Source organism: Sarcophilus harrisii, chromosome 2, assembly GCF_902635505.1.
Source record: "Sarcophilus harrisii chromosome 2, mSarHar1.11, whole genome shotgun sequence".
In the NCBI taxonomy this organism is placed as follows: domain Eukaryota; kingdom Metazoa; phylum Chordata; class Mammalia; order Dasyuromorphia; family Dasyuridae; genus Sarcophilus; species Sarcophilus harrisii.
The window spans coordinates 632690130-632833721 of record NC_045427.1 but is presented as its reverse complement, the minus strand read 5'-3'; the positions used below and the strand labels follow the sequence as shown (position 1 = coordinate 632833721).

At 44.1% G+C, this 143592-nt stretch overlaps 4 protein-coding genes across 5 annotated transcripts; 1 reads left to right on the top strand and 3 right to left on the bottom strand.

The window, feature by feature from the left end:
- Positions 1-27856: 27856 nt before the first annotated feature.
- LOC100917453 (core histone macro-H2A.2) lies at positions 27857-83977 on the top strand. 2 transcript variants are annotated; one of them, XM_031956833.1, is made up of 9 exons: positions 27857-28025; positions 52141-52374; positions 66641-66747; positions 71338-71535; positions 73215-73325; positions 75564-75663; positions 78073-78162; positions 80881-81055; positions 83408-83977. In XM_031956833.1, exons 2-9 carry the CDS (start codon positions 52203-52205, stop codon positions 83571-83573), a joined length of 1119 nt encoding a protein of 372 aa, XP_031812693.1. In that variant the 5' UTR covers positions 27857-28025; positions 52141-52202; the 3' UTR covers positions 83574-83977. The 2 variants fall into 2 exon arrangements, with proteins under 2 accessions (XP_031812693.1, XP_031812692.1); XM_031956832.1 differs by having other exon boundaries at positions 27857-28281.
- A 271-nt stretch (positions 83978-84248) lies between these two features.
- Positions 84249-96229, bottom strand: AIFM2 (apoptosis inducing factor mitochondria associated 2). The gene is made up of 9 exons (XM_031956834.1): positions 96059-96229; positions 95637-95752; positions 94943-95062; positions 94074-94166; positions 91982-92090; positions 91098-91250; positions 87227-87427; positions 86790-86967; positions 84249-84743 (listed from the first exon to the last, which is right to left on the bottom strand). Exons 1-8 carry the CDS (start codon positions 96111-96113, stop codon positions 86813-86815), a joined length of 1002 nt encoding a protein of 333 aa, XP_031812694.1. The 5' UTR covers positions 96114-96229; the 3' UTR covers positions 84249-84743; positions 86790-86812.
- Positions 96230-111140: 14911 nt separating this feature from the next.
- Positions 111141-117471, bottom strand: TYSND1 (trypsin domain containing 1). The gene is made up of 4 exons (XM_031956830.1): positions 115588-117471; positions 113470-113600; positions 112240-112422; positions 111141-111894 (listed from the first exon to the last, which is right to left on the bottom strand). Exons 1-4 carry the CDS (start codon positions 116748-116750, stop codon positions 111677-111679), a joined length of 1695 nt encoding a protein of 564 aa, XP_031812690.1. The 5' UTR covers positions 116751-117471; the 3' UTR covers positions 111141-111676.
- Positions 117472-119351: 1880 nt separating this feature from the next.
- On the bottom strand, positions 119352-143060 carry SAR1A (secretion associated Ras related GTPase 1A). Its single transcript, XM_031956831.1, has 7 exons — positions 142919-143060; positions 129769-129839; positions 129532-129651; positions 129060-129125; positions 127403-127506; positions 124293-124424; positions 119352-122921 (listed from the first exon to the last, which is right to left on the bottom strand). The coding sequence occupies exons 2-7, from the start codon at positions 129824-129826 to the stop codon at positions 122805-122807; spliced, it is 597 nt and encodes a 198-aa protein (XP_031812691.1). The 5' UTR covers positions 129827-129839; positions 142919-143060; the 3' UTR covers positions 119352-122804.
- Positions 143061-143592: the final 532 nt, after the last annotated feature.

The following is a 143592-nucleotide window of genomic DNA, read 5'->3' as shown; positions in this document are numbered from 1 at the left end:
GAAAGAAAGAAAGAAAGAAAAGAAAGAAGAAAGAAAGAAAGAAAGAAAAGAAAAGAAAGAAAGAGGAAAGAAAGAAAGAAAGAAAGAAAGAAAGAAAGAAAGAAAGAAAGAAAGAAAGAAAGAAAGAAAGAAAGAAAGAAAGAAAGAAAGGAAAGAGGAAAGAAAGAGAGAAAAGAAAGAAAGAAAGAGAAATAGAGAGAAAGAGAAGGAAGGAAAGAAAAGAAAAGAAAAAGGACATATATGAACAAAAATATTTATGGCAGCTCTTTGTGATGGTAAAGAATTGGAAACTGAGTAGATGCCCATCAATTGGGGAAAGGCTGAACAAGTTATGACACATGAGTGTGGTGGAATACTATTGTGTTATAAGAAATGACAAGCCGAATGTTTTCAGAAAGCCCTGGAAAGACTTACATAACCTCACACAAAGTGAAATGAACAGAATCAGACGAACAGTGTACACAGTAACAGCAATATTTTATGATGATCAACTGTAAATAACAGCTATTTTCGGCAAAACAATGATCCAAAACAATTCTAAAGGGCTTATGATAAAAAATGCTATCCACCTCCAGAGAAAGAACTGGAGTCTAAATGCAGATTGAAACATACTTATCTTGCTTTATTTTTCTTGGGGATTTTTCGAGGAGTTTGTGTTTTCTTTCACAACATGATTTTTATGGAAATACATTTTGCATAACTGCATGTGTATAACCTATATCAAATTGCTTGTCTTCTCAATGAGAGAGAAGGGCAGGAGGGACAGAATTTGAAACTCACATTTTTTAAAGAAGAATGTTAAGAATTGTTTTAACGTGATTAGAAACAAATAAAACATTTAAAAATGTTTTTTTTTTTAAAGCCAGCAAATGGACAAACAGCACTCCACAACAAAATGGCCCCATGGTTTCTGGACAGTCAGTTTTTATACCTCAAACCAGGTACCTGAAAATTGTGACCCTGGGCAAGTCTGGCTCAGTCTCCTCATCTATAAAATGAGCAAGAGAAGGGAATGGCAAACCACTTCCATATTTTTGCCAAAAAAACCCTAATTGAAGTCATGAAGAGTCGGATATGACTAAACAATAAATCTGGCACAATGGGGAGGATTCTGGTCTTTGTTTAGAATACCTGGGTGGCAGTTTCCAGCTCAGTCTCTAGGCGAATCTCTAGACATGGCAAATAATTTTATTGTTCTCAGCCTCAATCTCTTTATATGTAAAACAGGTTTAAGTTTCAGTATTTTATAAACCTTAAAATGAATGAGTTAACCAATGTATGAATGGATAAGTGAATGAATGTGTAAGAATGAGATAATTTATTGATTATCCCCTCCCACTTGAAAGCAATTACTATATTAAGTAAAAACATTTCTTCATCAAATCAATTGATCAGAGCTGGATTTGAGAATGACCTACATATCAAATTGAATTAATTAAATCTGTTGCCTTAAAGACTTCATCATGCCCTGAGAAATCAGTATAAAAAAGGAAGCACTATCTCAGAATTAATAACAAATTTCAGAGAGGTAGCTGGATGAAGTATTGGAGAGAGTGCTGGATCTGGATTCAGACAGATGAGTTCAAATGCAACCTCAGATATTTACTATCCCTGTAATCCTGGACAAGTCACTTAAGTACTTTCTACTTCAGTTTTCTCATCTAAAAAGATAATAGCACCTACCTCCTAAGACTGTTTGAAGAATCAAATTTGTAAGTGTTTTATAAATCTTAGAAAACCACAAAAATATTAACTATTATTTCCGAGAGCCTGGAAGCAATCTGTCAGAAATCAATTATTAAGTACTTCCAGTTTGCCAGGAATCGTTCTAACTACTTGAAATATAAATAAGAAAAATCCTTGCCCTCAAGAAACTTATGTTTCAGTGGGAGTAGGCAACATGCAAAAGGAAGTAAAGAAAATTTTGAGAGATGAGGGAAAGTGGTCAATGAGGGGGAACATGGTAGAATCTAATTCTCTTTCCATGAAGTCTTTGGGAGGAATTCGTTACTCTGTCATTCAGCCCTCCAATCAGTGAAACTTGAAGGTATTGATAAGGTGTGAATATCAAAGCTGATATAGTCTTGTAGAATAATAATATTCCTGGGGATTAGGTTTCCTGGGGATATGATCGTGGTGAAGTCCAATCTGAATATTCCTAGTGCTTAGTAAAATATCTGGCATATAGTAGGTGTCTAATCATAAGGTTTATTGCTTCCATACTCAAACATTTCAGGTAATAGAGATTACCTAGAGAAAGGTAAAAATATAAATTTAGACAGGGAGCCAAACCTCTATCTAAATGGCAGAAATTTTCCTAATTGGGGCTCAGAGTAATTGTAATTAAACATAATTTTTACTTACATGAACTTATACTGAGTGAAGTGAGCAGAACCAAAAGAACATTGTACACAGTAAGAAGATTGTGTCAATAAATACTGTGTATGTTGTACACAGTAAGAAGATAATCATCTTTAATGGATTTGGCTCTTTTCAGCAATGAGGTGATTCAAGGCAATTCCAATAGACTTCTGATGGAGAGAGTCATCCACATCCAGAGAGAGAACTATGGAAACTGAACATGGATCAAAGCACAGGATTTTCATCTTTTTGTTATTGTTGTTGTTTGTTTGCTTTTTTTTTCCTTTCTCATGTTTTTTTCCCTTTTAATCTGATTTTTCTTGCACAGCATGATGAATATGGAAATATGTTTAAAAGAATTGCATATGTTCAGTTTATATTGGATTGCTTGCTGTCCTGGGGAGCAAAAAAGGAAAGAAAGAGGGAGAAAATTTTGGAACACAGGATTTTGCAAAGGTGAAAATACTATTAAAATAAAAATTCTATTAAAAATTTTTAAATAAATTTAAACTTAAATGCCTAAAACCATCAAAAGGGGGATGGCATGGATCCTAAGGGCTATTATATTGCCCCTGACTTTCAAATGATCTATTAGACCGGATTGGGGCTACAAAATAAAAGTGAAACATTCTATGCCTTCAGAGAATTTATATTCTAATTGGGGGGATATAACATATCTAGAGAAATGAGGGACAAAGAAAGCTTTAGTTCGAGGGACTTCAAGTGGAGCCAGCGCATCCTCCAGGAATATTGTCACAATTGTTTTGATTGCTCTTCCTAAAGTGCTTATTGACCAATCATGGTATCTAACCCCCAAATTAGAGTGCCAACACTTAGAGAATTGTACAGGTTTACAGAAATGTGAGTGTGTTACTATTAACAATATTGTGATGGATGTGGGATATTATAAATGGGAGTATTCCCTCCATTGTTATAGATAATAAATCCATCCTTACCTTACTAGTAGTAGAAGTATCAAGTAAAAGTCACTATAATTAGCAAATAATTTTGAAGAACTGGTATTGCTCATAATACTACTAGTAATGAATGTGCAAGGAGTTCAAGATAATGATGAAATGTCAGCTAAAATCTCCTTTTCAAAAAGTCTTTTCCAATCCTCTTTAGTCTTTCCCTCTGAGACTATCCTCAATTTAATAGTATAAATGTGTGTGTGTATGTGTGTACTTGTACATGGTTGATCTTGCTTGTACATGGTTATTTGGATGTTGCTTCCACCATTAGACTATAAACACCTTGAGAACAGAGATTTGTTTTTCTCTTTCAGGACTTAACATCATGTTTGGCACATAATACGTTCTTAATATATGCTTCTTAACTAGATGATATAAGCCACATCCACAGAATATTAAATAAAAAAATTTATAAATGAGTAAAAAAAAGCATATGCCAAATATTGTACTAAATGTCGGGGAATTTTTTCTCAATGAGATAATCCCTGCTCTCTGGGAGCTTACATTCTAAAGAAGAAAAGTTAACACATTTTTGTAGTAATGTGCAATCATCAAATGCCAGATACAATTCCATGATGAGATCTAACTGGGGGGAGAGGGAGAAAAGACATAAATTCAAATAATTCATAAATTATAATAGTGGTAACCAGAAAAGAAAGATTTTTTTTCTGGGGAGCTCAAAAGGGCAGAAAGAATACTTTCCACATGACGGCATACAGATGGGGGATAGACATGACCCTCCAAAAGATATTAAGGGCCAAGTAGAATATTTTGAGCACTGACCTTCTGACACTTACTCACATTTCTAACAAGGCTTAGAGTTTTACAAAGTACTGTGCACATAACAAACACACATGGCAGAAAGTATCAAGATACCCATTTCACAAATGAAGAAAATGAGGGTCAGAGAGATAACCAATGAGTTGACCAATGACTATATCTCATTGGCAATTTTTTTTTTGTTTTCCCTTAAAATTAATAGTTGATTTTTAAAAGTCTCAATATAGATTCTTTGAAGAATGCTATTATCATATGACCAAGCTCACATTGTTAGTAAGTATCAGAACCAGAAGTCCATCTCGGGTGTTCTGGTTTAGACCTCTCCCTACTATATTATGTGACATAATTTTCATTTCAAATAAATTCATTTGATTATTAAAAAGAGCAAATCCTTCAAGCCACAGCTTTTGCATGAGAATCAGGGGATTACATTCATTTCCTAGATACAGAGGACTATGGCAATAACTCGGAATATCCCAGAATCCCAAATGTCAGGTAGAAAGCAGAATTCCTAGAGCTTGCAAGTGACAGGCAGCATGGAGGGATACAGATGCATTACTGAACAGGCACTGGGTCTGGGCTAATGACTTCCCATCTGGCTGAGCAGCAGCTGGCGCAGCTCTGGTGACATGTCCTTTGGTCTTAAAGGTCTTCATTGTGACATTACCCTCTAACTCTCTCTGTTGCTGAACTTTGGGAATGCTGAATTTTGTCATCTCTAAAATAGCAGGAATTGAACAAAGGCTGATTTAATAAACTGAACAGAAGTCAAACTGTAAATATACTTTCTGGGGTGGTGGAAAGAGATCTCTAAAAAAAAAAAAAAAAAACACAGGAGACCTGGGGTAAAAGACTTCAGTTTTAAGGTTGAAAGGGACCCTAGAGATTCTCTAGTCTAACCACCTTGTTTTACAGAGGAATAAACTGAGATTTTGAAAAGGTAACTGTGGTATAGATAGTAAGGATGAGAGAGGAGATTCAATTCTAGGACCTCTAATTCTAAACTTAAGAGTTTTCCACCATCCCTCAAGTTCCTATAAATCTCTCTGTCCTGTTTCACTCACCCAAAAAAACTATTATTTATCATAACTTTGGGAAAATCTCCTCTCAGCCTCATTTGTCCCATTTGTGAAATAGGAATAAAAATAATAATTGCCTGAAGACATCAGCCTGAACCAGATCTTGTAAGGATGCTTTTAGCTCCTAAGATCTATGATTATATTGATTTTTTTTTTGTTTTCCCTTAAAATTAAGTTGATTTTTAAAAGTCCCAATACAGATCTTTGAAGAATGCTATTATCATATGAAAAGCATATCTAATCAATTTTTGCTTTTTCTTCATGAAGGCAAATAGCAAGGTTTTTTGCCAACCAGAGAATATACCACTAAAGACCAGGGTTGTATTGCTGGCAAATATACACAATAAAAGTAGAGGTATGGTTCAGAAGGAGAGGGACTTTTGTTCATTTTTGCTTTTTTCCTGTTCAACTTCATTTCCTGAGATCTAGGAGTAAAGTGAGCTATGCAGTCTCAACATCCAACAGTTCCTTTGGGATTTGGGGGAGCAATCCTTAAATTTGCCTATCAGGGACACAGTATTGAAAGGCTAAACAATGAATTTCTGACCGTAAAACAAAAATGTGCCTGAGTCTATAGTTTTTGAATAAGTAATAGACCCAAACAATCAAAGAAATGCCTATGATGTGTGCTAAACATTTTGAATAAAATATGATTTAATTTGAAATATGAAATTTAATTTAATTTAATACATATTCCCTTTGTTTCCTAAGGGTGGACCCTTCATATATAGTACCTGTTTGCGTATGTTTTCTATCTGGTTTCTATCAGGATATTTTATTATTTTCTTGGCTACACTATTTCATCAAACGTCCTTTGTTTTTAAATAGTGTGTCCTCTGGACTGGCTATTAAACTGGATGGGAGATTAGATTAAATGATCTCTGACCTCCTTCAAACTTTTAGGATTCTGTAAGTCTAAGGTGGAGGAGGCAGGTTATAAAAAGCTTCAGAAACCAAACAGAGGATTTGATATTTAATCCTGTAGATAAGAGGGAGCCAGTGAATTTTGGGGAATTTGAAATGGAACTGAATAAGTAAATTAATTTAGACATAATTATCATCTTTTATTATGTTGGCTCTACTGATCCCTGGGTAATTAATATTTCACTATGAATTAAGGCCTTCCTTTATTTCCATGGAATGTTTTATAGCTAGATTCATGTAGTCCTTGGAGAGTCATTCATTTTAATGTTAGATTTTTATAACGACTTTTAAAGAAATAAATTCTAGGGTACGATTTAGTAGCTTTGTTTTAATTCCCTTAATGTCTAATAATCATTGGTTTAGATAATGAAGGGATTTTAGATACTGTGTAGTCCAACCTCCTCTTTTTCCATAGAACAGAACCAGAGGCTCAAGGAAGATAAGACTCAAAGTCACTCGGGTGATATGTAAGAAAAATGGAATTTAAACACAGATTCTCTGGCTCTCAACTCAGTGACTTTTCTACTATATAGTGACTTCCTAAAGTTAATAAGTATCTGAGGTAAGATTTGAACTCAGGAAATGGGATTTTGTGAGATAATTGATTTAAGATCTAAAGTTAAAAGGGAACGGGGAAATTCTCTGGTCCAACACCCTCATTTTACAGATAAGGAAACAGACTAAGAGATGTTTAATAACTTGATCAAGGTGACACGGGGAGTGTCAGAGGCAGAATTTGAGCTTGGGTTCTCTGACATCAAAATCAGTGTTTTTTCTACTTTATGACTCTTTCTTCCTAAAATGAATGAGTTACTAAACTCAAGTCTTCTGTTTCCAAAGCCAACATAAAGCAAAAACCTTCCTTGAATGTTTTCACACGGTGGGTACTTAATTATATGAGTTTTCAGATTTACAGATGAATGAATGAATGAATGGAGGTGTAGCTTTGATTCTAGTTTGCCTAAAGGAAAACAAACAAAACCTCTCTAGCTCTCTTCCTTGAACCACTAATGACTTTGCCTTCCCTTTTAAAAGTCTTCATTTATTTTCAACCTCCTATTTCTTTAGATCCTTACTCCTCTTCTATGCATACCAAAAGAGAATGAATATTTTTTCAAATTACATCTGCTGCTTAGGAAAAAAAAGCCTCCTATTTTTCTCTCATAGCTTCTTTTTTAAATTCAAGCAGGATTTTTCCAATTTGATCTTCACTTTTCATCAAATATTAAAATTACTTATCTATAACTAAGACTCACCATTAATAACAATTATTTTTAACTATAATTTTATTTCCATATTGTGAGAGATCTCTGATTTCATTAGGGAAGGCACCTGCTCCAGGGCTGCACATTATAACATCTCTATCCCTTAGAAGGTCATTTTGATGAGTTATAGTAAAAAAAAAAAAATTTAAATCCTCAGCTGGCAACAGCCTTTGGCTTCCAGTCTCCACATTTCCCTAGGATGGGGGAGTCAGGAGACATTTTTACAGACTATTCTCAAATCCACACGCCAGATCATCTACTGGGATGGTGTTCACGAAGGGACAGTTCCAAGTCACTCTGAAGTAACCGCCATGGGACTTTAAAATGGAGAAATAATTTAATTTTTTTTTACATGTTGCAAATAAAAATACAATAGTCCTGAGCACAGTAGCTAGCATAGATTTATAGGCTATAAATATTATAGGCATGTATGTGTTATATAGCAACTTAATAAATTCTAATTGACTGACATTGACATAGTGATTTCCAATTTACAAAGCAGTTTCACACAGTTGCAAGTAATAGAATCCTGCTTTAAAATTAGGTCCTCTACTAAGCCGGTAACTAATTAAATGACTAATAAGCCCGTGTGATTGGATCCTAGACTTTGCCAGGGGAGTTGTATGAAATAAAGCTGGAAAGGTAGGTGGGAGCCAGAAGGCAGAGGCCTTTAAATGTCAGGCGAAGGGAGCTGTCTCATGCACAAGGATGGGGAACACCTACAGGCTTCTAAGCAAAGCAGAAGGGGGGCCTTGGGAGGGTTATTTCAGCAACTATGTGAAGGTTCAATGGAAAGGGGAAAGAAAGAAGGAAGGAACAAAGAGCCTACTGTGCGCCAAGTGATGTACCCTTTACACATATTATTTCATGTGATCTTTACAACAACCCTGAGAGGTATCCCATTTTGCAATTGAGGAAATTAAGGCAGACAGAGGTTAATTTATTTGCGCAGGGTCTCACAGCTTGTAAGTACCTTAAGCTAAATTTAAATTCAGGTTTTTCTAACTCCAGGCTGGACAGGCTACATTTAGGAACCCAGTTTTTTGGTTGAGTAAGAGGAAAAAGGGGAACAGTATCACAGAAGAGTCAAAACCTAACTAATGATTGGATATAGGGAAATGAAAAAAAAAAAAAAGAAATGAAAAGAAAGAAAAAAATCAAGAGGAACTCTCCTTTTATGGTTTTAAGACATAGGGAGAACAGTGATGCCCTGATTAAAAACAGGAAGTTTGGAGGAGGATCCTCCTTTGAACATGTTAAATTAACACTGCCTATGATATATCCAGAAAGAGATACACAATAAGCATTAGGAAATGAAGGAATAGGGTGCCAGAGGGAGAATACGTGGGTATATACAGACACATACGCGTACATATATATGATATGTGTGTGTTTCAGAGTCAGCTACACAAAGGTGATAATTAAGCCCATAGGAACTGATGGTATCTCCAAGAGGGAAAGTGTTGGGAGAAGAGAGAAGGTTCAAGGGAGAGCTTTGGGGAATAACCGCTGTAAGGGGGATGGAGATGGATGCTTAGCTAGCAGAGGAGCCTAAGAAGGAACAATCAGACAGGTAGAAGGAGAACCAGGATGATAGGATGTAGCAGAGGCTAAGGGAGGAAAGAATGTCCAGGAGGAGGGAGTGGTCAATAACATCAAAACCTGCCAAGAGTCAGGGATGATGAAGACTGGAAAAAATGTATTGGGGTGAGATTTGTAACCTTGGAGAGAACATTTTCAGCAAGATATTGTATTAAATCACAAATGGGTGATCAAAGGGTAATGATACTCCTTTGATCCAACATTTCTATTGTTGGGAATATGGCTCTCCCCAACCAAAAAAATGCATTTAAAAAAAAAAATCTATTGACTCAAAGATGATTATAATAGCAAAATTGCAAAAAAAAAAAATCAGAAAATTGAAAGTAACCTAAGTGTTCAACAAATAAAGGAATGGTTAATTAAATTATGACATATTCATGCAATAATGATATTGTCGGGAGTGTAAGAACTATGTAAAGGCCTTTATGAAATAACACAAAGAAATAATCAAAACTGAGTTAACAGAGTATACACTAGAGTCATTTAAGAAGAAAAATGAATAAAAATGAACCAAGAATCCCATACCACTGCTTCACCTGGGCTCCCATTTAATGAATGGACTGTTTCTACATTATCGTGTCCTTTGCCTCCCCAAATTGTATTCGTGCAAGAATCGGATCTGGCTGAGAGAGTGGGGCAGAAGTGATAATGGAAACCGCTGAAGATAAAAGATAAAGAAGGGCAGGTCAGGATAAAGGGAGATGATAGTTCAGTGTCTTACCAGCTTTAAAGCACTATATAAGTGCCACCTATTATCATGTCTTCCAGTGAAGCAGAATCATCCTTTGTTTTAGCATCAGAGCTGAGATCTGCTTCCCCACCTACCCCCCCCCCCTCCAAATGCCAAAGGGAATCCAACAGATTCCAGATCATCTGGACCAGCCATGATCTTTTCTCCCCAGAGCAGCCAAAGAAACAAGTTCATAACCGAGATCTGGCCTTTGGCGCTTTTATTTGGATTCCCCCCATCATCCCCACCCTTTGAAAATATGCTGCTATTGTAGTAAGCTCAGAAAAAGAATCCTGGCTTTAATCCTCGACTTTGTGGTTATGAAAAATTAATTATTATACTTCAGAAGTAATAGTCTCTATTCACAGCCCTCGCCCACTGTAACTAGAGCATAAATAGGCCTGATTACTCCCGGGGCTTGAGAATTGGCCAGTCAATAGTCCATAAATCCCTTTTTCAACACACATGCTATTTCTTGGGAGTATGAAACAGATTTGTTTTAGATCAGGAAGTCAACTGACAGATGGCTTTTGTCAAAAACACTACAGTCGGGTTAATAAATGACACTGTTCCTGGGGTAGTCTCCATGTGTGGATTTGGGGGAATGAATGCCACCTTTCTCCGCTGAATGGGCCCAAATGGCAAGATGCAATTTTTGTTTGGGTGCGAGGCCGGCAGCTAAAGGCCTTGGCCAGGCTCACGCAGCTGCTGGAACACGGATTCTCCGGATGCCTGCTGACACATCCCATTACTGCTGCTGCCGCCCGAGGAGATGCTGGATGGCTGTCTAGGGATTCCCATCACCAAATAAAGCCGAACCAAGGGCCGCCTGGCTGGCCTTTCCAGAGCTCCATGCTCCAGTTCCCTCAGAACTCAATGACGGGGCGGGATGAGTCCCCCCATCACCGTGGTGCAGAATTTGATTTGATAATGTGTTTCTCTGAAAACAAAAATCCCTAAATATTATAATACAGAAGATTTAGAATAGTTTTACTGCAAGGGTATATGTGTGTGTAGACCGAGAGATAATTTATGTACATTCATGTATATGCATCAGCTATAATTGACAGCGGTAAGGTTTTTTTAATAAAAAAAAACCCTCAATTTTTAGTAGTTAGCTAGATCACAAGCAATTTATATTTGTATTCTGAAAATTATATATGTACATATATAACATTCAATTAATCTCTATGTCATATATATGTATATATTATATATAGTATGATTTGTTGTATATCTCACATGTTATACATATCTAAATTGACACTGATATCAATGAAATATCTAATTAATTAAAATTATTTATTACTTAATCATTATAAAAATTAATTAAATTAATAATGTGAGAATCTAGAACTCTATATGATAAAATTATATCACATATATAAGCATTCTATATGTGTGTATACAAATGTACATTGCATTATATTACACATGCTTTGTTACTTAATGTATATGTGTGTATATATGTATATACATCAGCTAATATATAATGTAAAATTATAGTTATGCTCTGAAAATAATTTTGAATATGTATGAGTACAGACACACACACACAGTCTAACTCTTTATCCCAGATCCATTGGAATAGCCCTTTTCACCTGAAAGGGAAGAGAACAAGTATTTTTTTTTTAATTAAATAACTTTTTATTGACAGAACCCATGCCAGGGTAATTTTTTACAACATTATCCCTTGCACTCACTTCTGGAGAACAAGTATTTATTAAGTGTCTGCTATTTGCCAGGCACTGTGCCGTGTGCCTTACAAATATCGCCTCATTTGATCCTCACAGCCACCCAGCGAGGTGGATGCTATTATTATGCTCCTTGTACACTTGAGAAAATTGAAGAAGATGTAAGTGCACGAGTCAGTCTCTGAATCCACATCTGAACTCAGATCTCCAGACTCACTCAGACCTCTAGCTGCCTAAAGAAAAAAAAAAAACTTTTATTTTTCAATACTGAGTAGTGAATATGCTTTCAGAAAGAGTTAGAATGTCTGCATCAAGATCCTTGAGTCATCTTGGGCAAGTCACCTTCCTTCTCTCCTCCTCAGGATCTCATCCAGGTTGGAATATGTCCAGCTATTGATTGATGGTTGCATAAATTATAGAATGGCAATGTAATTGCATATCATTAAGCCATAAAAAATGACACATGAAAAATGGAAAGATTGGGGAATACACTTGTGGAGTGTGAATTATGGAGTGGTAAAAGGTCAAGAAGGCAGAATCCAAATGATAAGCCCAGGAACTAGAACTCTGTGAACAGGAATAATAGTAAAAAGATCCTCCTCCTCTCACCCCTCCAAAAGAGAAGTCAGAATAAGACAAAAAGACATTTCTACTCTTTCTTGTCGAGGTTAATTTTTTAACCAAAAGGCTATCAAACTGTACATATTCTTTTATCTGACAATGTCTCTACTGGGCCTGTATCCCAAAGAGATCATAAAAGAGGGAAAAGGACCCACGTGTGCAGAAATGTTTGTGGCAGGTCTCTTTGTAGTGGTAAGAAACTGGAAAGTGAGTGGATGCCCATCGGCTGGAGAATATGTTATGGTATATGAAGGTTATGGAATATTATTGTTCTGTAAGAAACGACCAGCAGGATGATTTCAGAGAGGTCTGGAGGGACTTACAGGAACTGATGCTGAGTGAAATAAATAGAACCAGGAGATCATTGTACATGGAAACAAGAAGATTATGTGATGATCAGCTGTGATGGATGTGGCTCTCCTGAACAATGAGATGATTCAGGCCAATTCCAATAGGCTTGTGATGGAGAGAGCCTTCTGCATCCAGAGAAAGAGAACTATGGAAACTGAATGTGGATAAAAGCACATAATATTGTCATCTTGTTGTTGTTATTGTTTGTTTGCTTGATTTTCTTCCTTTCTCGTGTTTTTTCCCTTTTGACTGGATTTTTTCCCACAGCATGACAAATGTGGAAATACATTTAGAAGAATTGTACATGTTTAACCTATATCAGATTACTTGCTATCTGGGGGAGGGAAGGAGAAACATCTGGAACACGATGTTTTGCAAGGGTAAATATTGAAAAATATGTTTGCATTTATTTTGAAAAATGAAAAGCTATTAATATAAAAAAAACACAACCCACTCAGAGTTTATGGTTTTCTATAGGATAATTTTTGATTATTTGAATGTTTTATGGAAAATTACTTTGGAAACCCTTAAAATCCCTCCTCCAAAATTTATTACCAGTGTGGCCTTTGGCAAGTAATTTAGCCTCTCTCAGACTCAGTTTCCTCATCTGAAAATGGAGACCATTAAAGCATCTCCTCCTATGGTCATTGTAAGGATCAAATGAAAAAGCATAGGTATTTGCCCAACAAGCCTTAAATCATCATGATGCTATTATAACTAGTTATCATAGAACAAACTATTTGTCCAGCAAATAAGGAGATGCAGTCAAAGGATTGTTAAGACCTCTTCATTATGTGATCTTATTATTCCTTTATCCTATTGCAGATATCAATTATAATCAAGGAAACTAAGTATTTATTAAGGTTTTCCAACATGCCCCAAACTATGTTCAGCTCTGGGGATAAATAAAGCATCTTTGTTGAACACCAACGCCTCAAGAGTTTGGAAGATTGTTATTATAGGCAATGGATTCCAACCAGGGTTAGTCATTTCCCCTTTTCACAAATGATTCAAGTCCTAAGTTAGTAATTTTGATTTAAAAAAAAACAAAAGTTTGAGAGATAATATGGCATAGTAGGTAGAGAATGTGGCTTAGAATCAGGCAGATCTGAGTTAGAGATCTGCTGCTGATAAATGCAGGCTGAGCAAACCTGGGAAATTTACTTTACCTCTCAGAGGCAATTCTCTAAGACTGTTTAAATGAAAAATCTTGGGAGTTTGTTCCCTATCCCGATAAAATCACAGTCTAGTCCAATGAATAAATGAAAATTTATATTTTCCAGGTTCTAAAATAGATAATATATTGAATATATTAATATTTAATAATAATATTAAATATAGAATTAATACATATTAATTATATATACTTACATATAATTAATATGTTTAATACTAACATTAAATATATTAAAATTAAATTTAAAAACTGAAAATTTTTCAATACAGAAGTTATTATACTGACTCCTCCTCTTGATGAGCACTCTGCCATGCAAAACTATCCCCATTCTTGAAACCAGTGGGATACAGTTTCATATAATGTGTGTGCTAGATCAATAAATGCATGTCACTGAGGTATTATTTAATGTAATACCACTTAGTAAAATCAGAGATTGAAAGTGAAAGGCCCTCAGAGGCCAGGTATCCCACCCCTTTCATTCTGATTTCCTGATAGAGCTCATAGAGCTTCAAAAAGTGACTACATAATAACAAGAAATAACTTGAGTCAGTGATTCCCAGCTCAGAATGACAGCGCTGGAAGATGGACAGCTGTCCATCTGCTTACCTGGGGCCTGCACAGAAATCACTTCAACACTATCTCCAGTAAGTGACCATTCAGTCTTCTCATAAAGACTTCCACTGGCCCATCCATTCCCAAGGTCACCCATTCCACATCCGAACAGCTTTAATCATTAACAATTTTCTCTTTGATCATTGTACACGGCCACAAGAAGATTATACGATGATCAATTCTGGTAGACGTGGCTCTCTTCAACAATGAAATGATTGAGGTCAGTTCCAATGGTCTTGTGATAAAGAGAGCCATCTACACCCAGAGAGAGGACTGTGGGAACTGAGTGTGGACCACAACACAGCATTCTCACTCTTTTTGTGGTCGTTCTCTTGCATTTTGTTTTCTTTCTCATTTTTTTTTCATTTTTGATCTGATTTTTCTTGTGCAGCAAGATAATTGTACAAATATGTATGTGTGTATTGGATTTAACATATTTTAACATATTGCACATATATTAGATTACTTGCCACCTTGGGGGGAAGAGAGAGAAAATTTGGAACACAAGATTTTGCAAGGGCCAGTGTTGGAAAATCATCCATGCGTATGTTTTGAAAATAAAAAGCTTTAATAAAAAATTAATTATTTAAATTTTAAAAAATAATAAGTTTCTCCTTCAAATGAGCAGGACTCTACCTTGCTGTAGTTCTATTCACTGTTATTCAGTCTGTCCTCTGGGTCACAGCAGGTGGACATAATCCCTTTTGCACATGACAGTCCTCCGAACACTGACATCCCCCCTAAAGTTTCTTGGGATCAGGCTATGTATTCCTTCTTCCTTCTTTTGATAGTTAAATGGCTGCATCTCGACTTCTTTCACAATGTTTCTGGCCCTCTCTTGGATTCTTTCCAGTCTACCCATATCTTTCTTAAATCTGGATATCAGTATTAAACAAAATAGACCAGATGTAGTTGACTGGAGCAAATGACAGAAGAATCATCATTTTCCTCATTTTTAGACACTATGCCTCTCTTGTTGCAACCTAAAATTGCATTAACATTTTCATTGGCCATATCACACCACTGACTCATTAAGCTTGCAAAAAAAAAAAAGAACCATTAGTGAATGACAATAGGTTTAATAGCTTAAGATAAATCACAGGGAATCACAACCTTTTATTGTCCCCACTGGCATGAATTGGGTTTAACCAAAAGACAAAAGGCTTGGCTAATAAAACTTAGGATTTTTTTTAGATAGAATGATTTTGATGGCGAAACATTAGGAAACCCTGAATATTGGTCTAAGCATCAGGAGCCTGAGTTGGTTATGGCCGTGGGTCCATAACTAATGAGTTCCTCTTTCAGTCTGGACCTGTTTCCCCATCTGTAAAATCAGTGACTTGGACAAGACAACCTACTTCTAAGGCACTTTCCACAACTTATACTTTATGTTAAGTTATAGATTTTGTTCTAACATAGATTTTTTGGCCCTTATTTTCTCATTTAAATCAGATTAGAGGGGAAAAAAAGAATTCAATGGTAGGAATAGCTCTGGGCTAGGAGTCAGGAGGCCTGGGTTCTAATCCTGGCGCTATCATTTACTATAATCCTTCTGAACCTTAATTTCTTCATGTTTAAAATGGGAATAACAAGCATAGGGTAGTTGCAAAAAATCAAATGAGATCGTTAGAAAAGTGCCATAGAAATGCAAGGTAGAAAGATTTGTGCTTTTTTCAGCATGCGTTCTCCCTGCACTGATACTGATTGCAACTCTAATGATCCTTAGTAGGTCTCTTTTAGGTGACTGATGTCTCCAAATTCATCAACCCAGGGTCAATGTGAATGAATAAATGAATGAATGCATGAATGACAAAGTATTTTATTAAGTGCTTACTCTGTTCCAAGCACTGGGATAAGTCCTAGGGATGCAACTACAAAAGTAAAGAAACCCACTGCCCTCAAGGAAATTATATCCTAATGGGGGAGATAGCACACTTAGGGGAATGGGGGTGGGGGGGGGGAGCACTTTGGTCTAAAAGTTAGAGGGAATGGTGAACGATATCCTGGAGGAAAAGATCAATATGCCCCTTCCAGAAGACTTGTTGGGATTGATTTGGTCTTTGGTCAAAAGGACAATTAGTCAGTTAGTCAGAAGATGGCAGAAAATAAAAGGAAAGACGGCCGGATCCTCCCTAAAATGGTGGATGACGTAGGGCAGGAGGAAGGAGGTGAGGGAGCCAAAGTATAGTGCTGGAGGTAAAGGGATAAAACTCCAAGGCAAAGTCTTGGCCATGTTTCCAAACTTACCTGGTTGAGCCCCTGGGTGACAGCTTTTCCAGCTCCTGACCCTCCTGACATAGCCTTCGAGAAACCAGGGTCACTGGTCGCCACTTTCTTCAAAAGCTGGAGTCAGCTCCTATGTAGAAGGAAGTCACCAAACCCCTCACAGGACAAGCAAACCGGCCCCAACCTGAGGGGCTGCTAGACCACCACCACCTCGGCCCTCCTCTCCCCTCAGACCCTGATAGAGACCGACCGGACCCTTGATCCCAACAGTCTTGGAGGCTTCCAGTCTCAAGTCAAAATTCTGGGAAGCAGCTCCAAGAAGATGCAGCTCCTTCTGTCTTCCCATCCAAGTCCTTAGCCCTGTCCAGTGGCTTAAGCTCAGAAACAGAAACGAGTTTGTGAGTGGAAAGGACATCAAGAGGCATTCCCACGTGCTTTGCTGCTGAACCCCAAGGATCCCAGGACCTTCCAGCCGACTCAGACCTGAGACCTTCCCTCGGTGTCCCATTGGAACGTGAGCTCCTTGATGGCTGGGACTGCTCAGCTTCCTATTTGGCTCCCTAGAGCAAGCACTTAAGAAATGCTTTATTCATCCATTTACTCAAATGGTCAGTGTCACCATCGTCCAAATTAAAGGGGACAGACTTCCTTCCCATCAGCACCCGGCTAATTCTCTCTCAGGGAAGTTACTCTGTAAGGGGGTTTGTTTAGGTATTTGTGGGGAAGAATCTACTGTGTCAAAATAAAATGTGGAAACAATTTTCTTTCAAAGACAGGTGACAGACTCAAGATGCATAATGAGACACGTTTCCAAACACACCATATGTGGGAGGTTTTTTCTTCGTGATTATACGGGTTTTTTTTTACACTGGCTATGTTTTTTGTTTCTTCTTCCCCTGAAGTAAGGATAGAATGGGGGGGGGGGGTGAATAAGGCAAAAAAAAAGGGAGGGAAGAAAAGAGGGTTATTGAAACATCTTTTTTCTTACTGCAGAATAAAGAGCAGAAGAAAGGAGTTTTTCCATAAATAACATTACCAAATATGTATTTCCCTCCATTCTATTTTTCCCCTATGTGTCCTACTCTCTCTTTTAACCTTGGCCATTCTCAAAAATGTTTTGATCTGTCTTTGCTTCCATTAATTCTCTCCCTCTTCTTTTATTCCCTTTCCTTCCTAACTTCCTATATGGTAAAATAGATTTCTACACCTAATTGAATGTGTATACTATTGCCTTTTTGTCCCAGTTCCAAAGTTCATGTGCTCTCCTTCCTGCTTTTTCCATTTCCTTTTCCACTGTAATAATCTTAAGAATTTTTTATGTAATACAATTTATCCCATTCCCTCATGCATCTCATCCCTTAACTTTATTTTTGATAATCATATCATCGTATTTAAATCACATCTCCATTTTATTGTCTATGTATACTCTTTCTAACTGCTCTAATAATTAGAAAAATTTTAGAAGTTATAAACAACATCTTCCGACATAGAAGTATAAACAGTTTTAACTATTGAATCCCTTATGAGTTCTCTTTCCTGTTTACCTTTTTATACTTCTTTTTCATCTTGTGGTCTTTTCATCAGGAATTCTTGGAAGTCCTTTATTTCACTGAATTTTCCTTTTCCCCCCAAAAATTACACTGTTTTGCTGGGAAGGTGATTCTTGGTTGTAATCCTTGCTCTTTTGCCCTCTGAAATATCATATTCCAAATCCTCAGATCCTTTAATGTAGAAGCTGCAAATCTTGTGTTATCCTGACCACGGCTCCATAATACTTGAATTGTTTCTTTTTAGCTGCTTGCAATATTTTCTCCTTAATCTGAAAGCTCTGGAATTTGGCTGCTATTCCTGGGGGGTTTTATTTGAGGATCCCCTTCAGGAGGTGGTCAGTGGATTCTTTCCATTTCTATTTTACCTTCTGCTTCTAGAATATCAGGGCAGTTTTTCTTGATGATTTCTTGAATAAATTATGTCTATACTCTTTTTTTATCATGACTTTTAGGTAGACCAATAATTCTTAAATTATTCCTCCTGGATCTGTTTTCCAGGTCACTTGTTTCTCCTATGAGATATTCCAATATTTTCTCTTTTTAAACTTTTTTGGTTTTGTTTGACTGTTTCTTCATGTTTCATAAAATCATAACCTTCCACTTACCCAAATTTAATTTTTAAGAAATTACTTTCTTCAGTGAGTTTTTGTACCTTCTTTTCCATTTGGCCAATTCTACTTTTTAAGGCGTTTTCTTCAGTGAATTTTTGTACATCTTTTTCTATTTGACCATTTTTGCTTCTCAAAACTCTTCTCTTCGTTGGATTTTTGTGTCCTTTTACCATCTTGCCTATTCTATTTTTTAAGATGTTATTTTCTTCAGCATTTTTGGTGCCTCCTTTACCAAGCTATTGACAATCTTTTTTCATGATATTCTTGCATCATTCTCATTTCTTTTCTCAATTTTTCCCACATCTCTCTCAGTTAATTTTTTTAAATCCTTTTTTAAGCACTTTCATGGCCGGAGACCATCTCTGAGACTTTGGATACAGGGATTTTGACTTTGTTGTCTTCTTCTGAGTGTGTTTTGCTCTTCCTTGTCACCATAGTAACATTTTTATGGTCAGAATTTGTCATTTCCCGCCTATTTATTGACTTTTAACTCTATGCAAAAATGGGACTCTGCCTCCCAAATGGAGGAGCCGCTGTCCCAAGTGTCCGGGTTTTGTGCAGCTGTTTTCAAGGCAATCTCAGGGATCTGTAAGTTTTGGGTTCTTTCAAAGGTTGTGTGATCCAGAGAGAGACATGTTTACTGCTCTCTTATACCACGCACTGGTTTGTGAGAGACCACAAGAATTATTTTCAATCCTGGAACTGTGGCAAGAGTCCTTGCTCCCCTGCAGCCACAAGCTCGACCCCCCACTTCAACCCGAGTCCAAATACAGGCAGTGCTACAGAGTCCAGCAAAGGGACCTCTGTAAATCTCCTTCTGACCCGTTGTCTGCTCCCCTTACAATCTGTGGGCTGAGGGGTCTAGACGAAAACCACCATTGCTGCCACTGGTTCAGGGGCTCCCAAGGCCTAGTTCTGGTTTTATTAGGCCAGGTCTGTGCTGGAGTGACCTGCACTGGACTGTGTCCCTCTCTCACCCTGGTCAACAGACTTTCCTGCTGACCTTGGGCTAGAAATTTCTTTTCCTTCCATCTTTTTGTGATTTCTACTCTTTAGAGTCATTATTTTAAAGGTGTTTGGGAAAGAGCTCTGTTAAATCTAACCCTGCCTTTATTCTGCCATAATGGCTCCACCTCCTCTACAGTGGACTTTTTATAACATAGTAAATAACGACTACACGATTAGGTTATTCTAAATTATATATTCTGTATTCCAAAGTTGTTGCAGTTAGATAGCCTAGCAATATAAAATGTTGAGTTGTCCTTGAGCGTGCTTGGGATGGGCTCCTCCAAGCCCTGTTACTAAATAAGAAAATTCTTCCTGGCTTTTCTCTCCAAAAATTTTGAAAGGTTGTTTTACTGTGTCAGGGCATGGAGCTAGTTACTGATGTGAAATGAACCGCTTCCCATTATAGAATTATTTCTTTCTATGAGACTTGGCTTAGCTGCAAATAAAAAGAAACTCAGGGACCAAAGGTCACAGATGATCCGCTTTTTTTTGTTTTTTGGCTAGAACGTTGTTGAGAAATTATGCTTGAACCTCTTTTTGTTGAGTGACATTTTTATGTAGTAAGAAATATCTATAGGCAAGTATGTAGACTAGAAATATGGAGGATTCATAGCTGAGTTCTGGTTCTGCCAATAATTCTGAGTTCTGAGTTCTGGGTTCTGTGACCCCAGAAAAATCATTCAAAATCTCTGAGCCTTCATTTGCTTATTTGTAAAATGGAATAAAGTGGCAGTCAGGGAGTGTTTCATTAGATCAGCTGTTCCCATGTTAATTTTCCTTCTTTTGTATTTACCAAATACATAAATGTTGTCCAGAGTGAGAGAGATTTGGGGAGAGGGAGATGGAAAAAAATCTCAGATAAAAGGCGTGAAGAGGACCCATAGATATTTTGGAACAAAACAGAGGGAATTGAGCCTATTTTATATTATCTATGTATGTATACAATTTCACATTTAGTACTTTAAAGGAGTAACTTCCACAGCCTCTCAGAAGCAAAGAACAAATATTAATAGATCCTGACCTACCAAAATTCTGAAAAGGCCTGAACTATAGGGGTATACCACTGTGGTGTCAAACTCAAATCGAAAGAGAAGACATTAAATTATATTTAAGGAAATCTGTGGAAGCATACAAACTTAGAAAAACCCATATTAACATCATCTATTTTGCACTGTATTTTTATTTATTTTGTTAAATATTTCCTAAGGATATTTTATTCGATATTTTATTGATATACTATATGTCATCATCCCAAGAACCAGCCTAGTTAATTCAGAGGAGTTCACCACAAGCTTGGCCATTATCGATCAATCTTTACTAAGCACCTACTATGCGCCAATCACTGTGCTAAGCCTTAGGGATACAAAAAGAGTCAAAAGATGGTCCCCATTCTCAAGAGGCTCATTCATAGTCAAAAGGAGGAAAAAAGCAAACAACTATGTACAAGCATGCTTTCCACGGGATAAATGGAAAATAATTTTAAAGGGAAGGGATTAGAATCAGGAGGGATTGGGAAAGGAAAGGTATTTGTTGAGATATGAGGTAGCCGGCAAAGTCAGAATATCAGTCTGCACCAGCAAGGCAAGTGCCAAGGGAATGAAATGATCACATCTTTAAATATTAAAATTAATATCCATATAATACACATTTTCTTACAAAACTTGCTGTTTGCGTGGAACTTGGCTTCGGAAACATTAAATGATTTCTAAGGGCTTTTCCAACTTAAATCCTGCCATTTAGGATTACTACTTGTGTGGCCTTGGACCAGATGACCTCCAAGGTTTCTTTCAGCTCTTATTTTATAAGCTTACAATTGACTGTGATGGAGAGAGCCATCTACACCCAGAGAGACTGTGGGGACTGAGTGTGAATCACCACATAGTGCTTTCACTTCTGTTGTTTTTTCTCATTTTTTTTCCTTTTTGATTTGATTTTTCTCGTACAGCATGGTAATTGTGAAAATACATATAGAACAATTGCACACGTTTAATATAAACTGGATTACTTATCACCTAGGGGAGGGGAGGAAGGAGGAAGAAAAAATTTGGAATACCATGTATTGCAAGGGTGAATTTGAAAACTATCTATATAGAAAATAAAAAGCTTTTAAAAATGTAATTGGGAAATATTTAACAAAATACAATAAATTTTTTTAAAATTATGAGGCTATGATCCCAGGAACTTTCACATAAGTCTATACACTCAAGTCTATAAACCAATCTCATTTGCATGATTAAGCAGAACAACCAATTTGACAAGGGAGAGATTTAATTAAAAGCTTTCTGAGACTGTCTCACTCTGGTTATTAAAAGACAGTATTAAAAAATAGTGTAAAAAGAAAAGACATAGTAGGTATCAAAATATTATCACATAATTAGTGATATCAAGCCTTCCCTAACTCCTTTAAATTCTAGCTGCTTCCTTCTGTTGATCCATTCCCTTTTGTCCTATATATCCTACATATGTCCTATATATAGCTTTACACATGTTATCTGTTCATAAACTCCTTAGAGGGCAGAGGCTGTCATTTGCTCCTCTTTATATCCCCAGCACTTAGCACAGTGCCTGTAAAAATAGTCGATATTTAATAAGTCTTTATTGATTAATTGAGGCTGAATTCAAAATGAAAACTTATGTAAATTTTCAGAAATTGTTTAAAAATGTCCATTTATTTTACATCGACTATTACAGTGACTTCTTCGTTTAGTTGCTTAAGTCAGTGAGTTAGGATACGACTTCCCCTTCCTCCCCTGCCCCACCCAGAGGCCTATTAGAAGCCCCTAACCAGACTTACCCTAAGGGTTAGTAGAGACGTTCTAAGGGACACCGAAGGGGAGCCTTGAATCTACATAACAAAGGGAGGTGATTCCAAAAGCCATTAGGAGAGATGGGAGTTGGGGGGAGGGACTGAGAGCTGTTCTATGAAGATCCTGCTTGGGAAAGGATTTCAACCTGCTTGGATTTCAGCGTGGAAGACAAATCTTCCCAGACAAGGGGAGGGAATTATCTGGAGGGAGAAGAGATAAACAACTGATCCATCTCTGCCTGCTGAGGTCCCCATGAGCCAGACCCATCAGGTGCCTAAGAACATCAAAATGCAGATGAAATGTTTAAATACCCCCATCCTGAGGAAATCAAAGGCCTGGCCCAGCGAGACGAATGAAACACACAAAATTAAAATAACTGTATCATACCCAACGTTATCACTTTTTTCCTCATAAGAGTAGTATCCACACTGAGGACTCACCCTGCCGTGCTGCCTTGCCACCTCAAGGGCCAGAAGAAAACCCCACCAATGAGCCCTGCTTCTGACAAGTATTGCTTACGTGATCATAGGCCAGACAAGCAATCTGTGTGGGTGGGAGCGGCGACTTGGGACAAAATTCAGTTTGTTTATCCTAAAATGTATTTGTCGATTTTCCACCCGGATTGTTCGACCTCCCTTCTTGCCTCGGGTACAACATTGGCCACTTCAGAGTTCGCCATGGACGGTGATGTTGCTGCCCCTCGTTGTTGACAAAGGCAATGGAGTGGGCAAAGCTGTTTTTCAGATGACCGTGTTCTATTGTGGAGAGCCCCTGGGAGGGTGTGAGGGGGGCGTTCTCCTCTGTGGAGGAGGAGGCCCAGAACGAGAGAGGTACCCCACTAAAAAAGGCATTTTCACCAAAACGGACAACAAGGAGGTTTAGCATCCCATGCTCTATAATGAGCTCCCTGTGAGTCCTGAGAGCACCCTCTGTGCTCCCTTGAATTCCAAAGCAAGTGGAGAAAAGAATACTCGTCGTGTCCTGGGCTTTCAGGACCCCAGGCACGTACGGTATCATCTGGATCTGAAACCTTTTCTCCTTATGACCCTTTTCACCCAAGAAATCTTTATACAATCCCAATAAAATAAATATAAAAATCAAACATTTACTGGTACTAAGTCATAATTTTATGATCGCCATATTCAGTTAGGTGACTCCGTGTGGGGGTCACAACCCACAGTTTAAGAAGCTTTGATCTAAACTTTGGATGCCTCCGATGGACTCTAGGGATGATGTGAACGACACTGTGCCCATCCATAAAGGTCATGGCTCTTCCTGTCATCCTTTTTCATCTGGATCTAGCTGTTAACGACCTGATAGAGGCCAGACTCTGAAAATGAAGATGGAGAGAGATACCCCTTCACTCTCCAAGCTGAGATAGAGAGTGTGTGGGACACCAAATAAACGCTATTTAACTCACACTGATTCTGACCTTGAAATGGAAACTGCAGCATCTGGCTCTTCTCTGGAAAAGTTCTACCTACTTCTTGATGCTCACATTTTCTGGATTTCTTTTCCAATTATGAGATTCTATGGTGTCCATGAAACCCCTTTCTAGTCAATCTTAAAGTGTGATTTGCTGATATCTGTAAGGATCTGTACGCTAGTCGTGATTTGTCTGGTGATAACATATGCCAAGATTCCAGAGTGCAGGAGATTACAGCCCTGGCACAAAGTCAAGCTCATTGATTGATATATAATAATCACTTATTGTATAATGCCGTTTATTGTGTGTTTGTGTAATTGCACTTTTAGTCACTTATTGTATATATAATAGTCACTTATTGTATAATGCTATTTCGTGTGTGTTTGTGCAATTGCATATAAAGTGTATATATATATATATATATGTCATTTATTGTATAATGCCATTTATTCTGTGTGTTTGTGTAATTGCATTATATAGTGTACATATATGTCATTTATTGTATAATGCCATTAATTGTGTGTGTTTGTGCGATTGCATATCGAGTGTATATATAAGTCATTTATTGTATAATGCCATTTATTGTATGTTTGTGTAATTGCATATATAGTATATATATATGAGTCATTTATTGTATAATGCCATTTCATCTGTGTGTTTGTGTAATTGTATATATAGTGTTCATATAGAATAGTCATTTATTGTATGTAGATACATATATAATTGTATTTTGTGGTGTGGCTGTGTGTATAACAGTCACTGACTATATAATGCATTGGAACTTCAATGAAGTCTGCTCTAGAAAAGGAAGGGAGGTAGTAAGACTGCTCACATATAAATTTCATAATTCTTTAAAAAACCAAAAACATTTCATATCTTCCACTTTAAATTATTTTTCTCCTAAAAAAGCTGTCAGAATCATAATGGCCTCCTCCTTTCTTTCTGTGCCCCCCAACATACATGTGAATGGAGGCTTTTTATAGCCTCAGCAGGAGTTCAATGAAACTGGCGCCAGAACATGAGGGACGGAAGGAACTTTACCTGTCTACTGACTTGGGACCAGCTCAAATAAAAGTGCAGATGTTATAGGGGGAAAATGCATCTGCTTATTATAGTTCAAGGTGATAAACTATAAAACAGCCCACTTAAAATTAGCATTATTGTTTTACATGTACACACTTACATAGGTGCAATATGTATTTATGTGCACACTGTGTGTATATAAATACACATGTATTTGTATGTATTTTATTTTTACACAGTAAAAGTGTTGGTGTCAGAACCAGGAAGATCTGAATTCAAATTTCACCTCTAACACATGATGGTCATGTAATCCCTGGAAAAATTATAACCTCTTAGCATCTCTCTTAACATTTTAAGTTACAGAAAAAATCCCAGTGTGTGTGGGTAGAGGGAATTTTCCTCAATGAAATGTTAGTCTCTAACACATATGTCAGTATATGTAGTGATTTACATGTTTATATATGCAGAGTATATGTATTTATATCAGCTATTCCCAAAATATTACATTATCTGACTTTAAAAATTGAAGCTGGATTACAATAATCCGGGAAGGATTCGAGTGGATACACCTCAATTCTTTTGACTTTGGTTTTCCCTTGCTAGGATTATGCAAAAACTGAATATCCATATCCAGACGCAATTCTATGAAGCATCATCACATTCCAAGGATCATTTCTACTTGGTGCTTCTTAAAGATTTTCCTGGGAATTGTAGGATAAAAGTCAACCCAGCTTTTTTCATTAAATAAAGGTTAGGGAGTTGGGCTAAAGGTCCTTTTTAATCTGAATGGGCCTATGACAGAAGGATCTATCAAAGATTAAAGGTTAGTTTGTGACCTATGACTCAATCCTGCTTAATTTATTAAGGATGCTTAATCCTTAATTTTCTGCTTAGTAAGTACACATATTCATCCCTAAATCTTGGGAATGTCCAGCAATTCTGTCTTTAAAATGAGAAATTAACCGAGATACAAATATAAATGGATAGATTGATAAGATATACATACAAACATACATACAGATACATATCTGTGTGTATATATACGTATACATTATCTCCCCAGATAATTGTCACCTTGATGACAGGAACTTTCATTTTTGTCACTGCATTCCTAGAATGTAGCATAATCCGGGTACAGAGTAGTTGCCTATGCCTGTCACATTAGGCATTTAATTTGTTAATTATACTTTGCTCACCATGTGACAAGCCCTATGTTAAGTCTGAGGATACAAAACAAAACAAAAACAGTCTGCCTTCAAAATTTGTACCCTCTAAAGGGAGACACAACTTGTCAATAATCACTGGGTGCAAACAAGATATATCCAGAATTGATAGAAGCCAATTCGGGGAAGAAAGGCATCAGCAGATGCAGCAACTGAGAAAGGCCTCCTGCAGAAAATGAGGTTTGAGCTGCATCTAGGAGGAAGCGTGGGGGGCCAAAAAGGTGAAGGGAAGGAGGCAGAACATCTCTAGTGTGGGGGACAGAGATGGAGGATCACGTGGAGGAACGCCAAGTCCAGTGTTGCTGGATCAGAAAGAGCATGCAGGGGAGTAATCTTAGATCTTAAGAGGACTGGAAAAGTAAAAAAGGGGCTAGGCTCTGAAGAGCTTTAAAGGCTAAAGAAAGGATTTCCTCTTTTATCCTGGAGGCACTAGAGAACCCCTGAAGTGGGGGACAGGGCAGGACACTGGGACAAAGCTAGGGTTTAGAAAGAACCTCGGTAACTGAGTACAGAATGGATTAGAAAAGGGCAAGACAGGAGGATGAAACTGAGGTTATGAACCTGAGTGAGGGTTACCCTTGTCAGTAATAGGGAAGTTTAGAGAAAGAGAAAGTTTGGAGATGAAAGACACTAAGTTGTGTTTTGGATATGTTGACTCTGAGACACCTATGGAACGCCAGTTCCCAATGTCCAAAAGGAGTGTATGTAATTGTAGATCAGGAGAAAGTCTAGGGCTGGATATATGGATCCAGAGATTGTCCTCATAGAGATGGTTGTTGCAACCATGTGAAGTGGCGAGATCACCAAGAGAGGAAAAAGAGAGAGCCGCGGGCAGCACTTGTGGTGAGTAGGTGTGATATGAAAGGAAAAGAGACTGAGAACTTTGGAAAGGGAGGAGAGCAAGCAGGACACAAAACTCAGGAAAACCTAGAGAGCAGAGACTATTTAGGAAGGGAAGTGACTAACGGTGTCAGATGCTGCAGAGAAGTCGAAGAGCCCAGGGACTGAGAAGCAACCCATAGGGGTGGAATGACAAGGACATCGGGGATGTTCCGTGCACATGTCGTCTCCATATTTAGAATGTGATCTCCGTGAAGGCAGGGACTGTTCGGATTTGTCTTTGTATCTCCAGTGTCTAAAACGTTTCTGGGATGAGGTAGAATCTAGGAAATGTTTGATTGATACACAGAGATCGATCTTAGAGAAATGAAAGGGCAGACAGACAGGTAGGAGAGACAGAGAGACAGAAAGAGACAGAGACAGAGAGAGAGACAGAGACAGAGACAGAGACAGACACAGAGAGACAGAGAGAGAGACAGAGAGATAGAGACAGAGAGACAGAGAGACAGAGACACAGAGAGACAGAGACAGAGAGACAGAGACAGAGAGAGACAGAGACAGACACAGAGACAGAAAGAGAGACAGAGAGAGAGACAGAGACACAGAGACACAGAGAGACAAAGAGAGACAGAGACAGAGACAGAGAGAGACAGAGACAGAGAGAGAGAGAGAGACAGAGAGAAACAGAGACAGAGACAGAGAGAGACAGAGAAGTAAATAAAAGGGCGCAGGTTGATCACCCGAGGACCGCGACGGGGACAGACAGACGGCGGACAAGAAGAGGCACAGACAGAAGGACTGACGGCGAGGCGGGGAGGTGACGACGACGGAGACAGAAAGCAGCCGCTCGCGGACACCGCGGAGCCGACGGCGGCCGCCCCGGGAGCGCCGCGGCCCCGCCCAGCAGGTGAGGGGCAGCGAGCGCGCCCCTGCCGGCGGCCCCGCGGGACAATGGCCCCCCTCCCCGGGCGGGGGCCGCGCGGCGGCGGCGGTGCGGCTGCTCGGCTGCGGGGGTGACGGAGCTGCAGCGACTCCTCCTAGGGGTGGTCGGGAGGAGGCGGCCCAGGAGCGGGCGCCGGCGCCGGAGCGAGCGGGCTTCTCCGCCCCCGCCTCCCCGCCCCCCGTCAGCGAGGATCCCGGCCTGGTGAGCAGAGCCGCCGCCGCGCCCGCCATTGGCACACACGCGCGCCCTCACACGCACACACACACTCACACGCGCGCCCTCACACGCAGACGCGCGCATCCCTCGCCAGCAAGAAAGAAAGGAGCGGAGCGAGGAGCGCGGGACCGGGCGCAGCACGGCGCTGGCCTTGGCCGCTGGCCCGCAGCCGGACGCGCGGGCTGACTGGGAGGCGCTGCGGGGCCCGGCCGCCGAGGCCGGGGCCGGGGCCGGGGCGCAGGTGAGAGCCTCCCCGGGGCGCTGCACGGGCCGGGGTCCCCCGGGGCAGCTCCCGCCCCCGCCTCCTACCTGTGGCCAGGGCCGGGGGAGGGGTGTGAGAGGGGGCGGGGGGGAGGAGTGGGGGCGGCTGGCGCGAGAACGAGGCTGCTGCCCCCGGGGGGGGGGCGTTGGGCTGTCAGGGTGCTAGGATGGAGACGCCCGGGGTGGGGGAGGGGAGAGAGCGAGGGCGGGGGGAATGGGCGCCCCCAGCCCGCCTGGGCCCGCAGGGGCGAGAGCTGGACGCTGGGGGCCAGGCTCTCCGGCCCCCAGGTGAATGGGCCAGGGGAGGAGGGGAGGCACGGCCGCTCGGGTGACAGCCCTGGATGGACGCCGGAGGCGGGAGCCCGTGCTTGCAGCCCGCGGGGCCAGGCCGGAGACGGGGGGCGCCTGGGCCCCGAGGCTGACAATGGGGGCGCCGGCGATGATGGATGCGCCGAGCTGGGCTGCGCGGAGGCAGGCCCGGGCCGGGCCCCGAGGCCGGGGGGAGGCGGGGGGGGCGCGCTGGGGGGGGGCCGACACCGGCTGCGGGGGAGGGGCTGGATCTCCCCCTCAGGTTCCCTTTCCGGGGCGGCTCGGGTTCCCGAGGCTTGGAAATGGCGGGCCCTGCCGGGGGGCTAAGGCGGCCTTTTGCGCGGGAAAAGGAGCCCGGCGCGGGGGAAAGCGGGGGGAACACAGGAAAGGGGGAGGCGCTCGGCAAGCGAGAACCCCCCTGAGCCCCCGCCGAGACCGCGAACGTCTGGGGGAGGCGCCTGGCAAGCGCGCGGACGGACCCCAGCGTTCTGTGCTCGCGCCCCCCCCCGGCCGCCCGCTGGGATCCGGGCGGAGGGGGCGTCCAGCCGGCGCGCGAACCCCGGCTTTGCCTCAGCCCTCCCCCTCCCCGACGCGGCCGCCCGCTGAGCCGCGGAGTGCCGGGGGCGGGGCGGGGGAAGGGCGGCATCTGGCAAGCGCGCCCCTTCCCCGGGCCGGCCCCCGCGGGAGCTGGAGTTGGGAGAAGGCGGAGAAAGGCGCCCCGCGGGTCCGCCCGGCCCAGCCCCGCGGAGGGGGCGCGCTGCCCTCAGACCCCGCGGCCGCGGCCGCCACCCCATCGCGCTTAAGTTTCCTAAATCCGTGAAACGGCCGATGGACTAGAACCCGCCCCCCGCCCTTCCCGGAGACAGCCCTCGGGCCGCACGTCGTGCCCACCCTGGCCCAGGCGCGGGGGCTGCGGGGGCTGAGGGGGCCCGGGCCCGGCCCGACCCCCCCCGGGGGCGCCTCTCGCCCTTCTCGCCTTGAGCGCTTCCCTTCCCTTCCCTTGGGGATCATAGATAGCCCCGAGAATCCCCGGGACTGCGGGAGGACTTTCAGGTCGGACGGCCCCGGCCCTCATCGCTCCAGAAAGGCCCCGGAGATCGCCGAGAAGTTCGGGCAAGAGCTCGGGGGCCGCCGGGGATCCCGGCTCCCTCCCCGCGTGACCTTGGCTGGGGACCGGCCCCGCACAGCCCTGCCCCGTCCCAACCCCGCTTCCTTGCAAGGGGCACCGCGGCCCAAGGTCACACGGGGATCCGCAGCCGCTCCCCGGCATCGGGCGCCCCGACCCCGCGTTCTTCGCCCCCCGGAGGAAGACCCGGGGTCAGAGCCGGCCTTGGTCAAGGCTCCCAGGGAGAAGCTTGGCACGGCAAGAGCCGCGATCTGGAGCCCGTCACGCCCTCCCAGAGCCTCAGTTTCCTCCCTTTAAAAGGAGGGAGCTTAAAATCCGGGGGCTGGCCGAGCTTTCTTCCCGCCCCGAGACCCCAGGAGCCTCGGGTCGCTCCTGGCGAGGTTCCTCGGGCGTGTGGAGGGGCCCCTTCCAAGGGCATCTCGCGAACCATCCGGCCGAAGTGCGTGAGGCAGGCTGGGAGTGAAGTCTAGAAAGCTGCAGAATTGTGGAGTGGGCAGAAATTGGACCGGGACCAAATCAGAAAGATCCAAAACAGGCTTCTAGTTCTGGGGTCCAGATGACTTTTTGGCGATATTCTTCATTAAACTTAAGCCAATCATTTCATTGAGCACCTCGGCCTTCCTTCCTCAACAATAAGATGGAAGCCTAGGGCACCGTTAGCCACCTGCCAGGGTCCTGCGAGGGGAGAGCTTTGTGAATCCTCAGGAGTTTCGGAAACACGTTATTGTGTCTTCAAGGGCGCTTGCTTGCCTCTCAGATTGTCAGAAACAGAGAGACAAACGGCGGGGGGGGTTAAGCTGCATCCCGGCATATTATCGCTGGCAAAGAGACCACTTTTAAAAATGAGGTACAAATAGCCACCCTATGCGATTCTCATTATGTGATTTTTGCTGAGGTTGGCTCATGCTTCTTGTGTATTGCAAGCTGAGTTTTCTGATTTTTTTTAGATTTCCAAACAATTGAAGAATACTACTGGAGCATAAGATTAGATCGCAAATGAAGAATCTGTTTAGACTGAAGCGAGTACCTTTGAAGTTTATTTTAAATCAGGCCCCTAACCACTTGAGAGCATCCCTTTCACTATCCAGATTTTTTCTTTCTGCACCTAATACAGCCTTCTGTACTCCCCCCTCTTCTATTTCACCTGAAATCACTGAAGCCATAATATAGCTATTGTTAGTGGTCTTATGCCTACTTATTTCAGAAACTCCTTGATTTCATTATGATCTAAGAAACATGATCTGAGCATTCAGCAATCCAATCCAATTTCTCAGATTTATGAGGGTTTTTATTTATTTATTTAGCTTTTCACAGTGGGCAGGAGGCCCTTTCATTTTCTCCAACAACTATGTCTGTTTTCACTGTCTCCTGCTAGCAAAGGATGTGAGTTAGTCCGATCTTAAGGAATTTTTAAACAAATGAAACATGACACGATTCACGCAGAGAATAGAGCCGTTAAAACTGCAGCGACCCCGCCAGCATTTTTCCCCTTGTGTCCCAAGGATGTTTGAAATTCTCCACCTTTTTACTGGAGTAGAATCTTGAACAAAGTGTTGGACCATTCCTGAGTAGGTTCAGTGATTTGTTCTAGACCAATAAGAAGCCAACTTTTGGCCACAAGATCAAGTTCAACCAATCTCTGGTGCTTCTCTGCAAAGACTGAAGAAAAACAATTGGCTGTGTATGCTTGTCCACCATGATAAATCTTAGCTTCAGGTCACCCTTTGTGCTATTCAAGAGGACACTTCAGAAGAATGCTTGAAAAAACGTTGTTTTAAAGAATGCTTTTGGGACTAAGAAAGATTCGATTTCAATAAGTGCCCTGGAAAATTGGATATTATCAATAGAGGTTGGGAATGAGGGAAATCCCCAGATAGACATGCAGGGGAGCAAAAACTCAGGGGTTTCTCTTCCACACTGGGGAGACAGACAGACAGAGACGGAGAGAGGGAGGGCGCACTGGACCTACATTCAGGAAGAACTGAGTTAAAACCCAATCTCAGACGCGTAATAGCTGTGTGACCCTGAGTGAGACTCAACCTCTGTCTCAGTTTCCTCATGTAAAAGGGGGAAAGGGCACTTATGTCACAGGGTGGATGTGAGAATTAAAAAAGGTAACATTTGTAAAGCGCTGTGCAAATAAGCTCTACATAAATGCTAGATTTTATTTATTTTTAGGAGGAATTCCTCTTTGGATCTCACCATTGTTTAGTTAATAGGATATACGATGGTTAACCAGGAATTCTTCCCTGTGTGACTATGAATGTCTAGTTAAATTGGAGGGAAAGTGGGCAGATATACAAGATAAGTTAGGAGAGAGTTGGAAGGATGTTAATGAAGCAAGGGGCTTAAGGAAAATTGGACCTAGGAGAGAAAACGCTGCCTTCTAGCAACGGGGGAGAAGAATCAGGGTCTTTATTTTTTCTGCAAGGTACAGACAGGCACAATTAAGAACTGAATGAATGCTACCCTAGCTGTGAACCGGTAGTGAGGAGTAAAAGAGCTTGAAGGAGGCTTTCTAAGACTTGAAAGGAAAAAGAAATGATCCTGAAGCCAAATACCTTTTGACCAGGACTAAAAGTTGCATTGATTTCACTCATTTGTACATCCAAAAAATATTTATCATATACCTCCTAGTACACAGAAAGTCTCATTCAAGCTAGGAAGAAAACAACAATGGATATTGTTTGGAATTGGATATGGATCTCAAATTAAAATAACTTTGTCCTAGCCAATGGAGGCTTATACAAGGTTAAACTCACACAGAAGTGTGCTGAAGCCAATTCCTAATGAGATCTGATTGTTTCACTTTCAATGTGAGTATTTACACCTTGGAAATCTGCAAAGGCTACAAATCAATGCTTGATTGATTGTTTTGTTGATTGCCTAGACTTAAGAAAGTGATAGAGACAATGTGAATAATGGAGATTCAACTAAAAGTGTGTGTATAAATTCCTTCCCCTCTTCATCCAGTTGCTAAACATTTATCAATAGGCCCCTGGCCTTGGATATGTCTTCTTTCATGCTGGGCAATTTGCAATTATGTGCAGTCTAAAACAAAAATTCTTTCCTTAGAGTCAATATAAGTGGATTTTCAGAGGGTCCATGGATCTAGATGGGGGGGGGGGAGGGAGAGAAAAAAAATTTTTCCCAATATAATAGATTTCCTTTGTAATTCTGTATAATTTTTACAAATTTAAAAACATGATTCTGAGAAAGGTTTCATAGGCTTCTTCCAATTGCCAGAAGGTCCACCATACCAAAAATATTAATAACATTGGCTCTAAGGTTCCTGGTAGGTTTCTACTTCTCCAGGCTCACCGGTAGAATTGATGACAAGTATAAAGAAAGAGTTGACCTAGTGTTTGGTCTTAAATTATTTTATGATTATAAACAGTATTAAGGCAGAAACAAAACTTCACTCTACGCTACTTTAAAGTTGTTAAGTTGTTCTGCAAAAAATACAGGTGAAATGGTGTTAAGGAAGACTATGTCATAGGAACAGTGTTATAAACAGACAGATAAATAGAATAAACATAGGCTTTCATAAATGTCTATTTAGGCTTGGTTATAACATAATTTTTATTTTTAATCTTATTTTTATTGATACATTTTCTTATAACACCTTCATTTTTAAATATATCCCTTATCCTTCCCTTTCCTTACCCAGTAAGACATCCCTTAGAATGAAAATTAGAAGAAAAAAAGAGAAAAATAATTTTTTAAAACCAATTTTTATATTTGCAGTGTTCTGTATTTATACTCTCCCAATTCCACAAAGAATTGGGAAAGCTATATTTTTGAAATTATTCACAAGAGCCCTGATTAGTGATTAGAATGATAGGACTCAGTTTCATTTTATTGTTGTTGTTTCCATTTACATTGTAATCACATATCTCATTTTTCTGGTTTTGTTTACTACATTCATCATCAGTTCATGTAAGTCTTTCTAGGTTCCTCTCAATTCTTCAGATTTGTTCCTATGATAATTTATTGCATTTATGTGCTATAATTTTTCAATCCCAAGAGTTCTGGAATAATTTTTTTCTGCCATGAACTCTGGAAGCCTGACCAAGCCTATGGATCCATTCTCAGAGTAGTGTTTTTTTTTAAATGCATACAATAAAACACATAGGAGTACAAAGAAAACCAATATTATAATATTAACAAAATATTTTTACAAGTTCATAGGCCATAAATTAAGAATCCTTGGTTTAGCAATTCCCCAATCTATGGGCATTTTCTTTGTTTCTCAATTTTTGCTATTGCAGGAGAAAAAAATGCTGCTATGAATATTTTGCTATGGATGGGATTCTTTCCTTCTATCTAACCTTGGATGTATTCCTCGATGGCAACACAGAATCAAGGGATATCAATATTTTAGTCCCTTTTTAAAATAGCAGTTCCAAATTGTTTTCCAGAATGGTTAGAATAATTTATAGCTCCAACAATCGATACAGGATTAATTTTTATTAATTTACTTGTCTTCCCTTTATGTCACTCCAACATTGACTGTTGCCAGCTTTGCCCATTTCCTGTGTAAGAAGAAACTTGAGTTTTCATTTGTGTCCTTCTGCTATCTGTGATTTGGTACCATCTCTCACATAGTTTGTAGTTTTCAACTCTTTTTAAGAAACGTGTGAGAGAGTATGTGTATGTGTGTGTGTGAGAGAGAGATTGTGTGTGTGTGTGTGTGTGTGTGTGTGTGTGTGTGTGTGTGTGTGTGACCAAAGGACTTAAGGGACTTAAGGGCATATCTATGTGTTGCCTGGGTAGCTTTGGATAGTAGGTCCTTGTTAGAAAGGCTGATGCAAAGATTTTCCCAGTCAGCTTTTTCTCCTTGCCCAGCTCGTTGATTTTGCTCCCACCAAAGCTTTTCGAGTCCATGTGCTAACCAGGGTCAGATTTCTCTTTGCCATGACTACAGAAGGAGCTGGATCGTGTCCTCTCCTGCCTTTTTTAAGGGTTTGACATGTCACATTCAGGTTGTGCGTCCATTTGGGGCTCACTGTGCATTACAAGGTGCCGTGCCCAAGCTAGTTCCCCCAGCCATCTTTCCGTTTTCCCAGCAGTTCTTCCCCTGGTGCCCTGTATCCGATAAGCCTCCCTATCTTCTGCCACAGTCTCTCCCCATCCATCATCTTCTCCCTTACAGAGCCACCAGCAGAGTTCAGGCCTGGTCACCTGTCATCTGGCCCTGTGTGATGGTCTCAGCTCACTCCCCTCCTCCTTCATCCCCTGCCTAAACCCATTGCGCTCTTACTCAACACTCTTACGCAATAAACTCCAAAGTCTCACTTTTGCCTCAAGGATAAAGTAGAAACTCTACTCACAACTTGGCCCCAACCTGTATTCCAAACCTAGTAACGCATTCGTTCCCTGCCTGTTGATTTTGATCCGATTGGACTTTTCTTTGTTCCTCATATGCAGGAGTCCCTCTTTTCACTCTGCCTTTGCTTGACCATATCATGTCTGGGGAATCCCTACTGAAGGTCAGACACCTCAAAGACAGGCTGCATGTGACCCACGAGACTCCGGGGTGCAGCCTGAACTAGATTAAAATGTACTGAGGAAATATTTAACAAAATAAATTAAAATACAACAAATCATAGATCACATTAATGTGTCATTTTCTAAGTTAATATGTGACCCACAGGAATCCTTCTATTTATGTTAGTGGTCTCATTTCTATTTGAATTTGCCAACATTGTGTTAAAAGATTAATATCTTTCTTCATATTCCCAAAGCTAGTATCTCCAATTCCCTAATTACCTTGGTGAGTTTTTTATAAACAATTGTCTTTATATTATATTTGTTCTGAGTTTATATGCATGTATGTATTGTGTATATGTGTAGATACATATACACATAAATAGGAATTTGCATTTACATGTTTCCTCCTCCTATAAAATAAGGGCTTCTTGAGAACAGAGACCATTCATATTTTTGTCTCCATGATGCAGCAACCAGGACAGCACCAACACAGACAATGCTCCACAAATGCTAATTAATTGATTGGCTGGTTGATTCAAGTAATTCATGTTCTCAGGTTTATTGAATACTCGGTAATTGAATTTGATTATTTCTGATTATTCTTTGGCTATCTTTTCTACTGATCTATTTCTATATGGATCTACTATCTATTTCTCTACGGTACCATCAGTGGTTTTGATGATCACTACTTTAAGACAGAATATAAGATCTGAAAGATCTTCTCTTATTCCTCCTCTTTTTTGCTCTGTTTCACTTAAAACTCAAAACCTTTTGTTCCTCAAAACCATGAGATCCTAGACAATTTTTGTTATGAGTTGGTTTAAGTCTCTGAAGTACTCCATAGCCCTAAACCTATAAATTAATTTACATGGTATGGTCATTTTTATTATACTGTTGCAGCCTAACCATGAATAATTAATATCTCTTCAATTATTGAAATGATTATTTCTTTAGAGAGCATTTTGTAATATTTATAAGTCTTGGATGTATTTTGGTAGATAGATTCACAAATACCCGGTGCATTTTGTAATAATTTTAATGGGATTTTCCTCTCTATTATTTCCTCTTTGGTTTGGGTAGACTAAAAAAAAATCTATTGAATTAGAGGCGGGGGGAGAGGTGGGTAATCTTTGCATCAAATATCTCTGATAAGGTCTGCTAGTACAACTTCCCAGAGTGTACTAGTCTGTACTTACTTATACATTGTCTCCTCTAATAGAGGGTCAGCTCCTTAAAGGCAGACATTTCCACTTTGTCTGTAAGCACTTCATTAATGTCTAATAAAGAAAGGCAGCTGAGTGGCTCTGTGGACAGTGTTAGACTTAGAGGTAGGAAACCCCAAATTTGAGTCCTTCCTTGCTTTCCTCATCTCTAAAATGGGGATAAGAATATTACCCCCCTGGGCCAACTCGATAGCACAGTGGGTACAGCACTGGCCCTGGAGTCAGGAGGACCTGAGTTCAAATGTGACCTGATACTTAAAGCTGACTAGCTGTGTGACCTTGGGCAAGTCATTTAACCCCACTTGCACACACACAGAGAGAGAGAGAGACAGAGAGAGAGACAGAGAGAGAGACAGAGAGAGAATGCCTACCTCTCTAGGTCGTGCAGATAAAATAAGTTAACCTATGTAAGGTGTTTTGCAAACCCTGCATAAATCCAAATCATAGATGTAGCAACACAAATGATATTCACTGATAGTTGAAATATATAGTGAACTAATACAAATAAATAAATAATCAAAAAATAAGAATCAGCAATTCTCAAAAGAAGAAATTAGAGTTATTAGCAACTATATGAAAGACTTCTTTGAAATCACCAATAACAAAAAAAAAAAAAAATCACATAAAAATCATGCTGAGGTTCCAACTCATTTTCAGGAAATAGAAAAAGATGACAAAAAAGACACTGCAGGAAAGTAGCTAGAATAATATTCTGTTAGCATAGATGGGAAATTGGCCAGCCATCTTGAAAAGCTATTTGGAAGTATCCTTTTTTGAAGTGATTAAAATGCCCATATCTTTTGACCCCAAAGTTCTCTTGCTAGGCAGATGCCCCCAAAGAAGTCAAATGGAAGAAAAAAATGCCAGTATGCATCAAATTACTCATAGGAACACTTTTCATGGTAGAAAAGAGTTGGCAATGTGGTAGATGCCCATCAGTTGAGAAATAAGCTAAGCAAATGGTGGTGCATGCATTTAAACAGAATATTGGTTGCATCATGAGAAATGGTGACTATAAAGAATTCAGAGAAGTGTGGGAAAACTTACTTGAACAGACTCAGAGGACACTAAACAGAAAAAAAATGATGCAAAATGAAAAGGGAAAGAACAAACAAATGAAACAGAACACTGTAGTTGTAATGTAAAGCTTATCCCTAGAGAAGAGAGAAGAGTATTCACAGCCCTAACTTCTCTGCAGAAGTGGAGGACTGTGCAAATGGAAAATTCTGTTCCATAGACTCTGAAACTCAATCGATGTGTTGGTGGTTTGACTGACATGCTTTTTTCTCTGTTTCTTTATGTTCTCTGTTATAAGGAATGACATGCTTTTTGAGGGGGAGTTTGAGGGAGAAAAATATAGTCAGAGAGGAAGGTGATATAAAAACAAAATATTGGAAAATAATTTTTTAGAGAAATGATAATAATTTTGTGAATTTGTTTTGTATATTTCTCTTTATGGAAGTGACTATCTTAATTTATTTCTTGATTTTCTGAGTTTCCTAAAAAACCCACCATATTGTCAGCAAATAGGAATAATTTTACCTCTTCTTTTCTAAGGCTGTGTATGCCTTTCTCTTATCTTCTCGCTATTGCTACCATTTTTAGCACTGCCATAACCATAAAGGGAGAAACATCTTTGCTTTAAGCCTCCATTTTGGGGAAAACTTCTAGTGTTTCTCCATTGCAAATAATGCTAGCAATGGTTTTTATTATATTAAAAAATCATCTTTCTAAGAAAAGAAAGAACACCATAAAAGACTTTCCCATGAGAGAGATGTGTGTCTGCAGTAAGAAATAAAGGTTTCATTGGGGGAAATTTGCACACTAGGACATTACCCTCTCTAAGAAAGAGTTGTAGCTCTTAAATGCAGCTCTCCCCCAGGAGACTGGATGAATGATTTCCTAGACAGCTAGTACCTAGCATAGTATGGAAAGTAGAAAGGAAAAGGGATAGAGAACCTGCGATAAGATAACGTGACCTTGGAAATGCAGAATGATCATGGGAAATTCAAGGGGTGGTATCAAGGGCCTTGTGATTTTTCACACAGACTGATTCAACATACAACGCTGGCATTGCTTCCCTTATGAAATGATATTTCTGACATTTATTGAGTAGAACGATAGACTTAATTTAGTAGAAAGGAGAGATCCTCTATCTATACAATGAGTAGTATATAGGCAAGAAAATCTTAACCTGGGGACCACACAGATAGATTTCAGGGATTTCATGAACTTGGATAGGAAAAAAAATGATATCCTTATTCTAATATAATTGATTTCCTTTGCAAGGCTGTGCTTTTTCTTTTATACAATTTTTAAAAATTGTTCTGAGAATAAGTTCATTAGCTTCACCAGACTGTCAAGGGGGGGGGGTCTATAACATAAAAAGTTAAGACTCCCCTGATATAAGCCATTTTTTTTTTGTATTTAGTTGAACTATATGACAGAATGGTGAGCAGATACTGGCCATATTTCTGCACACAGTGATGTTTATACATCACCATTCTGATGTGCTTCTCTATTCTATTCCATTCAGAATTAAATAAATAAAGCAGTAGGATTAATAAACATAAATAAACACTAAGGACTACATACCCACAGTCACTGCCTTTAACTTAATTCTTAGTGAGAAATTAAGTTAATAGCCATTACATTGACTAATTCAATACCTTTTTTGCCAAATAAGTTTATATTATGTACTATAGAAAAGCTTTAATTTAAATGGGATATTGAATGAAAATTTGCAAATAGAAATATATACACACTATTATGAATACATTTGGTGCTCAATAATGTGAAAAAATACAAAATAGTAGCCAAAATTAGATCCACTTGAGCAAACTTACATAGAATTAGATACTGACTTTTAGATTAGACTTGGTGATTCACCAAGTTCCCTACTCCAACACACTCGATTCTAAATTAATGAGCCCTTTAGAATTTTAATGAAGTGATAAGTTAATTTTAACCCTTTCTACAAGACTCATTTTCTCATTATTAGATTTTCTGTAATTACTTGCATAAACTGTCATGCGGGGCTACTAAGCTGACCAGTCACTTGCCTGATATTATTTCATAATAACATAATGATAACTCACCCGTGTAGCACAGCCCACTGGGTAATTCCTGGAGATGCAAATTTCACATCTTTCAGACATTAGTGGTTTACAAAAGGTAGCTTATCTAGGAAGCCGTAGTACCCAGACCAATCAAAAAATGGCTTGTGGGTTGGCTTAGGGCTTCTCCCCTTAATCACAAAGGCTGCGCATGGGCCTTGTGTTCTACCTTCACTCAGCGCAGCCTGCATCCAGATGGCCCAAGGACCAGTTCACTTGCCTGCGGGCTGCGGCAAACTGACGACTAAGGCATGAGGTAGGAAGCTGTAGAACAGAAGCTGTGGGGCCTGGCCCTCTTACCAACCCTGTAGACACAAAAGGCACGTGTGGCCCACGGCTTCTCACCTCCCTTTTCCTGGCAGCCAATCATCTGAGAACCCCCTGGTCCCTGGATTGGGAAAAGAGGCAAATTGTGAGGAAGAAAGAAGAGTTAGTGTCAGCATCACCAATGGCACTTTAAGTCACTTTACAGATACTACCACATATCCCCATACCAACTCCGAGTGCTGTCATTTTCCCCATTTTACAATTGAGGGAACTGAATTAGACAGAGATTAACTTGCAAAGGTTGGGGCAGCTAGCCCCAGAATGGATAGCACTGGCCATAAAGTCAGAAAGGGTTTAAATATGTCCTCAGATAGTTAACATTTCCTAGCTGGGTGACCCTGAATAAATCATTTAATCCCAGCTGCCTCCACAAACAAACAAAAACACTTGTGAGGGTCTCAGAGAAAGTATCTGAGGCTGGATTTAACTCAGGTCTTTTTTGAATGGGATTTGAACTCCACATCTTATGCTCTATCCACTGTACCACCTAATTGCCTCTAAGTTATAAAGATTATATAGACTTATTTTGCTTTAAAGACCTCATTTAAGATTTTTCATTCTAAATTTTGGTCACTTAAGATTATCTCTCACATTTATAATTTAGTTCTAGGTAATGTTTAAAATAAGGAGTAACACTCCTGACCTCAGAAATAACAAAAGCAAAAATAGAGTTAATTAAAAGATAAGGAAGGAAACTACATCCTGCTAAGGGTATCATAGATAATGAAGTAGTATCAATACTAAACATATGCATCAAGTGGTATAGCATCCAAGTTCCTAGAGACAAAGTTAAGACAGCAAAACTATGCTAGTGGGTGATCTCAACCTATGTAATAATGTTTTACCTAATATCTTAGAATCATGGGGTATGGATTTGGAAGGAAATGAAAAGAACATCTAGGAGGGAGATTCTTCATTGCTTAGCGTATAGTAGGTGTTTAATAAATGCTTGTTGACTGTTTTGTGTTGTGAAGCCCTTCTCAGAATTGTGTTTTTAAATAAATAAATAAATAAATGTGTAGGATTACAAAAGAAACCAATAACAATGAAATACAGTTATCAGAATTTTTAAAATTCAAGTTCATGGTTAAAATCTTATGAATCTATAGTGGAAGAAATTGAGACCCAGAGAAGTCACATAGGCAGTAAGCCACAGAGCCAGGGGTCACATTGATACCTGAGAGTCCAAATTCTGTATTCCTGCTGCTTCCAAGAGCTCTTGTCTTCTTGGAACAAAGTGGCAAGATGAGGTGGAGGTCTCCTTCTTTTAAAATGGAGGAGAGGCTCTCCATTCAGAGAACACATAAGGCAAGTAGAACTTTTTAAAATGGAAATTACAAGCTGGAATTATACCCAAAAAGCTATGCAGTCATGCTCACCATTTGACACAGTGATTCCACTAGGTCTAGACCACAGAGAGAACAAGGAAAAGGATGCATATGTGCAAAAATATTTATTGCAGCTTTTTTATGGTGGCAAAGAATGGGAAATTGAAGGAAAACTCATCAGTTGGGGAATGGTTGAGCAAGTTAAATGAATGTGATAGAATGCCACTGTCTTGTAAGAGATGATAGGGGAGGTGTTTTTAGAAAACCTTGGGAAGACTTATAAACTTGATGCAGTAAAATGAACAGAACCAAAATCCTTCATACAGTAACATCAGCATTGTAAAGATGATCTAGCTTCAAATAAGCTAGAAAATCTGATTAAGTAACTAATCATAGTTCCAAAGAATTCTTGATGAAACATGATGCCCACTTCCAGATAGAGAGCAAATGAACTCAGGGTGCAGATTAAAGCATATTTTCTTTTTCTTTAATATTTTTTCTTTCCTTTTTGGATTCTGGCTAATGCAGAAATTTGTTTTACATGATATATTTACAGTAGATTTTCTTTTTCTTGCCTTCTCAATGAGTGGAGAAGGGGGAAGAAGAGGAAAGAATTTAAAACTGAAATTAAAATAAAATTGAATTAAAAAAATAAACCACAGGCTGTTTTGATTTGCCTAAAGCTTGTAGTTGATAACATTTAATGATTCTTAGGGAAGAATCTCATCACTTAATGTGGCTCCTCCCTCCCTTTGTTCAGTTTCTGTGACTACTTGGAGGGACTATGGTATCACAAAAGCAGTACTTTATGGCTAGCTATATACTTATTTACTTATATACTCTTTATGCTTGTTAGGTCTATTTCCAAAACAGTTTTGCAGCTTCTATAATTTACATGATTATTAATGTCACAGGAAAGAAAAAGCAGACAGAAGGATGGACAAGGATGGACATTGTGAAAATTTGTTTTCTGCAATAATAATAGCTCAAACATCTAAGTAGCACTTGGAGACTTATAAATAGCAGTGTGCTGGTGATATTTCAAATCAGCTTTTCTCCCCGCCCCACAAAAGAAAAAGAAAAAGAAAAAAGCATGACACTTGTAAATTTAATCTGAGTGTTAACATTTTCTCCATAATTTTCTTAATTCTAAACAATCAAAGCAATTAATTAAACCCTGATTTGTAACTTTTGACAATTTTAGAGGTGTAACTGCTTCTGAAAATTGAACAATCTGACTCAAGGATATCTCTGCTTTTGGCTCACTTTTCTTTTAATAATCCTGTGAAGTAAGTTTCACAGGAATTATTTCCATTTTAGAGAGGAAGAGACAGATGTGTAAGTATTCGAGACAGGATTTGAATGCAGCTTCCTTGCCCCAACACCAGTGTTTTTGCCACTGTATTCCATTAAAGCATGTATTTTAAAACTTCTTTTGACTTGACTCTCTTCTTAGGTTCATAACATAACTCTGTTATGAACAAAATTAGTGTTCAGGACCAGCCCAAGTAATAATCCATACACACTGGGAAATGGAAATAATTAATTTTCTCTATTGGTTCGGTTCAGCTTAAACAGACACTTTGAAGTCTCATCATCAAACTTATTTTATGGAGTAGAAGCAGAAGGCTTAGATTTCTTACATTGACTTCCCAGCCTTCTAACCATCCCAGCAGGGATGATTGACTGAACAGATTCCAGTTCCCAGTTTCCTTCTCTGAAAATTAAAGGGATGGGTTTAAATGATCGATCACCAAGGTTCCTTTGAACCTGTGCTTATTAACCCACTGTCACTTAGACAGCATGAGGTAGTTTTTTTGTCTTGTCAAAATTATTTGAAATGATTTTTAAAGGAATAATTTGTTACCGAAACACTGTAATTTAAATAAATCAGGTAAAGTATTTGTTTCTAATGCCCTCTTGCTAATTTAATCTGAATGTAATTTTTATAAAATCACATGTCACATGGATCTGCTTACATTGTTAATATACTTTGGCATAAAGACTATAAAATTATTGACTCTTCTCATTCGCTTAAAAGGTGGCCTTAGAAAGTGATTTGGGAAGTATTACTTGTCCAATAACGATTTGCCTTTAGGGGTTCATAAATAGAAGTATAACAGACAAAATGATTCTACTGTTAGCATCGAGTCTAGTTTTTACAGCTACCAAACAATGCTAGCCCAGTCATATTGTTTGAATAGTTGTAGTGGCAAAGTAATAAGAATTCTGTAAGGTAGAAAATGATTTAAGAGGAGTTTATGACCTTAAAAAAAAAGATTATATTTGGTGGATTGTTTAAACCTCACTCCTGGCTCTTCACGGCTTTTATTTAGTCCAGTTTCTTCCCTGTAGGATGGAATATTGAACTCGCAGGGCACAGATGCTTCATGGTAAATTGTGTTTTATTTTTCATCGTTATTTTTAAATTCTTCTAAAGTGCAACAGAGATTTAGCACATAATGCAGAACTAATGTTAAGTAAGTATTACAACCCTACACTGTCTGTTGGATGGCCACTTGTCAGGGCTGTTGTAGAAGTCAGCTGGCCCCTGAGGTCCCTTCAACTCAGCAGGCCTGTGAAATTAATTATATCTCAGAAGCTTTAAGAGTCCTATCTCAATCTATTAAATGATAATAGCCAGGGATCTAGAAATCATGGTGGAATAGAGAGAACGTTGACCTTGGAGGCAGAAGAATCAAGATTTAAGTCCTGATTCAGTCACTTACTTAGTGATGAGACCTTGGCTGGACAGTCCCTAAAGTCTTCTTTCTTCATCTTTCAACTAGGTGATACATTACTTGAACAGCTGTGAGAATCCAATGATAATAATTTATCAAAAGTGCCTCCTCAATCTTGTAGAGCTTTATAAATGTGAGGTATTATACTATTTAAGTGGGTTTATATAGCCCCAAAATCAGTATTTACTTTATCAACAGCTGTAAAAATAAGGATATGTTATTACTAGTTTTTGAAGAGCATGTGTGTATAATCTTTTCAGTTAGGGTTTTTTTGTCTTTTCTGAGGCTTGCCCAGGGTCACCCAGCTAGGAAGTGTTAAGTGTCTGAGGTCAGATTTGAACTCAGGTCCTCCTGACTTCAGGACTGATGCTCCATCCACTGTGCCACCTAGCTGCTTCTCCCTTTTTTAATCACAAATGTTTCCATGCTTTATTTTATTAATTAGCACAAATTAAAATTGTTAGCAACAGATTAAATATGAGACATGAACATTAAAATTTAAAACCCACACAGCTCCCTTCTGTACAGAAATCATAATAAGGGCAGTATTGAGCAGATTTATTCTTTAAAATTTAAATTTTAAAAAGTTAGCATAATTTTTAAACGAATTCACAAAAAAAGGCTTTCAAGGAATTGTCCTTTGCCATTCTCAGTTGCATTTCTTTGTCATTCTGGGTCTTAAAGACATAATATTCATTGATCATTTGATAAACAAGCATTGATAAGCAAGTATTTATTAAGCCAACTTACAATGAATCAGGATCTAAAGATATAAACTCAAAGAATGAAACAAGTCCTACTCTCAAGGAACTTATATGCCAGTACTTTAAGTGGCTGCCACTTAGTAGGTATTTTATAAATGTTTATTAACTGATTGACTAACACGCATGCATTTATAAATGGTTATAAATATGTACATGAACCTATATATGTACTATCCCTGAATATATAATATATGTGGATATGTGTGTGTTTATCCAGAATAAATATAAAAAAAATAAACAAAAGTAGTTCAATCCAAGGTAGTTTGAGTAAGAGAGCACTGGCAGTTGGGGAATCAGGAAGGGCTTCATAAGATTATTGCCATTTTCTTAAAAGAAAAATTAGTATTTTAGCATTCAGTTATGTATCCACTTTTCATATTTCATAGATCAAAAATAAATTGATCTGTTTACATTAAAAAGAAAATTAGTGTGCAAACAGCCAGATATCTTGCTATCCTTAAAAGCAATATATCTGTCTCTCAAATATAAGCACAGTTATTCAAAATCTTCACTTTATGCCATTTTCCCTGTCTCTTTGCCTATCAAAGAGACCGATTTAATTAATTTATTCTTTCAGAGTCATACTAGCTATGCAAATGCCAATGTGGATCTCTGTTATCCTCATAAATCTTGCTAAGAAAATTTACTTTTGTTCTGAATTGTTCATCTTCGTTATTAAGAACTGCATTGATTTGTGTCATTACTACCACCACTATCCCCCAAGTGGCACAGATGGCATTGCCTGAACGCTGTGACCCAATATTGCCCATTTGGGATTGTCTGAATGGTTCTTATCGATTCTCCTATCAGCTATGGCCAGTCCTTGGTTAAGCCATCAATTTACATAAAATTGTACTTGCTAAAATGTAAAATAAAAATTTTTCTCTGACTAGATTTTTCTACTATGACATAGGAAGACTGAAATATTATATGTTTCTGTTGTTGGTAAGTCCAAACATCTCATACACTCACAGATTTGGAGAGTTCAGAGGAACTTAAGAGCTCATTGAAGTCCAACCTCCTCATTTGTGGATCAGAAAAAGGAGCTTGGGGAAGCGATTGACTAATTGATTGGCTGATTTAAATAAATACAAATTTTCATATACATTTAAATAAATTAAACCAAGACACAAACCCAGAGCTTCTGCCTTCATGTCCAAAGTTTACTTCATCCTACCCCTGTGTCTAATAACTTTTTGTGCTCTTTATCAAAAACTCCTTGAACCCAAGACTTTGTCTCAAACTTGTTTAATAGATTCAGCAGCAATTATGATGATCTCCTGCCCACAGGTTCTCCATAAGTGTTGGTTGATTAGATAAAAGTTACTTGCCCAGGGTCTCACAGCCCATATACCTCAGAGGCAGGTCTTGAATCCAGGTCTTTCTGACTAATGGCTTCTCTGTTACCTCTCACAATATTTATACAGAGATCTGATTTTATTACATTGAACATCTCTGTAGAGTGAAAATGTTTCCAACCCAGCTGATGACCAGTTTTTCACAAATTATGCATCACTCAATATAATAAAGCTTTGTTACAGCATAGGATGCTGTCAGATATCCCTTAAAAGGGCATGGTTTGGATTTCTGGTTGCACATATCTAGATTTCTTTGCATTTGTTTTATTCTATAATTTTTTGATTACCCTGTTCTTTACAATGACTTTGTGATTTCATGCTTTAACATTTGCGATCACAGTATAGACCCGCCATGTAAGTGTCTTCTGAGACTTTGGAAAAGTGGCCTGGGGTCCTGTGGTGCCTGAATACAGTTGCAGGGACTGATGGATTAATAAGATTTTTCAAATGTGCATAACTGAATCAGAATATTCATTATATGCTAAATTCCACTATGCCTTTTCTATAAAAATGTAAATGTTAAAATAGCACAATAAGCATAATCATTAATCATTAACCTTTGTATGAATGTTTAAAGAAGGGTTTAATTTAAAACAAGATTTAAACAAGCATTTATATGCTAGATATAAATGATTTGCTAGTCCTTATACTCGTCAGCTGTTATTCATTACTGTTCAATTTCAGTTAAGTCTGACTTTTCTTGATTCCATTTGGGGTTTTCTTGGCAAAGATACTGGAGTGGTTTGCAATTTCCTTCTCCCATTCATTTTACAGGAGAGGAAACTGAGGCAAACAGAGTTAAGTAACTTGCCCAGGATTATACAGTTAATAAGTATCTGAGGCTGGATTTGAACTCAAGAAGATGAGTCTTCCTGACTGCAGACTTGGCACTCTATCCAATGCAGCACCACCTGGTTGCCCCAGTCCTTATGTCACTTTAAGATAAATCTTGACTCTCTTTTTCACTTAGAATGCTTTAAAGTATCAGATTCACCCAGGTCCAAGTAAGATGAAAATACAGGGCTTATGACTTTGGTCTTAACTGAACTAGCAAAGAATCTCTACTAGCCCAAGGAATCTCAAAGCTTGGCTTTATCCCTTACTCCTGTCACTATGTACTGTTGATTATTCTCTTTGCATGAAAGAGAATCATTTTGTGTTCCGTGAAGCTTTCTTTCAGATGGAAGGGCCATTGGGATCATTATGTATGTGCTTTATGTCGTACATGAACATCCCCATTGGTTTTTCACCAACCAAGGAACGATTTCCTCAGCAACCTTCCTTTCTCATTGTAACTCCCTCTTCCAACTAGTAACAAAAATTAGGATATTTCATTCACTATTGATAACGTGATCCATATCCAGAACTTTAGAAACTGGTTTCTTTTAAAAGAGGGTAAGCCTTCTACCATCTTGCATTTAAATAAATTCCAAGGAATCATAGTATTTTAAAGCTGGAAGGGGATTAGAGATCCTCTAGACTTAGAAACTGAGGCACAGAAAATTTAACTAGCCCAGGTTTACATAGTTGATGGTAGAGCCAATGCTAAGTCTCAGATCTCGTCTTCCCGTTGGCTGCCATCTCCATTGTAAACACATCTCCGTTGGGAAGAGAGCAGAACGCTTCTCATCACTACGTGGTGGTTTTCTCGTATTTCCATGGATGTATTAGATCCTTAAACACAAGGTTTTGGGTCTTATATCTGTGTGTGTATATGTATTATGTCTATGTACTATTCTGCACAGTAAGTGCTTTCTATATTTTACATGATGTGTTTCCTCAACAAAGCTTATTCTTTGCTAATTCATGATGAAGTTAGTTACAGAAAGTTGGCAGCAGAAAAAGGTCTTGCATATAAATAGGTTTAAATTGTATCAACCTTTATAATAATTTCTTTCATATTTAATTCAGTTTAATTTTATGTGTGTTAAATAATGGACAGTATTGCAGTTTCCTTGAAAGAAACATAATAAATATCCAAAGGTCTAACCTACCTAATACTTCACAAATAATTGATATTAAATAAATATTTGATGATCAGTTTTTACACATAGTATATTTCTCCATTCTATAAAGTTAGCATAACAAAAAATGAGACTCACAGAACAAAAATTAAACTAATATGTATTTATTAGACACCAACAATGCCAAACATTTTGCAAAATATTAGAAATACAAAGAAAGGGGGGAAATAACCTTTGACCTCATGGAGCTCACAATCTAATGGGCAAAGACAACATGCAAACAAGATACATATAGGATAAATTACAGAAGGAATGGACCAGAATTAAGGGAGATAGAAAAATTTCTTATAGAACTCTCTCTCTGACTTTTAGCTTCCTTCAAGTTTCAGCTCCAAGTCAGAGATGTGAAGGGAGAGAAGAGAACACACTGTAAATTAAGAGTTTCTAAGGTAGTAGCATTCTGTTTTCTTACCTTGTCTTGACTTATTGCCAAATAAGGTTTATGGGATCTTTCTTTCTTTCCCTGACTTTGACAAATATTGGGGATGGCCCTTTAGAGCTGCTGTCTGAAGCAGACACAGTCTTTTCCAGAGCCTGGACTCAAAGCTTTCCAACAGAATAGCACTTGCCTGGGCTTTCTGAGAAGTCAGAATCCCTCTGATGAAGCATCAGATTGGACTCTGTTTGCTGACCTTTGTTTATTGGATACAGCATAAAACAGCGATATATATTTGCCTATGTTGTTTGCCACTGTTGTGGAGGATGTACACTATTGAATTCAGATGAAAAAAGGATTGCCTAAAGATGGAGAAATCCTCCAAATCCTCATGTTTGTGGATGATGTTATGCCGATTTCATCAAGACCTGCAAGATTGGGACTTCTTCAATGAGGTCCTGTCTTTAGGTTTTGTCCTAATAGTCCACAAGGGAAAACCAAGTGGATGAAGAATGCCCACTGTCCAGACTAATCTATAGTAGAATGGACAGCCCACTGAATTAATCCATCAATGCATATATCTTGAATTGATTAATCATTGAGTTAACCCATAACTGCATATATATTGGAAAGAGAGTGTAGGCAGACAATGAACTGGATGCAGAATTGAATTAGAAGAGAAAAGTGGGCCGCATTGTATTTGGGTTGTCATGCAGCATTTAAAAATCCCTTGCTACTACAACCCTGAAACAAAAATCACCTTTTTAAACACCATTATTGTTTCACTAATACTGAAAGACTATGAGTCAGAGAATACCGTCATTATCATCAAAGAATCAAAATTATGAGTGGCCCAGTAGGCAATAGAAAGACGGTCTGCCTATAAGTATGTTACCTAATGAAAATCAGCTGTGTAAGGTGGAAGAAGGAACACTGCCAGGCCCTCCCCATCTTTTTGAAACTAGAGATGGTATATGCTACTTGCCACACAAAAGAACACAGATCCACAGCTTTGGATAGCGAAATGCCATATAGAATAAGAAAGTAGTGAAGAGTCATTCTGATGCTTCAAGCTATCATGTTTTAACAATGCAGGCAAAATCATAATAGCTCATGTCACCATGCTCTTTTAAAGTTTTAAATGGTTGGAAAGCCTCATTACCCACCAATACGTCATCATCATATAAAGGTGAACCTAGGTTTCCTTTTTTTAAAAAAAGGCATTTTATTTTTAAAACATACACAGAGATAATTTTCAGCATTCACCCTTGCAAAAGTTTGTGTTCCAAATTTTTTTCTCCATCTCCCTTACTCCCTCTTCTAGACAGCAAATAATCTAACATATGTTAAACATGTACAGTTCTTCTATACATATTTCCACAATTATCATGCTAAACAAGAAAAATCAGACCAAAAAGAAAAAAAATGAGAAAAAACAAAAAGCAAGCAAAAAACAGCAAAAAAGGTGAAAATACTATGCTGTAATCCATATTCAGTCCCCAGACTCTTCTTTCTGGATGCAGATGGCTCTCTCCATCACAAGTCCATTGGACTGGCCCAAATCACCTCATTGTTGAAAAGAGTCAAGTCCATCAGAACTGATTATTGTATAATTTTGTTATTGTGTACAATGATCTCCTGCTTATTTCTGCTTATTTCACTCAGCATCAACTGGTGTAAGTCTCTCCAGACCTTTCTGAAATCATCCTGCTGATGGCTTCTTATAATCAATAATATTCCATAACATTCATATACTATAACTTATTCAGCCATTCTCTAACTGATGGGCATCCACCCAGTTTCTAGTCCTTTGCCACCACAAACAGGGCTGCCACAAACATTTTTGCACATGTGGGCCCTTTTCCCTTTTTTAGGATCTCTTTGGGATATAGGCCCAGGAGAGACACTGCTGAATTAAAGGGCATGCACAGTTTGATAGCCCTTTGGGCGTATGAATCTAGATTTTCAAGGATTATTCTCCATCTGTTAGGGATGAAGAAATTAGGATACAGAGAGGCTGAGTGAGTTGCCTGAGGGCACAAAGATAACAAGTACTGAGGTTAGGATTTTAACTGGGCATCTGGTTCCAGATCCAGCGCCCTTTCTGTACCATGCTACATTCTCCTAAAATGCTTTACTTCTTGGGCTTGTTGGGAAGCTCAGATGAGATGATGCAAAGTGCTTTGCAAACCTGAAGTGTTTCATCAGTATCAGCTTTACTGTTATTTCATCAATATCTATCATTGTTTGTGAGCGGTTGTTTGAAATGCTCCCTCCCCAAAAGCAATTATCTTTGAGGCATTAACATGTTTCTAAAGAAAATGTCAGTTCTTTTTTCACACTCCTGCTGGAATATACTTAATACTTGGATTTATGAGTCCTAAGCAAGGTTCCATTCCTCATCCCGGTACCGAATCTAACGTGTTCGAAGCCTATCCAGGAGGTTAAATTCAGTGTGCACACTTCAGTTCCCGCTAAGACTTTGCCCATGAGCAGATGATTTGTTTTTCTTTTAAAGACGCTTGACTTCCATAAATAACAGTGTTTACATACTTGACTTTTGCAGCATTGTGCTGGAAATCTCTCGGCAGCAATGAAATGGCGATGTTTCCTCCCAGGTCATCTTTCCTTTGCGAGCACGTTGGCAGCTCCAGGTGCTCAGGCGCAGATGCTTGCAGGTTGTTAAATGATGCCAGTTGCTGCCTTTACCCCGTAATGTTTGGTTAAGATGCATTAAGGTATACGGTGAAACTGCTCCCCTCCGATCGCGGCTCTCTTAGTAAGTAATATTCCAATAGAGGCTGGGGAGTGCTTTTCATCCAAGAAACGTGTATGAGCTCCAAGAGCCATGTTTCTCCGATCCGGTCATTTAAAAAGTCACGGGCACGTGAACTACGTGTTATTTGTTTTAAAAGCCAAAAGCGTCTAACAGAAAAGAGCAGAAACGATTGTGGAGAAGCCGCTCTTGTCATTCCACGCTTCTCTTTCTTTCCGCCATTGATTGAGCCCGTGTGGATGCTGGGCTAGGGCAGCAGGCCGTGAGCTAAAGCTCTCTCTCATCAGGCTGGGCCTCCTGGCTGGCCTGTTCCTCCATGCCCTGCTCCCGCAGCTGCAGACTCCATTTTGTTGTCAAGTCCGCTGTTCGGCTACCTTGGAATTGGGTCAGGTTTTATACAGAAGCCACAGAATTGCCTTGGACCCGTGGCATCCAATTTAATTAGAATCAGGATAGACATATGGGCTGCCCTGTGGGCTGCATGTTGCCTTACAAAGCCACACATTTATCGCTTTTATTTTTCTTGTTAAATATTCCCGGTTTCATTTTAATCTGCTTCGGCTGTGTTCTGGAGGATGCACGTGAAGAGACACCTCTGCTTTGGACTACAAGGTTCTTAATCTGAGGTCCCTAAACTTGTGGGCTTTTAAAAATATTTTTTGACAACTGAATTTTAATATAATTAGTTTCCTTTGTGATATTCTTTAATTTTATTTATTTTATGCATTTATATGAATCATTCCTAGAAGAGGAGGCTTTATCAGCCTGCTAAAGGGGTCTGTGATCTTCCCCCCCAAAAAAGGTTAACAACCCCTGCTTTTGAAAACTATTTTGTTCCCTGAACGTGTCCTCAATCCCATTTTTCTTTTCCTCTACAGTGTTGTGGTCAGTGCGACCGAGGATTCTCAAGTAAGCAAAGTGAGAGGAAAACGGCAGCAAGATGTCAGGCAGAAGTGGGAAGAAGAAAATGTCCAAACTGTCTCGCTCAGCCAGGGCAGGTGTCATTTTCCCAGTGGGGAGAATGATGAGATACCTAAAGAAAGGAACATTCAAATACCGAATAAGTGTGGGCGCTCCCGTCTACATGGCAGCTGTCATAGAATATCTTGCAGGTAAAATTTTTAAATGTCAAGAAATGAAAATATGCTTCCTGGACTGAATTTAGAAGTCTTCTCTCACTCTTTTATCTGACACGATTTATGGAGGGATCGTTTAAATTATCTTTTGATTATTTTAAATCTCCTGTTAATGGATTAGAGAATTTGAGCTTGTCTTTTAGCCAAAGGAAGTACCCTATAATGAAATGACAGGGCTTAAGGGGGAATAAAAAGGCAGAGGAATCACAGAATTAAAATAGAGGGCACGAGATCTACAAAAATATCTAGACTGTTACAGGTGTGTTACCCTCTCCCACCCGACAAATAACCCACAAGCGTGCCCTGCATATTACCCTAATTTTAACAGCGGGACAAATACATTATCAACAAACCCAACTATTGTAAAACTAAACAAACAAGAACCTGTTACATTATGACATTAATTATCTGACACACTAGATTTCGAACATGGGGCTTTTCAAACTAAAATTGTACATTAAAGACAAATTTACATTGAAGTAATATTGTTTCCCCAGTCATAGTAGATGGAGTTGTGTATAGCTAAAAATGTGATCTTGCACAAAATAGAAACTGAGGCTATATTAGTCACTTTATAAAAGTCTTTACAACTGGATTCCTTTAAACAGCAAGCTTCCACAGTACACTTCTACTGAAAGCCAATTTATAAAAATTAAGTTTGTGCTCAATAAAATATGAATCTTATAAAGGAAAGGACAGTGTCCATTTTTAAATCCCCCAGAGCTGATATGTTCATTTTAGTCATAAATGTACTTTATTTCATCTAGTTTATATTAGTCTGTGTCAGAATAAGTAAATAGATGGTCGGTTTTCTCTTTCTCCTTTAGAAAAATATTTTCCAACAAAACTGAAAGATCTTGCCATGAATATAATTTTTATATTTGAGAGATATCCTTGTTGATTTTTGATTACTTTCCTTTTTGTTATCCAAGCAAGGAAACCAACTGCCTTCTTTCCCCAAAATTATTTGTATTTGGAGACAGCTACTCAATTCAAAAAAAAAAGAAAATGTGCCATAATCTAGACATTTCTTTGGTTTGTTTCTTCTACTCTGTTTTTCTTCCGAGGATCGACAGTTGATCTCTTTTCTGGGATTGGAATAATCATTATGATGATGTGAATTAAGATTAATGATAAATGGCCTTAGCAAATTGACGAAGGTTATTTCTTATCCCGGGCTCTTTGAAGGGTCTTAGTAGCCGCGGACTTTGAGTCTCTTTGGCATTTTGAACTGCAAGAACAATTATGCTTCAGTAAACTGAGCTCACAGCTCCTTTATGCTGAAACCTATTTTAAAAAGCAAATTTCTGCATTATAATCACAGAAAGCACTGAAATCCTGTGTCGAATGGAAATATGATCTTGTTGGTACAGCTATCACCCCAAGGACAAATGGACTTTTACTGGCACACTTTTCTATGCTGGCTGATTCTTCTCCATTATCTTTCTATAATTCCCTAAATCACAGAATCTCTGATTTGGGGGGCCATTCAACCTAACCCCATCCCCAGACGAGACCTCAGCTATATAACAGACCTAGCTTCATCTTTGCTTGAAGACCTCTGATGACAGGGGCCTGAGAGCTGCCAGGATGACCTAATTCCAGTTGAGAACTAGTCTCATTATTAAGAAATTTTTCCTTACATCATACCTAAATGTACTTCTTTGAAACTTCCTCCATACAGTATCTTCCCTGTGTTCTGGAGACCTTCCTCTGGTTCTTTATAGCACTTGAATTTTCCTGTTACCTTTCATTCTTAAACCCTAGTGGGCCAACCTCCTCTGTTGCTCATACATAGATCCTTTTTTGTTTTTGTTTTCTTTTGTTTTCCAGTTAAGTTTACTTTTTAATAATAATTATAATTTTTATTTTTCAAAATACATGCAAAAATAGTTTCATATTCACCCCTGCAAAACTTCTTGCTCCAAATTTTTCTCCTTCCCTCCCCTAGAGAGCAAGCAATCCAATATAGTTTAAACATGTGCAGTTCCTCTAAGACTATTTCCACATTTCTCATGCTGGATGAAAAAAAAATCAGATCAAAAGGGGAAAAAAAACATGAGAAAGGAAAAAAAACAAGCAAACAATAACAACAACCAAAAAAGTGAAAATATTACGCTTTTATCATATTCAGTCTCCATAGTTCTCTCTTTGGATGCAGATGGCTCTCTCCATCACAAGTCTGTTGGAATTGCCTTGAATCACCTCATCGGTGAAAAGAGCCACATCCCTCACAGATGATCAACACATGATTTTGCTGTTACTATGCACAATGATCTCCTGGTTCTACTCACTTCACTCAATCAGTTGATGCAAGTTTTTCCACTTTTCTGAAATCATCCTGCTGATAGTTTCTTATACTACATTATATTCCATTCCATCCATATACCACAACTTATCAGCCATTCTCCAACTGATGGGATCCACTCAGTTTCTGGTCACTACAAAAAGGGCTGCCACAGACATTTTTTGTACATGTGGGTTCTTTCCCCTCTTTTATGATCTCTTTGAGATCAGGCCCAGTAGAGACACTGCTGGCTCAAATGCTGTACACAACTTTACAGCCCTTTGGACATAGTTCCAAATTGCTTTCCAGAATGGTTGGATCAGTTCACAACTTCACCAACAACAGATCCTTGATGAGAGTTTTTACACCTCTTTTTGTGTATGTCATTATTGGCAACATGTTACAACCAGCCCTTCCATTGTCTTTTGGGTCAACTGAAATTTTAATGGCAGAATTCTTTTCTGGGAAAAGATGGATGATAAAGAGATGGACTTTTACCCCAGCAGGTAACCCATTGAAAGGCCTGTGGCATTTCCCTAATATCCAGATTGATCTCTTCCTCTCTTTTTAATTCTTAGTCAAGTTCACTATCCTTCTACCACATCTATTCAAGATAGAGATGGATTAAAAAAAAAAAACTTTAGATATGAATGAACTCAGTGGACTGCCTGTCTAGTTATATCGCATAATCTGGGCAATATATTTTTTCATCTGTTAAATTTTTTAAATGTGGATATGGGGACCAAACTCCTTTACTGGGCTAGACGCTGTTTAATAATGAATATGACCTAGGGTTCTATTAGGTTGATGATGATGACAACGTACCTACTGTTGCTGCTGCTATTATAGTAGTGCTGTAGGAGTAATAGAAGCAGAAGCAGCAGTGGAGAGGAGGAGGAGGAGAAGAAGGAAGAGGAAGAGGAGGAAAAACAATCCTAGAAAACTTTTGAAGCCTAAGGGTTGTTATTTATTTCCATTCTCTTCTTTAGAAACCCTTTTTCCAGTTCAGGCAATCTCTCTCCTTATTTCTGGAATGCCCTCCTGCTTTCCTCATTTCTTTTCTCTTGTCAAAATAGGGAAAGGTGCAATGACTAACTGGTCATTTACACTCACTGATTAACTGATTATGCTTCATTTACAATAATGGGCACCTTCAGCCATGCATTTATGTTGAGCTTAGTTATGGACTGCAGGCTTTTTTCTTTTATAAAAGGAGATTGGATTAGCAAATAGCTAAGAAAATGGGGGTAGGATGATAAGTATACTCCAGAACACTGCTGGGGTTGTCCTTGAAGACAATTTGACTTAGTCTTGGGATCACAGGATATAGAATAGGGCTTGGCACACTTTTTTGCTGAGGCAATTGGGGTTAAGTGACTTACCCAGGGTCACACAGCCAGGAAGTGTACAGTGTCTGAGGTCAGATTTGAAGTCGGGTCCTCCCGACTTCAGGGCTGCGCCACTGCACTACCTAGCTGCCCCTTCGGCAAACTCTTTAAATTTCTTGTGATGACAAGGCAAGTCCGGGGTCTACCCAGCATCTCTCTGAAAATATTCTAAGCTATTAGATGTCTTTTTCCTGCCCTCCCTGGTGAGAAGGGAGGAGGATGGAGTCAGGGCTGATTTCTAATGCAAATTATAAGTAATTCATCAGTAAAGGCAAGGAGGGACACACCGAGGGAAAAGACGAGAGAGACAAGAAGTGGCAAGTTCAAAATGAAAGGAATTCACCGAGGCAACCAGAAGCCACAGAGCCAGAGAGCAGGGCTGAGGGCCCAGGGAGGCGAGGGCTCAGTGAAATCCGAGAAAGGCAGAAAGTGTCCGTAAAGGATGGCAGACAAAGGAGCTTTGCCCTTTTATGGCGTTCAAGATGAGCCCTCTCCCTCTCGCCCAGCTGTGTCCACACTCCTGTGAGCCAGACAGCAACCTCCCCCTCAGATGCCTCAGCCCAGCCTCTCCAACGGCCCCTCGCCCCGGAGAAAGCCGGGACCGTGGCATCGTTATTAGATTTTTATTCTATGACATATCACCTAGCACCAGGTCCATCCTTGAGGGCTTTCCAGATTTTTGGACCTGCCCAAACTCTTACACTGGATCTCATAACATTTAAGAGAGAGACAGAGACAGAGACAGAGACAGAGACAGAGAGACACAGACCTAATTGTTATGAGCGGTCCCTGCCCAGGTCTCCAAAGAAGTTGTACATCCATAACAACTGCTTCATCTGTGTGTATTGATTTGAAACAAACTGAATAGTACATAAGGGAAAAGATTCATGGAAAATGGGAGCGTTATTTTCTTTTGAACTCCAAAGTACACACATCTTTTCAACTTTTCCTTGACTAGACTTAGTCCCCCGTGGAGCTTCCTGGAAATGAGTCAAGAAGTTTTCAGTAGATTTCCACTGGTTTTTACCTTTCAAATTTATGCTTTTATAAGCGCTCCAGTTTCCCTGCCCCTCGCCTCTGCCTTCTGGGGAGCCCGGCACCAGAAGAATTATAGAGTCTGTTTTCCCAAACAGAAATTGGACAATGCAGGGGGTGTGTGGCCTGGTCAACTGTATGATCTCCCTGAGGGGGGAAGATGGCACTACCCAAGCATGTGGAGAGGCTGTCTGCGACAGGAATTCATGGGAAGAAGAGTATATTGGGTGTGAGAAGGCCCGAGTCCAGAGGGAACAAATTGTTCCACTTCTTGGGACTTTGGCCACCTCATCTCTGAAACGAAAAGGTCGGAGTTCTTGTGTAAGTACAGGTGGGACCAGCAGGCTTCCGTCTCTGCTGCCTCCGAGAGCCTTTGATTCCAGCACTCTGATCTCGGAGGCACCTTCCAGCTCCCAGGTTCTTGGGTTATTCTTGTGTCTTTGCTTTGGCTCCAGAAAACGAGAAGCTTTATTTCTGGCTTCCTGCTTTCTCAGCTATTAAATCACTATCATGATCACTTTATGCTTCAAACCAGTGAGAGAGAGAATTGTGTCAAAATGGAACTAAAAGTATCGTGAGGGCTCATTTCATTAAGCAGTAATAGAAAGAATATTGTAACCGATATGGCATCTTAGGACTATTTCCAATAATGAGAAACTGCAATGTAGTAATGTTATCCATATGGTAGGGAAAAGGTTGCTCTTTTTTAAAAGATATTTAATGTTAATGGAAGGGAAAAGGTTGCTTTTTTTAAAAAGATATTTAATGTTAATGGAAGGGAAAAGGTTGCTCTTTTTAAAAGATATTTAATGTTAGACTCCATAAATATTAGTGATATATGTAGATATATATGCACATACACTCATATAAAGTGTATATACATATATATGTCTATATCTATATATTTTTTTTGTCTATTTTTTTGATGTCCCATCATTTTTTCAGTCATGTCCAGCTCTTTGTGACCCCATCTGGGGTTTTCTTGGCAGAGACACTGGAGTGTTTTGCCATTTCTTTCTTCAGTTCATTTTACAGATGAGGAAACTGAGGCAGGCAGCGTCAAGTGACTTGCCCCGGGTCACATATAACCAAGTGTCTGAAGTCAGGTTTGAACTCAGGTCTTCCTAAGCTGTCTCCGGAGAACACATGACCAGGAACATAAGTATCTAGGGGGAACATACATGAGGGTATATTACCATGGATCTCCACGATAAGGGCCACATCTCGGGGGAGCTGAAAATTGTTCCCCCCTGACCGGGGCTCCCTTGTGGTGACGTCACCCCACTGGGTGCCCCCTCTTTGCTGGGGCTTTTTGCTCTGCTGAGCAGTTCTGCCGGTTTCCAGCTCGCTGGACTGCTCGCTGCTGCCCTCCCCTGGGCCGCCTGCTGCTTGCTTCCATCCCCTTCCATCCCCTGGGGCTTGGACCGGAGGTCTGGAATCCCAGACTTACTTGACTTGAGGTTAGAAAATTGTTCTTCACTTATGTTAAACGAGAGGCAGTGAGAGCCAGCCTTGACCTCCTTGCATGTGGCAGCAGCTGGCTGGTTCAACCTCAAATAGACATTTGCAGATCTGTTAAAGAACCAATCAATGTTTGCTGTGCAAAATCAAAGTAAACTTTTCGCCTAACTTGATAAATTGGTCCTATTGGGATGACATTATTTTTGAGCCTTTTTAAAAGTAAATTTAAGCTAGATCTAGTCATGTTGAGCAAATCCCAGGTCTCTCGGCTGGAAGGCACCTCCAGCCCAACTGCTCCCTCTAACACTTCCAACCAAAATCATCTCACTCTCTGACAGGCCTCCAGTCAATGACCGGAGTCCATTTGACCTGACAGCTCTTCCACCTCTAGAGAGTTCTCACCTTTAGGAAAATTTTCCTTCTGTTAATTCCCATGCCTTGCTTCCTAAGTCTAACTCCCAGGACCAAGAGAAACAAATCAAACCTCTTCCATATGAGATAGCTCTTCGGATCCCTCTGTAACACTCCCACCCAAAGCATCTCACCTCTCTGAAAGACCTCCAGGGAATGACCAGAGTCCACTTGACCCTGGGCCTTGACCCCAGGCAACCCTTCCACCTCTATAGAGTTTTCATCTTTAGGAAAATTTTCCTTGCATCAAGCCTAAATTTCCTTCTGTAACTTCCATGTTTTGCAGACTAATTCTAATTTCCAGGTCCCCAAAAAACCCCAAATCTAAAACCTCTTCCACATGTAATAGCTCTTCGGATCCAGAAGACAGCAATAGAATTCTTCTTCTCTGACCCAATGTTCCTTTCAGTGTCTTTCAACCAATCCTTATGCAGAACATGAATGTGACTTAATTCTATCAGTCCTTATATAACATGAGCTCTGAGGTCACAGGATCTTGTTCATTTGAGCAAAAGGGACAAGAGTGCGAAACAGCAACTAGAGAATCCACAGGGCAAAAGTAGAAATTTGGGTAAAAGTAAGTGTTGGAACTGAAAGAGAGACAGAATGAGAAATGGCATTTGGAAACTGACTTCTAACTTCTCTTCTTCTAACTCTTCTAATTCTTCTTCTAACTTCTCTTATTTCTCTTACTAGTTATATGATCTGAGGAAAACCTTGTAAACTTTCAAACCTTCAGTCTCTCTATCATTACTTAACTACAAGGAGATACCGTTGCCTTAGTACTTAACCCTGTACTGTTTATCTCATGGGGAAGGTGCTCCACCCAACAGGAGAAGCATCCGAGAAGCTGGCAAGCTCTAGCCGGTTCTCAGAAAGCAGGCTGCCCTAGCCCTGTAGGTATCAGCGATTGTGTTATTAGTCTAAGGTGTTGAGGGGGCTACATCCCCTTCGATTCTTGTATCTTTTCTATATTCCTTCTAGATTAGCCCCTTCCTACAGTTTTCCTTAGTCTGTTCATCTTGTCTTATTTTGCTCTTATAGATTCTCCTGTCACCAGTATTTATGACCCCTGACATCTGTCTACCCAACTATCTTGTGAAAATTACTTGAATGAAATCAAGATTGTTACCCTTGAGCCTTTCCAGTCCCGTGTGAATAGATGCATCTTAGCCGAAGGGCACTAAAGCTGTCCCCAGCTGACATGAGAATTGATGAATTCAACTCTCCACCAGAACAAAAACTAACTTAACTTATCCCCTTCTCTTTCTCTCCTTTTATTGTGACAAGCTTGAAACCAACACACCAATCTCCTCAAGACAAACCCAGAGCACTTCATTAAGCTCATGCTCTTCTCCTCCTCAGGCAGTTTAAACTCTAACTGTAAACCCACCATCTGGGTGGGATCCGGGCCAGGACTTCCCGAAGCATCCCAGGCGGCAGGCTGGCAACCAATAACTCCACCCCCAGGGATTTGGGGACATGGAGCTCTCATGAATTGTGCCACCCCAACTTGAACTGAGTTTTACCAAACCAATTTATTTGTAAAATAATTCCTTTATTATCTTTATTTTTTTTGGTAGTCATTTTAGGAGGATCATGGATTAGACAAATGATTAAAGAACCAATTAGTTTTTTATTTTAATCATTAAAGCCCAAACCAATAACTTGGTCTCCCAAAGCGCTTTTTTCACATAATGATCATGAAAAAGATATTAAGATTAAAATATTAGTTTGTTGATGGTATAATGAATTTCTTCTTTGAAGTACCATATAGACATACTCTTTTTTTCCCCACATTCTTTTAATAATTATTTATTTATTGAATATTTTCCCCAGTTACATTCAAAACAATTTTGTTTACATTTGTTTTTAAGAAACATGGGAAATTATGCAAAACATTTCCATAAAAGTCAAGTTTAGACATAGTGAGTTTTTTGTTAATACTTCTAGACTGACACACTCAGATCACTTATCAGCGGAGTGTGAACTTTTGTGGATATCATTTTCAAACAAAATCCATATGTGGAAGTATCAATTTTCTTTCAGGACACAATTATTTACAGAGAAAATGTTGATCTGAGTTTGAGAAGGAAATTGCTCACTAAGGAGCTCCCTACAAACAATGAAATGGCTATCCCAATTTAAAAAACAAACCCAAACTTACTTTAGTATTTGTGAGACCATTCCTTTTTATTTCTTTCACAATATTAAAGGGAGCAAGGACACTTTTGGCTAAATATATACAGCTTGGCTATTTCTTCTGGTTCCTGAGACCCAAGGATTTTTTCAGGTTCTGAGGTGGGATAGTTTGGGATCAAAACAAAATTCCTTTTAAAATTGAGTAGGAGGAAATAATGAGAGGAAAAATAGGAGATGAAAAAGAGAAAGAAAAAAAGAAGAAAGGATGATTAGATCTGTCTGTCGTGATACGGGAGCCACCTACCATTGGCTGCTGGAGGTCTAACTCAGACCTGTAGAATGGATCTCTTCATGTGAGCGGATGATGTTGCCACGAGAAGACTGAAAGGCAGTTGCGTTGTCTGATCTCTCTCCTCTTCCCTCTTTCCTCCAATTTATTTCACTCCCAATCCACAAGGAACTCCTATGTCAGTAAAGGCTGCTTTGCAACACCTTCAAGTTTATGATTTATAGCTGTGGAGGCTCTTGAAGCATTGACCTGCCCCTTCACCTAGGCCTGGTCCTTAACATTTGTTTATATTATATTAAGAGCCTCCTAAGTGACTTCCCTGCCTCCAGGCTCTTCCTATCTTTTCTCCATTGTCTTTTCTTAATATTCAGTCTTATTTCACTTCCATATCTGTATCCTCTCCCATCCATTCCACTTCCTAGTTAAGAAATCTTGAAAAACAAAATCCCTGCTACAAAAATATGAAGAGTGAAGGGGAACAATGTCCTTCACTGGTCTTGTGTGCACACACAGAAGCACATACATGTGGATGTGTGGATGTATAGGATTAGCCTCAATCTGTACTCTAAGTCCATGACTTCTCTAGGGATGCTACGGAATGCCACTGTGCTGTAAGAAATGACCCAAGGGGTCCATTTCAGAGAAACCTGGGAACTGATGCACAAAGTAAAGTCAGCAGAACCACCAGAATAATAGTTACAGTAACAGCAATTTTGTATGATGAGCAGCTTTAAAAGAATTAGGAAATCTGGTCATTGAAATAACTAAGCACAATTCCAGAGGACTCAAGATTAAAACATGATCTCCATCCATAAGTTCAAATTCTGGCTCAGATACTTACAGCCTAGATGACCTTGGACAAGACGGACCCTTCTGAACATGTTTCCTCATTACAAAATGAAGGAGTCAGACTAGCTTAGTCTCTAAAGATCCTTCCATCAGTCGGTCAATAAACATTTAAGGTCGGAACAGAAGTGCGTGCAAGGGATAATGTAAAAAAAATTACCCAGGCATGGGTTCCATCAATAAAAAGTTATAATTATGATAAAAAATAAAATAAAAAAATAAACATTTATGAAGTACCTACTATGTGCCAAGCACTGTGCTGAGCATTTTGCTCTGAATGTATGATCCTGTCAACTGAGTAGAAGGCCCCAGGAGTTTAAATAGGGGGGAAATATTTCATTATCCTGTGACCCACGTGCTGTGTGGAAAATTTTGCTGGGATAGTAGAAAGAAGTAGTTAGGGAACCCTTAGGAAGAGACAAACAGGAGTGATTGCTTTCATTTTAAAGAAAAATCAAAATCCAAGATCATCATCATTATTAATAATCACAACAATATTAATGAGTTGTCTGTGTCTGACTCTTTCTGACTCCTTTGGGGTTTTCCTGGCAGAAATCTTGGGGTAGTTTGACATTGTCTTCTCCAGTTTATTTTACAGATGAGGAAACTGAGGCAAAGACAGATAACCTCTGACTTGATCAGAGTCACCCAGCTGGTGAGTGTCCAAGGCCAGATTTGAACTCAGGTCCTCCTGAATGCAGACCCAGCACACTGTTCACATCCAGCTCTCTAATTATATAGCATTTTAACATATACAAAGTAGTTTACGTGTTAAGCCATTTGGTCCTTACATATACTCTTCTCCATTTTACAAATATGGACACAGAGTCAGGCAGAAGTATGACTTAAGAAGTCACGGGATGATTTCTCTGCTTAAAATTGGGCCACGTCAGGATGACATGGCAATCGAAGGTTCTATTGGATCCTTAGAGGCCTGGCCCCTCACAGGAGAGAACTGGCAGTCCTGTGTTGGGCCCAACCAGAGCAGTGCTCCTTTCTGGCCTTCAGATTTTAGCGACAGCGTTAGGGGCTGACTGTGACGTTCTCCTGGAAGGACATGAGACCCAGAGCAAACGTGTGACCCTGAGGTTGCTCCGAGTCTCATGTCCTTCCAGGGGAACTGCACAGTCAGCCCCTAACAGGACGGTATTGATGAACTGGAGGGCATCCAGAGGATGGCCCAGGATGCTCGAGATCCTTATATTATAGCCCATCAGTAGCCCTTCCTAAGACCAGGACCTGTGCTAAGGGCAGGGAATATGAACACAAGAAAGGGAGAACAAGGGGGGAATTCGTCAAGGAAGTTAGATTCTCATGTAGAAAAGGGGAAATGTGGGCTCAGGGTAGAGAGCGTCCTATAGAGATATTTCCACAGAGCAGCCTGAAAAAGAAGCTTTAAATGCTAATGTCAAGATATTAGGAAACACCATGTTTTCCAGAACGGAGGCCCAGTGAGTAAAATGTGAGCTTGACTTAACAGTAATTCTTTGTTCTCATCCTCTGGATGATCTCGGCCACAGCAGAACCCCAGAACTGTTTCATAGAATTACCGTATTCTCTGAGCTCAGACAAGCACCTGCTGCATTCATGGTCTGGTAATGAAGTCCTACTATGAACCAGACTTGGCTTATTGTTGCTGTGACCCCCTCATTGTCGGGGCTATAGCCCACTGCGTAACCATTGCTGTGACTGCTGAGATTGGCCACAGCAAATCAGGAACCGCTGCTGGGGGGGCAAGCCCCTGTACCTGTGTCTGCTCTGCCTCTTTGCTTGCAAACCATTTCTCTCACTTTGAAATTAAACTTTAGTTTGCTTTCTGACTCTTCTATCTCCAGCCTGCCCTGCTCAGCTCCCCCACCCCCAGGTCAGAGCCCAGGGCCAACCAGTTGGCACTAGCTATTATTGTTATTAATGATGATGATCTGAGGCTATTTAAATTTTGGGATCTTTATTTTTAGTTGATTTTGTTGATAATTTAGGAGGTATTTACTTTGCCTAGTTTTAATTTTGAGGAGCAAGATCATCTCAAAGTGGCAATTGCAGTCTTTAATTTAAAAAGTATTCTGTCTTGGTACTTTTCCCTTTTGGTACTCAGCATCATCACTATACTGTGCAATGGTGGAAATGGTACTAACTCTTCTGGGGTTTCTTGTTTCTTCCTCTAAAAATGAGAAGGTGAGAGGTTAAGTAAATTATTTTTCAGATATATTCCAGCTTAAAAATCTTTAAGCCTCTGAGTAATGCATTATGACTAATACTGTAGTGTGAATTTCTTTAAGTTTCTCTCAAGCGCAGTATGTCCAAAACAAAACTCATTATCTTTTCCCATGAATTAACCTTCCTTCTGAATTTGCCATCACCATCAAGGTCCTCCCCATCTTTCTGGTCTCCCAGCACCTTCCTCAGTATCTTTCTATCACTCTTCCCACCTATCCGCTCAGTTGCCCAGTCTTGTCCTTCCCATATTCACAGCATTTCTCACCTACTCCCTTTCTCTCAGCTTGCCTGGCTGCTTCCCCCTAGTGCAGTCTGGACCACCGCAGTAGCCTCCTAATTGGTCTCTCCTCACCCAGTCTGTTCTCCTCAGAGCTGTCAAAGTGATTTCCCTAAAATACAGGGTTTGCCCTGTCCCTGCCTGCTCATTAAACTCCACCGATTCCCTGCCATGGGGAGGATCGACGGTACAGTCCCCTATTTGGCCGCCTCCTCTAAACAACTGGTCCCTCCCTCTATTTCCAATCTTCTAACAGATGTTTTCCCTCAGTGCTTTCTGCAATCCAGCCTCCTATTCTTTACACAAAAGGCTCCCTCTTGCACTGGCTGCTTCCCACACCTGGGAATATATATCTATCTCTATAGCTATATCTATCTATCTATATCTCTATATATAAACTTGGGATCAGCCAGAGTCAGGATAAATCAAAGTCCTTGGTCTTTAGGGGAAGAAGTGAAGGAAGCAGACAAGCTGCCAAAGATGTAACTTGGATTCTGGAGTTTGGATTCTCCAGCCTCTCTCCTGCAGCCAAGTGACTCTGACTTCTCTCCCTCATCCCTCCAATCCTTGATTACACTAAACATTCAACAAGCGTCAGTGGTGAGGAGAGCCATTATCCAAATATATAGAGCAATGATCTCACATCAAATAGGTAAATAGCCTTAAATGCTCTCTTGTCTGATTCAAGTACACTTTTTCAGAGTTTCAGCCCTCTCTACATAGATCTATCTATCTATATCTAAATCTATATCTACATATAGATTAGATAGATAGATAGATAGATAGATGGATGGATGATAGAGAGAGAGAGAGAGAGATCCGGGTATAGATAGATATCTGTATCTATTTTGTTTCCCCTGTTAGAGGATAAATTCCTGGAAAACGGGCACTATTTTCCCCTTTTCTTGTATTTTCAGAACTCACTAAGAACCAGGGAAGTAGATAATAAATGCTGGTTAATTAGTTGACAAGAGGAGTCTGAGATGAGGCTCAGGGAAAAGTGACCCTGGTTCCAAAAGCCACACATGGCAAAGTCACCAGAAGCCTAAGAAAGAAGATGTGAAGTTAGGGGACAGATAAAGCATCTCCCCCCTAAAGAACTTCCAGATACAGCCTAAATGATGGACAAAGCTTGCTTATAGGAGCCAGCATCTCGCTTTGGGATTAACTGTTGGATGGGGTCCCAGTGGATGGTCCTCGGGCCGGGCTGGCAGAACAGGCTTGGCGGTCCACAAGCATGGGTTCCAGAGCTCACAGCCTGCTCCATCTCCTACACTCCTTGATCACTCCCTCGCTTTCTCTCATCTCCCAACCAGAGGCTGACGATAACTATCTTCTAGACCAAAGGCGGGCTTAGTAGGGCATGGAGAAAAGGAGAAAGGGGAGAAAGAAAGAAACGGGAGAAAGAAAGAAAGAAAGAAAGAAAGAAAGAAAGAAAGAAAGAAAGAAAGAAAGAAAGAAAGAAAGAAAGAAAGAAAGAAAGAAAGAAAGAAAGAAAGGGGGTGCAGAGAAGAGAGAGTGGAAGGAAGAGGGAAGAAAGGAAAGGGAGAGAAAGTGGGAAGGAGAGAGAAAAAATTAGAGGAGAAAAGAGAAGAGAAAATGGGGGGGGGGGAAGAAAAAGGAGTGGAGAGACATTGGAGAGGAAAGAGAGAGAAGGGGAGAGAAGAGAGACTTGCTTTGGCTCTTCTGTCCCCACTAGTTCTAACTAAGAAGCCAATCAGAAATCCATCTCTTGCCACCCTGGACTGACAGCATAGGCCCTGGAGGACAACAAAAAGTCCCTGGGTTTGGGACATTGTTGAGACATTTCTGCCAGCACAGAACGGGTGTTGGGCCACCGGACTCCCTGCCCCTCACTCTCACTGACCTCATGCCCATTGTGCTTTCAGCTGAGATACTAGAGCTGGCCGGGAACGCTGCGAGGGACAACAAAAAGGCCCGCATCGCGCCCAGACACATCCTCCTGGCAGTTGCTAATGATGAGGAGCTAAACCAGGTAGGTCTGAGGCATGAAAACAGTCGGTGCCCAATTCGTGAGCATTGCAGTGCCCACCCAGGGGTGCTGCTGGTCAGAGCCACATACTTAGATGATGCAGGCAGAAATAGCAGAAGTCTTGGAGCTCCCCCCCCCCCATTCTGTTCATGGCACCAGCATCTCCCCATCCCCCAGGCTGGAAAACCTCAGAGTCCCCTTCCCTCCAGGGTCTCTACAAGACCACACCCACACAGCCCCCCCTCTCAGGGGCAGCACCTAATTCAGCCCTTATTCCTTTTCCCGGAACAATCGCTGGCCCCCTACCATGCTGGGCCTGCAGTGTTCAGTGAGGGGCTCCTTAATGTCCTATTCAAGGTCCCTCACAGATGGCTCCAAGCCACCTTTGCAGCTTCATATCTAATAATCCTGTTTTAAAGGCTGGCACAATGCTTCCCTTTTTGGCTGAAGCCTTTTTGCCTCTTAAGGGAGCTGCACACCTTGGCAGGTGAGAGATGCAGTACGGAAGGTGTCTCCAAAAAGCATGTTCCCTTAAATACATCTAAAACGTTGTATGTCCAAAAAAGCACAAATAACTTTATATATTAATACAATAGCCTAGTAAGTACCTCAAGAATCTGTGATTCTTGGGTCCCAGTACTTCTCCCAAGGGCACAGATTAGAGCCCCTCCATTTCCTAATAGATTCAGGTACTGTTTTGGCTGAAAAACCCATCACCTGGTGCCCAGCTGTCTGAAGATCGGCCCTCCCCACTCAGACAACTTAGCCGTCACCCACCAGACCCTGAGTGCTAACTCAGTGGCTTTCCTGCTTTGCAAATCATGTTACTTGTAGTATCGTGCCCTTAGAGATGATTCCTCAGAAGATCCAGCCCAGGGCCTTCTCAGGAAAGGGAAACTGATGCCCAAAGAGGTTAAATTTCTCATCCAAGGTCACACAGGTAGTGGGGCGTGAACCTCTGATGCCCACGTGGGGACCCTCTTAGCCCTGGCACCAGCTTAACTGGCCCAAGATCCCAGAGTCGTCCTCAAAAGAGACTTTAGTGGAGACACCCCCCAATCATTTGTTAATTCCTCCATGGATAAGTGATCGCCGTAAGGTGGACGCTCCTTCCACTGGTGCCTTTTTCATTTGGTTCAATCCTTGCCCCTCCATGAATCTGCCATAAGGATCCACTCAGTGTCCTGGAGGCCTTCCTCCTGTTCTGTCACATCCTGGGCATTGATTTCATGCCCTGTTTGATGCCATTTTCCTCCATGTACAATCACCCCTGGTGACCCACTGCAAGCCCACCGATCCCCACCATGCTTTTCCCCATTGCTCTTTGGTACCTTGCAAATTTGACCCATAGAAACAATATGTTAATAATGACAGAATTGTTTGGCTGTTTCCTATAAATGCTTCCTTTAGTTACAAATAAAACATTTTGTCTCAAAATGTTTATACATTTCTAGATACCCTGGGTATTTTATCTGTAGTTTCTTTGCCCTGGGTATTTAGAAACAATTTATCTGTATAAAAGCTAAGATTTATATAGTGTTTGAAAGTCTGTAAATCACTCTACATGGAGAATCAGTGGATGTGCATGTTGGAAGGGTCCCCAGTGACTGTCTATTCCAAAACCACATATGAAAAGAATCTCCAGTACAAATAAAAAAAAAAAAAAGTGCTCATCCAGTTTGTGCCTGATGCCCTCCAGGGAGGGAAAAATGGCCTCCATGAAGTAGCCCCTTATAATGGAAGATACCTCCAAATGTCAGGGAACCTCATTTTCCACAAGGCAGCCCTTGACATCTCTCTTATTTATTACCCTCAGTCTTTTCTTCCGCCAGCCAAACATACCCAGTTCCTTCATCTTTAGGTCTTCCACCATCTTGATGGTCCACCTCTGGACAGCACTCAGAACTAGATGGGGTTTGGTGAGCACAGCAGTGGGGCACTTACCTCCCTGTCCCTGAAGGCTCTGAACTGCTCTAGTCCAAGATGCCCTTTACTTTGTCCCATCACGCCGCTGGCTCACCTTGAGCTTGTGGTCTTCTAAAACCCCTAAGATCTTTTTAGAACATCTGCTGTCTCTCCACACTTCCTCGGTGAAGTTAATTTTTATACCCAAGCACACAACTTTAATTATCTATTAAATTTCATCTTACTCGATTCCCAATTCTCTAACCTTTTGGATCCTGACTCTGCCATCCACTGTTAGCCATCTCTCCAAGCTTCGCGTCATCTGCCAATTTGATGAATGTGCTTTTTATGCCTTTATCCAAGTCATTGACAAAAATGTTACATAGCCCAAGACAAGCGCAGACCCCCGAGGCGCGCCACTGCCGACCCGCCACGCTGACACCGAGCCATTAACAACTTCTCTTGGAGTCTGGCCATTCAATCTGCTTTAAGCCCATATCACTCCATCTTCTCTATGAGTATACTGTAGCTCCCCACTATCCTGGGATTTCCTCTCCCAGCTTCCACCGCCCCTGGCAGGCTGGGGACCCCAGAAGTCATTCACTTCTCCTCTTCTCAGGGTTCTAGGGATAACTCTGATAAACTGGATTCACAAGTAGCTTGCTGTGTTATGTAGTGGAACCCTAGTTCTATTCAAGTGGTTCGTAAGCCCCCTTCGAGAGTGCTCCTCAATGATTATCAAAATGAGCCAGCTTTGGAAAGAAGCTTTTCTTAAGGGAACATAATGAGAACACGTTAGTACAAAATCGATCCCCTCTCAACAGTCTAGGACATATTCTTCTTTTGTGTGTCTCTGTGTGTGATATATACATATGTACACAAAAATGTTTATATTTATGCATTTATGTCTCTGTGGATATATATATATATAATGTATATATACACACACAGTGTCCCAAGAGTCTTGGTACAATTATAAGCTTTAAGAGTATAGACAAATATAGATCCCATGCTTATGTCTGTCTGTATGTAGCTGCATATCTATATCCATAAGCAGTATATACAGATATACATAATACAAATATATAGATATAAATAATAAATATAGATATACTATAATATAGACAGATATGAATGGTACATATAGATATAAATATAAATAGTAAATATAGTCATAGTACAGTGTACACTATAGTATACAGATATAAATAGTATATACAATTATAGTTAGTGTATATACATAGCTAGGGACGTCAGTATGGATATATCTCAGTGGAGACATACATATAAATGGTGTATATGGATCTAGATACTATATGTTTATGTAAGGACATAGATAGAGATATGCAGGAACACACACACACACACACACACACACACACACACACACACACACACACTTTCCTGGGGAAAGTGGCCTTGAATTGTAAAAAGGGTAGGTAGCAAGGGAACTTGTAGCAAGCTTTCTCCCTTTGCTGGGGCTGAGAGTCGGAGCCTTGGTGCGGGCTCAGAGCGGCTCCTTCACCCGTCTCGGCCCCTGACACAGATGCTGCATCAGCAGGGACACGGCTACCAGCACCAGCGGGGAGTCTTTTGGGATTCATCGTCCGGCTCTCTCCTCTGCCTCTGCGATGGTTCTTCTCTGGGCTTGGCCAGAGCAGGTCCCCCCTGAGCTGGCCCACTGCTGGGTGGTGGATCACACACCACCCCACTCTGCCTTCCTCGTGGCGGCTCGCTCTCTTGCCTCAGCCCCAAGCCGTTTCCCTACGTGGCGTCCCTGCTTTCGTTCGGTGTCCTGGTATCCTCGTTGCTCCCAAAATGATGAAGGCTGGCCCGTAGTTTACACCTCTGGCCGATTGCCTCAGGAGAGCCAGCTAAGAACTGTGCACACTGACTTAGATCTTTGGTGGGTGATTGTGTAACTCAGTCACACCTGACATAAATCAGAGGCCAAATGTCCTGTCGCTTCTTCCACTAGCAGGAAATAATTCACCAAAAGCTTTAATCTAAGTATCCACATCACCTCCCACTTCAGTCATCCCATCAGAAAGGGATCCTGCGGTCCTGCAGGGCTCCCAGCAGCCCCGGGGGGCGTTTCATGGGAAGTGTCCCTCCTCCAATAGTTACTCACACCTGCAGGCCTTAGGAAGCTAGCAGGGCCAGTTCTTCTTTATTCCAACCAGTTGTTGTCCAGTTTTTTGGCCCAGAATCATTATTTTGTTGGCAAAGGGAACCCCCAGGGAGCAATGCCCGTGGCGTCCGTGGGTGACTCATTAGCAGCGCGCTGAGAGGGTCTTCCCTTGGCCCAGACATCTCCAGCTTGTCCCGGGGGTGGAACAAGAAGCCCAGTCTTCTGTCCATGGTTATCTCTTGTCACACTTCTCAGAGAGACCGCTTTATGTCAGGCCCTGTGCCAACAGAGGCGAAGGAGGGTCTCGTGTCCAGAATCCTTGAGCCCGGGCGGCTCCCAGGCTCCCGTGTCTCCCTCGTTTCACATTCTGGTCATGGGCCCAGAGGGTCTTGGTAACTGGGAAAGAGCAGCGACAGGTCAGCGAGGACACAGACATTTCAGTTATGGAAGCCACGGGCTCTTTAGAAAGGCATAGAGTAGCTTGTGGACAGCCTCCTGACAAAAGGTGCTGCACTGGGAATGTCTGCCATGCTCTCTCCTGCCCTTTGTCCCTTCAGCTCCTAAAGGGGGTGACCATTGCCAGTGGGGGCGTCCTGCCCAGGATTCATCCGGAGCTGTTGGCCAAAAAGCGGGGGGCCAAAGGCAAGTCTGAAACGATCCTTTCCCCTCCCCCAGAGAAGAGAGGGAGGAAATCGACTTCGAGCAAGAAGGGTGGGAAAAAAGCCAAAGCCGCCAAACCCAGGACATCCAAAAAGGTAAACTGAGAGCCCCAAGGTGGGAGAGCCTGGCCAGCTGAAAGGCTGGCGTCCCTCAGGCCTTGGAGCTGGAGGAAGTAGCAAGGATTCGAATCGAGAGACTTGTCAGCCTTTAGGGACTGAGAAAGATAAAGTAGCCCAAGTTCACAGGCTCTGGAGTTGAATCTAATTCAACCTTCACTTTACAAATGGGGAAACTGAGACCCAGAGGGGCAAAAAGGATGGGCCCAAGGTCATGTATAAGTGCCAGACCTAGGCCTTCTGACTAGTATGGGTCCCTTCTGCCATGCTGTCCCCCACTCCAGTGAGATCAAAACACATATGGCCACCTGCCCCAGCCATTGCTCTTTGTCTCCATGCAGGGGGGGAGAAGTACCCACATGACCTCAGAGGCCCTTCCCACCTCCAGAGCCTATAAGTCCATAATCCTGGCCAGCTGCAAGTCATTACTCTGATCTGCAGTGGGAGAAGAAGCACATGGCACGGTAGAAAGGGAGGGATCAGTGTCTCTGATTAACCTCTTCAATAAGGGCCCTCCCTCCCTTCCTCCCTCCCCTCCTCCCTCCCCTTCCTTCCTCCCTCCCCTTCCTTCTTCCCTCTTTTCAGTAAAAGAAGAAAAGATACTCCAGACATTTGTTGGCAGGATAGAGTGTGAAATAAGGATGGATGGGGCCATGGTCTCAGATTGCAGTGAGCCTTGAATGGTTCTCATAGGAATCTGAACAATAGAAGCCATTTAAGATTTTTTAGCAAAATGCCCTCCCTTATTCTGTCCTTTTCTCTCTCCTTCCCTTCTGCCCTATCTCCTTTCCTTCCTTCCTCCTTCTTTCCCTTCTTTCTTCTTTCTCTCCCTTCTTCCTTCCTTCCTCCTTCACTCCCTCTTTTCCTCCCTCCTTTCTTCCTCACTCCTTCTATTCCTTCCTCCTTTCTTCCTTTCCTTCCCTCCCTTTCCTCCTTCCCTTCCTCCTTTTGTCCACATGGGGCATCATACCCTTACCTATGGATGCTCTTAAGTAACTTTTTTTTCTTTTAGATCACTGGACCCTCCCAAGGTATCTTGGGGTTTTATGGGCTAGATTTCTTTCTTAAGGACGAGGCTTTAAACCCAAATCACTCTGCCTCTCATTGATTGGCCAACAAGAGGTCCCAGGCTAAGTCCCCTTGGTCCTAATTTTGGCCGTGATTGCCTCAGAGTGTATGTAAACAGCAGTCGTGGCTGCTTTGACCAGAAATCTAGAACCTCTTCTCCATCTAGGCTGAACTGTTTTTGACTAAAAGCAGCCATTCTCTGCCTCGCTTCTACCCACCCTTAATCTGGTTCAGCCTCAAACTAAGACCAGTTAAAGACCTCCGCTTAAAAAGGCCCAGGTCTCCCCCTGCATCCAGGGCCACCACCAGCCATCCTGCTCTCTGGCCACCGGACCAGAGGGCTCTGGAAGGGACAGTGAGGCCGGTGGCCTTGCCCAGCCCTCCCTCCCTTCAGCCCAACTCACTTGCATGTCATGGCGTCGCCTCCCCGACATCATGGTCCTCTTCAAGAACAAAGGACAAAACACTCTTTGCCTCAGTCACCAGCCCAAGCCCTTTTTAGCTCAGCTAATAACAGCAGAGGTAGGAACTCTACGCAGTGTGCCTTGGCCGACCTCCCATCTATCCGTCCTTCTGATTTCCCCCAACAGTCCAAATCAAAAGATGGTGACAAAGAAGGAGCCTCGAATTCGACATCCGAAGATGGGCCTGGGGATGGATTCACCATCCTTTCCTCCAAGAGCCTTGTTCTGGGGCAGAAGGTAATAAAACTAGTCCTGGTGTGAGGTTGTAAAAACAACTGAACTGTACAACCTGTTCGTCAGCAGGTAGGTCGAGCCGGGCTGCCCTGCAACTGTTCGCTTTTATAAATGGGAACTGTGCCGTAAAAGCCACAATTGTGTCACACGGCGGTCAGCCTGTGGGCAAAAGTAAAAACGGGCGTCAGACAGGTAGATAAATCAGTCAGAACTGTGGCTTTCCTAGGAAACCCCCAGACACACACACAAAACGAATGGTCTGTCTCCAGGTCAGCCTTACGCTGCTCGAGGTAATTAGTTTTGGTTTGGGTTTTAAGACAGAAAATAGAAATATGTTTTATTAAATATCCCTTGTGTTAAAAATTAATTATTCAATAGGAAATCAATCTGTTCTCTGCTCTTTGAAAAGAAAACAAATGCATTTTAATCGTCTTGGAGAACATGAAAGCTGCCCGGCCACATATGCAAATTCACATCCATAATGTAAACTGAGAAGGCAGTTTATCTGGCAAGTCATGAAATAAGATGCCTTCAGAAACGCACAGTTAATCACTCCTTTGGTAGCAGACGCTCGGCGGCACAGCACGTGAAGCTGGAAGGACTTAGAGAAGGCGAGGACCCGAGGGATGACGGAGCGCACCCCTGGCAGTGATCATGAGGGAAGGGACTGGAGGGAGGCCCTTGTCAGGGGTCACCCAGCAATGAGTGGCAGGGCCGGGAGGCGACTCCTGGGGGCAGGCTCCTCCCACCACCACATGATGCCTCCGTGTCCCTCCTGACAGTAGATGAGACCCCATTCAGGGACGGGGGATCCCATGGAACACATCCTAGCAGCAGCTTCTTTCTCTGCTGTCTGTAAAGATTAGAAACGAGGGCGAGAACTTCTCTCTACTTCAGAGACATGGAGAGGGAAAGTAGGGACGAGGGAGAAAGGACGCAGAACCTGCCAGGCTGAGGGCAGCCCTTTTGCTCTCTGCTTTCATAAGAATTAGGCCACCCTGTAGAAGCTCCCAGTTTTCTGATGTTTTGAGGTTTATAAAGTATTTTTCTGCAACTACCCTGTAAGGCAGGAGGGACATTAGTGTTCCCAGCGTACAAAGAGGAGGAAGAGGAGAAGCAGTGGTGGTGGTAATGGTGGTGGTGGTTCTAGTAGTAGTAGTAGTAGTAGTAGTTCTAGTAGTAGTAGTGTAATAATGGTGGTGGTGGTGGTAGTAATAGCTGACACAGAGAGAGCATCAAGATTTGCAAAGCCCTTCACATTTATTACTATTTTTGAACCTCACAACCATCCTGGAGTAGATACTACAAGTATTCTTGGGAGCAGCTAGGTATCACAGTGGCGAGAGCACTAGACTTGCAGTGAGGAAGACCTGAGTTCAAATCCATCCTCATCTATTTCGTAGCTGTAGTGGCCCCTGCCTCAGTTTCCTCAGCTGTAGAACAGAGATAAAAACGGGACATGCTTTTTGTGCTGGGTTTTTGTGAGGATCAGATGAGAATAATAAAGTGTTTAACAAAGTACCTAGAACAGAACAGGCCCTATATAAATATTATGTCATTATTATTATCACTTTACAGACAATAAATTCTTCTTAGATGTCGAATAAATTAGAAAACTAAAAACTGAAGTGGCTAAGTAGTCATACTAACTGTTAGTAGGAGAGAGAGCTGAGATTCAAATCGCAGGTTCTTATGAGTCTAAGATTCTAATCATTTACAGAATAAAGCTGAAAAAGTATTTCTTTCTCAACACACAGACGAGCCTTCCAGTTGGGTGGCCCAAAGGACAAAGTGCTAGAAAGGAGCACGGTCAGCGCCCCAGAGCCCTCAAATTCAGTAAAGCAAAGTCATTTGTTGGCTCTGTTGGGCTTTCCCGATAGTTCTGTGTTTGGAGGAGGAAGGGACTAGTATTGGGGAGAGATAATGGCTCTTCCGGGACTGGTCAAGGGGGTGCTCAACTGATGCTGGTGTTCAATGGAGGTTCTCCTGAAGGTGCTCTCTATAGAAACAGAAGAAAAAAGGGGAAGGATGGGGCTGAGAAGCCCTTTTCCGGCAGGAGAGATCACGAGTCCTGCTCTCTTGGGCGTGCACCAGGGTTAGGGAAGAAACCAAGGCTGGTCTCTAACACCAGTCACTGAATCTATCCCTATGAAGATTAAATGGTGAATCGCTTGGGAGTAAGCCAGGCTGCTCCCATTCTGGTTGAACGTGGTCCATGTTTCCCCCTCTCTCCTTCCCCAGCTGTCCCTGACACAGAGCGACATCAGCCATATTGGCTCCATGAGAGTAGAAGGCATCGTCCATCCGACCACAGCTGAAATAGACCTCAAGGAAGACATAGGTAAGACTCCTCGGGGTTCCCGTTAACGTTGCTGAAGTACATTGTTAGGAGGCGGCTGATGGGGCTGATGGGGTTCGCCATTTACAGTGTGGAGCAACGGACCCACCTTTGCCGTACAACCAAAGATTACATGGCAGACACTTTGCCCAGAACTGCCTCGCATTTTTTCTCCAACTGCCAGCTTATGGTCACTGTGAACCATTACCTAGCCCTTGTCTGTCCATTCACAGCAATCATCTTTATATTTCCTTTCTGTGTATAATTTCATTTAAAGTATCAAATACACAGAATGAAGTAGGAATAAAAAGAAACAGATATCAAAAGAATTAGGTCATGACTGTCATTTGTTCATTCAATAAGCATTTATAAGTGTGGAAATATATATATAAAAGAATTGCACATGTTTAACCTATATTGGATTGTTTGCTATCTAGGGGAGGGAGGTGGAGGGAAGAAAAGGAGAAAAATTTGGAGCACAAAGGTTTCGCAAGGGTGAATGTTAAAAACTATCTTTGCATAGATTTTGAAAATAAAAAGCTATTATTTTAAAAAGGAATAAAAGTAATTTTCCATATTCAAAAAAAGCAATTATTAGGCAACTATTGTGTGCTAAGTGAGATTCAGTGTCTAATCATGGATGGAGCAGTGGCCTTGGAGTCCAAAGCCCCGGGTTCAAAATCGCATCTCTGACACGTAACAGGCTGGGTAGCTATAGGCCAGTGACTTCAATTCTCATGTTTATTGCTATGATTTGCAATTTTATGGTGGTTCACTGGATAGAGTTCCAGACCTGGAGCCAGGAAGTCCTGAGTTCAAATCTAGCCTCAGATACTTACTAGCTGGGTGACCTTGGGCAAATCACTTAATCCTGTTTGCCTCAGTTTCCTCAGCTGTAAAATGAGCTGAAGAAAGAAATGGCAAAACACCAGTATCTTTGCCAAGAAGAGCCCAAATGGGGTCACAAAGAGATGAACGTGACTGAAAAATAACCTAAATAGTATAGGTTTTATTATCCCCTTTTTACAGATGAGGGAACTGAGACTCAGAAAGCTTAAGTGGCTTAGCAATGGTTAGCCAGGAAGCAATGGAGCTGGGAAGTAAAGACAGATCTCTCAACTCCATCTTTGGAGTTCTTGTGCTTGGAAAGAGCAAAATCTGTTTTGTAATTTATAATCATAATTTCAATTAAATTTAATTAATTAGTCAATTAATAGTTATAAAAATAAGCAATTTTCCTAGTATGGCAGATATTACAATAACATATTAAGAGTTAATCTCAGCTATTTTGTTAATTTACATGATTAAATCAATCTAGAGGAAACATCATTCTAACTTTGAACGTATAAGGGACTCTGATAGGTTGATGCCCAAGGGACCTTTAGAAATCATGTGATCTAGGGATTCTTCACCTGGGGTCCACAGGCCTCCTGAAGGATCATCCAACCCTGGATACATTTCAGAGAACTTGGAGAGGGGAAGAAATACGTCTTTCCTTTCACCAACTTCTACCTGAAATTGAGCATTTCCTTTAAGTATTTAGAAACATCATCCTGAGTCGCTCTGCTAAGTCATTTACAAAAATTACCTTGTTTGAGGCTCACAAACTCCATGGAAGGTGTTGCTATTATCCCTCCTTTACAGTTGAGGAAACTGAGGCAAAAGGTAATGATGTGTTCAAGATGACACAGCTGGTCAGTGCCGGAGGCCAGCTTGGAAGTCGGGTCTCCCTGACTCCGGGTCCATCCCTCTATTCTGATTCTGATACACAGAATCACTGCTTTGTATAAATGGATCTGTATATAGACGGCCATACAGGGTGCAGACAAGAACCCGCTCACAGCTCCAAAGGCCCTCTCATTAATGAACTCTGGTTCCAGAGTCAGAGAGGGCCGGCTCTGGTTCCGGTTCCCAACTGTGTCCCCGTGACTGTTGCACAAGACCCTTCTCTGGGTCTTCCTTCCTTCCCCTGCAAAGCAGGAGGGTTTAATTAGATGGTCTCTAAGAAACCTCCAGGTCCAAATCCTGGGATGCCAGACCGCAAAGGTGTCATATAGATGCCCCTGTGTCCATTCAGTATCGCCTGCTTTGGCCAATCCGTACACATTTATTAATTGCCTACTGTGTGCCAGGCGGAAGTCAAAAGTTAGCCCTCTACCTGAGAGAGTGGAAGAACTGGACGCATACAAGGTGCAGGACAGGCGCACGTCATGGAGAGCCATTGCCTGCCCGGTCCCCGGCTGTCTGTGCTCTGGAGCCCACCAGCTTGCCCCTTCCCACGAGTGTCAGGCTAGCCTAAGCTTCCCAGGCCAGCCCGAGCTGTTGTTGTTGGAAGAAATCTTGTTTCTCCTTTTTTCTTCCACTGAGTTTTCAAGAAGGAAGAACCGGATTTCCCTCTTTTCTCCTTTGTAGGTAAAGCTTTGGAAAAAGCCGGGGGGAAGGAATTCCTGGAGACGGTCAAGGAACTGCGCAAATCCCAAGGACCCTTGGAAGTGGCTGAAGGTAAAGCCCACCCGGCTCTGGGGGGCGATTTGCCCACCAAACGTGGGGGCAGTGTGCCAGAAACCCTCCCCCTCAGTTCCACCAAATTCACAGAGACTGTTCTTGAGGGCACTTCTCTATTAGGAAGTGAAGTGTGCCCCCAGCTGGCATGGCCCGTGCCCCTGCCCCCGCTGGGGTCCGGGGATCTCTGCATTAGGCTCCCCTGGCCCCGTGGACCTCCCTGTCTTCTAGGAAGGGAGCTGAGTCCACAGTCTCCGGATTTGGAGCCTGAAGCTCGGCTCTGCCATTTCTGCCTGTGACTTTGGGCAAGGCGGGCCACCCCTCTCGGACTGTACCTTCCTGGGGCCCCTTCTGGCCCTAGTCCTGTGAGCCTGCCCTTAATTTAGGAAATAAGGCCCGAAGGCCCCCTTGTTATCCCCCCCGACCCGAATCTGGGCACTGTCGTCCCTCAGGAAGCCTTTACCAGACACCTCCTGGGTGCCAGGCTCTGTGGTGAGCATCCCCGGGCCCTGGCGGCAAAGGCTGGCTCACGGTCAGGGGGAGAGCTCAGGGCCGGTGTCGGCAGGGCCAGGTGATGCATTCAGAGCAAGGAAGTCTGGAATCACCTGAGAAATGGGGGGGGGGGGGGGGGGGGGGACGGCGCCATGGCGGTGGGAAGATCCACCCGTCTGGCCCCATTCTACCCGAAATCATTCGGTGTAATCGTGGTTGCTTTCATTTCCACACTGGGGGCCAACTAAGAATTCTTTCTAATTCCGTCTGCTCCGTCATGCAGGGATTGGAGCCCACTTCCGTGTCCTCGGACGTCTGGCAGAGTAGTGGCGGGTCGGCAGTCAGAATAATAATAAACATAAACATTTACATAGCTAGACTCTGCTCAGCAACCTTAGCCCATGCTCCTGTTACACTGGTTCCAGGGGCAGCTGTAGCAGGGCCCTGACGTCAGGAAGACCTGAATTTCAATGGGGTCCCGGTCCCTGCACACTGACTACCTGGGCGACCTTAGGCAAGTCACTTAACCGGCTGCAAACCAAAACCCAAAGCACCCACTGCTTACAATGCATCTTTCTCACAACCGTTCTGGGGTAGGTAACATATTGGGCCATTTTGCAGACAAGTTCACTGAGGAGTGACGGTGTTAAATGTCCATTTTTCCTTCCACAAGTGTTAGAGCAGAACTGAGGTCCCCTAATTCTTTCCGCTACATCCTGCAGGGATTGGACGGCACTTTTGTGTCCTTGGACATCTGGCAGAATAGTGTTGTCAGCAATCAGAATAATAATAACAATAGTAAGAATAACAGTAAAGCTTTCTATAGCACCACCGTATGCCAGGCACTGAACGATGTTACAAACTGGATCTGCTTTGATTCTCACAATAACCCCTGGGAGGGAGGTACTATTATTAACCTCATTTTACAGATGAGGAAGCTGAGGAACACAGCAGTTAAACGACTTGCCCAGCTAGTAAGTGTCTGAGGCTGGAGCCATCCTGACCCAGATCCCAGGCTTTACCCCCTGTGCCACCCCGCTGCCCGGCACCGATTCCTCTCAGAATTCTGCTGGCTCGGCCATTTTCCTAATGTTCCGCGGTGATCGTGTCACTTAACTCTTGACATTCTAGTAACAAACGACATGAACACTGTAAGGTCCATGTTCACTGTCACCTTTCAGCCTCCCCATGACTTAGAAGCCAGTGCTACAAGTGTTGTGTTCCCCATTTTACAGATGAGGAAACACGGGCTCAAAGAGTAAGTCACTTCCCTATGGCCATTTAGTCAGACAGCCAGCATTGATGAGGCGCCAGGGGCTCTGTTCGGCGTTGGGGATACAAGGGAAGTCTCAGTGGTTTTGTGTGAACAAGATCGAAAGCTTTTTACAGATGAGGAAACCGAGGCAAGGAGGGTGAAGTGACTTGCCCAGGATCACACAGCTACTAAGTGTCTGGGACTGGACTTAAACTCAGATTCTCCTGATTCCAGGCCCTGCACTGTACCTGCTTTGCAACTTTTAAGAAAAACTTTGAGATCCCTCCCTGAGAGTAAGGGCAACTTCATTTTTGTCTTTGCACCTCTAGTACTTAGCTCAGAGCCTTGATAAAATCTCTCTTAAATTGTTAAACTGAATTTAAGTTGAAAGAGGATAAACTGAGGTTACACAAAAAGCATAACTATAACTTTTCCCCCTGAGGCAATTGGGGTTAAGTGACTTGCCCAGGGTCACACAGCTAGGAAGTGTTAAGTGTCTGAGGTCAGATTTGAACTCAGGTCCTCCTGGCTTCAGGGCTGGTGCTCTACCCACTGCGCCACCCAGCTGTCCCAACTATAACATTTTATAATATTCATGTGTTGTTTTAAAATTATTAAAATGGTAACGTTTAAAATACAGAAAAAGAGAGAAGTGATTTATTTCACTAGTGCACACTAATAACCTTATCTGGCATTGATCAGCGGGGCCTTCACTGTTTGAAGGTGCCTGCCCTCAGGGAGCTTCCCTTCTGCTGCTGGGCGGGAAGCAAGTGCAGAAAAGTTTAAACAATGTATTACACACATGGGGGTTTGGGTGGGGGAGGGAACCGGCACAGATGGGATCTTAGGTCTCAGGGCACCCTAGTGACTGGTCCCACCCCAGCCCCCCGGGGCTTCAGTAACTCCCCAAGGTTTAGGATGAAGACCTCAGAGATAACGGCTCCCATTCCTCACTCCCCTGTGTGCATTAGCCATCGTCAGCCAGTCCAGTGGCCTGGCAGCCAAATTCGTCATCCACTGTCACATCCCTCAGTGGGGCTCGGACAAGTGCGAAGAGCAGCTGGAGGAGACCATCAAGAACTGTTTGTCGGCCGCAGAGGACAAAAAGCTCAAGTCGGTGGCCTTCCCGCCCTTCCCCAGCGGCAGGTGAGACCCAGGCCCGGCACAGTCCCCCCGCCTTATTCATTCCTCCCTCGGTCCCTTCAGTACAGGAGCCAGATGGGCCCGGCGATTCTTAGCATGTTTTAAGTGTCCCCGAAAAAGCACAACTTCCTCATTAAGAGCAGGATCCAGCGGCACGGCGGAAGGTCCTCCGGGTCAGCTCTGGAGCCGCAGAGACACGCGGCACAGACAACTGATGCTGACGGAGCAGCTATTGGCTCAAAGCCCCGGGCAGCAACTGCCCAAGCTGGTCAAAAGTAACGGTTCTAGGGATAGAAAGAGGGAGGTTGAGGAAAGTACAGACACATGGAGCCACCAAGAAGTTGTCGTCAGAAACCCCAAAGGGAGCTTGTGTACCCCAGTGAGGTCTGTAATTTACTTTGTGTTTCCAAGGCCTGAGCAATTTGTGAGAAAATGTCATCAGGATCAGAAAGAGAGATAGAGAGAGAGAGAGAGAGAGAGAGAGAGAGAGAGAGAGAGAGAGAGAGAGAGAGAGAGAGAGAGAGAGAGAGAGAGATAAGGAAGGAAGGAAGGAAGGAAGGAAGGAAGGAAGGAAGGAAGGAAGGAAGGAAGGAAGGAAGGAAGGAAGGAAGGAAAAAAAAGGTAGGTAGACAGATATGTAGATAGATATGGATGGAAGGAATGGATGGATGGATAGATATAAATGGATGGATATATAAATATGGATGGATAGAATAGATACATATAGATGGATAAATGGATGGATACATATAGAGATGGATAGGTGGATAGATGGATGGATGGGGGCAGCTAGGTGGTGCAGGGATGGAGCACCAGCCCTGATGTCAAGAGGACCTGAGTTCAAATCTGGCTCAGACACTTACCACGTCCTAGCTGTGTGACCTTGGGCAAGTCACTTAACCCCAAATGCCTCAGCAAAAAAATAAATAAATAAAAAACTGGATGGATGGATAGTCTTCTCTCTTGAGAAGGCCCCAGCTCTGAAGAGTAGAAAAAATTGTTCATTTAAGGCACTTTGGTCCAAGCCTGAGGACAAAGAAAGCCCCTCAAAGCCCTGCCTCAGTGTCCTCATTAGGTCCTCAGAAAGAAGCATTTCAACTGACAAAAAATCATAGGAAAAGGCTGGAGCAGAAAGGGAGCCAGAAAGGGGCTGAGATCCAGGTGCAAGTCCCAGCTCTGTCCCTTCAAGGCTTTGATTTCCTCGTCTATAAACTGGAGAGAATACATCAGCCCCTGCCCACCCCCCAGGATGGCTGGGGCAAAGCACTCTGGAAATGGAGCTCCATCTAACTCCGGTCAGGGAGAGGGGGCCTATTTCATGTGAAAGGCCACAAGGATTATCACACTGTAAGTGGCTCGTCACTGCTTAGATTAGCTTAAGGGACCTGACCTGGATTTCATGGCCAAGGAAAGAACTTCTACAATGCAGCCCATAGAAAATTCCAGGCTTAGAATAAAGAGGCCGTGGCTCATGTGGAAATGGTTTTTGGTTTATTTACACATTTGATTTTTCTTGCTTTCGCAATGGGTGGGAGAAAGGAACAGGGTCAGGGAGAAAAGTTAGAACTGAAAATAAAATTGAATTAAATAAGGAGGCCTGGTTGTAAGTCCTGGCACCAACTGGTGGCTGAGCAAGTCTTGCCTTGATGGTAGTTAGTTTCCTCAAATGCAAAGTACAAATAAGAATGATGCTATTATTCTTCTAATACTTGGACAATCTTCACTAGAGGGTGGCGTGAGAAGAGCACTTGGTCAGTATAAAGCTATTAGTGTTACCTTTTCTCATTTCCCTCTCTCTGTCCTGTGGGATCATGGAACCCCGGGTCCTGAGCAGCCAAGGGGCTCTGGACTCCCACCTGATCCAGGGGTGCTGAAAAGTGGAAAGTACCTGTCTCCATTTTACACAAGAGGAAACCGAGGCCTACGGAGGGCAAAGCTGCCGACATGACTTAGCCTTGCTCTCCAAGAGCAGCGACTCAAAACGCTCCATCTTTGGGTGTTTTTGTGGGCAAAATGTCGCTGCCTCAGAGGCGGTCTTCTAGCAGTGAAGCGTCAGTCACCAATGACTACAGGATTGCACTTACTCCCCATCACACACACACACACACACTCTCTCTCTCATATACATAATATACATTATACACACACATACATACTTATACACACACTCATATAAACACACACATCACACACCACACAATACAAATACTCGCACGTATACTTATACACACCATACACACATTCACACACATACATCACTTATAAACACACATCTCATGCGCACACTCACACACACACACATCCACAGGCCCAGGAGCATTTAATAATTGTGCTTTCTCCTCCCTCTTTATACAGAAACTGCTTTCCCAAACAGACTGCAGCCCAGGTGACCCTCAAGGCCATCTCTGCCCATTTCGATGACTCCAGCTCCTCGTCCCTGAAGAACGTCTACTTCCTGCTCTTTGACAGCGAGAGCATCGGTGTCTACGTGCAGGAGATGGCCAAGCTGGACATCAAGTAGCCCTCCGCAGCCAGACCCTCTTTGTTTTCTCCCTCCACAGGGATCTGAAGAGATTCGGCTTGGAATAAGAGTTGGGCATTGATTTTAAAAAAGAAAAAAAAAAAAAGAGGGAGAGGGTGGGAGATGGAGGCAGCCCAGGTGATGGAGAAGGAGCGCTCCCCGCCATGAAGAGGGGGGGAGCAGTTTGTGCTGTTACTTATTCCAATCCTCCATGAAAAGTGCCCGCCCCCATTTTCTATTCACCTTCACTATCCTCCGTCCCACATTATCCCGGACCCTCCCCGGGATCGCTATGCGTGTGTCTTCTTGTCATTTTAGAACTTATTTTCCAAGGACAGACCTCGTTTTAGATTTGTAGCATTGACTTTTACAGGCAAAAAAAAAAAAAAAAAAAAAAAAAAAAACTTTCAAAATTCTTAAAAAAAAAAAAAAATCTTCTGTTCTTCTTTCTTTTTCCAAGAGGGGAGGGCATGACAAATGACTTTGGTTTCATCTGTTGTCTACATTCCACGTCGGAGAGACAAATCTGAAAGACATTTTTCACTTGGTGCTTTTCTCCAATGTTTTCTCCCCCTAATAATCTCTGTAACTTCTGATAATGTTTCTCTTCAGGCTTGTTTGTTTTTTAAGGAAAAAAGAAAAAAAGGCAAAAAAAAAAGATATCCAGAGTCCTTCTTATGACACTCAATTTTATTTTATTGCAAGAGATTTTTTCCCAAAATCGGAAAGCCATTTTATTGTGTTGACTTATGTCTGGAAAGAGAAAAGAGTGCACAGATTACCATCTCAAAGCCAGCCCAGACCCAAAATTAGGCCCTGAAGACTCCTACTCCACTCCACTCCCAAGCAGATGCCAGCTTGAACTACAAGTGTCTATGGTACAGCAAGGCTACATACCCTACTTTTCATGCCTTCTATGGAGTGGGGTATGGCTGAAAAGGGAGAGGGGGACCCCCCCAAGAGGCTAGATTTGGGATCAGCAGAACGGTGGTGTTCTTTGCCAGTTAATCAGCTTGAACAAACTGCTTCACTTCTGGGTATCAGTCTCTCCCTATCCATAAAATGAAAGGGTTGGTTCTTCCATCTCTCAGATTCGAGGGTAGAATTGGCTTCTGGTCTTGTGGGCTGCCTCCTCAGCTGTTCTGGTAGTGAAAGGGTCACGTTATAAGTCTGGAAATACGGGGACAAGGAGCAGATCCTCTCTTAGGAATGATTCCAAATCTCCACAGGGAGGTGCAGTGGTTAGATCAATTACTGAGCAGTTACAGACTAGAGGAAGCTATTTGGGGCCTTAATTTAAGTAGGCCAGTGCTCCCCACCTTCAGCAAAAGAAAAGTAACAAAAGAAGCCTGAACCAAGAAGCTTCCATTGAATTTGAGCCAATTATGATTTAATATCAGCCTCATGTTCTGGTTTTACCCAGCCTTGACAGAAAGAAGTCAGAAAGACAAGTGAAAGATGAGAAACTACACTTGAAAACACAGGTCAATAATAATGCCTTCAAGTAAGTCAATAGGTAGGTCTGCTGAAGGAAAATTATCCAAGTCCACGAGGACTGTGAGATTTGGGGAGAGAGGAGTCTGGGTTTGATCCAAGTCTCAACTCCAAATCCAGGGTTTTTTCCACTTCTCACATTAGCTGAGAAATCTTGGTTTACGGGGTCCCTGTGGCAGCCAGGAAACCAAAGCTGACTGCCAGGGGGAAGTGAGCACAGGGTTTGAATCAAACCTTTCCTGCTGGCTCATTTCATCCAGCCCGACCCTTGGCCACACCAGTATGGTCAAAGACCCTCCAAGCAGAGGAAATAAGTACTTAAATGCCAAGAACTACTTTATTGAGCTGATCAGCAGACCCGAGCTTTTCTAATCTCAAGTATCCCTCCATTAAAATCTTCCTTAAGACGTAGATTTGACCATGGAGTCTCAGGAAGTTACCCCAACAGAGTTCAAACTCTGGAAAGTTCTGCAAAATGGGAAATACTTTTGAGTTTGAAGTCCGCTGATGAACCACAGGTCCCAGAACCCACTTGGGCTGAGAATCGAGACAACCAAAAAGTTGACCACCAGGGGGAGCATTTTATGACCAAAGTAGCTCACCAAACTTCTAAGGCAGGAATAAGGAAAGGTTGGGATCAATGTGGAGGAAAAATACTCACTTTAATAAAATTACAGATCAGTGAAAGTCTTGAGTACTTTAACTTCTACAGTGAGGTAGCAAAGGGTGTACTTTTACTGTTACATTTCCCCAATTATCTGAACATTAAGAGGCTGGGGAGAAAGCACCCTTTGTTATAAGGGATTAACCAGCAGATAATTTGGCCCTAAGGAATTTTGCCCTCTGAAAATTTATTTATTATAAAGAAAGGAGATAAAAGTGGGGACTTGAAAAGTTTCATCATTTCAATAAGTTTATGACTTGTCAAGCACTAATGGAAAACTAGGAACAGCTTGAGTCTGGCTGCTAAACAACCCCACTTCCATTTACCCAAAGTCTGCCTGACAGATAAGCCTCATGTCTCCTCACCAAGGCCCAGACCAGCACAGTTCTGCCAAGGGAGGGGAGATGCGCCAAACCCACCTACCTGCTGCGCCAAACCAAACTATCTACTCCCACTCTTTCATTTCCCACTAATAGAAGGCAAAGTGACAAAAAGCCAGTGAATTCAGTCATTAGTCCTGCCTTGGAATTCCACTTGGGCTTCTTCCCGACCAGCAAGTACTCTCCCCCTTTCCAGGAGGCATTTTGCTCCTCTCCAAGATAAAGGGTCAGCTTGGACAACCTACAAGGTCTGTAGCCCATCTGAAAATGGCATCCGGGCAGGTGCCCTTACGTCTCATTGCCTCTTTTCCCACACAAGTGACAGAAGAGCCAGAACCTGACTTGAGACACTTATAATTTTCCATCCCTATTCAGATGGCTCAGCATGCCCTGTTCCCATGAGATTGGCTGGGCACAGGCAGCTCCATGATTCCCCTTGGAATTATTTTCAGTTCAACTGAAACCTGAGACCCAGCAAGTGAATGACATTGTCCAACTCCAAAATGACCTCTTAGGAAATCTTTTTCTAACGCTTCCTCTTGGGGGCTATCAAGTGAGCCTGTTGCTACATTCCAGGCATTGCGAGCATAGAGAAGAATTTCTTCCTTCTATCTTAGTCCATCTGACACTTTCTGCTCATCCTCCTTTAAAAACAAATCCACCAACTGGCTTTGTTACCTTTTCTTCTTTCCCCTTACTCTCTATGAGGGTGCCGTCTGCCTCATCGTTTTCCAGCTTGAAGAGATGAACAGGTCCCGGCTCTTGGCAAACCTGACCATGAGCCGTCCGACGTAGAAGCCACTGATCTGGCCCACACCATCATTTCTTCCCATAGACAGCAGAAATGTCAGTGCCCCTAGGAAAGGCCAAAAAGGAAGAAGAACTGGTTGTATTTAACATTCGTGGGCTTTGACTCCCAGCAACCTCAAGTGATTATCTTGTTCAAACCCTTGTCTCAGGAAGAGGTTCCCATCTCAAGCAAATGCCAACCTGTTTTATTTTTTTAAACTGCCAACAGTGGAAAATCCCCTAAACAATCCTGGTTTTAGTCACCTTTGTAAATATGTCACGTCTCACCAAACTGAGAAAGCGCCTGCCTAAAGGCCCATTTTTACCTGGCTTGTAAGTCTTGAGAGGCTTCTGTTTTATACTGTTGACAATGTTGGTCACAACAACACTGGCATGGAGGCCAGCATGGTACGCCATCTTGGGCTCCTTCACATCAGCACAGTCTCCAATGGCATAGATATTACTAAATCCTTGTACCTGGAGGTGATCGTTAACCAGCAAGGCACCATTACTCGCCATTTTATCACCTGTTAATAAAAAAAAACAAAAACCCACAATCACTCTCGATCTGAACAAAATCAACATGATCACTTTCAGTCTGAACAAAATAAACATGATCATCACTCTCAATCTTAACTACTCTTTAAGCTAATCACCGAGATAAGATGAGGGTCGGCATTCAAGGCTGACAAAGTCAATACCTTAAAGAAATAACACTTTCCTGCTTCTGTGGCAGGGACCCTTGGGAGGAAAGTACTATAAACATGTAAGCCGCTACTATTAGAGATTATCATCATCATCAACCGTATTAAATGACCACTCCATTGGCTGACTTTTCTATTTCCTTTTCGGCATCTTGTTGGAAAATGCAATACCTTAAAAGAAGAGCTTAACGCTACTTTTTAAAAAGGGAACAGAGTAAAAGGGAGTGAAAGGAAGCCGAGCGTTGCTAATTTAGTAATTAGCAACGTGTGTGATCTTAGGTAAGGAATTCTTTATCTCTGTGGGCTTCCGTTTCCTTCAGTAGATTGTAAGCTTAAGGGGAAAGCTTTAGTGACATATATCCTCAATATGAGTCAACTATGGGACATGGTAGCCAGAAATGCTATCTGAGGCTGTACAAGTATCCAGAACCCAATAAAACTTTTCAAATTAAATTGAGATATGTTAATATCCTATAATGTTGTAACAAAAATGATGATTGGGGAGGGCATTGAAAAATTTCAGAAAATAAGACTTGGAATCAAACAAAAAAGGCTAAAGGCTCATGAGAGACCCTGGATTTAATGTCTACAGCATCAATACTTTCTTAAAGAAGCAGAAAAAATAAAATTATGAGTTGTTGCTAACATGTAGGTCATTTCCAGATCTGCTATTTGTGTCTTCTGGTCGTTGACTTGTTAGCCACTTTGAAGAATAAATATGAAAAGGGAGGCAGTTTGGCACAGGAAAATATGAGAACACCAACTTTGGGGTTGCAGGCCCTGAGTTTAACTCTCACCTCCGTAGCTTAATACCAATGTAAGCTTGGGCAAAGCACAAACTCTGAATCAATTCCATGTATTAGAAGGTTGGACTAAATGGCTTCTAAGATTACTTTTGGCAATAAATACATATGATTCTGTGACCATAAAAATTAAGTACAATCAAAATTCCATTTTGACCTTTTTAACACACACACACACACGCACGCACGCACGTATGCACACATACAAGGAAATAGATAAAGGAACAGTCTGGTCCAGATTATCACCATTTCCAAAGGAAGCTGAACTGAAAACTAGTTCCAAAGCGAATCATATAGACAAAGACAATTCTAAATTAATATGTAAACCTATTTTATAAACTCTTATAGCAAACAGCAGTGGAAGCTTATGAGCAGTCAAGCATGGGATGTGACCCACAAGCCAGATGATCCCAAGAGTAGTTAATGGTGGAACTTGGCTAAGGGCCAATGAGAAAAATTGTTTGCTTGACTACATGTCTGTAAGAGGAGTTTGTTTTTTATTTATCAATTGGAAGGGAAGGGAGTTGGGAGAGGAAAAAGTGGATCTTCATTTGAAAGAAATTAACAGCCAACCAAGCATTTGCCATCACAGAAAAAAAATGGTCTTCATACATTAAAATGTATTTCCATACATTTTAAGACCATACATAATCCCTGACAAATGCAACAAAAAAGAAACCAACTTGGGTTAGTGATCCTCCGATGATTAATAGCAAATGAGTTATCAAACAGGGAGACACGTCATCATTTCTCTCAATGCCCCAAGCAACTCTCCATGTCTGTTGAAGTGCAGGGAAACCGCCAGTTTCCCTAGAAGTTCTTGCCCAGGAGCTCCCCACAATGATGAAATCACATTATCGCCCACTCCAAAGGGCAAGAGACATGCCCACCACGTCTACTCTCTTCAAGGCTGATCTGGGTGACCTCATCAAGGTGGTGAGCCCCGGGCCCAAAAGGCTGCGTTGGTATTGGGACTAGACCCAGGAGGGGCCCCTGCCTTCTAGTGGGAGCAGTTGCCATTGTTAGTATTTCAGTATTTCAGTCATATCTGAATTTTCGTGACCCCATTTGGGGTTTTCTTGGCAAAGATGCTGGGCTGCTTTTTGCCATTTCCTTCTCCAGTTCATTTTACAGGTAAGGAAACTGAGGCAAACTGAGTTAAGTGAGTTGCCTAGGGTCACACAGCTAGTCAGTGTCTGAGAAAGATTTGAACTCAGATCTTCCTTATCTAGGCAGAGGGTCTCCAAGAGGAAAGGGAGAAAAGCATAGCTGACGTGGGAGGTAACGAGTTCCCCATCCCTGAAGATCTTTAAGCAGGGGGTGAATGATCATTTGTTGGCAATTCTTGTTCATGGATGGGATGCTTTCCAAGCTCCCTCGAACCTTGATACAGTCTTAGATCCCCTGAATGGGTGATTTCTAAGAATTTCTAAATCTAATGTACCTTTAAACTCTGGAAAATCTGCAGACTAGATCAGTTCCAAAAGATATCTGGAATGCTTTGGGAGTTGTAACCATCCCCTCTGAGCACCCCCTGCCACATGGATCCCTTCGGAGCCTCCCTGCCCCCGCGACGGCCACCAGAAATGCCTCAAATCACTGAAAAACGCAAATCTAGAATCCCCAGGGAGCCTCGGGCGCCATGCTGTTACTTGGGTCTCAGCCAAACTTCTCTTTAATTATCAGAGGAAATGAATCCGACCGTTGAGAACACCTGCCCCCATCGTTCTACCTCTGGGTCATAATGGGATCAGACCCTCACTTAAGAGAAAGAGGAACTGGGACCCAAAGAAGGGCTCTCCCGAAGCCACGCAGCCAGGCCCTGCTGCCGGTGCCCGGTCCTTGGCCACCGGATACAGATCGGAGATCAGTCAGGAGGGGCCGGGCCGGCACAGGAAGCCAGCAAGGCCCACCCTCCGTGGCGCTGGGCGAGGGAAGCTCGCGTTGATGCCGTGCTCCCCAGATCAGCTTCCACTGCGGGGCGGGCTCTCTCAGTGATCACATGCCCGAGAATGAAAATCAGGACAACAAATGTCCTCGTACGCATGGAACCCAACGCGCCGCTCACGTCCCTGGGCCTTTTCATGTCACGGGCCCTTTACTAGGCTGGGGAAGCCAATGGACCCCCTACGATGCTAGTTTTTAAAATAATAAACTACAAAGGGTCACAAAAGAATCAATTACATCATCAAAACAGAAAAAACACACAAAAGGGGTCACACACCCCAAGTTATGACGCGCTGATCTACTCCTGGCTTGGTCCCAATTAATGAGAATAACGACCCCCCACACTGCACAGAAGTCGCGTTACCTGCACACGTACATCGCTCTAACCGGGGATTCTGTGGCTTCACTGATTGCATTAATCGGGGCCCGGCTGCACTCCAACTTTCTCCAGAGCCGGAAAGTGAAGCCCTGAGCGGGGAGGCCCTTGCCTGCAGCCCCGGGAAGTGTCAGCGGAAAGATGAGCATCCAGGACTTGTGCCCCACGCCGCTCACAACGGCGAGGACGGTGACGTGAGCCAGCAGTCACCGAGCGCTTTACAAATATGATCTCTGGCAGCTGGGTGTGGCCGCCGTCCCCAATTTACATGTGGGGAAACTGAGGCACGCAGCGGCTGAGTGATCTGCCCACCTGAGGGGCAGGGGCTGAGGCTCCCCAGAGATGGCGCAGGGGGGTCTGCACTTACCCAAGGCGCCGCTGTACGCAGAGGAGTTGATCTTAATCCCATTGCAGAGAATCACCAGGTTTGCCTCCAGCTGCGTCCCCTTGTCCGTCTGCACGTGGATGCTGTCCCGGTACTCGTTGAGAGGCAGCTCCTCCAGGTTGGTCACGCGCTCGCCTGGTGCCAGAGACAGAAGATCCGTGACCAGGGACCCACGGACAGAGAGGAGTGGGACCTCGAACGTCATCCTCTTCTTCCCATTTTACAGATGAGGAAAACTGAGGCCGGGGGGGAGGGGGCTGGGGTTATAGGACCTGCGTAGGGCCACACTAGCACTAAATCCCACTGCCCTTGTGAAGGACGCCCACACGGCCCCAGCTCTCGGGGCAGCCAAAGCCCTCGCCGGGCCCGGCCGCTGCTCTCAGTCATCCCTTGACCAAGATAACAACACGCTTGGGATGCTTGGCCAAGGGACGTGATTGGTCAAAAGCCCCGGCCTGAGATTTACAAATCTACAAACTGGAGTCCTCACACCAGGAGAGGCCCTTTTTCGAAAGCCCTGGATCTGCAGGAATCCTCCTTTTCAGGGGCCCCATCCCCACCTGGGGGGAGCAGGCAATGGCAGCCCACTAGCCACATTCATGGGGCCCTGAGTAAGTAGGGGAGCCTTAGGAAAGGCATTCACCATGGGCCCTCCCGGAGGGCCCCATTTACCCCTTCCTGGTGATGTTCAAGGCACAGGAAAGACCATCTCAGGATCCCAGAAGCTTCCTCACCCACCCCACCCTAGAGAAGGAAGCTGGTGGGAACAAAGCAAAAATCTGGGGAGAGGGGAACATCCCCAAGGGAATCCGGAGGGGGCAGAAGGTAGGTGGGAGGGGGGCCCAGCAGAAGGAAGGGGCACCTACCGAGCAGAAGTTCCACCCCCTTCTGGAGGAGAATCTCTTTCACTTCCTGCCGAACACAAGGAAGGAGCTCCGGGTCAGCCAGCGGGATTTTAGAATGAATAAGAGTGACCTGCGGACGAGAACAACAAAGGGCTCTCAGCCAAGAGGGCCGCGGGTTCCCCCAGGGCCCAGGGGAACCTCAAGAGGCCAAAGAACATTTCCATCAAAAACAACTACCAAAAAAAATCTATTGAGCACGTACTATGTGCCTGGTACCCTGTAATACCTATACCCTCTTCCCCAAGGAGAGCAAAGGGAGAAAAGTGCCCACGTGTTCAGAATCATTTTTAGCAAGTTCTCTTTGCAATAACAAAGGTGACAAAAGCAAAGGCTTGGCTATTCCTTGCAGAATGGGCCAAACAATAAGGTCATGGATGACAATACGACTGCACGTTAGGAAATGGCAAAAGGGGCCATTTTGGAGAAACTGGCAAGATCCAAATGCAGCGGGAGGTGAGCGGAACTGGGAAAACGACACACACAACAGCAACATTATGGAGACCGAAAGCTTTAAAAACTCTCATCACTCCAAGGACCAGAGGACCAACAATAAAGCAGACGGACTCGAGATGCAGAAGACCATTGGACGGGGAAAACATGGAGGAGCGGCCACAAGGGTGTACCTTTCCTTTTCTTTTTAAAGGGAAGGGATGTTAGGGGTGGGATTCCTACCTCCCCCCCAAAATGAGTCGGTATCAAGCAGCATTGAACATGCTATGCTTAATTTAAGAGAAACAAGCTCTGCCCAAGAGAGATCCATGAATTCAGATCTGTCTCTTCCTCTGTTCCGAGGTCTATCATGGGGAACGGGCCTGTTTTATTGGGTGTTTAAGTTCACATCTTTTAAATGGGAAAAAGAAAAAGAAGAAAAAAGCCCTGAACACAAATGTTATTAAAAATGTTTGACCAGGAGCAGCTAGGAAGTGCAGTGGATAGAGCACCAGCCCTGAAATCAGGAGGACCCGAGTTCAAATGTGGCCACAGACACGTAACACCTCCTAGCTGTGTGACCCTGGGTAAGTCACTTAACCCTAATTATTTCAGCAAAAAAAGAAAAAAAAAAAAACATTTCAGGTAAAATCTCATTTTATTATTAAAAGAAAAAACCCTCCTATTATGAGACTAATATTTGATACAGTGATAAACACTAGACTAATGATTTTTATATTTGTTTTTTAAAAGCAACTTATAAAGAATGCTCGTTTTTATAATCAGGATAGCTTTAAATCTAGTTGAATTCGATCCAAAACGGAGACGATTTTGTTCAAGAACAAAACCATTTTTTCCTTTTATTTTTTCTTAAGAGAGTTGAAGGACAAGGAGGTGATTCGGGCCAGTTTAATAAGATTCGGAGGAGAGAGGGCCCCTGCCCACAAATCGAATGTGGGATTGTGGCTCACAAAACAGTTTTTCTCTTTTGTTGCTTTTGTTGTTTTTTCTCCTGTTTTCCTTTGATCTGATTTTTCTTGAGCAGCACAGTAAGGGTGGAAGTACAGAAGAGCCTTTAATTTATACTGGTGTCTTCCGGGGAGAGGGGGGAGAAGGGGGGAAAGGGTTTGGGTTTGCGAGGGGAGTGCTGAAGGCTATCTCTGCATGTTTTCTGAAAATAAAAAACGACTATTAGAGAGAGAGAGAGAGAGTTGAAGGGGAGTGAGATTGCTCGCTCTCCTGACAGCGGGACACAAGGAAGCCCTTGTGATGAAATGATGCAGCTTGCCAAGCGTTTAATCACGAGTCATGGAAGACGGAACCTTCTGTGCTTCAGTTCTTTCTAAAGTGAAGCTCTGCTTGAAGCGGAGGAATAGCGGGGCCTCTTTCCCAAGGCCATAAAGAGACAAGGACAAAGGCAGAGCCTTCTCACCGGCAGAAGGGGAAAGCTTCAGGGGTTCAGCCAGCGCCGCCCTCCCAAAGCCCACAGAGCACGCGCCGCCTCCCGGCCCCTCCATCAGTGCGGGCCCCGGGCCCCTCAGCCCAGGGCCCCTCCTGGCGCTGCCCAGCGCGCTTCCCCTCCGAGCTGGGCCTCGGGCGCCTCTCCTCCCGGCCCGGCGGGCACCTGCTTCTCCGGGTAGTCCGTCTTGAGCTCGGCGGCCATCTCCACGCCGGCCGAGCCGCCTCCCACCACCGCCACGCGCTGGGAGCTCCGCACCTGAGCGAAGCCGGGAAGGAAGGGGAGCGGGCCGCCTCCCCCGCCTCCCGCCCCGCCCGGCCCCCCGAGGCCGTTACCGTTTTTTGGGGTGGGCCCCGGGGCCAGGCGCAGAGGTCCGGAGGTTAAAAGGGGGTTTGGGGGGAGGGGGAGGGGAAGGGGGGGGGAAGGGAGGGGGAGAAGGGGGGGAAGGGGGGGGGAGAAGGGGGGGGGGAAGGGAGGGGGGGAAGGGAGGGGGGGAAGGGAGGGGGGAAGGAGGGGAGGAAGGGAGGGGGGAGAAGGGGAGGGGGGGAGGGAGGGGGGGAAGGAGGGGGGAAGGGGGGGAGAAGGGGGGGGGAGAAGGGAGGGGGAGGGGAGGGGGGAGAAGGGAGGGGGAGAAGGGAGGGGGGGAAGGGGGGGGGAGAAGGGAGGGGGGAGAAGGGGGGGGGGCCCAATCAGGTTGGGTTGAGGATTTCTCCAAAAAGATGGAAAGAAAAAGGACAAAAGGGGGAACTGGTCTAACTGAACTAAACCCATCAGAGGAGGAGCGCAAGGTCAGGCTGGAGGCCCCCTGAGGAGGGGGCTGCGAATGCCGGGGCCAGCTTCTCCTGCGCCCCCCCCCCCGGAAACCCTCGGGAGGGCGGACCCGGCCCTCCTGCTCTGGCTCTGAGGGGCGGCCAACCTCGAGGCCCCCCCCCCCCCAGGCTAGTTCTGGTGCAGGATGCCTGGTGGCCCCTCCCAGTGCCAGGCCCCTGATGAGCCCTCCCCCCGCCCCTCCCCCACCGGGGCCCCCCACTCACCTGCCTCACCATCGCTTCGTAGGCCCCGACGGCCGCCTGCAGGCTGGAGATCTGGCTGAACTTCCCGGGGAACGGCCCGCAGCTGCCCGTGGCCAGGATGAGGTGGGAGTAGGAGAGGGCCTGGGGGGGGGGGGGCCAACACGGCGGAAATCTGCTCAGAGCGGGGGAGGGGGGCTGCAGGGCACCTACTGCGCGCACAGCTCTTATGTCCCCTCCAGCAGCCCGCGGCGGGGCTCCGCGGCCCCCATTCCCAGCTGAGGAGGCTGAGAAACAGGCCGCCCAGACTCGGCTCGGGCCTCGGAGCCCGGACCCCTCCCCACCCGCCTCTGGGAGCGTCCTCACCCCGAGGGAAGAGAAGGGAGGGGAGCAAGGAAAACGCGCCATGGGCTCCGCGTTAGGCTGCAAGCTCCTGGAGGGGGAGATCCCACCGCGCCCTTTCCAGCCGGCCCCGGGCCCAGGAGCGCCAGCGGCGAGGAGGCCCGAGTCCCCAGGAGCATCGGGGGACATGAGGCCGCAGCCCGCCCTGGGGGGGAGGGGTGCGAGGCCGCAGCCCGCCCTGGGGGGGAGGGGTGCGAGGCCGCAGCCCGCCCTGGGGGGGAGGGGTGCGAGGCCGCAGCCCGCCCTGGGGGGGGGAGGGGTGCGAGGCCGTAGCCCGCCCCCTGCCCCCCCCCCCCCACCCCCGAGCCTCACTTGCCTCGCCCTCCCGGAGCAGGACCTTCTGATTCTCCAGGTCCAGCCCCACCACCAGGTCCTGCCGGAAGTTTTGCTGGAAGGTTTTTCCGAATGAGATGAACGTCTTCTTGGCGAACCCTGGGGGGTCACGGGGAGTTGGGGTCACTGGGAAGCCCCCAGTACTGGGGCGGGACCGGAGGGAGGCGGCCCCGGCCCTCCCTGCCCCGCCCCCACCCCTGCCCCACCCCCCACAGGATGCCCCGCCCCCACCCTCCACAGGATGCCCCGCCCCCACCCCTGCCCCACCCCCCACAGGATGCCCCGCCCCCACCCTTGCCCCACCCTCCACAGGATGCCCCGCCCCCACCCCTGCCCCACCCCCCACAGGATGCCCCGCCCCCACCCCGCTTTGGGACACGCGGCGATCCTGGGGGAGGCCTTTACCGCTCTCTACCGAGGCCCGCAGGGCGCCCACGTTGTGATGGAAAGCGTCCCTCATGTCCACCAGCGTGAAGGGGACGCCCCAGGCCTGGAGCTGGCTGGCCGCCGCCACGCCTCCGAAGCCGCCGCCGACGATCACCACGTGCACGGACGCGCCACCAGAGCTGGGACCCCATTCTGCCTGACTTCGGGGAGGAGAAGGGAGGTGAGACCAGCAGGGGGCGGGAAGGCCCCGCCCTGGGCCCGTGGGGCGGGTGCCTGGCCCTCCGGGCACGGGGGAACAGGTGCGGTGGGTGCTTCTGCTCTTTGTTACAAGGGGCTTCTCTTGGTGGGGAGGGAGAAGGAGGGGGAGGTGACGGCTATGAAAAGCTATTAGTAAAATATGTTCTCTGAAAATGAAACGTGCCCAGAGCCAGCCCGGGGCAGCTCCCAGGGTGCCCCGGGGCAGCTGAGGTCCCAGGCCCGGGGCAGCTCCCAGGATGCTCCGGGGCAGCTGAGGTCCCAGGCCCGGGGCAGCTCCAGGGTGCCCTGGGGCAGCTCCCAGGATGCCCCGGGGCAGCTGAGGTCCCAGGCCCGGGGCAGCTCCCAGGATGCTCCGGGGCAGCTGAGGTCCCAGGCCCGGGGCAGCTCCCAGGGTGCCCCGGGGCAGCTGAGGTCCCAGGCCCGGGGCAGCTCCCATGGTGCCCCGGGGCAGCTGAGGTCCCAGGCCCGGGGCAGCTCCCATGGTGCCCCGGGGCAGCAGCTGAGGTCCCAGGCCCGGGGCAGCTCCCAGCGTGCCCCTGCCCTGCCCTCACTGAGCCCTCCTAGGCCTGGGCAAGGCCCCAGGCCCAGGGCAGCTCCCAGGGTGCTCCGGGGCAGCTGAGGTCCCAGGCCTGGGGAAGTTCCCAGCGTGCCCCGGCCCTGCCCTCACTGAGCCCTCCGGGGCCTGGGCAAGGGCATGGCTGCCGGGGCAGGAGGGCCGGGGCTGGGGCGGAGGCCCGCGAGGCCCCGGACTCAGCTCCTTGGCAAGAAGGCCCCGCAAGCCGGCGCCCACCTTCGCCTCTGAGGCAGGGCCTGAGGCGCTCTCGGTCTGGGCCCCGGCCCGGGCCTCCCCCACCCGAACCGGGAGAGCGCACCCCCCCCCCCCCAGCACTTCTCCATGACCGGAGCCAGAGCCCGCTTACAGACGCACCCGAGCCTCCCGGAAGCGGCGCCGGCGCTCCCAGCTCTCCAAGCCGCCCGAGTACCCCAAGCCCAGGCCAGGCCGCGGGCCCCCCACAACAAGTTTGGGGCAAAGTCCAAGGGGACCCCGGGGGAGGGGATGCTGGGACACCTCCCACCCAACCCAGCCCCCAGCGTGCGGCGTGCTAACAAGGCCTCATGCTGTCCATCAGCAAGCATTCATTAAACACCAGCTGTGTACCAAGCACGTGCTAAGCCCTGGGTACAAACAAAGGCAACAACAACAAAAAAAGGTCCCTGGAGGAGATCTCGGGCTCCCAGCCCCAAGGAGCCGGGGACAAAGACAAGGGGAGGCATTAAGGTGGGGCGAGGTCTCTGTGGCCGGGAAAACGGGAGCAGAGGGCTGACGGAAGGCTGGGGGTCCAGCTGAGGATGGGGTCGCCCAGGGAAAGGCCCAGAACTGCCAGTGGGGGCCTGGTCATGCGTCAGCACAGACCCCACTCCAGCCGGGGTGTCTCTCCCTCTAGCGGTTTTGTGCAATCCCGGCTTGTCCAGAATCCAGGGGAACCCGCCCTCCAGAGCCGGGGAAACTGGCCGCGCCCACCTTTCCCTGGGTCCCCCAGGTTCCCTGATCTGACACAGGCTGGAGAAGGTGACTGCTGAGGTCCCCTGCAGCCCAGAGTCCCGGCTCAGCCCTCCCTCCCCCTGGAAATGGCCTTTGTCCTATTTCAACACTCAGCCTTTCAACAGCTCCTTTTCCCAACTCACCGAGCAATGGCTTTCCCATCCCTCCCTCCACTCATTGCCAGGCTGGGCCCAACTACCAACCAGGAACAGACCCCTGACTTCTGAAGTTTTTACTGATGTCTGGGGATTTTTTATAACCATCTATACATATATGCGAATATAATCATTGATAATCATCATTTTCATCCATCTTCCCACCCAAAATGAACCTACCCAAGCAAAGAAAATCAAAGGTAAATTTAAAAATATTAATATATTTTTTTTTAAATGGAACACACTCAGTTTCCTTATCTGTCCAATGAAGAGACTGGAATAGGATCACGGCACAAGGTATTCCTGGTGGGGACCCCTTTGTTTTCACAAAGAATATGTAGGAATATTTGGAGATGACTCTTTCCAATCTGATTTCCTCTTGGGGTGTAACCAGCAGGAGGATCAATGGGTCAAAGGAGAAAGGCATTAACTCCCAGTGACCCAGCTGGCACAATCACACACCTGGCTCCTACTTCCAGCTTTTCTATGTCCTTGTTGACTCTAATCAGGGATGGTTTTGATCTCAGTATATCCATCCCTAACAGCACCTGGCACACACTAGGTGCTTAATAAATGCATCTTGATTGTACCATTAACACCTAGCACTATATCTAGAACACATATGATTAATAAATGCTGATACCTCCAATCCATCCTCTCTTCCCTCTGTCAACAAATTAGGGCTTTGCTGCCAATAAAATAGCAAAACAAAACAAAACAAAACTAAGAACAAAAAACGAAAAAAAAACCTGATTAAACATTTATTACTGCCTGGCATTGTGCAAAGACCCAAAAAAAGAGAGAGAGAGAGAGAAAGGAAAACAGCCCCTGGTCTCAGAGAAGTTCCCTCCTAATGGGGGAAGGGGAGGAGAATGCCCTCCTCTGCCCTCAGCAGAGAGTGAAAAGGCAGCATTCTACGGCAGATCAACGGATTTATACTTAAGAGCTCCAGCCTCACATCTCAGCCTTAGCACTGACTATGGGACTGTGACACTATGTGACGTACCTGCTCTAAGCCTCACTTTCCCCATCTGTAAAATAAAAGCATCCAAGGATCAGAACGTTCTAACCCCCACTCTTTTTTTCTGTGGACCTCTTTTGGCAGTCCTGTGAAGACCATGGTTCCCTCCCTTTAAAAGCATAAAATAAAATAGAGAAGATTACAAAGAAAATCAATTATACTGAAACAGAATTGTCAAAATATTTTTTAAAATCAATTCCCAGTCCCCTTTGAAATCTATGATTGAGAAATCCTGGACAGAGGCACTGTCACTCCCAGAACACTGAGTCTGGCCTTGGGCTCCAACAACACAGCTCAAGGAGGTGTTTAAGCCAAGCCTGAGCAAACTCTCTCATGAGGAATATTCTGTAAAAGACTCCTCTTCAAGAACTGGCCTGGATGCTCTTTGGGGGTTCCCCCCCCCAGTCTGCAATTCTGGGAATCATGGGCTCTCCCAGTATAAGCAACCAATGCTTCATCTGGGCTCCTGCATATCACTAATAAAAGGTGGCCTTGACGCCCATGAGGGACAGACTTATACACAGTTACTTTTGAACTTCATGGGTGTTTTCCCAGTCATTTAAGTGTCACCAGACTCATTTTGTAATAGTTTGCTTTCTTAATCAGCAGAACTTCTTGGAACTACCACAGGGGACGAAAGAAGGGGAACAGAGGGCTGCAACATTTTCTAACGTTAAAAAGGAGTGGTCAAAGTAGGACACCATTGTAAGAACTCGGCACTGGACTGCACAGAGATGAGAACAGAAATGAGCAACAACCCTGTGAGGGAGGCACTGCCATATCTGTATCCCATTTTAGTATAGTTTTTTTTTTTTTTTTATTGTCTTTTGTTTTTGCTGAGGCAACTGGGATTAAGTGACTTACCCAGGGTCAGGACAGCTAGGATGTGTTAAGTGTCTGAGACCATATTTGAACTCAGGTCCTCCTGACTTCAGGGCTGGTGCTCTATCCACTGCACTACCTAGCTGCCCCTCTATATCCCATTTTACAGATGAGGAGACTAAGACTCACTCTTCCCCAGAAAAAAGTGCTCTCCCCATTCTTGAATGGAAGCCCAAAACACTCTATTCGACCATTCTGCCTCTCTCCCAATTATCTATATTATCTCTTCTCCAACATCACCACCACCATAAAATTTCCTTCTGGACAAGACTTGGGTCTCATTTCACCTCTGAATCTCCAATCCAAAGACACAGTCTTTCGGTCATTTTTCAGTCATGTCCGATTCTTCACAGTCCCAATTAGGGTTTTGTTTTTTTTGTTTGTTTGTTTAGCAAAGATACTGGAATGATTTGCCATTTCTTTCTCTAATTCATTTTCCAGATGAGGAAAACTGAGGCAAATAGGATGAAGTGATTTGCCCAACATCACACAGCTAGTTAGGTGTCTGAGGCCAGTTTAATCTCAGCACATAGTAAATACTTGTCAAATAATAAATTTCTGAATTGAATTATTTTCTTGTTTCCCTGCTATAAAATGTGGATATAGTTCTGATCTCTGAAAAGATACGTCTTGGTCCACTAACCCTATTTATTTCTGCAGGAATTGTCAGCGCTGAGAAGTGAAGTCATACTGCCAGTATAGCTTAGAAACAAGACTCGAATCCTGGACTTCTTCAAACTTGAGCTCCACCACAGGGCCAGGCTGTCCCAATCCTGTGCTTTCAGCCCACAGGCAGTATGGTTCCTGCCCCCCAGGCCTCTGCATGGGCCCCTGGAGTTTGGTTTGTTCTCACAGAATATCTCAGAAGCACTCTTTCTCCTAGGATTCCGGCAAGGCTCAAGTCAAAAAGCATCACTTGCTTACTCTGTGCCAGGCAAAGTGCTATGGCTTAGACGCACAAATACAAGCCAAAAAAAATAAAAATAAAAAAATCCCTGCCTTTAAGGCATACTATATGCTTATAAACCAATTAGATCACCATGTACCGAGCACTGGCACCGATTAAAGAGCAGCAACCCAGATAAGAGGCAATGGGGCACTGAACAAGGGCGATGATTAGGGAAACCGGGGCAAGGAGATGAGTTTAGGCATAGTCAAGTTGCTCCACAGCCGGTCAGAAAGGCGCAGCTGTGTTCCTGGACAGGCTGTTCCATCTCCCACTCAGAGCCTTTGTCCAGAACCGCTGCCTAGGTGCTCTCCCTCCTCGCTCCTGCTCAGAATCCCAGTCTTCCTTCCGAAAGTCGTGCCTGAAACTTGATCATGGCAGCAGGCGGGACCGGAGGTAGAGAGCGCGGCGGATGCCAGGTGAGAAGGTGGCTCCAGGAGCGGTCCGAAAGTAAAAGTTCACTGAGACAACTGATTCAAGGTCACCAGGAGGCCTTCCTGATCCGACCCCGGCAGCTGCACCTCGCCCCTTCTTTCCTCCTTCTCGGAGGCCTCTGTCCTCCGGGAAGAGCCTCTGTGGAAGCGGGACCGTGGGTCCGCTTCCTTCGTCTGCTTCCCCGGCGTTTGCCGGACTGCCTGTGGCCGAAAGCGCGGGCTCCAAGGGAGCTGCCGTTGCCGGCGGCGCTGAGGACGAGGGGCCAGGAAGGCCCGGCTCCGAGCCCTGCCTCTAGCACTTCCCTTGTGGGGGGCGGGGGGGGGGAGGGGTTTGTGTTTCCCTCCTTTAAAAAAAATATGTAAAAGACAAAACAGGAGGAGATTAAACGCCGACGGAAAGGAAACTAAACAAAGCGCTGCATCAGAGAGGATCCCAAATACAGGACCACAAAGTGCCGGGCCGAGAAAGCCCGTGCAAGGACGGAAGGAGCGGTCCGGGACCGGGCAACGGGGCTTGCCTCTTCCAGTTCCCGCGGGGCACTTGTCCTTCTCGCCCTTCTCCCTCCCCTCCCCCGCAGCTCTGTATAGAGACTGCTCGGTCCGCACATTTGTGAGCGCGCACCCGCCCCGCACGTACCCGTGGGCCCCGCACCCACACGCACGCGAGAGCGGCGGCGCCGGCCCGGGAGCGCCCCCAGCACCGCCTCCCGCCTCGGGCCCGGGGCTCTGAGCCGCTGCCGCGGGGCGCAGGCGGGGGGGGGGGGGCGCAGGGCACCTCCGCGCCGCCCGGCGGGACTTACCTGGCGCCCGAGCTCGGGGCCCGCGGCCGCAGGAGCCCCTTAATCCCGGGCCGGTGGGGCTCGGCGCCGCCCCGAGGGGCGGGGCCTCCTGGAGGGGGCGGGGCCTCCGGGGATGGGCGGTGCGCCCCGCCCTGCGGCCGCCCTCGGGGCCGTCCCAGGGGCCGGCTGCATCCCCGGGCTCACGCAGATACTTGTGGTTTCCGCGCTTTATATTTTTTCTAATTACACGCAAAAAGTTTTCTGCGTTCATTCCTATGATGGCGAGTTTATTTTTAACACACATTGCTTTGTGAACCACGTTGGGAGAGAAAAATCAGAGCAAAGGGGGAAAAATCGGAGAGATTTTTTTTAAAAAACAGAAAAAAACAAAACACAGCATGTGCTGGCTACATCCAGTCTCCTTAGTTCTCTTTCTGGAAGCAGACGGCATTCCCGCCCAAAGTCTCTCGGGATTGCCTTGGATCCCCGAGGCCTGAGAACCGAGCCTTTTAGAGGAGATCGCACAGCCCCGCTGTTCCTGCGTGCGATGTATGCCCGGTTCTGCTTGTTTCTCTCGGCATCAGTTCGGGGAAGTCTCTCCAGGCCTTTCTAAAGTCAGCTTGTTCAACACTTGTCTATAGAACAATAATTTTCCATTACCTTCATATAGCACGACTTGTCCCGACTGATGGGCACTTGCTCCTTTTCCAATTCTTTGCTGCCATAAAATGAGCTGCTACAAGCACTTTTGCACATGTAGGTTCTTGTCCCTCCTTTATGATTTCCCTGGGATACACTTGCTGCACAAGAAAAATCAGGTCAAAAAGGAAAGAAAATAAATGAGAAAAGGAAATGCAGGCAAACAACAAAAAGAGGGAGAATGCTATGTTGTGGTCCACACTCAGTTCCCACAGTCCTCTCTGGGTGTGGACGGCTCTCTCCATCACAGGATCATTGGAACTGGTGCGAGTCACCTCACTGTTGAAAAGAGCCACGTCCATCAGAATTGCTCATCACATAATCTTGCTGTTGCTGTGTACAATGATCTCCTGGTCCTGCTCATTTCCCTCAGCATCAGTTCATGTAGGTCTCTCCAGGCCTCTCTGAAATCCTCCTGCTGATCGTTTCTTATAGAACAATAATATTCCATAGCATTCATGTATCATAACTTATTCAGCCATTCTCCCACTGATGAGCATCCACTCAGTTTCTAGTTCCTTGCCCTCGAAAAAGGGGTTGCTACATTTTTGCACATGTGGGTCCTTTTCCCTCTTTTATGATGTCTTTGGGACACAGGCCCAGTAATAGCACTGCTAGGTCAAAGGGTATGCATAGTTTTATGGCCCTTTGGGCATAGTTCCAGATTGCTCTCCAGAATGGCTGGATCATTTCACAACTTCACCAATATATTAGTGCTCCAGTTTCCCCACATCCCCTCTAACATTTATCATTATCGTTTCCTGTCATCTTAAACAATCTGAGAGATATGAGGGAGCACCTCAGAGTTGTTTTAATTTTCATATCTCTAATCGATAGTGATTTAGAGTATTTTTTCATGTAACTATAAATGGCTTTAATTTCATCATCTGAAAATTGTTCATATCCTTTGACCATTTATCAATTGGGGAATGATTTGTATTTTTATAAAAATGACACAGTTCTTTATATATTTTAAGATGAGAGTTTTATCAGAAATATATGCTGAGAAGATTTTTTCCCCAGCTTTGCACTTCCCTTTTAATCTTGTTTCTGTTGGTTTAGTTTGTGTGAAAAAATTTTTAATTTAATGTAATCAAAGTTGACCCTGTTACCTTTCATAATGTTCTCAAATTCTTTGGTAATAAATCCCTCCCTTTTTCTTTTCTTATTACTAAAGCCAATATTTCTAGCACAGTGTTGAATAATAGTGGTGATAATGGGCAGCCTTGTTTCGTTGCTGATATTGGGAATGCATCCAGCTTCTCTCCATTATAAATAAGGCTTGCTATAGTTTTAGATAGATACTGCTTATTATTTTAAGGGAAAATCCCTTTACCCCGAGGCTCTCTAGTGGTTTTAATAGGAATGACACTGTAAGTTTTTTCTGCATCTATTGAGATCATCATATGAGTTCTATTGGTTTTGTTATTTATACAATCAAATATGGTAATAATTTTCCTGATATTGAACCAACCCTACATTCCTGGTATAAATTCCACTTGATTATAATGTGTTATCCTACTGCTAAGTTGCTGTAATTTCTTTGCTAATGTTTTATTTAAACTTTTTGCATCAATATTCATTAAGATTGGTCTGTAATTTTCTTTCTCTGTTTTGGCTCTTCCTGGTTTAGATATCAGTGCCATATTTGTGTTATAGAAGGAATTTGGCAGGATTCTTTCTTTACCTGTTTTTCCAAATAGTTTACATCGTATTGGAATTAATTGTTCTTTAAATGTTTGATAGAATTCACTTGTGAATCCATCTGGCTCTGGAGATTTTTTCTTAAGGACTTCATTAATGACTAGTTCAATTTCTTTTTCTAAAATGGGACTATTTAAGTAATTTATTTCCTCTTCTGCTAACCTGGGCAATTTATATTTTTGTAAATATTCAACCATTTCAGTTAGATTGTCAGACTTGCTGCCATATATTTGGGCAAAATAGCTCCTAATTATAGCTTTAATTTCCTTTTCATTGGTGGTAAGTTCACCCTTTTCATTTTTGATGCTGGTGACTTGATTTTTTTCTTTCCTTTTTTTGATCAAATTAACCAAAGGGTTATCTATTTTGTTGGGGGTTTTTCCATAAAACCAACTCTTCGTTTTATTTATTAGTTCTTTTATGCCTCTCTCCTTTAAGTTTCAGAATTTCTAACTTGGTATTTAATTGGGTTTTTTACATTTGTTCTTTTTCTAGCTTTTTTAATTGCATGCCCAATTCATTGATTTCCTCTTTCTCTATTTTATTCACGTAGCTATTTAGAGATATAAAATTTCTCCTAAGAATGTTTCAGCTGCATCCCCTAGATTTTGGTATATTGTCTGATTATTATCATTCTCTTGGATGAAATTATGGATTGTTTGTTGTTTTACCCACTCATTCTTTAGAAATAGATTATTTAATTTCAGATTGATTTTCAGTCTATCTTTCTCTGGCCCTTTACTGAATATAATTTTTATTGCATTGTGGTCTGAAAAGGAAGCATTTACTATTTCTGTCTTTCTGCACTTGATTGTGAGATCTTTATGCCCTAATGGGTGTGCCATACTGGGGTGCCATACTGATGAGAAAAAGGTGTATTCTTTTCTGTTCCTATTCAACTTTCTCCAGAGGTATATCATATCTAGGTTGTCTAGGATGTTATTAACCTCCTAAGTTTCTTGTTTATTTTGTGGATAGACTTGTCTGATTCTGAGAGGGGACAGCCTTTTTCTTTGATTCATCTCATCAGAATCTATTCACAACCACACATCAATGCATTTGATGCTCCCCCATCTGCTGCAGTGACAGATAAGTTCTCAAGAGTTACAAAGAATTACAGATACAGTTTTCTCATCTAGGAACATAAAAAGTTTAATCTTTAAATAATACATATTTTCCCCGTTTACCTTTCTGGGATTCTCTTGAATCATAATTTCTGTTTAGTTTTTTTTTTTTTTCCAATAGAAATGATTGAAAGTCTCTTACTTCACTGAAGCTCCATCTTCTCCCCCAAAAGATGATGCTAAGTCTTGCTGGATAGTTAATTCTTGATTGTAACCCCAGGCCCTTTGCCTTCCAGAATATGGTATTCCAAGCCCTCTGATTCTTTATTGTAGAAGCTGCCAGATCCTGGATAATCCTGACTGCTGCTCCTTGATATCTGAATTGTCGGGCAACTTGCAGTATTTTTTCCTTGAGATTGTAGTTTGGCTCTGAGATACCACTACACACAGGAAAAAATAATGACAAATGTTGGAGGGGATGTAGAAAAATTGGGACACTGATGCATTGTTGGAGTTGTGAACGGATTCAGCCATTCTGGAGAATGATTTGGAACTATGCTCAAAAAGTTATCAAACTGGGCATACCCTTTGATCCAGCAGTGTTTCTACTGGGCTTATGTCCCAAAGAGATCTTAAAGAAGGAAAAGGGACCTGTATGTACACGAATGTTTGTGGCAGCTCTTTTTGTGGTGGCAAGGAACTGGAAACTGAGAGGATGCCCATCACCTGGAGAATGGCTGAATAAGTTATGGTATTTTAATATTATGGAATATTATTGTTCGGTAAGAAATGACCAACAGGATGATTTCAGAGAGGCCTGAAGAGACTTACATGAACTGATGCTGAGTGAAATGGGAAGAACTAGGTTATCATTGTACACAGCAACAACAATATTATGAGACAATCAATTCTGATGGATGTGGTTCTTTCCAACAATGAGGTGATTGAGATCAGTTCCAGTGATCTTGTGACAAAGATACACCCAGAGGGAGAACTTTGGAAACTGAGTGTGGATCACAACATAGCATTTTCCCTCTTTTTATTTCTGTTTGCTTACATTTTGTTTTCTTATTCATTTTCTTTCCTTTTCGATCTGATTTTTCTTGTGCAGCAAGATAATTGTATAAATGTTTACATATATTGGATTTAACATATATTTTAATATGTATAACATATATTGGATTGCTTGCCATCTGGAGAGGGAGTGGGGGAAGGAGGGAAAAATTTGTAAGACAAGACAATGAAAGGGTGAATGATGAAAAATTATCCGTGCATGTTTTGAAAATAAAAAGCTTTAATAAAAAAAAAAGTGAGAGGGGACAGCGAGGTGGCACAATAGAGCACCAGCCCTGAAGTCAGGAGGGCCCCAGTTCTAATCTGACCTCAGACACTGAACACCTAGCTGTGTGATCCTGGGCAAGTCACTAAACCCCAATTGCCTTAGGGGGGAAAAATTCGGGAGAGGAAGAGAGGGGAGGGGAGAAGGAAGAGGGGAAAGAGGGAGAGAGAGAGAGAGAGAGAGAGAGAGAGAGAGAGAGAGAGAAAGAAATGGAAATTGTAGTTTGGGAGTTTTGCGACAATATTCCTTGGGGTTTTCCTTGTGGGATCTCTTTCTCCAGAGATGATCAATGGGTTCTTTCAATGAATATTCCCCTTCTGTTTCTAAACTATTAAGGAAGTTTTCCTTAATGATCTCTTTTAGAATGCTCTCCAGACTTTTTTTTTTTTTTTTTTTTTTTTTTTTTGGTCATGGCCTCCAGGCAGGCCAATAATTTTTAAGTTATCTCTCCTAGATCTATTTTCCAGGTTAGCTCTTTTTTCAACGAGGTATTTCACATTTTCTTCCTTTTTTTTCTCCAATCTTTTTAGTTTGACTGATTCCTGCTTCTCACAGTCATTAGTTTTCATTTACTTTATTCTGTTTTTAATGTGTGATTTTCTTCACTTATGTTTTGTATCTTTTTTCCATTTGGTTAATTCTATTTAAGGAGTTTTCTTCAGACAATTTTTCCCTTTCTTTTCCAAGCTGTTGACTCTTTCATGCATACCTCTTATTTCATTTTTTCTTCTACATGTCTTATTTGCCTTTTGAAGTCTTGTATGAGCATTTCCAAGAAGCCTCTTTGGGCTTGAGACCAGTTCATATCACTCTTTGAGATTTATTCTGTGGACATTCTGTGGTTTGAGATTGTTTTGGTCTCTGTCACTATAGTAACTTTCTATGGTCAAGGTTCTTTTCTGTTTCTTGCTCATTTTCTTTTCTTTTGACATTTTTTTTTTAATTTTTATGGTTGAGCTCTACTCCTGGGGTAAAGGAGTAGTTTTGCCTGCTTTCTCCAGGAAACAGCCTGGTTTCCCAGAGGTTGCCTTCTGAGCTGGGACTGGAAGCTGCCCCCCTGATTTGCTCCTTTATTGAGCCAGGACTAAGGCGATTGGGGTTAAGTGGCTTGCCTAGGGGTCACACAGCTGATTTGCTGTGATTAAGAACCTCTCATCGGCTTCCACAAAGGCTGAGCTGAGCTGAGCTGAACACCCTTTATACCCAGAAACAGCAAGATTATATGATTACCAACTGTGATGATCAGCTTGGCTCTTAGCAATAATGACTCAAGACAGTTCCAATGAGTTTGGGGTGGAAAATGCCATCTGCATCCAGAGAGAGAACTATGGAGACAGAATGTGGATTTAAGCATAGTATTTTTTATCTTTTTTGTTTGCTTTTTCTTGTGTTTTTCTCCCTTTTGGTCTGATATTTTTAGGATACCATGACAAATATATTTAAAAGGACGCACATATTTAACCAAAATCAGATTGTTTGCTGTATTGGGGACAGGGGAGGGAAGGGAGAAAAATTTGAAATGCAAAGTCTTACAAAAATAAATGTTGAAAGCTATCTTTACATGTATTTGGAAAAATAAAATATTGAGAAAAAAAGGATATCAATAAAATTCAATATTAAAAAAAAATTGATCTTTTATCCATTTGACATTCAAGGAAGGCAGGCAAGCCCTCAAGACAGGGGATTCGGATTGTAGGACCTTGAGGGAGTTGACCTCTCATTGGGGATGTCATAACACTCTTTCTGAATAGGGCCCAGTCTCTGCAGCTTGGCATCCGAATCCTTCCAGGGTCTTGCTCCGGCCTTCATTTCTAGGCTTGCTTTGCAATAATCCCCTGTTGTGGGCCCTGGGCGGCAGGGAGATTGGACTTGCCACCTGCAATTGGAGCCAAAAGGCCACGTGAATGTACAAGCCACTATTAAGCCAGCTCCTGAGCTCCTGCAGAGTCCGTTTCCTCACCTGTAAAAGGAGGCACACCGCCGACAGTTAGCCACGCTACCCAGGTCCTATTTTTGCATTAAGGTCCCTATTCATCTCCCGATGTTCCCATAGTGCTGAGACCTCTGGCTCGTATCTTCTCCGTGCACGCTTTGAACAGTCTAATTCCTTTTCTTGTTTTTACCCCCTTTAGTGCCAAGGTTCATTCTGTGAGGACTGTGATTATGTTTCAGGCTCCAAATACAGTGATTCCCCAGGGGATGCAATGGATAGAGCACTGGGCTGAAGCCGAGAGGACTCATCTCTCCGAGTTCAAATCTGCCCTCACACTAGCTGTGGGACCCCGAGTCACTTCACCTGCCTGCCTGCCTCAGTTTCTTCATCTGACAAACGACCTGGAGCAGGAAGTGGCGACCACTACTTTGCCAAGAAAACCCCAAATGACAAAAAGTCAGACGTGACGGGAAAAAGGCAACACAAAAATCGCGGTTCCGCGTCTTTCACGCGATGATGTTCATGGGTATCTTCCATTTTCCGTCCATCTTGTTTTCCTCTTTCAGCGCCTTTGGGACGGCCGGGCTGGGCTGCCTGTCTTGCTGAGCTTTATTTTTACCTGGTCCCGTTTCAGGAAGCTGCCGCCTGCCTAACCGCGGGCCCTTTTCAGATTCCTCACATCGAACTTCCGCTCCAGCGGCCGCCTCCCCACGTTGATGCTTGTTGCAGGAGACCCTAGCCCTTCTTTCTGCAAGTAACTCGCCCGGTGAAGCTTCAGCGCCGAATGACCAGCGTGGGGGCGTCACTTCTGCGCTTCACAAGGCACGGGGCCCAGCGCGGGCACGCGAGCCCTCACTCTCTGCTCACGTGAAAAGCCCTGGGATCGAAGAGGAAGCGGTCATTCCCGAGCCAGTTCCCAGGCCCGCCCCCGGGGGGCGGGGCTCCAGCCTCGGCCCGCTCCCCGGGCGGCCCCGCAGGTCACCGCCTGCCTGCCTCCCGTCCCCGCTTGTGGAATGCTGGTAGCGAGTCCTCCGAGGGGCTTCTGTAAAGCGCTCGCCGAGGGGAGGGTCTGCACGCCCGCCACAAAGCTTTCCCCGGCCCCCCTTGGTTCTGGAACCTGCCCTCGGCGGAGGGCGCGCTTGTACCCCCTCCCCGCGGGCGCGGCGCCGTCTCCAGATCCCCCCAGGGATCCCCCCCCAATAACAGGACGGCCCGGGGTCGGGCCGCCGACACCCGCCGGCCCAGCGCGCGCCCCAGCATGGCCGCCCCGCCCCTTCAGGGAAGCCACAAGTGAGAACCTTCCAGAATCGGCCCTTCCCATCACATAGTGCGAGGACAGTGCTTCCGGCCCCCGAACCCCCGGCCTTGGCCCTGGGAGCAAGATCCTGCCTGACGTCACCGGCCGCGTGTCCCGCCAGGTTCCCTCTTCCGGGAAACGGGCCGAGAGCGGCGCAGGCGCTCTCAGATCGGTGCCGTGTGAGTGTGAGCCATCGTTCCCAAGTCTGCCCCCTGGGGTTCGGAGAGAGGAAACACCTTCTGTATCAAAATCTCTGGCAGCGCCGCTGGTGCCGGAAAAGACCCGGAAATGAAGGAACCGGAACCCGGCCCGGGGGTGAGGCAGCATCACTGTCCACCCAGAGAAGCGCACAAGGCGGGTCTCCGGACAGCTGGGGGCGCCCTCCGGGGCGAGCGTCTCCGTGGGAACCGCCGGACAACGTGGGAGCGCGGCCCAGGGGGCGGGAGGAGCAGGTCCCAGAGGGCGGGAGGAGCGCGGCCCAGGGAGCGGGAGGACCGCCAGGGCACGAAGGGCTTTGCTTGACCAGGAAGACGCGTCACAGGGGCCGATTTTTCCCTGCTGCCCCTGCCGGCACTGGGTGGTAGCAGGGAAATAAAAGTCTGGGTTTGGGGGAGAGGGGCACTTGTGCCAATGAAAATGCTTAAGAAAACCCTGGATTTTTGCGACCGAGCTGCCCTGCCCGATTCCCTCTCCTGCCCGGCCCCGTCAGCGCCCACGGGCAGACCCGTCCAGGCCCCGCGGGCAGAGGCCGCCCGGCCCGAAGGAGTGGCCCCCGCGCCCCAGGCGCTCCTTCTCCTGCCTCAGTGCCCAGCTCAGGGAGAGGCCCCTGCACACAAGGGCCGGGCTCCCAGGTCTCCTCGCGGGCAGCAGCTTCCCCTGCGCACACAAGCCCCCCCTAGGAGGGGCAGCACGAGGAGCGGGGAGCACAGCTCGGGGAGCCTGAGCACCGCGGGCCCACCCCCCCCACCCCCCGGGGCCCCAAGGCTGGTAGGTCCGGGACACGCCGGGACTCCTCCCCGAGCACTCCCTGACAACGCAGACTGGTCTGAAGGAAAGAAATTTTTAATTGTGCTGTTAGAACAGAACTGATACAAGTGTCTGGGGCAGCCATGAAACGCCTCCGTCCCCAGGGCAGGCCCGGACCCGCGGCCTCGGGGGCCAAGCCCTCCCCTTCTGGGAGCAGACCACGGCGGCTCTGGGGAGGCACTGGGCCCCTAAGCTGCCTCCTCCGCGGCTTCACTCACCATCCCCCCGGGCCCAGTGCCCACCGCACGGATCCCACCCCACTCTTCTGGGCCTCAGTCCCCCCACCTCACCGTGGGGCTGTGAAGAAAGCACGTGACAAACAGGGGCCGCCTTCATTGTCATCCGGACCCTCCGGCCCTAGGAAGGGGCATCTCCGCAGGCCCCGGGAGGGCCCTCAGGCTGGTCAGGAGGGCTGCCAGCTGCCCCCGGCCCGAGGGGAGGGAGGGATCCCCCGCTGACTAGGGTGGTCTGTGCCTGGGAGTCGGCGTCCATTCCACCAGGCCTTGGTCCCAAGTGGCCGAGGGCCGACAGAGACTGGCCGCATCCTGCGGGGGAGTCAGAGCTTGCTCCGGGGGGGCTCGGCCGGGACCCTCTGCAGCCGCCACACCACCCTCACCTGCTCGCCAGGCCGGTCCAGCTCCCCGAAGCGCTGCAGGTCCCCGGTCTGCCGGTACTGCTCCAGGGCCGGCTCCAGCACCGTGACGGGGATGCTGAAGTTCAGGTGGGGGTAGGTGGCCCCCGTGCTGTTGTCTCTGGTGTTGCTGGTGACGATCCCTAGGGAGAGGTCGGGCAAACAGACACGTGGCGACAGCAGCCCCAGAGCAGGGAGCACAGAACAGCCGCCACCCTCACGGGTGTGTGACCACCCAGAGATGAGCTGCCCCGGCCCCCAGGACCCCGCACCCCAGGGCCCTGTGGCCCCCAGAACCCTGTGCCCCCAGGGGCTGGCCCTCTCCTTCCAGAGCTGCTTCATCTTTTTGGGGTGTGCACACTCCCATGGGCAGGGAACACACGGCCCTTACCCCCCCCCCCCAGGGGCCCAGAACAGGGCTGGCCACGCCGGTCCTGAGTCTAACTGGGGGACCAAGGCAGGAGGGGGGAATGCAGCGCGCTCCTCACCCAGGAGTTCCCCCAAGTCGCTGAAGAGAGGCCCCCCGCTGGACCCCCCGTGCACGGCGCACGTGGTCTGCAGCATCACAGGCGCGTCTTTCACCTCCACCACAGCCGACAGGATCCCCGAGGTCACCGAGGGGCCGCAGGCCTGGCCAAAGGCCCCAAAGCCGACCACGCACACGTCCTCTCCTGGAAAAGCACCAGGTGGGGGCAGAGGGACGGTCGGCAGGACACCCAGGGGCCTTCCCTGCACCCGGCCCCACATCTACCAGAGCGCTGCAGCCCCCACGGGGTCGGCTGAAGGGAACAAGGAGCTCAGACTCGAGAGCCCCCAGTCCTGCCCACTTCCGGCCTTGCACAAGGCTCTTCCCCTCTGGGAGCCTAATTTATCAGGGAAAGGGGAACATCATGTGGAGGCGACTCCCTGGCAGGCAGCGCACCCCGAAAGCTCAGTGTAAGCCCAGTGACTGCTAACCAACCAGCCTTTCAGACACAGGGGGCTGCCCTCCGAGGCTGTCCTGGACACGTGGCCTGGGGCTTCCCTTGAGGTGCCCCGGGCAGCCGAGGTTCCAGAAGCCACTCCGCCCCAGCTGCTTATACTATGGGCCCTGACCCATGGAGGGAGAGGTGAGAGGTGAGAGGGTCCTAACTGAATGTGGAGTGTGCAAAATTGTCACTGCCACTGCCTAGCTTGTACCTATTTTATAAGGCCGTGTGCCAGGCACATTTCTTGGGCAGAAAGGGAGCCCACGTGGAAGAAGTTCCACAGGCCCTGCACTAATCTACATTGGTGGAAAGCATTCCTCAGTGGGGATCTGAGGGCTCGTATACCAAGGAACCCACTGGTCCTGTCAAAAAAAAATCGATTTATGAGTATAATGGAAAACAATCCCTATCAACCAAGCAATGAGCATTTATTGAGAACCTCCTGTGTGCCAGGCACAGGGGACACCCACAGGAAGGACGAATGAGTGCACCTCACAACAAGCTTCCATTCCAATGAATGCAACCTTAAAGCATCGCAGAAAAGGTGCTTCATACTCCAGTGGAAGGATGAGCAGATTTACAACTTGAGCATGATCTAGGCCCTCACTTTGTAGGGGCTCTGCCCAAGGTCACCCCCAGTCCTGCCAGATGTGGCTGTCTGCGGAATCCCTCCATCTGGTGGTCTCTGCCAGCCACTCTCAGCTTGGCTTGCTATGCTCAAACTCCCAGTGCCCCATCCTCCCAGCTTACCTTCATGGAAGTGGGTGGCCAGGACAGGAAATGGGATGCCCCTGAGGTTCTCCTCCAGCTTCACCACTGCCACGTCATAGGGAGATGTGTCCTGGGTGGCAAACACCACTTTCCCCCAGACCGGAGAACTCCTGGGGGCAAAGGGCAGGAAAGGATTCTAGGATGAGAACCTGAGGGCTCCGGCCTTTGGAGCAATTGAGCCCCCCCCCCCCCCCCCACTCAAGGCAATGCAGGCTGAAAAGGAGCCTCTCTGGAGCTAGTCAGCTTCTAGCTCTCGGAGGAACACATTTGACTTGCCCAGAGGCACCAGGTCTGCCAGGGCCAGAGCAGACTCAAACCCTGGTCCCTTAGCCAGCAGCAATCACCACACATGGTAGGAGTGGCAAAGAATGAGAGCCATGTTCCCCTTAGCGATACTTCTTTCCCATTTCCCTGAAGAACCATGTTGGTGCAGGGAGGAACCAAATGGCAGAGGGACAAAAAGAATCTGTCATTTCCAATAGACCTGGGTCGGAAAATGCCCATCACATTCAGAGAGAGACCCATGGAGACTGAATGTGGATGGAAGCCTAGTATTTTCACCTTTTTGTTATTTTCTTGTGCCTTTTTTTTCCTTTTGGTCCGGTGTGTGTGTGTGCGTGCACATAACATGACAAATATGGAAATGTTTAAGAGGGTGGCACTATTTTACCTATATCTGATATTTTGCTGTTTTGGGAGGAGGGAGAAAAACTTCAAACACAAAATTTTACAAAAAGGAGTGTGAACACTCTCTACTTGTATTTGGAAAAATAAAGTGCTATTGAGAAAAGAAAAAGAATGGCCTGGAAAGTCAGGAGCCCTGACTTGATTCCTGGTCACTTCTCTGCAGCCTAAGTTTCTTCTTCTGTGAAATAAGTTCATGGCACTCTAGGATGACCTCTCGGGTCATGGAAGTAACCTCCTCCCTCCTACTCAAGTCCAAACATGGACCTGAGAAAAGTATAAAAGCCATTAGTTGGAAATACAGAACTGTGCAATTAGGAAAATTCTTAAATGATCAGCCCCATGATCTTTTTAGGAGGGGAAACTGAGTCAGAAAGGTAAAGTGATCCTAGGACCTTCTCCCATCCCATCCCCACCTCCACCCCTACCGGCCCTGGCCGCCAAGTTTCCTTGTAATCACCACCTGGATGTGAATCAGATTAGGGAACAAATGAAGCTCTAATGAGGAAGAGGCGGCAGGTGAAGGAAAAAGCTGCCTGGGAGGGAGGCAGAGGACTCTTGCCTCCAATCCTCCAATCGGGGCTACCCAGAAATCCCCCTGCACTCCCTCAAAGGCGGCCGTGGCTAGAAGACCTCGGAAGTCAGGGGGCCCCTATGGCAGAACTTACCTGCGGCCCTATCCAGAAAGATTGCTGGGAAGAAAGCCCCCCCCCCCCCTCCCCTTTCGGGGCAGGGAAAACACCGTCTGGGGCCCTGCCCGGCTTGGGGGAGCCCACAGGCCGCGCCCGCTGGGAACTAGGGACCAACTCTGCCAGGCGGCCCCCTTCCGGGAGGGGAGGGAAAACAGGGCCTCGGGGAAACCCGGAGGAGGCCGAGAGCCGGCTACGTTGCTAAGCAACTAAGAGCCTGCTAGAGGCCAGGCGCTGAGAGCGCAGGGCAAACCGGGATGAACACGGTTCGTGGGGGGAGGGTCTGAGACGGTTGCTAGGCAACGGGGAAGGGGAAAGCAGCCAAGAGGTAGGAAAGCCGCTTTGGGTTTCCCAGTGGGGACTTGTGTAGTGGGATGGGGTGGAGCGAGGTCACCCTTGGGGGGACTGGAGTGACTGCTCCCCAGGGCTGTAAATGGCCCGGAGGCCTCGGAAGAAGGGGACTGACTGTAGTGGCAAAACCCAAGGCCAGCGCCGTGGAGGTCTGGCAATGGGCTCCAAGGGCACACGTGAAACGGGGAGGATCTTCAGGGTAGGGGGCGGCAACCTAGGCAACCCAGGAAAACAACTCAACCCAGCTACGGGGGCAACGTCACTCGTAATGAAATGGACCAATAGAAGAGCTGGGAGGAGGGGGAAAATCGGTTGCTAGGCAACTAAGAAAGCGTCCGCTGAGGATGGCGTTGCCAGGTAACCCCAGCCTTACTTGGGGGCCGCAGGCCGCACCAGGACCCTCTTGGCCTCATGCGGGGCCACATGGCGGCAGGTGAGCACCAGGCGCGGGGCCAGCGCCACTCCGGAGCCCCACACGGACCCACACTCGACCAGAACGGCAGCGGTCCAGGCGGCGCCGAGCTCCGGGAGCAGCGGGGGACTCGGGGGCTCCTCGGGGGGCAGGAGCGAGGCCAGCAGGCGGGCCTCGGCGGGGCTGCCCAGGCGGCCCAGCGCGTGGGCCGCGGCGTGGAGGAGCGCGTCGGCGGCGCAGAGCAGGCTCAGGCCCACCCACTCGCGGGCCCGCCAGCAGAGCGGCGCCGCCACGAGCGCCACGAGCGCGCCGCGGGCCGAGAAGACGCCGGCCCCCTCGGTGCCGGGCAGGCAGCGCGCGTCCGTGAGCAGCAGCGGGCCGGCCGCGTTGCTGAGCACGCCGCGGCTCAGGCTGTTGAGGAAGATGTCCGGGCAGAAGGCACCGAACGGGGAGCCGCAGGCAAGCAGCGGGGCGCCCTTGGGCAGGGAGGCGGCAGGCGCCACCGACAGCCGCGGGCCCGCCGCCGCCTCCGCGCTGCCCTCGACGCACAAGAGCGCGAACCACCCGAGCGCCGCCAGCAGCGGCCCCTCGTCCGCCCACGCGCCCGCCTGGTCCTCGGACTCCTGCGGGGGAGCCGGGGGCTCGGGGCCGCTGCCCGCGAAGCGCCACTGTTCGGCCGTGTCGCCGCCGAAGAGGCGCGCGAAGCCGGCGCGAAAGGCCGGACAGCAGACGAGCAGCAGCAGGCGGGCGCGGGCCGGGGCGCGGGGCGCGGGCTGGGCGCTGCAGGGCGGCGTACACAGGGCGCCCCGCGGCCCGGCCCGCGCCCCCGCCCCCGCCCCGCGGCCCGGCCCCCACTGCACGTGCAGCCGCAAGTCGTCACGACAGCTCTCGGCGCCCAGGAAGGACGGCCCGGCCCCCGGCTGTAAGACCCCGGCGCCGGCGCGCAGGAAGGGCGCCACGATGCCCCCGTGGCACAGCACGAGCCCCGCGCTCCGGCTCAGCAGCACCCCGCTGCAGCTCCACGGACCCTCGGCCTCGGCTCCGGGGCGCTCTGCGCCGCGAGCGCTCACCACGCAGCCCGCCCGCTCGCCCGCCGCCAAGGCTAGGCCCCAGCGCCGCCCCATGGCCCCGGCACCCCGGCGGGACGCGCACTGGCCCCAAGCCGGCCTGACCCGAGCCCCGCCGCAGCCCAAGACCTACTGCGCCGAGACGCAGACGCCGCCCAATAGCGTTCGGGAGCCTTGCCTTCGAGGATAGCGATTGGCTGGCCGACGCAGCCGGCGCAACGGGATTGGACGGCCGGGCAGCAACTCTTCATTGGAGCGAGCGCCGGAGTAACACGTGGCCTGACCGGAACCTTAGCCCAGCCCATCCGGAAGAACGGCCCAGGGGGCGCACCAATCCAGACTCTCGCCTGGCGGAAGTGAAGCGTGGGGCGTGGCTGAAGGTCAAGTCTTTACCGTTGACACTTCACTTTGTTGCCTCTGGGCCCGCGAGCTGCGGAGCGAGGGGGTCCCGGGCCCGTTTGTGCCGAGGAAGGCGGTGACTTTCGCGCAGCGTCACCGGCTGGGACGGGGGCCTCGTCCTTCGGGCCTGGCTCTGCCCCAAGGGATCAGAGTCCCGCAAACCGCCCCCTCAGCCTCGGCGGGGTGGTTGGTTTCTTTTTCAAATAAACTGTTTAAAAATTAAAAAAAACCAAAACCCTTAAAATCCTCGGGCCGGACCGGGAAGGCGGGGGTCACGTGCTGTTTTGCATTTGTGCACAGGCCGGCAGGGATGGGCGGGGGGGAGGGGAGGAAAGCCCTCTGTCCCAGGCTTTCCCCGAGGCCTTCCTGGGAGGAGGGGGGGAGAAGGGGGCGTTCCTGGAATCGTTAGGAAGCCCGAGGAGCGTCTCCAAACTGGGGGGGGCGGGTCGGGCCGGCAGTGGGGGAAGGCCCGGAGGTGATGGGTCCCCGCCCCTGCCGGGGCCGCGTGGGAGAAGAGAAGGGGCCGCGGGAAGTGGGACTCCGTCTGGCCTTACTTGTGAGCTGGAGCCTTCGCAAATCCCGCGGCGGGGCCGGTGGGCGGCCTTGGAGCAGACTGTTCGCTCTGGCCCGGGGAGTCTCGGCAAGCTGGGGGCGGGTCCGAGGTCGGTGCCTGCTCCGGGAGCCACAGGGGAGGCCGAGTGCCAGGAGACAGCCAGGGCGGGCGGGCAGTCCGGGACGCGGCTGCTCGAGGTGCCTGTCGGGGCTGCCCTGCCCCCACGTGCCCGGGAAAGGCCCCGCCATGCTCTGAGGGAGGGGGCTCGTGCGGAGGACAGAAGGCGGGACTCCATAACGACAGGGGGGAAGGGCAGCTTGGGGAGCGCCGCACCGGAGGCCGCGGAGAGAGTGACCGCAGCCCCGAGGGCCGGGAAAGGAGGGGGCGCGCAACGGTTTCCTGGCCCCAGGACCGGCCCTCGCCCCTCCAAGGTGACTTATCCCGCAGCTGGCACCACTGGGAACCCGCACTGATCATGAAATGCTGGGCAGATCCTGCCTCTGGCAACTGTGCGCCTTGAGCAAGTCATTTAATGTCTGGCCTTAGTCTCCTCCTCTGTAAAAGGGCTTGGACTCACTGCCTTGAGATTGCTCCCACTCGTTGCTAGCGCGCACCCCGATCCCAGCCTGCGCCTTGTCCCCCGACCCTGCATACGCTGCCCTCCCAGCCCGGGATAATCATGCTTCAGGACTGGCCCCCAACTTCCTTCACGTAGGGAACAGCTGGTGAGGAAACCTCCTCCACCAGGGCAGCCTTTCCTGTAACTTAATGGTCTTGGAGGGTGGCCAAGGGCAGCGATCCCTAGTAAATGCCCAGGCCAGCCCCGTGGCTAACTCGAGCCCGTTGGCACCTGGCCTCTTCTAATCTTTGCAGCTCACGCACAAGGCTGGCTGTTGCGAGGGGGATCACAGGCCACAGAAACCTTCAGAGATCGCCTCCTAAATTAGAGGGGTTGCAATAGGAATCCTTAGGTGAGCCCACAATGATGAAATGACAGACCCTGGAAGTATGGAAGTAGTTAAAGAAGTTTAATATTTTCACAACACATAATCAAGGCACAAAGAAAGTCTCACTCAGCTAATAATTATCTTTCACAACAGAACCACAAAAGGGACCATAATTAATGGTTTTCCCTTGGACACTTGGCCCCTTCTTGGGGTTGGGCCAGACCCACAAGTTGACCTAATCATTGTAAAAATCCTGTTAACTATTTCAGCTCCCAATAAGGAGTTTCTTCCTCCCTAGAGTCCAATGATCTTCCCTAAATAATACTGAAACAATTAGCACAGGGTGCTGTATTAATATGGTGTTTATGATAATGAAAAAAATGGCTCACAGTTTTGATTTCCCCAAGTCACAAACACTATGAAATTACTTTTTTAAAAAATCATCATTGCTGGCATTTATCTAGGGATTTACAGTTTTAATTGATCTTCAAATCCACTCACTTACAAATGAGTTCACTGGCTTTCCCATGGTCAAAAAGCTGCTGTTCCAGGCAGAATCCAAACCCAGGTCTTCCCAATTCCACGATCAGCTTTCTATTTCTTACTGCTTCACAAGAATAGCCTCAAAATGTGAAGCTTGTCACCCTCCAATTCAGCTCAAGACAACACAGACACACCACTTCAGTGTTCCAAGATTGCCCAATTGGGACAGCAACTTTTGGGGTGACCATACTTCACTACCTCAGGCTTGTTGTGTTGTGTGCCGACAGGTCAAGATATCTATTTGGCATTAATCCCATGGACAAAGCTTAAGAATCTTATGAATTGTCCTGCTTCTCCCCTGAGCACAGAGAGCAATCCTTTCACCCATAATTACTAAGGACACACTCCAGGCTTCATTAAGACCCTCCTTACCTTTGATTTAAGCACCTCAATACTCCCCCTACAATTTCAGGGAGATGCACTTAACCTGTAGTACTATAAAAAACAAACACCTCCTTATAGGGGACAGGAGGGCTGGCATTGGGCAGATCCCAGCTCCAGCACTTGAAAAATATGATCAGTGAGGGGATTACGTAACCTCTCTGAGCCTGTCTCATCTGTAAAATGGCAACCTAATGCCCAAGGCACCATTTCGCAAACCTCAAATTTCATCCCACACATCCAATCAGTTGCCAAACCTTGCTGCTTTTACCTCAATATCCTTTTAAAAGTTTCCATTTGGCCAGCCATCTCATTACTTTCAGCCCCATCTTGGCTTCCCTGACTTGGTCCAATAGTTTCTGAATGTCTCCCTGGTTCACATCTCATCCCTCTTATAAGTTCAGCATCTACATTGCTGCTGTGATTCTCCCAGGACCAGAGAGGCTCCCTATTCTTACAATTGGATTTTTTCCCCGACTTTCCAGATTTGTTTCACTTTAATGTTCTTTCACATTCTCAGTCCTTCACACACATCAGTCCATCTCCCATCTCTCCGCCTTTGCCTTCTCCCCGTTCCCCACAGACACACACACACACTCCATCTCCTTAGTCACATAAGATCCAGCTCAAGAAATCAACTTCTACACAAGAACCTGTGGTTTTCCTGACCTTCCCAAGAGCTGGTGTTCTGCCCTCCTACCTTACATTTCTCCTGTACACTCTTAAAAGCCTAACTATCTCCCAAAAGAACATGTTTCTTGAGAGTACAAAAGCTTTGGTTTTCAGGGGGGTTTTGTCTATATTCCAAGCACTGTGCCAGTTATACGATAGGCATTTAATACTTATAAATTAATACTTGTTGACAAACTGACTTAAAGCACTTGGGTTTTATTTTTTAAATGACTTGAGTGCCCCAGGTCTTTTGGGCTACCTTGGTTAGCCCATGTGAGACACCAAGACTAGACTAGTTCATTCAGTGGCAGCCTTTTTTTTTTTTTTTTTTAACTTTTTATTAAAATGCTTCAAATACAGAATGACCATCTTTTGCCAAAGATTGCTTCACTTTTTCAGAAAGAGGAACAGCAAACATCTTGATACAACACAATGAAGATCCCATTCACAGGAAGATCTGTGAGCAGTCCGGACCTTTGATGTAATCAAATGCTGAACTTCCATCGACTACATCTCTCAGCAGTCTCTGTTGAGGAATGGTACATACACTGGGGGGGAGCTTTGACCACTTCTTTCTCCAGTGGTAAACTTAGACCACTTTCATAGAAGGTTGACCTCGATCAGGTTAATGGCTTTCTAGCTAACTACAGGGAAAAATTAGCTCGAGACTGAAGCAACCACCCTTCCCGAGTCTCCAACATAGAAGAGAAGCTTCTTGCAAAAAAAAAAAAAAAAAAAAAAAAAAAAAAAAAAAAGGCCACTGTTTGGTTCATTCACTGATCACTAGATTTGCTTTTTTTTGCGCTTTTAAGGCATCTGCCCTTTCCAAACTCACATAAACTTATTTGCTGTTTAAGAAATAACATCAATTGCAAGAAAATTTTTAAAAAGAGGAGCCTCCTTTGGAAAGAAAAACTATGGTCCTGCAAGACTCTGCCCTTCATCCCATACTAACATGCTTCAGCATTTGACCCTGCAGAACTCCAGCATGTCCACCTTGAGATCAACAATGACAAGCCTGATGGAATTATACCAACTCTTCCCATCTCAAGAGTCTCTCCTCTTGTCCATTCCCCCCTTCTGCTCATCAGCCTAATAGTCTAGGCCCTGCTAAATAACATCACTGCAGCTTCCAATGTTGGGTAGGAATACATTTTAGACAATCGGTAAAAATGGGTTTTGTCTTGAGACAGTTAATTTGGTTCTAATGCCAAGGAGCTAAAAATCAGTTGAGATGCCCAGTTTCACAAGATATTAAAGAAATGGGAAGCCATTGGCTTCAACATTACCAGAGCATTTCGCTTCTGACAGTGGGTGACACCAGTTCAAGATCAGCTGCTAAGCTGACAGAATGGTTAAGCTATGGACATTAAACCCTCAAAAACAGATTTCCAATAGGAAAAGGGGGGTAAATTGTGGGAAAGAAATAATCTCAGGAACAGCCTATGAACCCAATTTGTGTAAGTTAGTCCATATCCAAGTTCAACCCAAGTTAGCTTTTCTGGCTAACCAAGCAGATGCAGTTCTTAGTCAATGGAAAATTGGGTTATCTCAAGTTGTCAATACTCTCTTCCATGTTTTGGTTGCTTTTGGAAGATAGTTCCCTAACTTGTGTGCAAAAGTGGTAAGACAGCTGCAACATGAAATGAAGCAGAATGTTTGGTTTTGGTCCCACTGTTTTCTGGAGAGGATTAAGTTTTTTTTTTTGTTTGTTTTTTTTTTAATAACAGAAAATCAGGAAAGAAAGTGCTACAGACAGAAGTGAAAATTCAAGGAAGTATAAAAGCAGAATCTGGCTTAAATTTATAACCTTTTTACCATAAGCAAGTTGAATGTTGTGCACTTTTCTAATTTTTATTTTTTATTTTTTTGCAAATGATCAGCCCCTCTGATAGAAGAATTGTGACCCTACTCCACTGCTGGAGGAAGTTGACAAAACTGAACACCAAGATGTTGCCCTTCTCCTACTACTTCAAGCCAGCATCATCTAAGACAAGGCAATCATCAAGATGAGATCTCCCTAAAACTACTGGGTCATGAAAGCACCTGATCCAGAATCTGCCCAGTCCAACAGAGCCAAGTGACCTACAGGCAGCCACACCCCAACCTAGATTTATTGTAGGTCTCAAATATATTTGCTCAGTATTTTTGTAAAATATCTAAATGCCATTAAATAGATTAAAAAAAAAAAACCCAACCCTAATATAGACTCTGGACTAAACAAGTGAATGTTAACTAAAGAAGTTGGAAGGGACACGGATTACACTGATAACACTTCTTTTAAAAAATAGAATTGTTTTTTTTCTATTGACTACAGTGGTGAGAAAAATTGTTCTTTTCAGCTTCCCCTGCAAAGCGCCCCAGCAGGTGAGAGCCCCAGAGAGCATGAGCCAGCTCTGCTCAGCCCCTAGGGGGGCGCTCCGCTCCCCCCACAGGGTAGAAAAGAACAAGTTTCACCACTGGGCCGTCACTGAGCTGGCCAAGGCTCCTCCTGGCTTTCCCAACACCAGGATGTGGTCGGAGAGCTTTCCATGTCATAAGAGAAAAGTCCACGAGGAAGCTGTGAACAGGATCAGTCCAGAGAAGTAAAAGGCTTTTATTTTCACTGCCCCCACATCAGTCAATGTACTGAGAGAGCCAGCGGAAACCCTCGCCGTAACCCTGCCTCTTGAGCACGCTGCACATGAACACCTCCATGGGGCGGGCATTCAGCTCCCTCAGGGGCACATTTCCCTAAAGGAGTCAAAACAGGGAGAAAAGGTGATTAGAATCTGGGTAGCCTCACAGCCTGAGCATGGAGTCATTGAAATCCATCTTCAATCTAGCTAACAGTTAGGAGACTTTGAGAAAACTCCCAAAGAACCCCAGGCATGGAGCATGAGCAGCGCTTCAAATTTGGAGGCAGACTATAAATACCATGAATGAAGAGACAGATGTTACCTGTGTGTCCCCAAATCAAGGAATTCTTCGCCAAGAGACTGTTAACAGTATGTTCAGTTAAGTTCAAGGGGGAAATTCATAGGGTAGAAGTCCAGCTTCTTAAACTGTGGGTCATAACCTCATGTGGGATCTTATAACAATATAGTGATTGTAAAATTATGACTTATTATGATTAAATTATAATTTCAATTGTAAATCTATTTTACCTACATACTCTGTCACATAAAAACTTTCTAGTCAAAAAGGAGTAGCAAGCAGAAAACATTTAAGAAGCCCTAGTGTAAAGAATATACTCATACAGAGGAAGGACGGGTGGAATTCAAAGGTTCATTTGCAGAGACAAAAGAACAGTGATAATGGGGGTGGGAAAGCAAGGAGAAAACAGTGTCAAGGGGGTAAAACACTTGTTCATGAGCCACAGGGCAGGGCTTATGCCCTCCCTCTCGTCTCTCTCTCTCTTGACTCTCCTTTTCTGTCTCTGTCTATCTCTCGCATACCTGTTTTATACAACAGATTCATCTTTCCAACTGGCGCCAGTGTGGTCTACTGCTCCCGAAGACTCATGTTCTAATCCTTGTTCTGTTACTGATTTGCTTTGTAGACTTAACCTCAGAGAGAGAGTTTCCTTATCTGAAAAATGGGGATGATAATAATACTATCTATCTCACCAGGGAATTATAACAATAAATAACATGATTTGAGATCTACGACTTGGAAGGATATTAAATCACAACTGCTCTTCTTTGGAAACACATTCCCTACCAGATAAAATTAACACCTAGCTAAGCAAAAAATAAAAAATAAAAATAAAAATTCTTCCAAGAAAAATCTATCAAATAAAATGTGAATGGCATCCAACAAAAACTAAATTGCTAAGATGGTAACTATGCCTTTACTACCATCTTCCCCTAATTCTCATCTTGATAAATATCTTTACCAAGAAGGCAGGGTATGCTTAAGTATTGTTCAGGGACACAGGATTAAAATCTGAACATAGTCCTGCCACCAGAATTACAAACCTCTCACAATAAGACAGAGCTGTGGTCTTTTTCAACTTTCCAGAAAACAAGTACAAATTCAGATTACTCAACAGATTCTTTCAATCCAAATTCTTTGGCTAAAGGCTTCAAATTTCTCCCCCTAATATGTTTCTTTCTCTCTTACCTTTCCTGTGGTCTGTCCATAAAGCCCAAATATCTCCCGGAGTCTTTCCTCACTGATGGCATCTGATCTGTCAATTTTATTGCCCAAAATAAGGATTGGCACATTGGATATTGTTTCATCTGTCATTAGTGCCTAAAGACAAGACACAAAAGTTAGTTTTCCAAAACACCAAAGGATAGCAAGCAGACATTTGATGTTTAATGGTCCTTCAGCAATCTACCTGACAGTTCTCATAGGAATTGGAATAGTGACAAAGAAGCTGGATAGATTACAAACCACCTAGAACTATACAAGGGAAACAGCTTGTGCCCCAGACACCTAGAGATAAGCACAGATAACAGAATTGCTCCGGCCCTTCCTATTCACAATCTAGTCATATGGAGCACATGAATTGCAAAGTGAACTTCAAAGACATTCTGAAGTGGGCCTGTCAAAGAGCAAGTTAAGTGAAAACTAAAACTAAAAAAGTTTATAAAGAGGCATATCAATGGGCACTTAACTCGATGGGCACGAACTGGGCACCTAGGTCCAGCACTAGAAACTGAAGAAAATATGAAAACACAATGTGATACAGGCCCTCCAACCATATTTTCTTGATATTAAAAAAAAAAAAAAAAAAAAAAGAAAACATAACATCCAGAAATGAAGCAGGAAATAAACAAAAGAATTTTTAAGAGATAAGGTTTGTTGTGATTTGAGCTGGATCCTGAGGAATGAAAAGTTTTAAATAAACAGAAAGAAAGGGAAGAAATTTCCTGAAAGGTAGAGTAAGAAGGAGACTTAAACAAATGTTGACAAAGAGATGATAGATCAGATACAGGTAAAGTATGCCAAGGGAGAGTGGATGTTAATTATACAAGGCCTTGAATGCCATGTCAAAGCAGATTTTAATTTAAAAGTACTGAGGTGGTTCCTTTTAAACAGGTAGTGAGCTCATCTGAAGGCAACAAGCCAGAGAGATAAGAGAGCAAAAGAGACTTTAGTTACAGAGGCTTTATTAGTACCCAAGGTAGAAGATGATGAGGGAGATAATAACATTTTTGAAGGACATCTTATGAAGAAGTTGGATAGTAAAATTTGGAGACTATTGGATTTGGGAGGCAAAGGCAAGGAAAGATTTCAAGCCTGGTTCACTGGAACACAGTGGTAGGAATAATAAGGATTCCATTTTGAACATTCTGAATCTAAAATACTGTCGCCTGGGTCTGGAGATGAGCTGAACTTAGGACATCAATGGCCTTCAGAGATAACTTTAAAGGGACTACAAGCAGGAACTCAAGGGCTAAATTTCGGAGAAATATCCAGAGCTAGGGGACAAGAACAGCATGGCTAAATGTCAAGGAAGCCAAGAAATGAAAGACTATCAGAAAGGACAAATAACTAAAAGCTGAAGAGACCATGGAGAAAGTCACCGTTCATGCCGTCTACTGTGTTTCAATAAAATAGGGAGAACAGATACCAAGACAAAGGCAAAGGAAATACATTATTATGGCCAGAAGCAATAGACCTTTAACTCCCGTGACCTCTCAGAATCTGTCAGACCTAAGGAGAAGGGAAGAACTTAGGCCAAACAAGAGAGCATTACGATTTGTTAAATGATAATTTAAAAGGGCTTTACACAAACAAAATCAATGCAACCAAAATTAGAAGGAAAGCAGAAAGCTGAAAAACAATTTTTATAGCAAGTTTCTCTCTATAAAGACCCAATTTCTTAACTAGAGAACTGAATCAAATTTATAAGAACACAAATTATTCCCTAATTGAAAAATGAGAAAATGCTCCAAACCGATATTGATTAGAAAAATTCAAATTAAAGCAATTCCAATTCACGAAACCTATCAGATTGGCTATTAGGATAAAAAAGGAAAATGACAAATGCTGGAAAAGGGGGACACTTACGCACTGTTGATGAAGTTGTAAATAATCTAACCATTGGATTATACAGGATTATAATTGGAACAATGCCCAAAGGGCTATAATGTCACTACTAAGTCTAAATTCCAAAGAGATTTATTTGTGCAAAAATATTTATAGTAGCTCTTTTGGAGATGACAAAAAAGCTGGAAAATGGGGGATGTTCATCAACTGGAGAACAAGTGAACAAGTTATAGTATAGGACTGTAATAGAATACTGTTGTGCTATAAGAAATGATGAGCAGGATGCTCTCAGAAAAATCCAGGCTTACGTGAATTAATGCAGAATGAAGTGAGCAGACACTGTAAACAATATTATACAATGAACAGTTGTGAAAGACTTAACTGTTCTTAGCAATACAATGATCCAAGCACTTGTGATTTATGATGAAAAATGCTAACCATCTCCACAGAAAGAACCAACAGAGTCTGAATGCAGATATGATACTATTTTTCGGAACAAGTTTTCTTCCACAAAATGACTAATATGGAAATGTTTTATATGACTGCGTATAACCAGTATCAGACTGCTTACCATTTCAAGGAGAGGGGTAAGGAGGGGGAAGGGGGAGAATTTGGAACTCACAATTTTAAAAAAGGAATGTTAAAAACAATTTTTATTTGTAATTGGGGGAAAAAAACTTATTCTGGCAATGCAACAAAGAAAATCTAATAAATCCTTTCTCAAGTTTTTCCATGTAAATACAATAAACATCAGATATCTAATTTTGATGGCTAGTTACAGACATCATGAAGGTCACCCCAGGTTGTTCAAAAGTATGTCAATGAAACACTAGCTCTAGTAAACTCTCCAAGAACAGGCTTCATAACCCAGATTTGCCCTGTGTCATCCCTAAATACACCTAGTCAGCTTTGGAGAAGATGATAATAGCCACTCACAAAGACCTGTCATCAACATGCATAAATATCATAATCTGAATGGGGCTGAAAGTGAGTGACCACACCAAGTGAAATAACACCCCTGAAATAATGAAGTAGGCACTATAACTCAATACTAATGGTCCTAATACACACTAATAGTGTGTAAGAGAAAAAAAAAAAGAGTTTTAGAAAAACAAAGAATTCTACAAACTTCAAAGTACTGAAAACAAAGATTCAACACCATAACGTGTCTCAAAAAATATTATTGAATAGAGAAGAAACTGAAGACAAAGAATTTAAGACTGCAAACATACATTGAGTTCAACTTTGGATTCCAGGAGGCGAGGATGATCTGCACAGTCCACCAGAAAGACGATTCCATTAATTGCTGGTAAATAGTTTTTCCAAACCCGCCGAGCTAGAAAAGAGAGAAGTAAGAAAGTTCATTTATTTCACTAGGAACAAAAACCTGCAATGACCTAAAGACTTAACAAAAAGGATTCTCTATTAACATGACAAGTTAAGTTATGTCTCCTCCAGATTTGCCAAATTCTATCCCACTATTAAGTCAGCTCAGGAAGCAAAGTGCTTCGCTCTACAGAAATATTCACTGAATCACAATGATTTAATGCGCTGCCCAAAAGCTTTTGTAGAAGGCTGAGAAAATCATGCAGCTTAATAGTTTTTATCTCACTTTTGTAATGTCAGACAGGTACCACATGATAAGGTTGAGCTCTCCCCACCAAGACCCCAGCCACCTCCTTCCCCACCCCCACTCCCAGTCTACCACTGCCACTGTACCTTAAGAACCCCAGACCACATCATCTGCCATGTTGCCATGCCTTCCATGGCCATTCCCATCCTATACCCAGTGGGGAGTGGAAGGGGAGAAGAGGGGAGATGAAAGGGAGGAGGAAGGCGCTGCACCACTCATTCACCCACCCACCCTGCTGTAGAACCTTTCTCCATGTGTAGTCTGCCCAAATTAGAATGTGAGGCTTCTAGAGAGCAGGGACTGTCTCTATTTGCATCTCCAGTGCTTGGCACATCGCAGGTCCTTGATAAATATCTTTTCAAAATACTACTGATTATATTATTCAATGTTCTTTATATACAAACCCACATGATATATTCCTGCTTGGGTTTAGTTCCATGGAAAAAAATTCTCTGCAGATGAATTTGTATGCTCTTGTTGGTAAACGAAAACTATGAACCAAACATTTCCCTTTTTGCCCTGGCTGCCACAAAGTTTAAGGCAAAAGTCTGCCTGAATGTTCTAGTCTGCTCAACTGAGATTCCTGAAAACATCTATTCCTTCTGCTTCTTTCAGATGGTCTCTGTTCTGTTTTATCCTGAAATGTCTTATCTTGCACTGTTTTAATCTGTAAGCCACCTCAAGTCCTTTTGAAAGAGACCAGGTACCAATCTTAAATAAATAAAATAAAAATTAAATTAGATGTCAATAAAAACACTTACTATAAAATTACAATGCTCCAACAAGAGGTTTTATTAACTACATTTCAAAGAAAATTCCTACCCCCTTTTATCCCCATCCCCATTTTCATTAGTTTGACTCCTTCAGCTTTAAGACTGTTAAATATAAGAAAGCCAATTAAGTACACAAACAAGAGTGATCTACTTTCATTATTTCTCTAAAGTTATACATTAAAGATGCTTTGGAATAAGAAAGCTATGTGTCTATCAAGCCTCAAGAAGACTAAATGATCCTCCCGCAAATGCAAATTAGCATAGTGACAATCCTAAGGCTCTGTGTATCTAGCAATTTTAAGATTCAAATCCATGTTCCCTTCAACTCAGTCTAGAGATCTCAATTTATTCATCTGTAAAGTGAAGGATTTAAACTGAATGACTTCCCAGGTCCCATCCAGTTCTAAATTTGTAATTATACATAAAGGCTCATTTAGTGCTAACTATGACAGACTGATAAAAGCTTCACAAACTATCTCTTACCTTGCTCATGTCCACCAAGATCAAAGGTTGTAAAAGTCATTCCTGCAATTGTCAGTTCTTCAGATGCTGGAAAAAAGGTTGGAATGGGAAAACATGTTTTTCAAATCAACTAATACTTAATAATCATGTTTTAACATATTAGAGAAAAAGTACACTCAGCAAAAAGAAATCCCCAAATTTTCTTAACTGGTCACGAGAGGAATAAATATTTTTCTGCTACTTCTCAGAAGAAGAGATTGTGAATCACAGAAGAATTTCATGACTGGACTATGAGTTAAAATACCACCCATAAAAAATTCAAATATCTATGTGTCTACAATCTGAATGGATCCTACAGAAGAGTTTCCAAATGAAATTTTTCCCTCCTTTTCATTTATGGCAATATAAACGAGGCTCCAATTTAAAATCCACCCGCCAGATCTGTCCCAACTCTCCAGAAGCAGGAGTTGCTGCTGGGCTTCTTCAGACCTACTTGGATGTAGTGTTGGAACATGCTGGCCCAATCTGTCATCTTTGAGCATGTGCAAAAGGGTTGTTTTGCCTGCGTTGTCCAAACCCAAGAACACAAGTTTTCCAGATTTCTTGTAGAGTCCTATAAAAGAAATAAAAAGTTAAACTATATTAGCAACAGATTTCTCATCTATCTTCTGTAAGGAGGAACTTATACAAAGCTTTAAATCTAAGATATATTTCAAAACAACTTCTTTACCTAAAAACTGCAGGACACTGCTGAAGCCATTATAGATCCACTCAAAGATGAACGACATTATTGTAGCTCAACTGTAAAAAACACAGACAGCAAACATTATTTTGAATAACAGAGGTTCTTAAAACTCACAGTATAAAACAATACTAAGGTTAAGAGCTGCAACTTAGCATTGGAAGGTCCCCAAAAGGCATCCAATCCAATTCCCTCATTTTAGAGATGAGGAATTCAAATAACTTGGCTAGAATGACAGAGGTAGCAGCAGAATTAGGATTCCAAATAATAATGGTAAAGGTAACAATAATTATAACAACAATAGTAATAAAAATTAACATTTAGCACTTACTAAGGGCCAGGCGGTATTCTAAGTAAGTACTTCACAAGTATTATCTTATTTGATCATGACAACAACCCTGAAAGGAAAGTGCTGTGGAAACTGAAGCACTGTCCACTATCACTGTCCACTGAAACTAAACACTGTACTACCCAGACACTAAATCCAGTGTTCTTCCCACCCTACCCCTCTGCCAAAAAGTGATCTTAATCCACTCTAAAAAGTCCTCCTCTAAAGTGTCAAGATGGCAAGTCTTCCCCCCATCACCATTACAGAATGCCCTCTCTCTCCAATTCCTGACACCTGGTTTATGAATAATATTGACAGAAAGCTAAACTCAGGATGACCTGGGAATTAAATCTACATAAAAGCTGGATGACCAAGTTTTCAGTCTTTTATCTTCTATGAACCTAAGTTTTTCTCCTCTGAAACTGGAATTAATGGAGTTCAAATGGAAATACATGCACAGTATTTTGCATACTCTTGAAGGTATATATGTCATCTACTTGCAAAGTGCAAGAAATAATGATGCAGAGTACAGTCAACAGAACCAGGAGAACAATTTCTACACGTCAGTAATGTTTTTAAGGACAAACAACTTTGAAAGCCTGGCACCTCTGATCAGTGTAATCACTATTCCCAAGGACTCCCTATGACACACACCTCCTTCCTCCTGAGAGAGAGGTGAAGGCCAGAGAGAAAACCACAACTTATTTTTTGGATGTGGCTCATGTGGAATTTTGCTATGCTCAACTACACGTTTGTCACAGAGATTGTTTTCCTTCTGTTTTCAATGGGGATAAGGGCACACTGCAGGGGAGGGAGAGAAATGTATATATATATGATATGATATGTCTTAAATATTATGTGAAATCGAAGCAAGCACTTGGCCAGAAGCCTAGCACAGGTGCCCCAATTTAAGATATAAATTTACAAAATAGTCAAATTATGCCAGTATTCTCCACATTATTATAGAAGTCTTCTCATGTCTCCTTTAAATAACTTCTCAATTATATATGTCTACATATAGTAAAAAGGCAACATGTGTTTCAGTGGACAGAGAGCTAGTGTCCAGCACTCGAAGTGACTATATTACTCTGGGCACATCACTGTGCTCTCATAAGACTCTCCAAGTTGTAGAGAAGGTGCTGACCTGCCCTGGCAGAAGCCACAAGTCCACAAAGAAAATACACCAAAACAAAACCCTCCAGTCCGAATAGATTAGCCCAGGGTTCCTCTCCCACAGGCTCCCTGGAGGCAAAGCCCATCTGACTGCCACCCCAAAGTGCTGCTCTCCCAACTGCGGTCACTCATTCTGCTATTTCAGCCAAACTCTAGCCACTCTCTCCATTTCACAATCAAATCCTGCCACTGCAGAAAAGTTAAAATTGTCCTGGTTAAAACGAGCACCCACAGTGACAAAAAGCAAAGCCTCAAAGCACCAAATATATTGTGCCAGCAAGGGACAATTTGAATCATTATTTCCTACTACAGATTTATTTATGATGCTCATTTTTTTCATCAGGTATTTATCAAGTCCTGAGGCCTCCAAGAAAAATAAAGCAGTCCCTCCTCTCACAGACCTTGAATTTCATTGAATGGAAGCAACAAGTATACAGCAAAGTAGCTAAGAAAAAAATCTGTTGAAGGAGGATACACAGCAACTGGAGAGGAGGAGGAGGAAATCAGCAGAACTTTCTGCTACATTCTGTTTTGGACATGCTGAATTTGAGATGACTGCAGGACATCCAAATAAGATGTTCAATAGGTAATTGGTGATATGAATCTGGCATTAAGGAGACTGAGGAAGGCACCTAGATCTGGGAGTCTGAACAGAACTAACAGTTGAATTGACAGGAGATGATGAGATAATGGAGAGAGATAATGGAAGGCTAAGACAGAGCCCTGGAGTCCATGCAGGCAGAAAGTTATAGAACCCAGACCAAAGGGGAAAAGTAAATTCAAGAAAGAAAAGGCATTTATTCTGAACCAAAACACTGGGCAAATGTAACAGTCCCTGTGAGTCTAACACTAGAGACCCAGCACAAAGAGAGTGAAAGCCAGGGAGAAGCATTTTGATCAATAAAGTGAACATGAATACCTCCAGGGCATGGTTTCGGATGTAAGGTGGTTTGTGAAGAAATTGTGGAAGAAGTGGCCCAGGAAAAGAGGGCCAGATTGCAAGGAGGGCAGAAAATGGAATCGAGGATAATAGAGAGCTTCTCCTGGGGTCTGGCTATGAAAAGGGAAAAGATCAACAGGTAGCTTAGGGATAATCAAGTGAAAGCTTTGCAACGATAGGGGAGATCTGGGCATGTTTGTAAGCAGAAGGAAGGGGCAAGCTCCCAGATAAGATGGGAAGGGAAGGACACTTGACATTTACAAGAGTCACCAGTTTCTTCTGAAACTAGAGTGAAAGAGGAGAACTGATAAAAGATGCTGAGACAAAGTCATTGGGGAGAAGAGAGAACTTACAATGAATGGCCTCAAGGATTTGGAGAATTTTTAAAAAGACCCACGAGGCTCAAGTACTCTGTTGAGAAGGTGAAGGAAGGGGGGAAAAGGGTATGTAAGTGGCTGGAGGGAAACAAGACTTTTAACAGCTGTTGTAAAGCATGGGAGATGGAATGTCAGTCGGGGAAAAGAGACCACCTGCGGTACACTAATGACTTAAGTTAGCCTCATATGGCATGCTCTACGTGTCTAGCATCATATAAACTGGTATACTTCCTGGCATAAAGAAGGCTTTTAATAAATATTTGGTAACTATTAATCCTAGAGCAACTCAAGAGCTACTAGAATTTAATGATAAGGGATTAACAGTCAGATTTAAGCCTTAAGAAAATCACCTCAGTAGTTGTGTGCAAGATAGATTAGAATAAGACTCTCAAAAGTAGGAGACCAATCAGGAAGCTCTCATGACAGTATAAATGAAAGGTAATGAGGGCTGAACAGAAGTGGTAGCTGTGAGAACAGGAAGAAAGGGATGTGAAAGGAGATGTGAAAGGAGAAAACAACCAAGATGGGATATGTGTCAACTGACCAATTAAGTGAGATGAAGAAGAGTCAGCCATCAAGACGATCCAAGGCTGTGATTCTTGTAAGCAGAATAATGAGTGTGTTCTTCATAATAATAAGGAAGACACTGTTGTTTGTTTGCATTTGTTTTCTTTCCCAGTTTTTCTTTTATTCTAAGACTGATTTTTCTTGTGCAGCATGATAACTGTATAAACATGTATACGTATATTGGATTTAACATATTTAACATGTATTGGACTATCTGACATTTAAGGGAGAGGGTGGAGGGAAGGAGGGGATAATTTGGAACAGAAGGCTTTACAAGAGTCAATGCTGAAAAATTACCCATACACATATTTTGTAAATAAATAGCTTTAATTAAAAAAAATAAAAATAAGGAAGAGGCTAATTTGTAAGAGAAGGACAGTAATGAGATCTGAGACCTGTGTGATCTGTTCATGTTTTTCAATTTACTCTGTCCCACTCAAAACAAAGTGGGGACTCACCAGGTTCTTAACAGAATCTACCTCAGAATACACAGATGGCCTTCTGAGAGGCTGCTGCCCAAATTCTGGGGTAACTGGGGGGAGGTGCTGGTACAGAGTTTCCCAATGACAGCTGCACAGCTGCTGCTGTGGGTGACCATGTAGCTAGCAGTAAGCTTATAAACACCCTGACATTGGTAGGTGAAGGCAAATTGGGAAATGTTGGGGGAGAAGGGTAGGGAATCAAAGCCCTATGGTTAACTTTAACTAGCAGAGAAGCCATCCCACCCTTCCCAGTCTCCAACTGGGTAATACATGGCCTTTTCCTCCTAGGGGAGCCTGGTCCCAACTATGGAGAGCCACACTCTAGATACTCTTTAGTTCATTATTGAAATCCTTCCTTATAAAGAACATGGCACCCTAAACTGAATTCTACCGATGCAGACTGACCAGGGCAGAATTGAATTAGGTATTCTACCTCCCATCTATAGTACCTCTAATGATTCACCATCATAGCTACCAAACCCCTTCTAAAATTAAAAACTACTAATTTTGCCTCCTCAACCTTGTTATCTGTGAAAATGATTTTTTGAAATCAAATATAAGCCTTCAGACTCAAGTCTCTTAATTTTCATCTTCTTAGATCTGGCCTCACCTTCTAGTCTGCCAAGATCCCTTTGGATCCATACCCAATATGGAAAATATTCCTCTCAGCTTTATAAAATTTGCTGATTTGTTAAACATAGACATATTCAAACTAATTAAAACATCAAATAACACAATCATAGATAGATCTCCCAAATACTTTCCCCTCTAAAGAAACATCAATATATTAATATCAATTCTTTGACCTATTATAATAATTCAACCACTTCCTAAAATATAATCACATAGTCTATGGCAAAGCACAAGACACCCAGGCAAAAATTTTGTACAAATCTAATTAATCATCTCTCTATGCATTTCCCCAATCCACCAGTCTAGTCACTCTGCCCTAAAAGAGGTAGGTATGCTATGCTCTGTTCTGGACTAAGCCACACTTACTGGCTCTGTCATCACTCCTTCCATTACAGTACATTCTAGAACTAGTCAAACTCATCTGCATCTACTTTGCAAACTCCTCCCCTCTCTCTCCCCTCCTTCTCTCCATGTCTGTCTGTCTCTCCCCTTCCTCTGTCTCTGTCTCTCTCCAAAACTCAAACATTTGCTACCTTTTGCAGTTTTTCTGTACTTAGCCTGTTCTTCACAACATTCAAATACCGTTCTGTAAAAGTTCAGAAATCAGATCTGCCAGTCTTCTTCTAAGTATCAGGGGACAGCTCATTTGGTTGGTGACTTGAATTCATCAATGTAGTCTGGCAACACTCTTATTATCTCAAATCTCAATTAATTCCCAATTATCCATTTTAGTTGTGTTCTTCCCAAACCAAAGAGCACTTTACTTGGCAGAGAAAACAAGCAAAATAAGAGCTGATGAGTTGTCTTTTCTCCACAGGCCTGGGCTGCCATCCCAAATAAGGAGCTGCAGCAAAGGATAAGGCCTGACATTCCATGTGACCATGATGCCATTCACATACACATCTCCCACATACACCATGGTTGCACGTGGTCTCCATACCAGGAACCAGCTCCAAAGTCATCTTCAAACAGCATCCTCTGATGGTCTCCTTGGGCCCCAACATTTAGATTTTCCTTTATACTTACTTGCTGTGCTGTTTTATAAACTGTTCCCATGTTATAAGCCCTTCAATAGAGGAAAAAAGTAATTTTAAAAAAACTTTCCCTAGTGCTCACTTCACTTCTTCACATGCAGCAGGCACTCATGTACAAGCTTATAAAATAACCAAGGTCTAATCTGCTGGTTTGTAGAAGGTTTAGATTTACACATCAATTGTATCCTGTTCTTTAAGAAAGATTATCAACACTCACTGTACTTAAGACAAAATTTTTCATGTTACTTTCTCTATTATCAAGCCGATTCTCTTTATAGTTAAACAAAAACCAACCAAACAAACAAACAAACCCTTAGAATTCTTCTTTTCATAATGACCTGTAAAGGGTACTTTTAGAATCTCCTGGGGTTACTGTCAAAACCATGAAAGGAAAAGCATGTTGTAAAGCACTCTAAAAATATGAGTTATTAGCATTTATAAACACTTAGGGTGCACTTGCACCTAAAATTGCGAATATTAAACTTAAAACTTTTGAAGATTTCGCAGATGTTTTACATCTTTCCTTATTTTGATCTTTCCTTAATCATCTAATTTATGGATACTATCAAACCAATAAGATCAAATTCCTTAAAAGTAGGGACTAACTACGTATTATTTTTTTTAAAAATCCTTATTCTTTTTAGGCATTCAGAAAACACCATCAAATTGTGTTCTAAAAGCCTTAGTTTCTCATTTTTGCTTACTATAAAAAGAATTGTTCTAAATATTTTTGTATGTACAGATACATAGATTTCCTTGGTTCTAAGGTTGGTACCAAGTAGCCAAATCAATTCCAAATGATCTTCTAGGATGGCTGGACCAATTCACAGCTCCAGTACTAGCATTCCCATTTTACTCCAACATTTTCCCCCAAACATTTGTCATTTTCTTCTTTCATCAGTTTTACCAGTCTGACAGGTGGTAGAAGGAACATCAAAGTTGCTTTAATTTGCATTTCTCTAATTATTAATGATTTAGATCATTGGTTCATTAATAGCTAGGATTTCTTCCTTTACAAGTCACCTGTAGAGCAGAGCTCAGGGTTGAGAAGCAGAAAGAAGTAGAGTGTACCCAAGGAGAGGAAGAAGTCTCAGGCCTTGCAGGATTCAGGAATGGGTGCTAACAGGTAGATCTTTCATTCAGGATTCACTTTTGGTCACAGACCCAGCTTGGAATGCGGGGTCAGTCCAGGATAAGCAGTGATCAGAGGCCCTGGACTATATACCATGCAAGAAGCAAGTTCAATAATAAGCAGCAGCTACACAGCTTGGACCTCCAAAAAAGCAACAAGAGGTTTCATTTCTAGCTTTTAGCCCTAGGACCTGCTTCAAGAGTCTTTAGCTTCTTCAAGCTTAAGAATTTCTTTGGGTCTCTGCAGTCATTTCAGGCAACTTCTGGGCAGTGATCTCTACCAATAAGGAAAGTCCATACCAACGACCTTTGGAACTTAGGTTACAACTCAATATTCCAAGAAGTCATAGCAGAATCAGCCCACACATTTCCTTCGGAAGTCTACAGAGCCTGGCCCATCAAGTCTAATGTAGAAGGTAGGCTGGAAGAAAGACCAAGCAAAAAGGCACATAAACACACAGATATCGCCCACCACCTCCATCAAAAGCCATTACGGTGGTAGGAAATCTCACGATGCAACTCAGAAGAGAACGATTCTGAAATATTTGCAAGCAAAGCCTCAAAGAAAAACACAGCTTGAGCATAAACTCAACCATCATTCTTGAACAGATGAAACAAAAATTTTAAAATAGTTTTTGATGTTTTTACAAATGAGAGTACCAGAGTAAAAAACTGGAAAAGAAATTATATAAAAAAGAATTACAAAGTACATTAAATAAGCAGATACAAAACCACAGCAAAGCATTAAACTCCCTAAAATTAGAAAGGACAAAAGAGAAGCCAACAATTCTACAAGACAATTAAAAAAAAAAAAAAATCACAACAAAGTCAAAAGGCTATAAAAATAGAAAATATAAGGTATCTAAGAACAAAAACAACTGAGCCAGTAAACAGACTGAGGAGAAAAAAAATTTAAGCATCACTAGACTATATGAATATCATAACAAAAAGACAAGACATATTTAAGAAATCCTTAAAAAAAAAAAAAAAAGCCCAGCTCATTTGGAACAAGAGGGCAAAGTAGAAATGGAAAGAATCCATTAGTCATCCATCTCCTGAAACCCTATCATAACCAAAATCCAGAGGTTCCAAGTTAAAGGTTCCAAGTGAAAGAGAAAATACTGCAAGTAGCCAAAAAGAAAGAATTTAAGTACCATGGAGCCACAGACAGGATCATATGCAATTTAACAGCTACAACTATAAAGAAGTGAAGAAGTTGGAAGACAAGACTCCTGAATGCAAATATATATATATATTTTTTTGCGCACACACCAACACTCCCCCCACCCACACACACACACACACACAATATACATACATATAGCCAAGAATAATTCAGTAAAACTGAGAAGAATGGTCTTTGAAGTGGACAAAATCCCAGCAGAGGAGTCAGGAAACCTCCTCTTCATGAGCTCAAACTTGGCCTCAGACACTTACTAGCTGTGTGACTCCACTCAGCTCTGTTTGCCTGTTTCCTCAAATATAAAAGGAACTGGAGAAGGGAATGGCCCACTACTCCTGTATCTCTGCCAACAAAATCTCAAAACGAGGCACAACGACTGGTGAACAACTAATAAGCATTCCCACTGAAAAGACCAGACCTACCGAAACTTTTAAGTGCAAACACAGGACTTAAGAGAGAAATAAAAAGGTAAACAAAAATGAACAACAAAGGACTACACAAGAATTAACTGCTTCTTCATATCCTTTGACCATTTATCTATTAGGAGTCTTCTTTTAATTTACTCAATGGGTTTAGCCAGTGACTTCGGGATCCTTCTTCTAACATGATCCAAAAGAACCAGAATTAGGAGATCTGAGGCAAGATGAGTCAAGGAGAAGGCAAAGTATGGGTGTTTAAGTCAAGGGTTCTTAATCTTTTCTGTCATGAACTCTGTCTCAGAATGGTTTTAAAATAATAAAACATTTAGTTTCACAAAGGCAATCAATCACACTGAAATACAGTTATTAAAATTTTCTGAACTGTGGCTGACAGAAATTGAAGCTAGTGACTGGAAAGCCAGGGTTGTGAGGTAGGGAAGATGAGAGAACCAGGTATTGAACTTGTTGGAAAAACAGGGGATCCAGAGGCCCTAGGATGACAAGGACTAAAAAGGGCAGAGTACACTTGGGAGGGAGTGGACAGAGGCAGGAGGAGGAGCTAAAAATGATCATGTCAACTTCTTTTCTGGGCCCAGAGTGCCAGGGAATCAGAGAAAGTATGGCCAGTGATAGAGAAGGTGCCAAGAAATGCAGACAAAATTATGTTTCAGTGAACACCAGAGGATAAAAGGAATCTGAGAGGAAGGGATCTAGGAACTCAAAGTTAAAAGAGAAAAGAATTTGGGAGTAACCACGTCCAATCTCATCATTTTAACAAATGAGAAAACCAAGGCTCAAAAAATTTAAATTACTTGGTCATGGACACAGAGATAATTAAATGGCAAAAAGAGGATTCAAACTCAAATCCCTAAACTGTCTAATTCCAGCTGCCTTTGCACATCATCCCAAGAAGAAAAGTTCCCAGGCGGTATAGCTCTGTGGTCAGCCACAAAAGCATGGCCTGGGAAAAGGCATCATATCCACCTGGGATACAGGTATCCAGAACAGAGTCCTAGTCACTGCTAGCTACTTCTAGTCTGGGTCCTAACAAATAAGTAACAAAGTTTAATTAATGATCTGGGTAATGGCAGGACCCAAAGGATCAAAAGGGGAAATGGACTCAAAGAATAATCTGTTGTAGTACCACCACATAATGATCTACTGCTCATAACCTAGAGATTTACATCATTCACTGGAGTCAGTGTAATCTGACTTACAAGTTATCCTCAATCCTGCTAAGCATGATTTTTTCTTCAAAACAAAATTGACCCAGCAATTTTCCCTTCACAAAGCCTCACTCAGTAATCTGAATATGACTAAGATCTGTTGCCTAAAAATGGCCTTACTTTCTTTATTCCTGGTTCTTCAGAGAAAGAACCCCCAATCACATGCACTATCAAACCCAGAATTATCTAAACAGGCTTGGAAAAGGAATGAGATCTACAAATGCTGAGCCTTTAGCCATTCTCCTTATGATCACAAGTTAAATTATGCCCAAGCAGGATACTTTTCCACATTTTGCCCACTGCCTTTAAATGCAAAGCAGAATGCACTAAAATTTAAGGACTCTAGCCCAAAACACTGCAGTTACTGCTAATAAGCGCTACAAAATGAGAATCAGAGGTTAGTCAACGAAACCCTAAAGATCATCTAGGATACCTACTTATTTTATAGTTGATAAAACTGAGATTTCTACTATTCCTTGACAATCTTCACTTCCTGGTGCAAGATCCATGTCAAAAATTAATCCAGTTTTTATGATCCCAAATTAATTTTTTAATATAAGTGCCTTAATCATCTTTATCCTTAACAGTGTGGCATACAAATATAAAGGATTAAGAAATCATAATGACTACAACACTGTGATAATAACATTTGTGGTAAAGGTCAAAGGTTGACAACATTCCAAACTTCAGGTGGCTAATGAGGATTTTAAAACTCACTAAACCAGGGTTCTTAAGCCTTTTTTGTGTCATGGACATTTTTTCAGAATAACATTTGGTATAAAAAATAAAATATGCAGGATTATAAAGTCAGTCAATAAGGATGTATTAAGCACTGACTATTTGCCAAGCACTATTCTAAATCCTGAGAATACAAAAAGAGGCAAAAGACAGTTCCTATCTTCAAGGAGTTCATAATTTACTGAGGGAGATACCAATATATACAATAAACGATATACAGGGAAAATAGGAGATAATTAACAGAGGAAGGGCAATAGGATTAAGAGAGATTTGGAAAGGCTCCTTTAGAACATAGGATTTTAATGAAATTTAAAAGAAGTTAGGGAAGTCAAATGGTAATGAGGAGAGAGAACCTGTCAAGGATGGGACAAAGCATGAGAAATTGCCTGGAGCTGAAAGATGGATTATTATTATATTGATTTCCAATTTTTCATATATATATATATATATATATATATATTTTTTTTTTTAAATGTTCTAAGATCTTAGGTTAGGATTCAAGCCACAGAGTTTAAGTTTGAAGACTGCAGGTATCTCAGATGAACCCAAGTCACCAGGGAGTAAAAAATAAAATAGCTAAAAGAAAACTCTATTCAGATTAGCATCCCAGAAGCTCAGTCTTCTCATCTGTAAAATATGGTAGAATTTGATGCTCTAAAAAATTCAACTGAACTAAGTAAAAAAAAAAAAATCCAAAAGAAGAAATAATATAGCATGCCTCCTTCCCTAAGAGCAGAAATAATTTGACTAGGACAAATATTAAATACATTGTAACATGGGGTTCCAGAAGTCAACTGTTTCTGTTATCTGTTTTTCTGTGTCCCAAGGGACAGTTCATCTTGCAAGAGATGGAAAGAAATGGTAGAAAATGATCAAAAAAACAAAATTTTCAGAAAAAACAAAGAACTTTAAAAACCAATCAATCCCATGATCCTGTGTGGAGGTAAATAAAAAAAGCAGCAGCTTGCCCAGGCTGGCTCTTCTGAATTACACCAACACTCACTTGCAAAAAGGACAAGGGGGAATAACTAAAGTGCGCCCACTATCTCCACAGAGTAAATGACGTGAACATTCAGGGAGATGCCAGAGCCCCAGGTTCAGGTCTTTGCCGTCTGTCATTTATTAGCCATAACTGGCACACACAGCACCGTCACTACTGGATAACCCCCCCTTTGAGTCTAGTTTCTCTCACTGTGAAAGGCTGGATAGATGACCCCAACAGCCCATTCTGGAGTAAAAACCAGGGAAAGGAAGCAAAGAAGGTACAGTTCTCAAATCTGTCCTGCACTTCAAAACAGAAGATAACTTCTTGTTCATCTGTTTGGCCTTCAGATTACCCTTCCATAAAATATGCAAACTGCATGAGAAAAATGTTTAAATCATGTCTATCTCTAAATTAAAGGACTTTAAAGAGACTGACAGAACCCTTGATTTCTTTTAACACTCTGATATTTTATTGCATTGCAATACAATCGGTTTCCTTTACAGTTCTCTATGTTCACTGGCTTCACCTTCCACAGGGTGCTGGCACAAAAAGGGTGAAGATCTGATGGAAAGCAACTGCCTCATCTTTCTGACCCGGACTCCCAAGACTCAATAAGGGCAAAGGAGAGACCCCAGCCCAGCTGACCGCATTCCTGGGCAGTCTCTGAGGCTCCGTCAGTGCTGGACAGCTTTATGGCACCGCCACAGCCGAGCTCTTCAAATCTCTCACCGCAACACTGGGCCCATACATTCCGCCCTTGTATCAAGGTGGAGAACTTCTCCGTGGGTTTAAACACTCAGCACCTCTCTCAAGATTCCAAGTACTCTGAAAGCTCTGAAGCTCTAGATAAAGATTAACTTATCGGATAGTCTCAAGCTGTCTGGGGGCCGTCCGCTTTATGCCAGGCACCGTGGCACCGAGCAGGAAGCAATCGCTGCCACATTTCCAAGGAGGGAAATCCCTATCACAAAACTCGTGATAGGGGACAAAGGGGTAAAAGGAAGGGGCGAGATGGATCAATAGAGGCTTCAAGTGAAAAGTGCCCTTCAGCTGAACTTTGAACAAAACTTCCAGGAGACATGGCCAAAGGCGTGGAGGTGGTAGAGACCCCCATTTACACCCCAGGAATTGGGGTCCCAAGGCCCCCAGACGGAGTGGGCCGGCTGCCAGGACCCCCCTGCCCCTCCTCCAGGGGCCAGCCCCCAGGATCCTCCTGCTGTCAGAGGTCCGGCTCTCCCGCCCCGCTCAAGGCCTCTCACCCCCGGACCTGGCCGCCGGGCCCTCTCCCAGGGGACGGCTCTCCTCCCCCTCCCCCCGGGTGGCTCGCTGACCCTCTCGGCCGGACCCCGCAGCGGCTCCGGCCCCTGGCTCCGGGTCGCGAGCTCCCGCCCCTGCAGCCGCAGCCTCTGCCCGAATGCGCGCTGCGTGGCCCTCTCCTGCCAGCGGGGCCTCCTCTCGGACCGCACGGACCCCGGCACCAGGCCGCCCTCCGGGCTTCTCGGGCCCACAACGAGCCCCTTTCCGGAGCCCGCGGGCATTTCGCCAGCGGCGCCCGAGCACAAGCGGCCGTTACCCGCCTCCGGACGCGGGGGGACGCCGGGAGAGCCCCCGGCGGGGGCGGGTCAGCCCGGGACCTCCGCCCAAGCACTCGGGGGCCGCCCACGGGAGCAAGCCGAGGGCCCGCGGCGGCCGAGACCTTGGCTCGGGAAGCGCTAAGCAAACGCCCCGGAGCGGGCCCGCGCGGGCGCCGGGGGGCGGGAGGGCCGGGGGGGCGGGCCCGGGGCTCCCTGGCTCCGGGCCCCGCGCGGGCCCGGCCGCCTGCGTGTCACTTCCCCCCCGCCCCGGGCCCGGCCCGGCCGCTCCCTGCCGCGGCGCCGGCCCCCCCCCCGCCCGCCCCCGGCCCCGGCCCCGGCCCCGCTCACTCAGGCCCGCCTGCGACTCCTGGGGCGGCGGCTCCGGCTCCGGCGGCTCCGAGCCTCCCTCTCCCTCAGCCCGCCGACACAACAGCAGGAGCGAAGGCCGCCAGCCACTCGCCGGAAAGACGTCACGACGCCCCTCCCCCGGCTACTTCCGGAGGCGCGCTCCCCGCTGGGGGCCCGCCCCTTCTGCTCCGCGAGCCTGGGAGACTGACCGGGAGGAGGCGGAGGGGGCGGGGCTCAGTGCGGCCCCGCCCACCTCGGCGCGCGTCGGAGCGCTCGGGACGTGGCAATGAGAGGAGGGCGGGAGGAGGGCAGTGCGGGGGAGGGGAGGCTTCCCTCCCAGTTCCCGTTCGGCTTCGGTTGTCGCCCCGGGCGCCGCCGCCGGCGTTCTGGGAGGAGCCCCGCCCCACGCTCCCCTTCACACCTCCCGGGAGAGCTGCGGCTCCTGAGCCAGAGCTTCATCCTCCCGGGTCCGGTGCGCCCCAGCTGGGGAGGCCCCTGCGCAGAGCTCTCCGCCCCCCCGGCCCTCCCGCCCCCCGGCGCCCGCGCTCAGTCAGGGCGCCTCCCCCAAGAGAGGCGCCTCCCCCAAGAGAGGCGCCCCGGAAAGCTTGTGGGGCCCGAGGCCCGTTCCCATGGCAACCTGCGGGCCCCGCTTTACAGCAGGGGAAACTGCGGCC

Coding starts and splice junctions, on each gene's coding strand:
- LOC100917453 (XM_031956833.1), top strand. CDS start 52,203: ATGTCAGGCAGAAGTGGGAAGAAGAAAATGTCCAAACTGTCTCGCTCA. Junction 71,536..73,214: donor AACCCAGGACATCCAAAAAG/GTAAACTGAGAG, acceptor TTCCCCCAACAG/TCCAAATCAAAAGATGGTGA. Junction 78,163..80,880: donor ACCCTTGGAAGTGGCTGAAG/GTAAAGCCCACC, acceptor TGTGTGCATTAG/CCATCGTCAGCCAGTCCAGT.
- AIFM2 (XM_031956834.1), bottom strand. CDS start 96,113: ATGAGGGACGCTTTCCATCACAACGTGGGCGCCCTGCGGGCCTCGGTA. Junction 95,063..95,636: donor TCCTGCTCCGGGAGGGCGAG/GCAAGTGAGGCT, acceptor CCCCCCCCCCAG/GCCCTCTCCTACTCCCACCT. Junction 94,167..94,942: donor ACGAAGCGATGGTGAGGCAG/GTGAGTGGGGGG, acceptor GGCTTCGCTCAG/GTGCGGAGCTCCCAGCGCGT.
- TYSND1 (XM_031956830.1), bottom strand. CDS start 116,750: ATGGGGCGGCGCTGGGGCCTAGCCTTGGCGGCGGGCGAGCGGGCGGGC. Junction 112,423..113,469: donor GGCCACCCACTTCCATGAAG/GTAAGCTGGGAG, acceptor GTGCTTTTCCAG/GAGAGGACGTGTGCGTGGTC. Junction 111,895..112,239: donor CGACTTGGGGGAACTCCTGG/GTGAGGAGCGCG, acceptor ACCTCTCCCTAG/GGATCGTCACCAGCAACACC.
- SAR1A (XM_031956831.1), bottom strand. CDS start 129,826: ATGTCGTTCATCTTTGAGTGGATCTATAATGGCTTCAGCAGTGTCCTG. Junction 129,126..129,531: donor TGTTCCAACACTACATCCAA/GTAGGTCTGAAG, acceptor CCTTTTTTCCAG/CATCTGAAGAACTGACAATT. Junction 122,922..124,292: donor ATGGACAGACCACAGGAAAG/GTAAGAGAGAAA, acceptor TGACTCCTTTAG/GGAAATGTGCCCCTGAGGGA.